The 143307-nt window shown below is 49.5% G+C and overlaps 2 protein-coding genes and 1 long non-coding RNA gene across 6 annotated transcripts; 1 reads left to right on the plus strand and 2 right to left on the minus strand.

Moving 5' to 3' along the window:
* Positions 1-20487: 20487 nt before the first annotated feature.
* LOC120403190 (NACHT, LRR and PYD domains-containing protein 1-like) lies at positions 20488-83705 on the minus strand. 2 transcript variants are annotated; one of them, XM_039534039.1, is made up of 8 exons: positions 83686-83705; positions 82776-83008; positions 76281-76540; positions 74294-74419; positions 72061-72202; positions 70544-70582; positions 68826-69111; positions 65672-68282 (listed from the first exon to the last, which is right to left on the minus strand). In XM_039534039.1, exons 2-8 carry the CDS (start codon positions 82870-82872, stop codon positions 68213-68215), a joined length of 1020 nt encoding a protein of 339 aa, XP_039389973.1. In that variant the 5' UTR covers positions 82873-83008; positions 83686-83705; the 3' UTR covers positions 65672-68212. The 2 variants fall into 2 exon arrangements, with proteins under 2 accessions (XP_039389972.1, XP_039389973.1); XM_039534038.1 differs by lacking the exons at positions 65672-68282; positions 68826-69111; positions 83686-83705 and adding exons at positions 20488-21452; positions 21972-22013 and having other exon boundaries at positions 82776-83005.
* On the plus strand, positions 41677-53086 carry LOC120403175. 2 transcript variants are annotated; one of them, XM_039534002.1, is made up of 7 exons: positions 41677-42354; positions 43798-44039; positions 46584-46691; positions 47650-47797; positions 49247-49531; positions 51704-51745; positions 52128-53086. In XM_039534002.1, exons 1-7 carry the CDS (start codon positions 42288-42290, stop codon positions 52556-52558), a joined length of 1323 nt encoding a protein of 440 aa, XP_039389936.1. In that variant the 5' UTR covers positions 41677-42287; the 3' UTR covers positions 52559-53086. The 2 variants fall into 2 exon arrangements, with proteins under 2 accessions (XP_039389936.1, XP_039389937.1); XM_039534003.1 differs by lacking the exon at positions 51704-51745.
* Positions 45313-54805, minus strand: LOC120403234. Of its 2 annotated transcripts, none has more exons than XR_005597491.1 (6): positions 54610-54805; positions 52301-52378; positions 51683-51778; positions 49420-49497; positions 48786-48903; positions 45313-45530 (listed from the first exon to the last, which is right to left on the minus strand). It is a non-coding gene; the product is annotated as an uncharacterized LOC120403234 (long non-coding RNA). The 2 variants fall into 2 exon arrangements; XR_005597492.1 differs by lacking the exon at positions 45313-45530 and adding an exon at positions 46410-46481.
* Positions 83706-143307: the final 59602 nt, after the last annotated feature.

The following is a 143307-nucleotide window of genomic DNA, read 5'->3' on the forward strand; positions in this document are numbered from 1 at the left end:
TCCCCTGGGGAACAGGGGCTATGGGACCCCCAATGGGGCAGCACCCTGCACTGCTGTTCCAGACACCTGGGGACCCTCATGCCTTCTCCCTCTGGGGGCATGGATCAACTGTGATTTGGGGTGGGAGGATCTAGCAGCCCAGCTCGGCCCAGCCAGCTGCCATGACGAGATTCCCCAGCCAGGATATTGCAGAGAGTCATGGCAGCTGCTGACCGTGCCAGGTGTGAGAGCTTTGGTGGACACACTGAGATCAGCGCGGGAGTGGTGCGGGTGAATGGAGCTGTCTGTACTTGGGAGTAGGGTTGCTCCTTTCAAATTTCTGAAAACCGGGCACTACAGCAGGAGTGCTGGAACCTCCCCCTGCCCCTCCTGTTCCCCTGAGGCCCCGCCCCCTGCCTTGCCTCTCAGGCCCCGCCCCCTGCCTTGCCTCTCTCTCAGGCCCCGCCCCCTGCCTTGCCTCTGCCCCCAAAGGCCAGTGCATCTGAGGCCATCGGGGAAGCAGGAGCTCCATGACTACGTGAGGTGTTGGGGCAGGGCCTTGGTGAGGAATTGGTGGGGCTGTCTGAGCCCCAGTGCAGCCTGGTGAGGAGGGAAGGATCAGAACTGGAGTCCTGAGCTCCCTGTAATGAGCCTGGATGCAGTTCCTCTGAGAGCCTGCATCTATCTCCCCCATGGTGTTCGTAGCTGTCCTCCGGCACCTGGCAGAGCCAACCTGCAGTCCCTGTTCCAGCTCAGGACGAGTTCACACAGCTTCCGCATCTTCTTTGGATTTGTACTCCCAGATTTAACGTTTGAGTATTGCTAGTCATCTGGTGTGGTGCCGTATAATTTATTCAGAATGCTGCCCACCGCAGTCACCCGCTGGCTCAGCTGTTCTCCGTGCCTGTGAACAAAATGCATGTCGGAGGAGAAGAGAGAGAATGAACTGGGGTTTGTCAACCTGTTTGCTAATATAAAATCTACCCTAATGATTTTCACCACAGCACTTTGCAGTCTGGACATTGAGAGATTGCTCATCCAGTGTCAAAATGCAGCCACCTCTGGGATGAGGTATGGCAGCAGTGCTGTACAACATGTGGCCTAGATAAGACATTAATAGGGATTTCTCCATCTGATTTCTTTGCTTTTGAGAGGAGAAACTGGCCTGGGTGACAGAAGAATTGGATTTAAAAACTGGCGTCTCAGACAGAGCCCCCAGTTTTAAGAGAAAAGGAAGTGTCAAAGCTACTGAAGTGGAAGAATTCACTCCACACTGAGGTGGCCTTTGGTTATTAATGGGGCCTGTTCCCATTTTCATTCAGTAAAAGTGGATTTCATCGCACACACACAAACCGTCAAAACCATGTTTCCTTTGATGATCATAGAAATCCACAGAGAGGGAAAGTAAGAAAAATGCTGCTTGGAGCTTATTAAAGTCCAAATCCAGTGATTCAGACTTTTGAATGGGCCTTGTCGCAAATGGACTAGCGAATGAACAGTAAAAGCAGGGATGTCAGGATATTTACTTTGTATCTTTTGACATGTGAGATTGACAATTTGTGTTTTAACCGTTTAAACAGTTTTCACTTTTTGAATCTCAATGTCTTTCGTCACTAAATAATTGTCTGAGCCCTCCCCATAATTTAATGCAACTGAAAATTTAAGTCAAGAAAAATCTAAAAAAAAGTTTAAAAGAAAACCAACATCTGTTGAAATTATAAAATAATAAAAATACAAATTGAATTCTGCCGAGCCTATTTATAACACACTGGGTGATGTGTGTCTGTGCTCTCATGCCCTCTGCGGGTAGGAATCAGAGCTGCTCAAGTGTGTATCACAGGCAGCTATGCACTTTACAGCTACTGAGGGAGGGTTTTACTCCAGGGGTTCAGGGCCTGGGTTTTTGTAGCAGGAGGACGTGAGTGCTATCCCTGTGGGCATCGTGCAGTTCCAAGCAGAAGGCCAGCAGGGATGTTGTGGTTGACCACAGCTTTAGGGCAATAATCTTGAGTTCCGTGGTCTTGGAGGATATTTCCAATCCTGCTCCTCTCCTCTCCCACCTAATTGCCAGCCCCCTCACATGGTTCCCGCCTCATGACAGGTGCTGGCTCGGGGCTGCCTGCACAAACATCTCCCTTCGCCAGGCTGAGTCTGCTCTGACATCATCACGACAACTCCCGAAGGGATGCAGCCTCCCCACGGATCGAGCACCATCTGGATCAGTCATGCAGACACCAGAACCACCCTTTTGCAAGGTTTAATGGATCATTTTCACCTCAGCGGCACAGAAACTCTTACCCGGTCTGACGACAGCCTCCCAGATCAGCTTCCTGTCATTTTGCTCCACCAGGCTGGGCTCCAGCTCCTCCTCGACATCCTTGGTGTGGGTTTCTGTGACTGGCCAAGGAGCTTCTGCATGTCTATTCAGACATGGCAGTTCCCACAGGGAAAACAAAGGCCATATGAGGAATGACACATCCTGAACATGCAGGGCTGGGTTAAGGGGGTGAGGCATGTTAGTCAGAGCTAATAGAGGATGTTTGGATCCACAAAAGATTCTCCATCACTTCCTCCTCTTCCACTACCAGTAGTATTATTTATTGTTTATATTACCGACCACCTCCTAGTTCTCCTCCTCCACAGGGTGACACAAGCTCTCCGGAACTGTGGCGGGGCCCAGAGAAAGTATCAAATCGTGGGCCCAACCAGACCAACGGGCCAATCTAGCCCAGTATCCGGCTCCCTCCCTGCCCAGCCTGAGAAGGTCCCACTGTGGGAACCGTATGGCTGAAGATCCCCAACTGCTTCTTTCCAGATGCACTGTGCTACCTCAATACCACCACCAGCTTGGCGTGAGGCCACCACAGACTATGGCTACGGAGCCTTGGACTATGGGACGGTCTAGACCGAGAAAGACAGCATCCACCAGTGGGCTCATCTAACCCAGTATCCTGCCCCATCCATCTCCCACAGATCAGCCCATTAGGCCCATCTGTGCTGGTATTAACCTCCCACTTCCTCCTGCCCTAGATTGGTGGGGCAAAGCAACCACACAGCATTGAAATGCAGCTGCCTCTGAGGTGGAGCAGCCGGTGAAGAGCCATACAGTAACACTGTACAAAAGAGAATCCTGAACCAACTGGCTGCTGGGCAGTGCACAAGTCTAGGTTTCCTGTGTAGCATTGGCTAGCAAACGGGGGTCTTGCAAAGTTCTCCAGGTGGAGGAGCCGATAAATGGGGGTGAGTTTGTTCTGTGCTTGCTGCTTGACTGATGTTTATAGCAGAGGTGGCCAAACTGCCCTGCCCAAAGGCTTTGGGCTAAAGACTGCTTGTTGCTTTGCCCTGCCCAGAGGGTCAGAGTCCAGACTGTTGATTGCTGTCTGCCCAAGCCAGGAGGCTGTCTGGACGAATGGCTGCTTGCTGTTTTTTCTGCCCAGAGGGTGGATGATTGCTATCAGCTGTGAAGAAACAGCAAGGCCTCTCTCTGAGAGGGAAAGGACCATTACAAGCACCCATTAACCCTTAACCGGGGGGGCAGGGCTACTCAGGGAGGACAGGAGTTTAAAAAAAACAGCTCTTAAGCAACCCAAGGAGCTAGGTAATACAGAGCTTTGCAAGGGAGTTTAGAGAGCCAAAGACATCTGATTAAAATTCCCTAAACTTAGGCTGATAAACTCTGCCACCCAAAAGAAACACATAAAACAAAAACAAAAAAAGCTGCAGGAGTGAAAAGAATGCAGGCAGAAGTCCAGCAGCAGAGGGGGGCTATCCAGTTTATTGCACTGATTGCGGCATGTCTCAATACCTGCCTTGTGGGTATTCCCTTAAAGGAATAATGGACTTAAAATATTTGTACTGTCCAGGAGAGGGCCGGGCCGTACAAGGATGTACCTTTCTGGGGGGAAATCTGGGACTGGGGTGTGTTGGGGTCACCCTGCTGTATAACTCAGGCTGGTGAGAGTCAAAATGTAGCTGGCAGGCTGCAGTTACACACAGACACTCGGGGTGTGGCTTGCATGCTGGAAGGCTGTGAGCGGCCCAGGTGGGAGCTACTTCAATGAGGCCTTGTAAGGCACCCACGGTTGTTGGGCAGGGTGACACTGCCCACTCCCCCCACTAGTCTGGATTGTACCTCACTGTATCACACCCATCACCTCACTATTCACTGAACTCACTCAGCCTGGCCAGGCTCTTGTGCATTCAGGGAGCACCAGCCACCGATATTTCTCTCTGGCCTCTGGGACTCACCAAAAGTCTGTGCACAGACCTGGCCACAGTGATTGGCTAGTTGAGCCACACAGCATTAAAAGAGACTCAATCTTGCCCATGCAGCCAGGCATGAAAAAGACAGAGGTTCCTTGCAAAAGACAGAGGTTCCTTGCCGAAGGGTCAGACTCATATCAAACTTGCTCAGGGACACTAAACATGAAAAAGAAAGCCAAGAATTACCAGCACAAAGAAGGTGAGTGAAATACAGATTAAAGAGAGAGATTTAGATTATCATATCAAGCTGGAGTCCCATGAACTCCAGATCAACACTTGTGACACCAGGCACTAATCTCTAGATACTCTGGATAACAAAGAAAAAGAACGGTCCCGCCGGTTATTGCTTTCATTTTCTGCTAGTTTATTGCATTGTTATTCCTTTGTTGATTGTTGTGTGCTGGTTCAGCAGCTACATTTCCCGTGTGAGACCCATTTAGCTTTTATCCTGATTTGATAACCAGGTTCCTTGAACCCAGCAATTTAGTTATTTCAGTGAAACTCCCTCTGATTAGCCCAATGGGGTCAGGCATAAAGACCTCCCTTGGCACTAAGAATCTGCCATGGAGAACTCATCTAATCAAAGACTAGGTACAGATCCATCCCAAGGGCCCCCTAACACCCTGTAGGACTCCAGACCACCCTGGAGATGTGGGAGAAGTTGCCCATCACAGCTCTCACTCTCCCCTCATCTGAGCTAGAGAAATCTGCCAGGCTAAACTGCTATGATGTCCCCCTACAACACGTGTAACACACTGTGTGTCCATGTACAAAAGTGCCCCCAGTGGTTCACAGGCATTAAACCCACGAAAGCTCATGCTCCAATATGTCTGTTAGTCTATAAGGTGACACAGGACTCTTTGCTGCTTTTACAGATCCAGACTAACACGGCTACCCCTCTGATACTTGGCCCTAAACTTGTATCAGTAACTCTATCCTGCCCCTATTATGGCATACCAATGTTCAAGATCATCTCATTATGCACATAGATTTTACGGGACTTTGAAAATTATGATCAGCACAGTGGCGAATGGGTGGGGGAGTCTGGAAGTTTGAAAGCCCTTAAACGCCTCCAAACTTGCCCCACAATGTCTATCTTAGCTCTCATTGCAGAATACCAATTTTCAAGACAATCTCCCCATGCATGTGGATTTTAGAGCATCATCTCCTCACTGGGGGAGCTGCATATGAGGTAACCATTGAGCCGATGAGGCCAGACATGCGCCACCTACTCCACTAGCCTGAGACGCATATCAGTTTTCAAGACAGTCTGAGTATGTGTGCTTAGAGTGCTTTGAAATATCAGCTCTTAAACAAACACCAAAGAACCCTGCTCTCAGGAAAACCTTCCCCAAGGAGCTGTGTTTTAGCCAAATGTTGCTGGGCCTCACCTTGTCTGGTTTCCCCTTCTCCCTTTGTTTCCTTCCCTCTCTCATGGGCTTTGTTGAGATTTTGTTTGTACAACAGCTCATTTTATGAACAAATAGGATGTCATTTTCTCACACTTGCACGCTCTATATAGCTCCCCATAAAAGCTTATCTATGCCGATAAGTGATGAACAAACACGTTCTGTCTGGGTTGCTCCTGGCCCCAAGTGCCTCTGCTCAGCTTTCACTCTCGTTTCATGTGTTCTTTGGCTGAAGAACTGCTCCATTGTAATACTCATGCAATGGATATTGTGCAGACCCATAAAGCTTCTCTTCCTCTTCCATCCACCCAAGAGCATCTCTCAGTAAGTAACTCCCAACATTGGAACATTCAAGTCTTTTGAAAACCTCTTAATCTGCAAAGAGCTCTGGTCATACAAATAGTCATTGATCAATACCTTACAGCGGGCTAACGAGTAATCAGCAGAGGTTTTAGCTAACTAATTGTTATAGATTATTAAAGAGTCCAACAGCTCAATAAGTAGCTTATAACCATCGACAATACTGTCCATTGATGGCCTTATTGTCATCTATAACACACACTGCTCATGTCTAACATGCTTAGAACATCTGTTAATAACTATAAAGGGAAGGGAACAGCCCTCCTATGTACTATACTATAAAATCCCTCCTGGCCAGAGATACCAAAATCCTTTTACCTGTAAAGGGTTAAGAAGCTCAGGTAACCTGGCTGACACCTGATCCAAAGGACCAATAAGGGGACAAGATACTTTCAAATCTTGGGGCGGGGGAAGGCTTTTGTTTGTGCTCTTTGTTTTGGGGGTTGTTCACTCTTGGGACTAAGAGGGACCAGACGTCAATCCAGGCTCTCCAAATCTTTCTGAACCAGTCTCTCATATTTCAAACTTGTAAGTAACAGCCAGGCAAGGCGTGTTAGTTTTATCTTTGTTTTCTCAACTTGTACATGTTCCTTTTTGCTAAGAGGATTTTACCTCTGTTTGCTGTAACTTTGCACCTAAGGCTAGAGGGGGTTCCTCTGAGCTCTATGAATCTGATTACCCTGTACAGTTATTTTCCATCCTGATTTTACAGAGATGATTTTTACCTTTCTTTCTTTAATTAAAAGCCTTCTTTTTAAGAATCTGATTGATTTTTCCTTGTTTTAAGATCCAAGGGGGTTGGATCTGCACTCACCAGGAATTGGTGGGGGGAAAGGAGGGGGAATGGTTAATTTCTCCTTGTTTTAAGATCCAGGGGTTTGTATCTGTGTCTACCAGGAATCTGGTGGAGAAGTCTCTCAAGGCTACTGGGAGGGAGATAGTCTGGGGGGAAGGTAAACAGAGTTTCCCAAATAACTCTTAAAGGATTTGGGTGGTGGCAGTAAAACCAGGTCTAAGCTAGTAATTAAGCTTAGAGGTTCTCATGCAGGTCCCTACATCTGTCCCCTAAAGTTCAGAGTGGGGAAGGAACCTCGACAAACCGATTAAGCTATTTCGACATGGCACCTTCATATAAAGTGTGACTGAGTTTTTAAATCTACTTTGATGTGCCTGTATTTACACATGGGGGTATATAGTCACTGCCCAAAAACTTCACTACTGCAGAGTTAAGCTTGGCCTGTTCTGACTTGTGTCCTTCCAGATCAGCAAGTGCACCTATGCTTCAGCCTCTGCAAACCAGGAAATACAGGGTTACAGTAAGACAAACAAAACTTTGGAAACCAGTGGATAAAAAGTTAGAGTACACTGCAGCGTCCTTCCTAACAAATTGTGGTCCATTGTCAGTCCTTGCTATGTTAGGAATCCCAAACCTGGCAATAATAACTCCCAGTCATAGAGGAGGACCCAATTGTGCCAGGTGCTGTACATTATTTATTAGGTTCATTACATAGCACCTAGGAGATTCAGTCACGAGCCAGGACCCCCAATGTAAATACAAGAGAAGAGACACCAGTTGGAGACAGACAAACAGATGTGGGAGCTCAAGGAAACAATGAGGCCATCCGGTCAGCATGATGGGCAGTGATGTCAGCACACCAGCAGCCTCATGGATTTCTAGGTTTTTTGGAGAGTTTTAAGACAGGATTTGAAGAAGAAACTGAAGTGGCTTTGCAGATGGTTACAGGGAGCATCTCTCAGGAGTGAGAGGCAGCAGGGGAGAAAGCATGAAGGGGGCTTGTTTGAGGATTCAAGAAGTGGGAGATGGAGGCTGGCATCATTGGCAGAAGAACTCAACATTGGGAGAGTGAATGAGAAATGATAGGGCAGGTGGGGATAGGCCGGGAAGGGCCTTGAAAGTAAAGACAAGCAGTTTATGTTTGATGCGATGCAGAATGGGGGAGCGCATGGAGAGATGCAAAGCGAGGGGTGACATGGTCAAAGACAGGCTTGGAGAATGACCTCTGCAGCACCATTCTGAATGGAGATGGGCAGGGCAAGAGTGCCTCAGCAGGGCCCATGTCGCCTGTCCCCACCCGGGGCAGGATTGTCCCCGACCCTCTGTTCCCCAGCAGAGATGGAGCCGCCCCATTAGGGCCCATCGAGGATAAAGGTCAGGAAAACATGACAAAACCAGAGACTTAGTGGTGGACTTGGCTCTTTTTTCAGCAAGCTACTGAGGCGAGGCATCAAGGAGCCCATGGGACCCGCTGCAGTGGGCGTGGGAGCTTCTCCCTGCCTCACAGGGCTGAGATTAGAGCAGCAGAAGTCACTGAGGAAGCAAAAATTGTCTATTCCCAGCACGGCCCTGCGCCCTGCCACAGCAGCACTAAACCCAGAGCAGGAACCTGCCACATGCATAGTAATTACTTTGGAGGCTTATCCCCGTGTTTTCCGACCATCTCGCACACAACGACATGAGCCCCCCAGTGATGTAGGAAGGATTTTTTCCCTATTCGAAGATGGCAAATGGCAGTACAGAAATGTACCCAGGGCCTGAGGGCAGAGCTGGGTATAGAACCCAGGAGTCCTGACTCCCAATCTGTGCCTGTCTCTGTTCTTAGTTGGTTCACTGTATGCAAACAGTATGTGAAAAAGGGTGACAGTCCCACCCTACATTGTCTGGTGGTGACCCTCCTATGTCTTTCCTCCACCCACGCACTGGAGAAATGTTCAGAAGCACTTAAGTGAGTAGGAGCCTAAATCCTGTCCTTGTCCCTCCTTCCTTTAGTGCTGGGCACTGCCAGAGACCAGCTGTGGCCTCTGGGCCTAGTCCACCCAGTCACACAGATGAAATTTAATGTTGATAAGTACAAAGTAATGCACAATAGAAAAAATAATCCCAACTCCACATATACAAGGATGGGTTCTAAATTAGCTGTTATCATCCAAGGGCTAGTCTACACTTACCAGCCGGGTCGACGCGGTGAGTTCGACTTCTCAGAGTTCGAACTATCGCGTCTAATCTGGATGCGATAGTTCGAACTCCGGAAGCGCCGCGGTCGACTCCAGTACTCCACCACTGCAAACGGCGGTGGCGGAGTCGACCTTGGAGCCGCGGACTTCGATTCCGCGGCGTCTGGACGGGTAAGTAGTTCGAACTAGGGTACTTCAAATTCAGCTACGCTATTCACGTAGCTGAACTTGCGTACCCTAGTTCGACGCCCGCCCTTAGTGTAGACCTGCCCCAAGAGAGCAATCTTGGGGTCACTGTGGATAGTCCTCTGAAACCTTCTGCTCAATATGCAGGAGTGGTCAAAAAGGCTAACAGAACGTTAGGAATTATTAGGAAAGGGACAGAAAATAAGATGAAAATATATCACAATGCCACTATATAAATCTGTGGGTGTGCCCACACTGTGAATACTGTGTGCAGTTCTGGTTCCCTATCTCAAAAAGGATCTAATGGAACTAGAAAAGGTTCAGAGAAGGGCAACAATGATGATCAAAGGTATGGAAAAGCTTCCAGACGAGAAGAGACTGAAAAGATTAGGACTGTTCTGCTTCGAAAAGAGACAACTGGGGGAGATGACAGAGGTAAATAAAAGTATGAATAGTGTGGAAAAAGTGAACAGATAAGTGCTATTTACCCTTTCACTCAATACAAAAAACAGGGATCACCCAATGAAATTAATATGCAGCAGGTTTAATAGAAACAAGAGGAAATAACGCACTACTAACCTGTGGAATGCTCTTCCAGGGGATACTGTGATGGCAAAAAGTGGTTCACAAAAGAACAGGATAAGTTCATGGAGGATAGGTCCATCCACTTGCCATCTAATATGTTAATTGCCCTTTCTGGCTTGCCTTAACCCCTTCTGGGAAAATGTCGGAAGGACATCCCATCGTATTGGTCCATCAATGTCTATTAGCCAAGTTGGTCAGGGATGCAACCCTGACTTCCAGAATCCAGGAGCAGAAGACGGGGTGGCTCACTCTATAACTGTCCTGTTAGGTACACTCCCCTGAAGCTCTGGTAAGGGCCACTGTCAGAGGACAGGATACTGGGCAAGATGAACGTGGTCTGACTCAGGATGGGCCCTCCCATGTTCTTAGCTATGGTCCATTCAAATCACCATGGCTACTGCTAAGTATTAGCCATTGTCCCTGGTCTGGGGAAGATATGACACAACCTAGCCAGCTCATGGTGGATGCACATACAGAGGTTGTCCGTGATACAGAAGTTTCATGATCCAACTTCCTAATGTCAATCAGAATCAATCCAATATAGACACAGCACTAAAATCGCCACACTGTCTGATTCAGAAAGTTCCTCTCAGACATGCTGCCAATACAATAAGATGAAGACCATCACCCCAGTGCAAGAAGAGATCATTTCTTGTGAAACTAGCAACAGATGAGCTCGGTGGCATGTGCAGTGGAGTGCAGAGGATAAGCCAGACAGGCTACCTAAGCAATGCCCAGTGCGTGCTGCGATGATCATGGGAGGGCTGTTTGCAATATTAGGGTTATTACACTAGAACCTCTCTCCGCTCTGCAACTGCACCACATTGCAGGACTGCACAGTGACTGGCTTGTCAAAAAAAGTCTAAACCAAGGAGTGGGTTTAATGCCTGTGAACCATTGGGGGCACTTTTGTACATGGACACGCAGTGTGTTACACGTGCTGTAGGCAGGTTTCATAGTGTGTTAGCCTGGCAGATTTCTCTAGCTCAGATGAGGAGAGAGAGCAATAGCTGTGATGGGCAACTTCTCCCACATCTCCAGGGTGGTCTGGAGTCCCACAGGGTGTTAAGGGGCCCTCAGGATGGATCTGTACCTAGCCTTTGATTAGATGAGTTCTCTGTGGCAGATTCTTAGAGCCAAGGAAGGCCTTTATGCCTGATCCCATTGAGCTAATCAGAGATAGTTTCACTGAAATAGCTACATTTCTGGGTTCAAGGAACCTAGTTATCAGATCAGGATAAAAGCTTAACGGGTCTCACACGGGAAATGTCGTTGCTGAACCAGCACACAGTGATTGCCAAAGCAATAACACAGCAATAAACGAGCAGAAAATGAAACAATAACTAGTGTGGCCGCTCTTTCTCTTTGTTGTCACAGGTATCTAGAGATTAGAACATGGTGTCACAAGTAGTGAACCATGGGACGTGTCAGCTCACTCTCCAGCCTGATATGGTTATCTAAATCTCTCGCTTTCTCTAATCTGTATTTCACTCACATTCTTTGTGCTGCTAACTCTGTGCTTTCTCTTTCATGTTTAGTGCCCCATGGCAAGTTTGATACGAAGCTGCCCCAACTGCACACAGCTCCAAGGAACCTCTGTCTAAGGGCCTGCTCCTTCCATGCTTGGCTGTGTGGGCAAGACTGATAGCTCAGCTATCCAGCCTGCAGGCTACAAATGCCTGAATCACTGGGACTAGTTCTGTGCCTGATCAGACAGGTCATTGGTGAGTCCCGGAGACCAGAGAGAGATTTCTGTGGCTGTTGTTCACTGAATGTGCAAGAGCCTGGCCAGACTGTTGTGTGATTTCAGTGGTCAGGGAGGTGATGGGTGTGACATGGCAAGGTACGATCCAGACTAGTGGGGGTGGGCGGGGGGGTTGCGCTGTGTCATCTTGCCCAGCAACCTTGGGTGCCTTCCAATGTCTTGCTGAAGTACCTGCCACCTGGGCCACTCACAAACAGCCTTCCAGCATTCAAAAAGTAATAGCATTTTTTTTTTAAGTACATCAGAAGCAAGAAGCCTGCTAAACAACCACTGGGGCCAATGGACGATCGAAATGTTAAATGAACACTCAAGGACATTAAGGCCTCAAGATAAATGAATTCTTTGCATCAGTCATCACGGCTGAGGTTGTGAGGGAGATTCCCAAACCCGAGCCATTCCTTTTAAATCTGAGCAACTGGCCCAGATTGAAGTGTCATTGGAGGAGGTTTTCCAACAAATTGTTAAACTAAACAGTAAAAAGTCACCAGGACCAGATGGCATTTACCCAAGAGTTCTGAAGGAACTCAAATGTGAAATTGCAGCACTACTAACTGTAGTCTGTAACCTACCATTTAAATTAACTTCTGTACCAAATGACTGGAGGATAGCTAATGTGACACCAATTTTTAAAAGGGGCTCTAGAGGTGATCCCAGAAATTACAGGCCGATAAACCTGATTTCAGTATTGGGCAAACTGGTTGAAAGTATAGTAAAGAACAAAATTGTCAGACACATAGATGAACATAATTTGTTGGTGAAGAGTCAAAATGGATTTTGTAAAGGGAAATCATGCCTCACCAATCTACTAGAATTCTTTGAGGGGGTCAAAAAGCATGTGAACAAAGGGGATCCAGTGGATATAGTGTACTCAGATTTTCAGAAAGCCTTTGACAAGGTCCCTCACCAAAGGCTCTTAAGCAAAGTAAGCTGGCCTGGGATAAGAGGGAAGGTCTTTCCATAGATAGGTAATTGGTTAAAAGATAGGAAACAAATTGTAGGTATAAATGGTCAATTTTCAGAATGGAGAGAGGTAAACAGTGGTGTCCCCTAGGGGTCTGCACTGGGACCAGTCTTATTCAACATATTCATAACTGATCTGGAAAAAGGGGTAAACAGTGAGGTGGCAAAATTTGCAGATGATACAAAATTACTCAAGATACTTAAGTCCAAAACAGACTGCCAAGAGCTATAAAAGCATCTCTCAAAACTAGGTGACTGGGCAACAAAATGGCAGATGAAATTCAATGTTGATAAATGCAAAGTAATGCACATTGGAAAGCATAATCCTAACTATACTTGGAGTCATTCTCTGAAAACATCCACTCAATGTGCAGCGGTAGTCAAAAAAGCGAACGGAATGTTGGGAATCATTAAGAGAGGGATAGATAATAGGACAGAAAATATGATATTGCCTCTATATAAATCCATGGTATGCCCACATCTTGAATACTGCATACGGATGTGGTCGCCCCATCTCAAAAAAGATATATTGGAATTGGAAAAGGTTTAGAAAGGGTCAACAAAAATGTTGAGGGGTATGGAACAGCTTCCGTATGAGGAGAGATTAATAAGACTTGGATTTTTCAGCTTGGAAAAGAGAAGACTAAGGGGGGATATGATAGAGGTCTATAAAATCATGACTGGTGTGGAGAAAGTAAATATATGTGTTATTTACTCCTTCTCATAGCACAGGAACTAGGGCCACCAAATGAAATTAAAAGGCAGCAGGTTTAAAACAAACAAAGGGATGTATTTCTTCACATGTTGCACAGTCAACCTGTGGAACTCCTTGCCAGAGGATGTTGTGAAGACCAAGACTATAACAGGGTTCAAAAAAGAACTAGATAAATTCATGGAGTATAGGTCCATCAATGGCTATTAGCCAGGATGAGCAGGGATGGTGTCCCTAGCCTCTGTGTGCCAGAAACTGGGAATGAGCAACAGGGAATAGATCATTTGGTGATTACTTGTTCTATTCATTCCCTCTGAGTCACCTGGCATTGGCCACTGTCGGAAGACAGAATACTGGGTTAGGTGGACCTTTGGTCTGACCCAGTATGGCCATCCTTATGTTTTTAACCCACATTATGAGTGTCTGTGTTTAACTGCAGCCTGCCAGCTACATTCTGACTCTTACCAGCCTGGGTTACACTGCAGGGTGACCCCAACATACCCTCAGTCCTGGATTTCCTCCCAGAAATGTATGTCCCCTCCTGCCCCGCCCTCTCCTGGACACTACAAATATTTTAAGTCTATTTATTCCTTTAGGGGAATAACAAACCAACTTATTATTTTAAATAGAGTTAGCAAGACACTTAACTTAAACACACTGGATTAGGTAAAACATGAAAACAAGTTTATTAACTACAAAGAGATGGATTTTAAGTGAGCACAAGTAATGAAGCATAGAATTCAGAAATGTTTGCAAGAAAAATAAAGATAAAATGCTTACTAGTGCCTAACAACAAACTATATTAGATTCAAGCAAAATTTCTCACCATAAACTTCTAGCAAGGTTATTGACCAAATTCTTCAGGGTAGGACCCCTACCCACAAGTCCAGCAGCTATTTCCTTTTGTCTTCTCAGATGCAGAGAATGGGATGGGCAGGGTGTGTGTCTTGGAGTGTTTGTCTCTCCTTTTTATAGATCTGGTCTGTGTTTTGAAAAACATTGCCAGCTGAGACCCAGGAGACAAATAATTTATTTGGAAGGATGTTCCCTGCTGTTTTTTTCACCCATATGAACTGCCTGTGTTTTTTCCCTTTCTGCTTGATGACTCTGGTTACTGATTAAGTGCCAATGAAGGCAAGCACATATTCCTTTGTTGGGTGTGGGACTCTGGGGATTGTGTGTGTGGTTAATTAATTTCAGCCATTTATATTGTCACTCTGTATTAGAGTTGGCATCAGGGAACTGGGTATATTAGTGTATTTTTTAAAAACTGGCAGAGGTGCCAAGGATGCTGCATAGACCTCTCTTTGATCAGTGCTCATCTAAACTGAAATAAATCAATGAAACAGTGAGGAAGTTGGGTGGGGTGTGTGTGCGCACGTGTGTACACGCTGGGTATTTTTGGGGGGGTTGGGGGGGACATGTGAAGGTATGTGTCAGAGATTTGTAGGGGAGAGGGGAGAGAGAGAAGGAATGAAAGGAGAAGAGAGGGTTTCCTACAATAATTTGAAAGTTTGCTAAAGCTGAATCTGTCCTCCGTCTCTGTGATTAAAGTACATTGATGCATCCACAGACCTGACCTGTCCCAATCAGTTGCCTGACTTTAGGAAACTGCTTTACTTTCGTGGCCACCAGCTCTCATTGCCCTACCCAACTCTGTGTCCCAGGAGTCTGAGGTCATAGGGGGAGGCAGGGAGGACGTGGGGCAGGGGGAGGAGGGGGAACCAGAGGGGAAACTCCAGAGTGGGGAGGGCAAGGACACGGATGAGTGAAGTTACAGGAAAGAGGACAAGGGGGAGGGGCAAGAGAATGAGATAAAGAGAGAGACTCGGTGAAGAACTCAGTTCCACTTTCAGCAAACAGCCAAGACAAGATGCCTAAGACCTTGAAAGATGCCCTGCAGGAGGTTCTGGATGAGCTGGGGAAAGAGGATTTCGAGCGATTCAAGGCAAAACTAAACAACCTTCCGGAGGTGCCCCAGGGCTGTAACAGAATCCCCAAGGGGAAGCTGGAGGAGGCAAACCGCCTCGCTGTGTGTGACCTGATCGTAAATTACTACACCACGACGGGGGCTCTTCCGGTGGCCATGGGCGTCCTCAAAGGAATCAACCAGAACGAGCTGGCCACAAAGCTTCAGACACTCGTGTATAACTAGAGCTGGTGAGTAGATTCCCTCTCGCTTTGGGGGCTCAGCATCTTTACTTGTTCCTTGGCTAGTTAATTGTTCCCTGGCAGGGCCCTGCCAGTCTCTCTCTGGAGAGAGTTGGCAGCTGCAGCAGAGCCTGATTTGCAGGGATCTCTGCTCAGAGATTCTCCAGGTTAGAGAGAGTCTAGAGGCACCTGCAGGTGCTAGGGGGCTGCAATATACAGTAGGTCTGTGGGGCAAGTGGGAGAGCAGTGGTCACGTTCATCCCTTGAGTGACTCCATGGGCCCCAGGTTAGAATTAAATGGTTTTCCAGCCACATTTCTGTCCAGAGCTAATGTAGGAACATGGGAATTGCCAGAGTAGATCACACCAGTGATCCATAAGCCAGCGACGGGGCCAGCGCCAGCTGCTTCAGAGAGCCCCCTGTGAGGCGATTATTACTCCTGGGGGAATTCTGCGCCACTGCAGCGTAGCAGAAAAATGCCCCCCCCCATTTTCTCGGTACTTTCTGCAGAAAATGGTTTCTGTGGGGGTCTGGGGATACCTCGGCCGCCCAGGGGTGTTCCCCCTCCCCTTCACTGCTCAGAGAAGCTGGGGCTGGGTCAGATCAATTCCCCAAAACTCCCCCTGGCTGCAGGAGGCTCTGCACCGCAGGGAGGGGGAAGTTAGTGGGAGGATCTGGGTGCACGAGGTGAGGCTTGTGGGGTGGGGGTTCCCAGTGTGTGTAGGGGTAAGGCTCAGCGGGGGGGGGGGCCTTGGGTGCGGGGGGGGGTCTGGATGCACGGGGGTTGGGTGGACAGGGGGAGTAGCTCCCTATACAGAGACCCCTTCCTCCACTCCCACACTCAGAACCCCCTCACCCACCAAGCCCCTCAAACTCAGGCTCTGACTCAGGTTTGAGCCCAATTCCCCCTTCTGTCCACACACACATCAGTCTCACCCAGGTCAGCAAGTCCAAGTCCCAGGACGCTGCAAGGCAGGTGGGTCACAGCCCGATTCCCATTGTGACTCGGGTCCAAGCCCGGCCATTCTGCAGTGTGGATGCAAGTCATGCTGCAGATGCAAATCGAAGATCTACATAGAATAACATGGACACATCAGCATGGCGGTGAGACCCAGACCCAGCAACCAGTAAATCGTGTACACTCAGATTTACAGTGCTGCGTGGATGCTCAGAAACACTGAGTCTGCAAGCCCGACCCACAGACCTGAGTTTACAATGTAGTGTAGACATCCCCATAGTGAGAGCCAGTCCCTGCCCCACTTTGCTCACAACCTACACAAAGGCTGGGATAAAAGCATGTTACACACAAACTGATCCTTGGCAATGATTATAATTTTGGGGGTTACTCTATTTATGCAGGATTTTGTTATTTAAACACAAAGATACACAAAGTTTACGTATGTGTGTGTAAAATACACACACATTGGTCACCCTGGAGGGTAGGAATGATACTGGATGTATGGCATAGAAATGTGCATAGTCATTCACATGCATCCATCAGCTGAGGCTCCCTGTAGAGGCAGGCAGCTACCTACTCAATTGTGAGTTTCTCACAGTGTCACTTTGAACTGGGGAGGCAAATGTGGGTCTGGTGTGTGGGAATTGATGCAAATAAGCTAATGTCTGCAAAATGTCACCCTAGATGACCATCGTGTGGCACTGATGACAGAGTGAAAGGACGTGCTGCTTCTCTTGTCAAGCTACGAGAAGATGCAAGAACTCCGCAAACCACCTCTCACCGCCCTCTGTGTCCAGCCCACAGCCCGTACCGAGGAGAGAGTCTCGCCAAGGACATCCTGATGGGCATGGGGCACCCGACCCTGCAGTGTCTCCAGATCCTGCTTCACTGTGACTCATGTCACCTATCGTGCAGCCTTCCCCTGTCCCGGCCCAGCTCTGTCCCGCCTGCTCTGCTACGGGTCTGTCAGTAAAAACCTTTGAGCGTTTGAGCCCCATGCTGTTGTGTGCTCCCGATTTGTGTAGCTCTGCTGGGGAATCAGCCTGCCAACCTCCACCCCACATTGCTATCAACCTTGGGCAGGGCACTGTGTCCCTACAGACTGCTCCACTCCAATCTGCCCTAGAGGGACCCGACACTCTGCTGTGAGCTGGCAGGGCAATATCAATGGCTCCTTTGGCCAGCCTCCGCCAGTGTGCAAGGGGCTCTGATGGGGCTAGGGGACCCTTCTCCTGTAGGACAGCAGGGAAACCCTCCAGACTCATCTCCATTGCGGGCTGTGGAACAGCCAGTGGACAGTAACCGCTATGGGTCACAGCGGCGGGGAATGTATGTCACAGCTGGGTCAGAGCCGAGCCACTGGGCACGTGGTAGCTGTGGGCCGGGCCAGTAAGAAGTCTGTGGCCTGGAGCTCCTGCAAGAGCGCTCTACCTAAACCTAGCCACGGGCTCATGGCTTCTGGGCTTTGGGCTCAGCAAACAGTCAATAGCTCAGGCCCCTTGGCCTATGGGTTAGTGCTCGTCAAGCCCTGAGTGTGGGGCCGGGGGTTGAGGGACCCGGGCCCACCCTGCTCCTCTGGGTCCTAGCCCAGGCCCTAGCAGCAACAGGGGATCCCATTGCTGGGCTGGCGGGGAAACGTGGGTGTTGCTGCCTTGCCTCCCAGCAACACAACAGGCCCAATATCTCCTTTCCCTGGGCTGCTGCCTCCTTGCGCCTGGTGGGGCTGCTCCACAAGCAATGGGAGCCTGGTTCCCCAGCTCCACGTGGAGCAGCTCTCTAGCCCCTCCCGCTCTGGGTTCCTCTGTCTCCTGGGGCCACGGCTGGACTTTCCTCCAGGCCGGCTTAAGGGCATCATTGTGCCCCCTCATACAGGGGCTCCACGGGCAGTCCGGCTCCCTCGGGTGGACATCAAGCTCCTTCCCTGGTCTGGCTCCCACTGAGCTGCAGGGCCCGGCGCTTATATTTCCTGCCCTGCCCCCACACTTTCTGCAAGGGGGGAGGGTGGGACAGGGCAGGGCTAACTGCATCCAACAGGGTGAATTAACCCTTTCTGGGCCACTCCACCTCATTACACTCCCCAAGGGGAAAGGCCCATGTCCCATTCCCCACCACCCTAAGCCAGCCAGTCCCCACCCTGGGACTGTATTTGACCTGGGGCCCTACACCATAGGTGCAACCACAAATTAAAGAAAGAGGAGACAGGAAAATGGCTGCCAGTTGTCCCAATCCAGTTTAAAATCCTGCCTACTGACCAACCGAACAGTTCTGCGTTAATGAACCCACAGAAAACTGTCCTGAAACAGCCGAGGTCACTACGCAGATCACAGGCCTGACACACACCTGTAGAAGCAGAGAAACACAGTTAAGCCATTTACTAGGACAGACCCTCTTCCCTCCCTCTCCCATCTCCCCACAGCCACATCTACTGTACACCACAGACCATGCCGCACAGCCTCACCTCTGACCCCCAGGGACCCCCACCTGACAGCCCCCCTTTACCAAACTAACCCCTCCAGCCACACCGCCCCTTGCCCTCCTGCACACCCTCTCCCAGCACCTCTAGGAGTAGGGGTGGGCTCAGTTTGGAGGTGCCTATAGGGTCTGGGACATGGGGAAGAGAACTGTTTTATGATTTACAGGGAAACCATCCACTCCTACTTGAGGCGTGACCATTTCAGGATTAAATTCACCCACAGCAATGGGAGACTCCCTGCTGGCTGCTTAGGTGGACGTCCACTTCTGCTGGAGTGGAGTCATGTCCTTCTGCCCCTGTCAATTGCTCAGTGAAAGAGAAAGTGATGCTACATAGGGAATTTCTAGTGTATTTTCTTTATTAAGCGTATACTCAAGTTTCCTTGAATAGAGGTGGACAAAACACCATGAGGTTCTAATGGTTAAAAATGTACACATTATTTGTTTAGCTTCAACTTCCAGTCATTGGATCATGTTATATGATCTCTCTGCTAGATTGAAGGGCCCATTATTAAATAAAAAGAACGGGCGAACTTGTGGCACCTTAGAGACTAACAAATTTATTTGAGCATAAGCTTTCGTGGGCTACAGCCAACTTCATCGGATGCATAGACTGAAACATATATTGAGAAGATCTATATACACATACAGAGAGCATGAAAAGGTGGGAGTTGTCTTACTAACTCTGAGAGGCCAATTAAGTAAGAGAAAAAAACGTTTGAAGTGAAATCAAGATAGCCCAGTACAGACAGTTTGATAAGAAGTGTGAGGATACTTACAAGGGGAGATAGATTCAATGTTTGTAATGGCTCAGCCATTCCCAGTCCCTGTTCAAGCCTAAGCTGATTGTATCTAGTTTGCATATCAATTCCCGCTCAGCAGTTTCTCGTTGGTATGCAAACTAGATACAATCAACTTAGGCTTGAATAGGGACTGGGAATGGCTGCGCCATTACAAACATGGAGGAGTAATGCACCAATACACGTACCTGAGCTCCCTTCACCGTCATCCCCGGGGCTCATCTGCGCTCGTGTGATGGGACCGGCTCAATTCCGGCAGAGTTTCAAGCAGCTCCTGGCTCCCAGCATGTTTTGTATTCCCCTCTGCTTCTCACCCCCTCCTCCTCCTCCTCCCTGTGCATTGCAGGGGATCCCATGCCTAGCTCTTGCAAAGTGTCCCTGGTCAGATTTCAGGTGCTGGTGGGGTGCGCAGTTCATTGTAGAAGTGGCAGGTCCACAGGGGAGCCCCAGAAGTGGTGGTGGTCTCCCTGGCCTGCCGCATGCTTGCCAAGGTGGACAATCAGGAAAAGGCACACAAAACACAATGACGTTTTCAAGGGGACGGAAGGAGGCTTCCGGTGTCTGTGACCCCTGGACAATGGATTTCACAATGGCGACCAGAATGGTCACGGTCACGGGGGCAACCAGGGGGACAGCTGCTGGAGAACTGTTAGGATTAACACAGGCAATGCAGTGTCTATACTAGAAAAACCTCAGCTCTGGCTCTGTCATCTGGAGAGGTGATGTTATGTTAGCAAGAGACTAATGCAGGTGTGGACGCATGTAAAACTAAGCTGAAACAAGCTGACTTGGGTCGACGTAACTTCATAGTATAGACCAGGTCTATGTATCTTACATCGACACTATTACCTTTATCAGCCAAACTTGTAATCTCAGGAAAAAGGTATCAAATTGATTTAACAGGATCTATATTCCATAAACCCATTGTGATTAGCATTAATTTTATTACCTTAATTAATTTTTTTATTAATCAAATCCAATATCAGCTGCGCAATTATCTTGCCCAGGATTGATGTCAGGCTGACCAACTATAATTACCTGGGTCATCCCATTTCCCCTTCTAAAATACTAGCACAACTTTCACTTTCTTCCAGTCTTCTTGAACTTCCCAAGAGTTACTGAAAATCCACATTAGCATTCCTCCGCCAGCTCTTTTAAAACTCTTGGATGCAAGTTACCTGGACGTGGTGATTTTAAAATGTCTAACTTTAATAGCTGCCGTTTAAGACCCTGCAGTGTCACTAGTGGAATGATAAACAGAGAACAAATGTATTCAAGTGGGTAGAGGGATAATAAAATCAGAACTGCAGGTTGCAGATAGGAGTGGGGGCTTGAAAAGAGTTTGGGGGAAGGGGGGAACAGAGAGACAATTAAAGCGAAACCTGATCCTAAAGGGTCAGAAAAATGTGAACTCAGAAAGGAACTGGCTTTGTCTTCAGTTCCCAAGGGCTCTGACTTATGAAGAGAGAGGAGCATATTCTGTCTGAGATTGTGCTTAGAATTCAGAGAGCAGGGAGGATGCAGAGATGAAGTCGCAGTGGGATCCCCTGAAGAGAGGAGGCGGTTCAACCCCTACTGGCTCATTCCTGACCAGCCATTGTTGCCCTGCGAAGTCTCTCTGCCAGCTCTCTCTGATTGATAGCTTCCAGCACCATCGTGGTCACCTCCACCCCATAGTGCTCTGTATAGTATCTGATCAGCAGCTCAGTGAGCTCCACAGGCCCTGCCTTCTCCAGGTCACATCGAGGTATGTGGCTGCGGTATCCCTTTTCCAGCTTGATGTCAGTCAGTTTGCTCTTGAACTCCTTCATCTCTGCCTCTCGGAGGTTTTTCAGGGTGTCCAGGAGGTGATCGCTCATCGTCTTCCTAGTGCCACCTCCTAGAACATGGGCCAGCAAAGTCCAGTCCAGCCACTCCCCACCCAGGTACCATTCCCCGCTCTCCTTCATGCCCAGGCTTTCCCGCTTCATGTCACACCTCTCTCCTCTACAGAAAATGCTTGGTACCGTCTCGCAATCCTAGTGCTCTGTACTCAGTGTCTCACTGCCTCTGGTCCGGTCTGTGTGGTTCCCCTTTGCTCACCCCTCTCCCCGCTTCTGCTCTCCCCTCCCACAGATACCTCCCTAACTCAGTTACCTTGACCCTCGTCCCTGGAATACCTCCCAATGCCCAAGCCTCTCTCCTTTCCTGTCAGAATTTGCCACCTTGATGTCCACCCACTCCCTGCGCCTGCTCTGAATTAGAATCCTGGATCAGGGCAGGACTACTGCCTAGTGGGTACAGCGTGAGGGGAGGAGAGGAGTCCTGGTTCTGCCACTGACTCATTAGGTCTTTTTTACTTCTGTAATTTCTGTCCTACTAAAATCAGGCCTCTGTAAATCAGGGGAGATGAACTGACCTGTGTGGCGTTCTGTTGATGGTGAACTGTGCTCAATGTCACCTGGAAGCGGGGAAGGAAGAAGAGTGAAACAAACTTTTTATCATAATTTTCTGTTTACTCTGCTCACCTCACACCACACAGGCCACTTGCAGATCGGATTGGTTAAGCCAGTCACATGGCAGTGTGATTATCTTTGAAGCTGAGAGACTGATACACCAATTAATGAGTTATTCAGAGTCTCCCGAAGGATCTGTTACTGGCCACTGTCAGAGACTGTACCCAGATGTCAGACTCTACAGGTGTGGCAATGTCTGTGTTCTTAGACAGCTGCTCTGGGTCCCCCCGCAGAACACCAAATAGCAGAAATACACACTTAACACACACACACGCTCATCTGGCATATGGTGAGTGCAAGTTACCGTGTGCACTCAGTCACATGTCACTGTACAACAGCACTTATGTCACCACTGACTGTGTCCAAGGTGTCCACTAGGCTCGTTTTAAAAATCTTTTTCCTTATTATTTTTTCAAGAAATCTACAAACAAACCCACTGTAACAACGAATGTATTGTAATTAAAACAACAATCACTGTTCTAGATGACAAGCACACATAGCTGTTGCTTCAGGCTTTTAGCTTCTGGTTATTATTACTGATACATCAAACGCCCAGCACAGGATGATAAGCTCAGTGCATTGTAAATGTCTGTCATACTGTTGCTCCTTTGGCTGAGCAGAACGCTGTAATTTTGGGCCCTGCGGGGTAGTTTCAGTTTGGACGAGTGATCAGTGATAGAAGTCCGGTATATTTTTGGTGTCATTTGTTTATGCCCAGAAACAGACACCGCGTCCTGCTTCCCTGGCCAGCAGGAGGAACGTACAATTCATGAGCTTTAGCAGACATCCCCAACCAGACACTCAGCCTGCTGCCCAATAAGCATCTGGCTCGTCTGCCTCTGCTTCCATACCGGGTCACCCAGCAACTGCCTCTCTAATGGCCGACTCACTGCGACCCCCCGAACACCCAGCAGCAGGTTGGCTTCTGGCTCAGATTGTCAGCTCTTTGGGACAGGGATAATACCTGATCCCTGGATAGAGCTCCCAGACACTACTGTAATACACTTATAAATTAACGTACTGCACCTAGCACAATTGGGTTCTGGGCCATGGCTGTGGGTCTCAGGCAACACAACAAATAATAACAGACTTGGCCTGCAGGCTCTCGTCTGCACTACAAAACATTCTCAATTGCTTCCGCTGTTAGGTAAGAAGGCAAATACTTAGCTGCCCCCATTGGTCTCTGATGGTCCTGCACCCCGATGGCAGCCATTAGCACCACTCAGCACCACAGTAAGTTTTAGTAATGATGTGTGAAACCCATTGTACCACAAACATAGTAATGGCTTGTGGGGACACCCAATTCCAGTGTATTTCCCCCATTTTAGTATCTGTATGGTGCTAGCACGTAGGAGTCAGATGGATGAATATCTTTAATACCAGGCAAATTGGTTGAAACTACAGTAAAGAACAGAATTGTCAGACCCATAGATGAACATAATTTGTTGGGAAGAGTCAACATGGTTTTTGTAAAGGGAAATCATGCCTCACCAATCTACTAGAATTCTTTGAGGGGGTCCCCAAACATGTGGACAAGGGGGATCCAGTGGTTATAGTGTATTTAGATTTTCAGACAGCCTTTAACAAGGTCCCTCACCAAAGGGTCTTAAGCAGAGTAAGCTGTCATAGGATAAGAGGGAAGGTCCTCTCATGGATCAGTATCTGGTTAAAAGATAGGAAAGAAAGGGTAGGTATAAATGATCAGTTTTCAGAATGGAGAGAGGTAAATAGTGGTGTCCCCCAGGGGTCTGTACTGGGATCAGTCCTATTCATAAACAATATGCAAAAAGGGGAAAACGGTGAGATGGCAAAGGTTGCAAATGATACAAAATTACTCAGGGAGTCACTGTGAAGAATTACAAAGAGATCTCACAAAACTGTGTGAAAGGCAGATGAAAACAACACAATGGCAGATGAAATTCAGTGCTGATAAAAGCAAAGTAATGCACACTGGAAAACATAATTCCAATTCTACAAACAAAATGAGGGGTCCTCAATTACTTGTTATCAACCAAGAAAGAGATCAGGGAGTCATTATGGAGAGTTCTCTGAAAACATCTGCACAATGTGCAGAGGCAGTCAAAAAAGTGAACAGAATGTTAGGAACCATTAGAAGAGAGAGAAAAAAAAGTCATAATTCCTCTATATAAATCCACCTTATGCCACCACCTGGAATACTGCAGGCAGGTCTGGTCACCCCATCTCAAAAAAGTTATATTAGAACTGGAAAAAGTACAGAGAAGTTCAACAAAAATGATTAGGGGTACGGAAGAGCTTCCATACAAGGAGAGATTAAAAAGACTGTAAAAGCAGCCAAGAGTCCTGTGGCACCTTATAGATTAACAGACGTATTGGAGCATGAGCTTTCGTGGGTGAATACCCACTTCGTCGGATGCATCAAAAGACTGGAAATTATTCATCTTAGAAAAGAGATGACTAAGGGGGGAAGTGATAGAGGTTTATAAAATTATAAATATTGTGGATAAAGTGAATAAGGAAGTTTTTTTTTAACCCCTTCACATAACACAAGAACCAGGAGTCACCCAATGAAATTAATGGGCAGCAGGTTTAAAACAAACAAAAGGAAACTTCTTCATGCAACACACAGTCAAACTGTGGGACTCGTTGCCTGGGGATGTTGTGAAGGCCAAAACTATAACTGGGTTAAAAAAAGAATTTGATAAGTTCATGGAGGATAGGTCCTTCAAGGCCTATTAGCCAAGATGGTTAGGGATGCGACTGCATACTCTGGGTGTCCCTAAGCTTCTGACTGCCAGATGCTGGGACTGGAAAACAGGGGATGGATCACCTGATAATTGCTGTTCTGTTTATTCCCCCTGAAGCATCTAGCACCAGCCACTGTCAGAAGACAAAATATTGGGCTATATGGACCATTCTTATGTTCTTACAAACTGAATTTGAGTCAACAATGTGGTGCAGTTGCAAAAAAGCTTGCTGGGGCATATTAACCGGAAAGCCATCTGCAAGGTACAGGAGGTAATTGTCCCACTCGACTTGGCCTTGTGAGGACTAAGCTGGAGTCCCGTGTCCAATTCTGGGTGCTGCACTTTAGGAAATATGTGAACAAATGGAAAAGAGTCCAGAGGAGAGCAACGAAAACGAGAAAAGGTTTAGAAAACCTGAGCTGGGAGGAAAGATTTAAAAAAAAACTGGGCATGTCTAGTCTTGAGAAAAGGAGACTGAGAGGGGAGCGGATAGTATTCTTGAAGTATGTTAGAGGCTGTTATAAAGAGCAGCAAAGAGTCCTGTGGCACTTTATAGACTAACAGACGTATTGAAGCATGAACTTTCGTGGGTGAATACCCACTTCGTCGGATGCATGTTATAAAGAGGACAGTGATCAATTGTTCTCCATGTCCACTGAAGGTAGGACAAGAAGTAATGGGCTTAATCTGCAGGAAGGTAGATGTAGGTTAGATATTAGGGAAAAAATTTCTAACTCTAAGGGTTAAGATCTGGAATAGGCTTCCAAGGGAGGTTATGGAATCCCCATCACTGGTGGTTTTTTAGAACAGGTTGGATGAACCTGTCAGGGATGATCTAGGATTCCTGGGCCCTGTTTCAGTGCAGGGGGACTGGACGTTATGACTTCTCAAGGTTCCTTCCTGCCCTGCATTTCTATGATCATCCCCAGAAGCGGCAGTGGTCTTGTCAGTAGCAACCACTGGATGATTTTAAAACTTTTCAAGAGCTTTTCAACAGGATGCCTGAGCTTCTCAAGATTTCTCTGGAAATGGTTCAGGACAAAAACGTATAAACTTTGATATTGTGCAACTGGCTTCTCAAAATAGAGCTCCTCTCCCACCTAAACGCTAGTTCCTGTCCCTATAGGTCTATAAAAGTCAGTTACAGGGCTAGCTGCACCTCTCTGTCCCCTTTCTGGCTGCTCAGTGCATCCTTCTTAGCGCTCATGCCTTCACCGTTCTTGGGATGGAATCATGTGATCCTTCCACGCTTAGGCCAGGCCCTGGGCTACAGCACCCTGTGTCTTCACCATTATTGCCCTGCTGGTCTTTCCTTCAGGAGCCTATGACTAGTGGCTAACAGCAACCAGAGAGTCTTCTTAAAACAAGTATCAGAGTTCAAGTAACAGCAACCGTGTTCGTCTGTATCCACAAAAACAACGAGGAGTCTGGTGGCACCTTAAAGATGAACAGATTCATTTGGGCATAAGCCTTCATGAGTAAAAAAAGTGTTTTTTTACCCACGAAAGCTTATGCTCAAATAAATGTTGGTCTTTAAGGTGTTACCGGACTCCTCGTTGTTTTCTTTTCAAGCATCAGGAACTTTCGTTCCTACTGTTTGTTAGTAGGAACGAAAGCTTTACTGAAAAGGATTTTAAAACTACATATAGCCTACAGGCATGTCTATTTTACCTTAAAAGCATGTCTCTCTCAACAACACAAGTTGGTCCAATAGTAGATATTACCTCACCCACATTGTCTCTCTCTTTTACCTAGAGTCCTACTAACCCATAATGGTTACCCTGGCAGGCCTAACTTCTCCAGACAACCCCAGCAGACCCTGTGGTCTCTGTTTACCTCTCACTCTCCTCTCGAGAGAATGTCTCTCTTTGAACTTTCCAGGGTCTGTGTTCTCCCCTCTTTGCAGGGCAAAGGCTAGTCTGTGTAATCTGGTCTGATAGGCTCAGCTGTTGACAGAGCCAGTATTATCGAAGCTAACAGTTCTGCCTTTAAAGTCCTTAAGTGTTTGCTGAGAAGTCGTTATCAGGAGCCATCCACCTCTACCTGAGTGCCTTTTCTGGATAAACTAAGTCAATATATAAAAACAATGAGGAGTCTGGTGCACCTTAAAGGCTAACGGATTTATTTGGGCATAAGCTTTCATGGGTAAAAAAAACACTTTTTTTTACTCATGAAGGCTTATGCCCAAATATATCTGTTCGTCTTTAAGGTGCCACTGGACTCCTCGTTGTTTTTGTGAATACAGACTAACACAGCTACCCCTCTGATACTTTATGTCAATATATGGTTTCAGAAAACACCACAATAACCAAGCCACCATACTGTATCAATACAATATTACAAGGCAGCTCCAAGTCCAACACAACAGGACACGGCTGTGATGCACCCCCACTGCCTTGGTCTGCACCTGAGTTTTGCACTGACCATCAGCAAGTACCGAGAGGGGTTGTCTTGTACAAATCTCTCACCCCTGCCAAGATCTTCTGCTGAGCTGAACCTACCTGGTCTCACAAGGGCCTTCCAGACCAGTTGCTTATCACTTTGCTCCACCAAGCTGAGCTCCAGTTTGTCCAGTTTGTCCACCAAGCCCTGGGTATAAATCTCCGTGTATGGATGTTCATCCTGGGGATCTACATAACAGCTCCTGCAGTAAAGACAAGGCGCTCCATTAGGGGTGACCCTGCCAGAGCCAGCAGAGCTGTGAATCAACAGTGCACAGGATATCCCAGTTACCAGTAGAATCTAGCTCCAGGCCTCAGTCATCTCTTGCCTTGATTATTGCAACCTCCTCACCTCTCTCCTCCAGTGCATCCAAATGTTGCTGCAAAATTCCTTGAGCACAGCATCCTGCAGCACTATACAGGGGCACTGGGGCCAGCATGGACTGTGAGGGGAAAGTGCCCCCTACTATACCTCCTACCCTGCTCCCTGCAGCACAGCGCCCCCTAGTGCTATGACTAAGTTGCAATGATGACTTCAGGAGAGGACCCTTCACTGAAGCACAGAAGATAAATTTCACTCACCTCAGGTGTTATCTCTACATCTGATGCGCTGGATACTGCATAATGAGAGCCATAGGTTAATGGCTTGGTTTTAGGAGGTTTGCGCACACGTATTGATTTGTACTTTCTTTCATTGTCATCAATGACCTGTAAAGAACAAGCACAGTCATTTTTGAGATACAGGCAGACAGGGCCACAGAAGACATTTTGTATAGGGACTACCACAGGGGCAGGAGAGCCAGTGCAGGTTCCTGATTCCCATTTTCCTCCTACACAGCAGTCCTTGGAAAGAGGAGCCTATTGCTATGACGACAAGGGAAAACAGTGCTGTGAGAACGGCAACTGAGGAGCAATCTTGGTACAATGTTAATTGTTTATAATTAAGGCTACAATTTTGGCACAGATATTTTTATTAAAAGTCACAGACAGGACGTGGGCAATAAACAATAAATCAAGGAAATAGAGCTGAAGCTCACGCTCAAGCCCCCTCCCCGGCTTGAACTGAGATCTATGGGTTTATAGCGCTTGTATAATACTTATTATTTATCTGCCATACCTGCCAGGCACATGAAGTGGGGGAGGTGCACAGCTGCCACAGCCCTGGCTGGTTCCGCCCAGATGTTGAACAAAGGGCCGGCGATCATCCACTGCTGCATTTCCAGTTCAGTCTGATGACAACGCCAGGATTCATATTCGTATTTGAGAGTCACAGCTGCCCTCACCTCGAACCCCAGTTCAGTTTCAGAGCATCTGAAGGAGCCTGCCTGGGGGAAGTGAACCCTGCCCATCAAAGGGAGAGGGAAGAAGAGGGTTAAACAACCCCAAATGCAAAGTGCCCATCAGTGTTATCATTCCCATGGTGTGATGGGCTGGGAAACAGGCCCAGCAGAGTGAGTGGTTGTGTGGGGAGAGGATAAAAGGGGTTATGTGCCCTATTTTTTTAAAAAGAAACATTTATTTTCTTTTCCAACTTAGATCCCCCCCATAGGGTACAAGGCTCACGCACTATAATACTCCACACACACTGATTTTTTATTTGAGAGAAAGGCGACATACCAAAAAATCACATAGCTGGGTATAGGACACAGGAGTCCCAACTCCCAGCCCCCCCACTATAACCACTAGACCCTAAACCCCAGAGCCAGGGAAAGCACGTAGGACTCCCCCTCCAATCTTACCCACTAGAGCCTCCTACATTGGCTTCCATGCCAACTTATTAATATGAGCACCTCAAATTACAAAATAGTTTCAATGCCATTGGTTCCAGCTCTACCACTTTCTGTGACGCCAGGCTCTTTATGAATCTCCATCTTCCCTCAGACTGGAGGGCTCTCACTCTTACCTCAGGAGTCCCCTGCTAGAGTCCAAAGCACCCAAACAAAGGACCAACACAAACAATGTTTGCCCATCCTGGGCCCATAGAAAGTACCCATCTCCCCTGGGTTCTCCTCCAGGTCACTTCTCCTTCTGCAGAACAGTGGCAAAACGGGGGCTCCCCAGGGCCTTCCTCTGGCTGGGGCCCCACCACTCAGACCTCACTACTTCTGGTCGGCCTCCCTCCTTCCTGGCACCCAAGCCCCCCATCTCTGTCACCTGACCGCAGGTGCTCCCCAACTGCTAATCAGGTCTAGCCAGGGCGTTCCTGTTCAGTCACAGGAGACCTGAGATTCTCTCCCTTAATGGAGGTTTGTCCCCCTGTGACAGGAGCCTACGTCCCACTTGCAGAAAAGCCAGACTTAGGGCCAGCTTTACAAAAGTCACCCAAAGATGCAAATAGGTGCCTAACTCACTTCGGCACCTCGTGGGATTTATCAAAGTGCCTAACACCCATTGAATTTCATAGATTCCAAGGCCAGAAGGTACCACTGTGATAATCTAGTCTGACCACTAGTACAACACAGGCTAGAGAACTTCCCCAAAATAATTCCTGGTTGATCCAGAACAAATCTTTAAAAAAAAAAAACACACACCCAATCTTGAACTAAAAATGCCCAGTGATTTCTCCATCATAATCCTTGGTAAATTGTTTCAGTGGTTAAATATCTGACACTGGTAAAAATGTCTGCCTTATTTCCAGTCTGAATTTGTCTAGTTTCAACTTCCAGCCAGTGGATCTGATTAGACCTTTGTCTGCTAGACTGAAGATTAACGCCATGGCAGTAAAGCGCCTAACCTGCTTTGACCCTTTTGAAAGTCCCACCTGGCACTTTTCTGCATCTCTAGGCACCTAAACACCTGTGTAAATTTGGCCCTAACGGCCCAACTCACTCTTGAAAATGTGGCTTAGGCTCCTAAGTCACCTTGGGAGGATTTGGTTTTTATCGGTATATACGTCAGTAAACATTGATTTCCTCTTACACACACGAACTGACGAAAAAATGCTTCCATTGACAATAATCAAAAATTACAGATAGGCAAAGTAAAAGAAATGCTGATTAAGAACTTTTCAGAGTTAGATTTGAGGCTATTGACTTTATATATTTGGACGTGTGATGTGGACACGTTGCTTTACCACTTACTAAACTTCAATTTTTGAATCTCAACCGCTACTGGCATTAAATAATTATTGTCTGATGTCCCTGTAATTTCCCACAATTGTAAAAATTTAAATAGATAAAAAATAGGGGGAAATGCTTAAAAATAAATATTGATATTTTCTGTCAACATTAAAAATTGAATTTTGCAAAGCCTCATTAGAAATAAGGCTACGAATTGGTCGCAGAGTCCATGATTTTAAGAGATGTCTGCTTTGGGTTCAAGTGTTATAGGTTTGAAACGTCTCCTAAAGTTTCTATAAATCCAAACAGACCCTCCCCCCATAGAGCATGTGATTTTCATAGGCTTGTAACTTGGGCCAAATGTAGATGGATTTTCAAAGGAACGGCAAAAACCCCTTACCAAATTTCAAGTCCCTGCTCTAAAGCATGGAGGTGCCAAAGCTTCTCAAGGAAACAGTTGTAAGAATTTTTCAACATGGGCTAAACAACACATTCCCCTACTTTTATTTTCAGAAACAACTGAACCATTTAGCTGAAATTTCCCCCCAAAATGTATCCTTCAGTTTACATTTTGGCAAAATTCTCAGCAACTGAAAACAGGGTCTCATAATGGAAAGTGTCAGGCAACCTTAATTCTAGGTGTCACTATCAGCTCCATGTAAATAGTGCCCCCAAGCTCTGACCTGTACGTTTTCTGGTTCTCCTCCGGGCCTGGCAAAATCTCTGGTTGTACTTCTGCAAAACCCTAAAACAAAGACATTTGTATTAACTTGACTCCAATAAGGATTTTCAGCTGGATAATTCTTGTGACAGGAAGAACTTGTTAGCTAGACATAGAGTCCTGTGCAAAATCTTCAGCATGCAACCTGCCCATGCTACCAAAACTCTCTCTTAAGCTTGGATTATCTTGTGTCTTGACTGCAGTAAACTCATTCCCTCCAGTCCATTCAAAGTGCTGCTACAAAGTGCTGCACCTTCCTGGCTATCAGGGCCAGCATTTGCTTTGGGGCACTGGGGGCAGTTGGCCCCCTGACTTTTCATAGGACTATAGGCTTCATTCTGGTTTCCTCCCCCTGTTCTCAATGAGAGGCTATGGATTGTCCTTGAGCAAAGACCCTCTTTTAAAATAGCCACCATAATGAAGACAAGCTGTCCTTAATGAAGATGGTGGCAGCGATCTGCAGTAAGAAGATGTGTGTCTTTACAATCAATTAGATTTAATCTAGAACTATAAACTCATCTTAACTAATCACAATTGTATTGGTATTGGTTGGCATCACTCCAGGGCACAGTTAAAATTATTTGGGTGCCTTAACTGTGCATTTCCAAATCTTAATATATTTGGCTTTTTTGTAGATATAACCTTACCTCTGAATGGCCTGGGTTTGCAGTTTTGGAATAGTTACATGTCTGTTTGGTTTTTTTACCCTTAAATTACTGAAACATACTTAACATTAATTCCATCTTAATGCAGTTTTTGTCTGGGAATTTTCTGTGGTGTTTCACTAATTGGCGATTTAATAACAATTTAATGTCAGTTCTGCGGAGGATAAACTACTGCTTGCTCTCTCTTCACTGTATTGACTTTAGGGGTTAACAGGAGCAAAAACTCATTGTTGTTGCTCCAGTCAGCAGTTCTGGCTTCGAAACACATGGGGACCTGCCCTGTCAAGGAAGAAAGGGCCATTTTTACATAGTCTTGAGGAGAAGCGCTGCCAAGTCATTTGTAATTGCTAAGATTATTCTTCTATTTCCTCATCCCTTGTTCCCAGCATATAAACACAGGCAATGTAGTTTCCTCTGAGTTAAACAGTGTCCCATTTGCATAGCACAGACACACTGACAGTGTGAGATAGTGCCCAGACACCACAGTGATGGGGACAGAACACACAGAGAACAAACACAATCCCCTACCTTCTCTCTGCGACACAAGTCACATCTGTCCTTTCCCCAGGAGTCTGAAGTGGCATCTTCACTTCTGCGTCTCACTCCTGCAGAAGGGAAAGTATTGGGTCAGGGCAATACATCCTGAAGGCAAGACTGTTCCCAGCTCTGGGGAGATGTGTAGGGGCAGGCCAAGCACAACCGAATCCTTACACTCTTAGATGCCTAAAAACTGAGGTTAGCACCACTGCAGTGTTACCCATCACTCCATAGTTACCCCTCCTCTGGTCCTTTCCATTCCACAACTGATCCCTCTCCCCTCTACTTCCCCGTCTCCAGTGCCAGTTTCTGCTCAGTGAGCGTGTCTCACACTGTCTGATCCCGGGGAACATCCTCAGAGCATGGGGGATGAGCTGACACCACCACCACCAAAAATAATAACGGTCGTGGGTCACTGGACTTGGCTTCTGCAATTCATTTTCCAATCTCCATGCCTGGAAGTCCCATGAGGCCATAAGAAATATTTAAGAGGTGAGTTAAAGCCCATTTCACCAGCCCAGTCCATGTAGTATCTCATTACACACACACACACACATAGACAGACAGATGGGCAAGGGTGACTAGTGTTAAAATAATGGCCAAATCTCAAGCGTCTCATGATGGCATGAGACGCTTGAGACTTTTTTTAGTTCAGTTCAGATGGAAGCTGTTCCCATGTTTATCACAAATATACTATTACTCATGGAGGAATTCTGTGCCACTATGCATGCACAGAATTCATGACTGCTGCAGAATTTTTATCCACAGAAAATACATTCTGCTCAAGAAGTTCTGACTTTCGCCCACCAGAGGTCGCTGTGGTGCCAGAACAGCTGGCTGACCAGACTTAACAGCCAACAGCTGGCTGCATTCATTATAGTGCCTGCCGGTGCAGCCAGGTTGGGAAGCAGTGGGGCACGTGGGGCTTAGGGTGACCAGACAGCAAGTGTGAAAAATCGGGATGGGGTGGGGGGTAATAGGTCGCTATATAAGAAAAAGACCCAAAAATCGGGACAGTCCCTATAAAATCAGGACATCTGGTCACCCTAGTGGGGCTGCTGGGGGGTTGTCAGATACTGGGATTCAGAAGGGTTAGTGGGAGGAACAGACTGGGGAATGGACTCAGGAGCTAGTGGGGTGACAGCACTGAGACAGGGGCTGAATGGCAGGGGTCTCCAGGCCACATGGGGACAGGGGTAGGGGATCTCCAGGCCAGATGGGGATGGGGGGTGTGTGTGCAGGGATACAAAGGGACAATGGCAGATGTGCCTGACTGACTGGAGAGGCTCAGGGTCAGCCAGGGTCTACATGAGAGAGGCTCCCCAACTCCTTAACAATCCCCCCCACCCCAAAAGAAACTGTTCCATACTTCTCCCGCCCACACCCAACAATCCTCCAGATTAATTCCCAGGCACCTTCCCTCTCCCTAGCTCCTTCTTTACCCCTGACTCTCCCAAGCCTTTGCACTGCTTCTGACGGGTGTGGGAAATACGGTTCTGTATTGTAGTTTAAATGAATTACTCAAAGATCTGTATTAATATGCCTAGTAAGGAATCTATTTGTCAAAAAATTTTTTCCTGAATCTCTTTTTTTCTCTGCATTGTAACAGACATACTTGCTGACAGATATTTTGAAAGAAATTACCAAAATAATTGAAACTGGAATGTTTATATTGTTAATTTGACAAATAAAATATGCATCATTTTAAAATATTGTGTGCAGAATTTTTTACTTTTTGGCACAGAATTTCCCTGTATAATAGAGTGGAACAAAAAATAGTGGGACTTTCCAACATTGCAACTTTTTTTCATCCTGAATCAGGACAAAAGTTGAAATAGCAAAACTTGGTGCAGAACAAATTCTGAACATTTTGATTCAGAAAAGGTGAAATGTTTTGTTTTGGAATTTTCAACTGAAACTAAACATTTGAACATTCCTGAATCAAAATGTTTGATATTGTTTTGTTGAATTGACCCAAAACGCTTTGGAGTCAGTTCAGTGTTAAACTGCATTTCCCTAGGGTCGTGCACTGCTTCATTAAAGCTAGTTATCTAATGTCCTCATTTTCCCCTTTGGGCTGGGATCCCTAAGCAGGCTACATCTGGAATGATGCAGCAGCCATGTGACACCCATAATGCAGCATGCTGCAGGATAAGCAGGAAGATGGTGTGGCATCACGGTATATGTAGTCTAGCCAGGGAGCCCAAACCATACTACAGTAAGGTGTTACAACCAGGAAATGCAGCTTCATGTCGAACTGACTAAAACATTTTGGGTCAGTTCTATAAACCAAAATATTTTGTTTCAATTTTTCCAATGGAAAAATCAAAACATATGATGGCGTGGACTGCACCCTCAGCAAGTTCGCAGATGACACTAAACTGGGCGGAATGGTAGATGTGCCGGAGGGTAGGGATAGGATACAGAGGGACCTAGACAAATTAGAGGATTGGGCCAAAAGAAGTCTGATGAGGTTCAACAAGGACAAGTGCAGAGTCCTGCACTTAGGACGGAAGAATCCCATGCACTGCTACGGACTAGGAACCGAGTGGCTAGGCAGCAGTTCTGCAGAAAAGGACCTAGGGGTTACGGTGGACGAGAAGCTGGATATGAGTCAACAGTTTGCCCTTGTTGCCAAGAAGGCTAACGGCATTTTGGGCTGTATAAGTAGGGGCATTGCCAGCAGATTGGAGAATGTGATCATTCCCCTCTATTTGACATTGGTGAGGCCTCCTCTGGGGTACTGTGTCCAGTTTTGGGCCCCACTCTACAAGAAGGATGTGGAAAAATTGGAAAGAGTCCAGCGGAGGGCAACACAAATGAGGTCCCTTCCAAGCCTTATATTCTATAATTCTATGATAAACAAATTCAAAATATTTCCCATGGAACCTTTTCAACAGAAAATGAAGTTTCTGCAAAATCATAAATAATCCCGATGGAAAATTTCCAATCGGGTCCCATATATAAAGGTTTCTTACTCTTGTGGATTCTCTCATGTCGAGCAAGGTTGGAGCTGTCATTGAAGCTTTTCTCACATTTGGAGCATATATAGGGCTTTTTTCCTGTATGGATTCTCTGATGGCGGATAAGGTTGGAGCTGTCATTGAAGCTCTTCGCACATTCACCACATTTGTAGGGTTTCTCTCCCGTGTGGATTCTCTCATGGCGAGTGAGGTTTGATTTCACACTGAAGTCCTTCCCACACTCAGGACACTTGTAAGGCTTCAATCCCAGGTGGAGGCTCTCATGTCGAGCCAGGCTGGACCTGTCACGGAAGCTTTTCCCACATTTGGGGCAATTATAGGGTTTCTCTCTCGTGTGGATTCTCTGATGGCAAGCGAGGTTGGAGCTGTCATTGAAGCTCTTCCCACATGTGGGGCACTCATAGGGCTTCTCTCCTGTGTGGATTCTTTGATGGCGGACAAGGTTTGAGTTCAGACTGAAGCTCTTCCCGCACTTGGGACAGGTGTAAGGCTTCAGTCCCAGGTGGAGTCTCTCATGTCGAGCGAGGTTGGAGCTGTCATTGAAGCTCTTCCCACATTCCCCACATTTGTAGGGTTTCTCTCCGGTGTGGATTCTCTGATGCCGAATAAGGTTTAATTTCAAATTGAATCCGTTCCCACAAACGGGACATTTGTAAGGTCTCTCCTTGTAGGTAGAATTTTCCACTTTCCGTTCTCTGTCTGCAATTTTCCCAGAATGCCTTTTGTAGGGAGTGACTTCCCCATGTCTCTCACTCGCCGCGTGGGCACCGTCTGGAATAAGACGACAACAATCAGCAACTCACGCATTTCATTCTCTCAACTCCCCCCATAAAACAAACCCTCCCAGTAAAGCTTATGAACTCTAGTCAGCATCTGCCCGTTGTCTGTTTAGATGTAAAGTCTTTGGAGCAGGAGGCTTGTTTGTAAAACTTCACACACACCTATGGCAGAACCTAAATAATAATAGGCCTGATTCGCCACTGCCCTGCACTTCGTGTTGTCATTTCCACCTGTGCAATAGGGCAGTAATGTCTCACCACGCTGGAATTCCCGACTCATGGCTATGTTCTATGTGCAAATGATAGCAAAAGCATCACAAGCCCCTGTCTTACAGGGAAGGTGTTTTCCTTTTCTTTTTGGGGGTTGGGGGGGTGTTGTTTGGGGAAACGTATTTCCAGGGTCAGGATTAACTTCTGCTTTTGATCAGGTGATATGCAGCCGCTGGGAAGTGGAGCCTATTTGATTTTTAAATCAAGACACTAGTGACAGGCATAGGCACCACCTTTTCCCAGCGCCGGTGGGTGCTCGCGTCCCCCTGCCCCCACTATGACTCCACGCCTTCCCTGCCCCCATTCCATCCCCTTCCCCAACTCCGCCCCCTCCTGCTGTTTCACGGCAGGAAGCGCTGGGAGCTAGTGGGAGAAGCGGCATGCTCAGGGGAGGAGGTGGAGGTGAGCTGGGGTGAGGGGGCGGGGAACTACCGGTGGGTGCAGAGCACCCACCAATTTTTCCCCGTGGGTGCTCCAGCTGCGGAGCACCCATGGAGTCAGTCCCTATGGTGACAGGCAGTTTACAGCAGCTGGGAGGCAAAGTGAGTCAGAGAGACAATTGCAAGCAGCAGTAGATCACATTGGGATGCTTGCAGGAAATGGGTGTAGAGAGATAATGAGGCAAAGGTGATGGGTCACATGACTTGTTGAGGAACACCAGGAAGTGTTAGGTGCTGAGTCCTCCGCAGACAGGTGTGCTTAGGTTTACTTGTACAAACAAGTGACTATGAGTTAATATCCCTGGGTGATTTATAACTCACTGCAGCTCTTGCCCTGGCCTTAGCAAATGCCTCGAGCTCCTGTTCTCAGCTCCTGCCCTCTGTGGCAGAGACCAAGGAGACAGTGCATGTGAAAGAGAAAGGGGGAGCTAGCGGTCAGTGCAGAGCTCAGGTCAGGGGTCAGGACTCTGCCTCCTGATTGGAACCCTCTCTGTGTGTAATTACAGGACGATGTCACCCCCAGGCCCATGAGGTCCCCATGTTATTTCTCTCTCGCTGGATTCCTGAGTCTCTTCTTCCCCTCTTCTGCTCAGGGCCAGCCTTAGGGGTGGGCGACTGCCCAAGGGCGCTGCACCAGTCAGGGGCCTCCGTGGGGTGTAGTGTCAGAAACTGCTCCCAGCTTGGTTGGGGGGCACCCAGGGTTCTCCCTGCTTCTTCCTGCTGGAGGAACATGGGGGGAGCGAGTGGTGCCCCAGATACTGCTCAGCCCCCTCCTCCCCAACGTGCCTCTGTGCCCCCTAGAGGGCTCGGGGGAGGGGCGGGAGGGGCGACGTCCTGCATCCAGCTCACCTTCCCCACCTGGGCTGTGCTCTCCTGCCCTCCCCTTACGCAACCCAGGCGAGAAACGTGCCCTGGATGCTGGGAGCCCTGATGTCTCTCTTTGCTCCCCCCTAGGAGCGCAGGAGCAGCGCTGGGGGGCAGGGGAGTGAACAGCAATGCCAGCTGCTCCATGCATCCAGGTCACTTTCCCTATGTAGGTGCCGGAGGGGGCAGGGGGGCAGGAGGCGGTAGGGGGCTTAGAGGGCGGGATTAAAAGGGGACACAAGGGGAGTGGGGAGCCCACAGGGGCCAGGGACAATGGGGTTGTGCGGTGCCCATGGGCACCAAAATACAAGTTTGCCCAGAGCACCATTTCCCCTGGGGCGGGCCCGGCTTCTGCTTTGTAGCTGGGCTGAGCCCAGGCTCTGGAGAGCTGAGCGGAACCGAGATGGGGGGAGGTTCCCTGGCTGGGGTTAGTCAGCCAGGGCTGGATCTGGCGGCGCGGTGCCCTGGCTTGGTCTCCCCTGGTGTAAGGGGGCGTTGTACCAAAACCCCCTGACCCTCAGCCCGAGCAAAGCAGCCCTGCAGCTCGCCGGGGGGCGGGTAACAGCAAACGGGCCGCGGGCCCGCAGGGAGATCCCGCAGAAACGACAGTGAAAGCTGGACTCTGCGCCACGCCAGGGAAACGTGGCTTAATACCCCGGGGCCTGACCCCGGCGGAATGTCCCAGCTGGTCCCCACTGACCTCGGTGGGAGGTTTGCCTGAGCCGGGGGGGTGGTGTCAGGATTTAGCTCAGCAAGACCAGAAAGCTCCCAGCTTGCGACATTTGTTATCGCAGTGAATTGCTCCCCCCGCCCGCCCGCCCCCCCAGCCCTTTCTATAGCCCGGTTCCATCCTGCGAGAGGAGAAAGGTTCTTGCTCCAGCCGGGATCAGGCGCCAGCCCTGACCGGGGCAGGGTATGCAGGGCGGGGCACCAAATCCGGCCCCCGTTGGGTCTGATCTCCCCCCGGCTGGCTCCTTACCAGCGCTTGGTCTCCTGATGTCTCGCAGGAGCTTCTCGGTCAGCTTCTTCCCATAGGGCTTCCCATAGAAAGTGACCACCAGGTCACCGAGCTCAATGGAGTCCGCACGTCCCAGCCTGCCCCGGGGGATGCGTTCATAGCCCTCCTTCAGGGGCGCTTCTTCCAGTAAACTTTTGAATCTTCGCAATTCCCGCTCCGTCAGGCTGTCCACCCCACAGGCTTGCCCTCCCCTCCCCATGCCGCGTCCTCTGGTGGCAGCTGGCCACGCCAAACGGGGCTGGAGCAGCGGCGGAGGCAGCGGAGAGAGGGAAAGGCCTGAGCAAGCAGCAGGAAACGATTTCTTCTAGAGAGCCGGAGGAAAGAACATTTACCACACCCAGCCCCTGGCACTGGCCCATCAGGCCTGTGTGCGAGCATGCAGGATCCTGTTTGCCTGAGCTGGTCCCTTAAGGCCAGGGTGCAATGACTTTGTAGGCAGGAGTTCTCAACCTTTTTCTGTCTGAGCCTCCACCCTCCAACTTGCTATAAAAACTCCCCTGCCACAACAACTATTTTTCCACATATTGAAGTCGGGGCTGGCATTAGGGGGTAGCAAGCAGGGAAATTGCGTGGGGCCCCCCCGCCACGGGGGGACCCGTGAAACTAAATTGCTCAGGCTTCGGCTTCAGCCCTGGATGATCGGGCTTCAGGTTTCTGCCCTGGGCCCCAGTGGGTTTAATGCCGGCCCTGCTTGGGGGAGCCCCTGAAACCTGCTCGCAGCCCCCAAGGAGGGCTCAGACCCCTGGCTGAGAACTGATGCACTAAGGCGGGGGTTCCCGAACTGTGCACCACATCCCAAAGATGGGCCGCGACACAGTCCAGCGTGGTCTGCCAATGCAACGGCATTCTCCAGTCAAGCTCTTAGTAAAGCTTTAACTCCACGTGACTTGTGTAATCTAAGTAAAAGTTATGTAAATGTGATGTTTTGAGCTGATGATGTTGGACAGAATATAGAAAAAAATTTATTTTTGTAATGTATTTATTTATATAAACCAAGCTGCAATATGTCATGTTTAATTCTCACGAGTACAATGGTGCATTTTACTGCAACATACACATGGAATCCACCAATTATAACTGTAGAAAACAGCAAGCAGTATTTTAATCTGACACGGAAGATTTATTTTTTCAAAAATGAGAAGGATACACTGGTGGAGAAGATAATGAAAGTCCTGGACCATCTTCAACTACATAAAAGGAATCATAGAATCATAGAAGATTAAAATTGGAAGAGACCTCAGGAGGTCATCGAGTCCAATCCCCTGTTCAAAACTAAACTAAACTATCCCAGCCAGGGCTTTGTCAAGCCGGGCCTTAAAACCCCCTAATGATGGAGATTCCATCACCTCCCTAGATAACCCAGTCCAGTGCTTCACCACCCTCCTAGTGAAATAGTGTTTCCTAATATCCAACGTAGACCTCCCCCACTGCAACTTGAGACCATTACTCCTTGTTCTGTCATCTGGTACCACTGAGAACAGTCTAGATCCATCCTCTTTGGAACCCTTCTTCAGGTAATTGAAGGCTGCTATCAAATCCCCCCCTCACGCTTCTTTTCTGCAGACTAAATAATCCCATTTCCCTCAGCCTCTCCTCGTAAGTCATATGCTCCAGCCCCCTGACCATTTTTGTTGCCCTCTGCTGGACTGTCTCCAATTTGTCCACATCCTTTCTGTAACGGGGGCCCAAAACTGGACACAATACTCCAGATGTGGCCTCATTAGTGCCGAATAGAGGGGAGTAATCACTTTCCTCGATCTGCTGGCAGTGCTCCTACTAATGCAGCCCAACATGTCAATGAGCAAACAAAAATATATTCTATATATGACACATACTTGACGTTCGGATTCTCCTTTCCTGGACCGGATGAGTTCCTGTTGCCTCAGTTACAATACAATTGTTCTTTTATATTTTTATTTACAATATTTGATTCTTTTCTAATTAGTAGAGTGTAGGATTGGGTCTTTACTTACACCCCCCAAAAATTGAAAACATAATATAATGTTCAAAGTTGGACAACTATTGTGGTTTAAAATCAACAACTAGTAATGCAGTGTGTGTTTTTTTAATAATTTTGTTAACAGGGTTGTGTTGCTTATCGTTCAGTTTTATCCAACATTGTGTGTCCCTGTCTGAATGCCGCATTTTGCTCTCAACATGTCTTTAACGTGTAATTTTGCTGAAGCGGTGTGGTTTCAAAGATCCTGAAGCATTTCTTTGAGTGCCTGGTGCTAGGGATTTCTGTCATTACAATTGTTTACATTAAAATGAAACAGAAACATGCACATTGTCTATTTCCAGTGTTAGAGTTTATGTGTGTAATAATTAAAATGAATAATTTTCCTCAAGAACCATAAATAGGCGCCTGCAGTGCTTGTTGCAGCTGCACAGACGGGCCTCGGGGAACCCCTGCTCTACACTGCATTTGGAAGCTGCCTCCCAGCCTGGGTGGGGGCAGGACAGACTCAAGGTAGCTTTGCTCAAGCTAGTTCAGTGGAAATAACAACATGGAGAGGAGGGTAGCTCAGTGGTTTGAGCATGGGCTTGCTAAACCCAGGGCTGTGAGCTCAATCCTTGAGGGGGCCTTTTAAGGATCTGGGGCAAGATAAAAAAAAAACAACGGTTGGTCCTGCTAGTGAAAGCAGAGGACTGGACATGATGAGGTCCCTTCCAGCTCTATGAGATAGGTGTATATCTCTATATATAGCATGGGCAATGGCACAAGCTAGCCATGTATTGAATACAGATCCAGGGGGTGGATGGATTGTACTCAACAGGCTAGGCCATGTGGCTGCCTGTGCATGTAACATTCTGGACTTTCCAGTTCTCCCCCTGCCTTTTTTTTTTTTTTTTTTTTTTGGTGTGACGTTGCACTCCATATGCTTTATGGAAATAGGCTTATGAAGATGACACAACTGGAATATGCTTTATGCTAAATACCCCTTGTATGGTGTCATTAGCTTAGTGGTTTGAGCATTGGCCTGCTAAAGCCAGGATTGTGAGCTCTCTCCTTGAGAGGGCCATTTAGGGAACTGGGGTAAAAATTTGTTGGGGGATTGGTCCTGCTTTGAGCAGGGGGTTGGACTAGATGACCTCCTAAGGTCCCTTCCAACCCTGATATTCTATGCTTAGAAAGCCTGTAATCTATTAAGTGTGTTCACTCTATTTGTTTCCTGTCACTGTGTTATTCTGTGTGTGCAACTGTCTCTGTGGGCGTATGTCTGTGTGTCCTTGTGTAACTCTCTCTGTGTGATGTGCGTAACTCTGTGTGTGTGTGTGTGTGTGTGTGCCTCACTCTTACCACCCCTCCTGGCAGCCACCTCTCTCTGCTGCTGCCCCATCTCCTCTCACCTTCCCAGCCAGATGCCCTTTGCCCTCCCAATCGCCATGCCCATGAGTGTTTGAATAACACAGGGGAACAGGAGTGAATCTGAGCCCCCTGCTACTCCCATAGCAGCCAAACCCCTGGCCTCACAAAAGGACCACAAAATTCGGGAACCAGAGCCGGAGCAAAACAGTTAATCTTCTAACTGAGCCCAGCCCAGTGTCGCAGAAAGGAAGAGGGCGGGACTCAGCTGTATAAGAGGCGGCGGTGGCTAACTTTCTTTTACTTTCCCCTTTGACATGCTTTCCTTCTGCACCCGGGGAACCTGCCAGTGAAGTTGCAGAGAAATCGCTCCACGGCTGATTGAGAACAGAGCTGGTGCGAGTGGCCATGGAGGTCCTGAGGGCCAGGGACAAGAAGGGCCTGGGAGACAAACTACTCCAGAGGGCAAGGACAGGTAAGAGGGGATCTCTCAAGAGGCGAGTGTCCGCTCCCTACGGGGGATCTTGTCCATAGGTCTCCTCGCACAGGAACTGCCTGCTTACCGGCCTGCCGAGCAGAGAGTTCAGCAGTGCTGCTGATTTCCTGGCACAGTGTGAAAGGCAGGATGCTGAACTTCCTTCCCAAGCAGGACTGCCCCTGGGTGTCGTGGATCCACGGGAGGGTTAGACGCTGAGCGCCTCAAATGGAGTTAGGCTCTTCCATTGTACCACCGAGGACAGTTTGCTTCTCCCAGCCCAACCCCCGTCTCTTATTCTCCTTTCTCACATGGGAAATTAACTCCTTCACACCCAGTGGGGAGTCATCCTGAGTGGGGAAACAGAGTCACACTTTAGAAAAAAAATATTACAACAATTTCCCACATGCGCTACACAGGGAAATTCTGTATCAGAGAGGCACGCACCAGAGAGAGACCTAACATTTGCTGGGACGGGGCAGAGGAGAGAGACGCAGGACAGATCTATTCATACTGCCAGGGGTGGCTCCAGGCACCAGCACGCCAAGCGCGTGCCTGGGGCGGCAAGCCACGGGGGGCGCTCTGCCGGTCACCGCGAGGGCGGCAGGCAGGTTGCCTTCAGCGACCTGCCTGCAGAGGGTTCGCTAGTCCCACGGCTTCGGCGGACCTCCCGCAGGCTGCCACCGAATCCGCGGGACTGGGGATCTCCCGCAGGCAAGCCGCCAAAGGCAGCCTGCCTGCCGTGCTTGGGGCGGCAAAATACCTAGAGCCGCCCCTGCACACTGCAAAGGAGGGAAAGAGACAAGGGGTGTTGGAAAGGGAGGATGAGGGAGAGAAGAAGGCCTGTGTATGGGGCGAGATAGATGTGGGGCTACTCACACTCTGAGGGAGGAGTCCAACATCCAAGAAGCGTTATTTCTTGCTGCACCAATCCAACAAGGAAGCAAACAGTCTCCTTCTTATGGGAGAGGGTTTGTTTCTGTCTCCTGATAGCTCCCAAAGCCTGTCCATGTGGGGGAGCGGCTCACTCGGGGGGAGCAGAACGTTTCCTTTATAACCATAACAGAGAGAGACTAGCGTTGAAAAAATGGAAGCTGAGACTCTGAAAAACAATTGGGAGGTCGGTCTGCACTTTCACCTCCATTGAACTAGTTCTTTATCCTGCCATCCTCAGCACGACACGCCCCACGCTCTGGGAAACACTGGGTTGATAGCACTACGGGAGCAGAGTTAAGGTGAACATTCTGGTCACCGAGAACGTTTCTGTCCCATGCTCTTTGCCAGTGCAAGGGATGTGCCGGTTGGTTTCAGATTCTTCAATCACCTTAGCTTGTGGCTGCCATCATTTCCAGTGTTTGTTACCGCTGTGTTCAGTGGTAGCACCCTCCTTCGAAATGCACTTGGCAACCTCACCTGTGACTTCACGGTTTTGTCCATTTGCAGAGGAAAAGGCAGTGCCTCCCAGATGCAAACTGGCCACACTGACCCCGGAGAAGCCAACGCAGGAGAGGCCATCCCGAGCTGTGCTGGAAAACCCCGGCTTCTCCCCAATTGGACTTATTTTGATCTCTTCTACATTTACATTTATTCCAATCTACTCGCTGGTGCTGCTGTATTGGGCATTTGGGGCCGCAGACAGAACTCTCCACCTCTACCTGATCCCCAAGAACCGTTCAGTAGAAAAGGTAAATAAGACTCGATCGCAATATGCAGGACAGGGAGTCAGAGTCAGCAGCCACAGCAGGGCAAGGAGCAATCTCAGTGCAGAGCAGGCAGCTGGTGTGTGAAAACTGAGCCCCTTCGTGCAGTGACACATGAGGGCAATGAATAGCTTCAGAGGGCAGTGGGTGGTGATGAACCTGACACTCTTAGGGCAGGTCGGGTAGAGATGGATCTATGGGGGATCGATTTGTCGCATCCCGTATAGACGCGGATAAAGTGATCCCCAAACGCACTCCCCGTCGACTCCGGAACTCCAGCTCGCCAGAGGCGGAAGCAGAGTCGACGGGGGTGCTATTCGTGTAGCTGAAGTCGGTGTATCTTAGATCGACCCCCTCCCCCCCCCGCTCTTAGTGTAGACCAGGGCTAAGGGAGCCCGAAGGAAATATATAAGCTGCATCAACTTTCCCCTCCTGCCCCAACCCCAGAGGGTAAGAGCCCTTCTCTTCACCCTGAAATGGAATTGCTTGTGCCACTCAAAATGCAGGAAGACGGGACAGCTCTAGCTTTCTACTCCTGCTTCTTTTCATCCTGATGTAATTGTTAAGCCCCAGAGCCCCTTTTGGGGAAAAAAAACCCTTCAAATTCCCTCCTCCAAATTCCTCCCATTTTTTTCATCCTTTGATCAATTAACATAACCTCCCCATCTGCTTCTCTTAGGCCTGGTTTACACTGGGGGGGAGGGAGGGGTTGATCTAAGGTACGCGACTTCAGCTACGTGAATAGCGTAGCTGAAGTCGAAGTACCTTAGCTCGAATTACTTACCCGTCCTCACGGCACGGGATCGATGGGTGGCTCCCCCATCGACTCCGCTACCACCACTTGCTCCGGTGGAGTTCTGGAGTCGACGGGAGCGCATTCGGGGTTCAATATATCGCGTCTAGATTAGATGCGATATATCGAACTCCGAGAAATCGATTGCTACCCGCCGATCCGGCGGGTAGTGAAGACATACCCTTAGGGTTCTTCATCCTCCCCGGGCCTGGGGGCCTGCAGTAGCCCTTCCATTGCCTGGGGCTGATAGCAGGAGCCCCACCAAGCAGGGCTGACAGTCAGAGCCCTGCTTCCCAGGCTGATAGCTGGACCCCCAGATTCGGGGGGGGGGGGAATTCTGCCTAGAACATTAATTCTGCACAAATTCTGCATTATACAGTGGCACCGAATTCCAGCAGGAGTAAACTGCATATGTCTCCATTGCAGAGTTAACCCAAATCTGGGCACTGGGTCAGGTACCTGGGTTTAAAGCACCACTAAATCCAAATTCGAGGTTTCTGTGTGTGGCTAGGAAGCAGGTTAGGGCAGCTCCTGGGTAGTAGCCTGGACTAATGCTTCAGTGAAGACACACCTATAAGAATGGGGTTTAGTCTCTGGCCACTCTTCTTGCCTCCTTCACCTCCTTGCCGTGTTTGAAGGACTTTGCTCTCTTTAGGGATGGAGAGTGTGAAACACCTGCGCCACTGCAGATGTAATAGAAACAAGATTAAAAATAGAATCAGATGAAAATAAAAGAAACGGCTTGTGCCATATAACCTGTCTGATGAATACTTTGCAAAGGCCAGGCACATAGGCACCCTTAGCTTAGTTACAATTACAAGGAAGAAAGGACACAAATCCCTCCTCTGACCCTCCTTGTCAACGTCCCCTCACACAGCAGTGTGAGAGACACCTCCCCAACCCATCCATCCACCCACCCAACCGAGCTGCTTATCAAGCTGCTCGTGTTTCCCAAACTAGTTTTCTCCAGTTACACATACAAACACGGTAGGGATGGGAAACATCTCTTGAAGATGGATCACTGAGGATGAGAAGACTCTTTAATGACAATTAATAGCTCTCTTTCAAATGCTTAACCACCTAACACTGATAGCATATTCCAGAGATCCTTGTGTCTGGCTAGACCTAGTTTAACAATTTTCTATTGCCATGAGTTGGAAATTATTGCTAGACCTCCAGCCCTTTGTCACAGCAGCTGTGTAATGGGAACTGGGGCTACAGCTGGGTGAATACCAGATGTTTTGTTTCATTGGCAGCTAAGAAAAGATTTTTAAACAATTGTTTCAAGTCAGACTGCAAATGAAAACTTTCACACTTTTCAGTCACTCAAAACCACCCAATAACCTTGATTGGGATCAAACCAAAATGCTTCATTTCAGCTGAGCATTTGAAAACTTTTTTTACTTTTTAAAATTAAAATAAAAGGAAATTTCAGGTTTTATTCTGAAAATGTCAAAACAAAACATGTCAGGTTCTTAGGACTTGTTTTTCTCTTTTTGTAACAAAAAAAATTTCCGCAACATTTACATGAATTCACGAAACATTTCAGTGTTGCTGAATCTGTATTTTTCACCGAAAAATGTTGCAGTTGAAATTCACCCCATTCTAACTGGAATTTGCGGCATTCCCGAAACCTGTTGAACGGAAGCAAGGAGGAAAGAAATAATGTGTTTGTTTGTGTGTGTGTGTTTTTTCCACTCAATCGCCCATAAGTGACTGTGCTAGACCTTTCACAGGCAACTGAAGAACATGAGAAATACCGGTCAATTTCTGTGGACAAGCCGCCTCACTTAGGAACTCGTCATGGTGTGCCAGGTGTACCGGATGCCGTGATAAATCCGTCGGTAAGTGAGATTATTTACAGAGCATGGATGTAGTGTGGTCCTTGAGAGAAGCCCCATTAAGTTTAAGTCTATGGGCTGCCTGGTCCTGCAGTAGCTGCCATTTGCAAATGACCTTCAAGGGTAACCACAAGTTGAACATCTGCAGGAGGCCAGTCTGGGGGTGACTTGGGGGTGAGATCCTGAATATTAGAGGGAAGGTTGCCAAAAACAAATTTAAAAATGCTGCTAGAGCATTGCTGTGAATCTGTTAGGCAGCTGCTGTACGCCGACCCAGAGGTGGCTGCATTTCTGGGGTGGGTGAAGTGATCCCTGCCCTTAACTGGCATTATGCAGTAGTTGCATTTGAGCCCCCTTCCCAGCATCGCTACTTCTCCCTCCATCCTGCCCGTGACTCCTTCCACCAGCCCTTCTGCCTGTTCTCCCCATGCTCACATCCCACGTCCGGCTGCGCTTTTGCCGTCTTCTCCTTGCACCTGGTGACAGCTTCCCCAACGCTCGCTCTTCATTTCATCCCCTTGTCCCCACCCATCTGTCCCTCATGATCCAGATGCGCCAACCTAGTCCCTGTGCTCACGCTTCCTCCGTGTCCCTCCTTTTCCCCGGCTCTCTCTGGAACACCTGCTCCTTCTCAAAAAATATTACCCGCATTTGCAGCCCCCTTCATCGCCCACTGCCTCCATCTCCCAGCATCCCAGGAACCTGGATCCTGCTGACTGACGCCAGCTGTGTGGCTGTTCTCTTGTTCGCACACACTGCGCCCTGCATCACCCCCAATGGTCCATGGCAGGGGTGTTGGACTCCTCCCACCCCGCATCACTCCGGCCCACAAGCTGCGGGTATTTTGGATTCCTCCCTCTCCCTCGCCTCACACACTTGCGCTATTTATAAATCTCACCGCTTCTTTCTCCTCAGTCTTAAACAGTTTTGTCTCTAACGCATCATCTCGCCTTTGTATTAGGATTTGAAATGTACCTACATAGGGCCTGAGAGCTGGAAGCCCTACACCAGGGACATGGAAGAACGAATGCAGCTCAGCTTGACAAAGCAAAAATACTGCACAGGTGATAGAGAAAGTGGACCTCTCCGGATTGCCTCTCTGAGAGCAGGTAAGCTCAATGGTGGTGTGGAAAACAGAGCCCCTTTCTCCTCAGATCTTGGGGTCTCTCTGCTCCGGCCTCATCCTTCAACCTCTCTGCTGTTCCTAAAATTGTCAATTCTCCTTTCCTCCTTGACAGCTTAACCTCACTGAGCTTTTGAGACAGGGTCCTCTCCTAGGGCAGGGGGGATTCAGGGAGTTGGGGTAACACCAGGCAGTGGAGATATCAGTGTGGGAGGAGCGGTCAAAGAGACGGGGAAGCAGGAGAAGCCACAAAGCTGCAGAGCTGCTCCTCAGCTGTCTCTGCAAGGGGCTAAACCATCTTAGTAGCATTTTCAGCCCTTTGTCCACCCAGTGAAGAGACAGGGGCAGAGCTCTGCCTGCTACACTGATTGAGGGGCTGGGCTGTCCCCCAGCATGTGTAACTACTCGTGTTGGCTCCTTTCCCCAGGAGGTGGGGAACTGGGGAAGAGTAGCCAATCAGATAGGTATTTTGTAGATTTTTATCCATTAGGGTGAGGAAAACCTGTCGTCTCTGGGAGACCAATAGAGATTTATCTCTGAAGATAATTAACTAGAGCAGGGGTAGGCAACCTATGGCATGGGAGCTGAAGGTGGCACGAAAGCTGATTTTCAGTGGCACTCACACTGCCCAGGTCCTGGCCACCAGTCCGGGGGGCTCTGCATTTTAATTTAATTTTAAATGAAGCTTCTTAAACATTTAAAAAAACGTATTTACTTTACATACAACAATAGTTTAGTTATACATTATAGACTTATAGAAAGAGACCTTCTAAAAACGTTAAAATGTATGACTGGCACACGAAACCTTAAATTACAGTGAATAAATGAAGACTCGGCACACCACTTCTGATAGGTTTCTGACCCTTGAACTAGAGGGTCATGTGCCTGATTCGGATCTGATTGGCTAAGAGTGCCCACTGTGGTGTGAGAGGAGCAGCATAAGCAGACAATTATTCAGAAAAAGTAAATCAAACCTCTAGCTTTTTCCTCTTCCAGGGGATGTGGAACATCCTGCATCAGGGTCTGATCCTCCCACATCAAGGTCTGATCCTCCCACCAGTTAGTTCATCCTTCAGGGTGTGGGGAGTTGTCCTGTTTGCAGCACAGAAAGTAGAAGGAAAAGACTCATTACTGAGACAGTGGCAGAGCTAGAAAGGAAACCTAAGAGTCCGTGTCCTCTCTGGGACTAATCCCTAGAACTACCCCCTTCCCCCCTCAGCCCCCACGGGCTCAGACGTAGAAACGAAATCCCAGACTCCCCAGCCCTGGACAGCAGAACCTCCCTGACCATGGGTGGATTCTATCCAAACCAGACATGAGGGGAGCGCAGAGGCACTGACGTTTGATCTACAGAAGGGTGGCGATGGGGAAGGGAGGGTACCCTGGCCTGGGTGGGGTTGCGGCTGGACGGTATAGTTTGTTTCTCTTGTTATAGGCATAAGCACAGGGAAAACAACAAGAGATCTCCTGGTCAACACCTTGGATGACTTGGGAGAGAGCGAGTTGAAGAACTTCAAGCACAAACTGACTGACATTGATCTGAAGGAGGGATACGACCACATCCCTAAAGGGAAACTGGAGAATGCAACGTCTCTAGAGATCACTGACCTCTTGATTGGACACTACACAATGGATTATGCATTGGAGGTGACCACGATAGTGCTGGAAGCCATCAACCGGAAAGACCTGGCAAGGAGATTAAGAAGCATAACAAGGACTGGTGAGGAATCAGCCTGGGGTTGGTTGTGCCTTCCTGTATCTCAGAGTGTTACTCCCAAATACCCATATTCACCACTGTTATACAGTTATCTTAAATTTTGTACAACGCATGTGTCAAGGCGGAATCCTCACTCTGTCACTTTGAGTACAGAAGGTGAGAGCCCGCAAGGATTTTAAAAATTAATACTGACCACTCCAGGCTTATATTACACTCCTGAGGTTACAGCTTTTCTCTGTAAATGCTGCCACCACCCAAATGCAAAAAACCCCTTGGACCCAGGAAAGAGCAATTCCTCCCTGTGGGGCACCCTCAAGCCCTTTCACCCCGGGAAGAGCTGAGAAAGGAAATTAGGTGTTGCTACCAGCTAATCAAACAACATGTGCACAAACCTCTTAGGACACCAAAAATTCAATCCTGTTCTTAAAAAGGGTAAATTTTATTTAAAACAAAAAGGAAAAAAATACATCTGGAACTTAGGCTTTTGCTAGATTTTAAAAGAGCAAATCCAAAAATTAAGCACCCAAAATAGCTTTCTTGGGGGTTAGCTTAAAGGTTACAAGCAAACAAAAGCATCTGGAGTTAGCACAGAGGAGTCCACAAGCCTTAAAAAATAAACAGAAATAAACCTAATCGTGTCTTCCTAAACATTCCGAATTTACTTACATATTTGGGTTGTTAAAAGTAGCTCTAGATATGATCTGATGGTTTTCATATCTGGTTCAAACTTTACACAGCATCCCTGCTGCCCGTCTCTTCAGCCCAGAGAGAACAACAGACAAAGGGAAAGTTTCTTTCCCAATTTTAAAAAGTTCTACCTTCTCATTGGCTCTTTTGGTCAGGTGCTCACTTTTTTCCCCTTTACCTGGGGATTTTTTAACCCTTTACAGGTAAAGCAAGTAGAGAACAGCTACCAAGAGGGATTTTACAGCTAACTGGCTGGCTGAGTGTCCATCAAAGGGAGCTACCCCCCCACACACTTTTCATTTGTCACAACATGTCTTTTCAGATATCTCCAACATTTATTGCAACATTTAATTCCCTCTTTAAACCTCTCTTCCCTCTCTGCACAGGATTTTACCAGCTTCTCCACAGAGAAGTGAAATCTGGCAGATTATACCTCCTCGTCTTCCCTCTCCCATCCCCAACCACCACCTCCTTCCCCCATCATTAACCTTGAAGTTTCCTACCTTCTCTTCATGACTAATTCTCCATCACCTGCTCCAGTGATTCGTATCCCTTCCCGCCTTCTTACCTCAACTATCTCTGTACTAATCCCCTCCATCGCCCTTTTTCTTAACCTCTGACTGGCCTCTGGCTCCTTCCCCTCACAATACAAGCTCGTCATGGTCTCTCCTATCATCAAACACCAGCCCTCAACCCTGCCTGCCTTTCTAAACTCACCAAATGGACTGTCGACAACTAAAGGATCAAATTCCTCTTTTCCAGCTCCATCTTGGACCGTTAGTCTCTGGCTCCCAATGTTTCCACTCCATTGAAACAGCTCTCATTAGGATCTTTCATAGCCCCTTTCTCCTCAGATCTTGGGGTCTCTCTGCTCCGGCCTCATCCTTCAACCTTTCTGCTATTCCTGAAATTGTCAATTCTCCTTTCCTCCTTGACAGCTTATCCTCACTGGGCTTTTGAGACAGGGTCCTCTCCTAGGTGGGGGGGATTCAGGGAGCTGGGGTAACATTAGGCAGTGGAGATATCAGTGACAGAGGAGTGGTTAAAGAGATGGGGAAACAGGAGAACCCACAAAGAGGAGGGGCAGCTGCAGAGCTGCTCCCCAGTTGGCTCTGCAAAGAGCTGAAGCATCTTAGTAGCAATCTCAACCCTTTGTTCACTGAGGAAAGAGACGCCGATTGCGGGGCTGGACTGTCCCTCAACCTGTGTAGCTACTTGGATTGGCTGCTTTCCCCAGGAGGTGGGGAACTTGGGAAGAGAAGCCAATCATATGGGGAGTTGGGGGATTTTTTCCATAAATGGGTGAGGAAAACCTCTAGTCTCTGGGAAACCCATAGAGATCCATCTCTGAAGATAATTAATTAGAATGTCATATGCCTGGTTCAGATCTGACTGGCTAAGAGTGCCTGCTGTGGTGTGAGAGGAGCAGCATAAGCAGACAATTATTCAGCTAGAGGTTTGATTCACCTTTTCTTTTTCCTGTTCCAGGGAACGTGAAACATCCTGCATCAGTGTCTGATCCTCCCACCGGTTAGTTCATCCTTCAGGGTGTGGGGAGTTGTCCTGTTTGCAGCACAGAAAGTAGAAGGAAAAGACTCATTACTGAGACAGTGGCAGAGCTAGAAAGGGAACCTAAGAGTCCGTGTCCTCTCTGGGACTAATCCCTAGAACTCCTCCTTCCCCCCTCAGCCCCCACCTGCTCAGACTTAGAAACAAAATGCCAAACTCCCCAGACTCCCCAGCCCTAGAGCAGAACCTCCCTCACCACGGGTGGATTCTATCCAAACCAGACATGAGGGGACCGCAGAGGCACTGACGTTTGATCTACAGAAGGGTGGGGATGGAGAAGGGAGGGTACCCTGGCCTGGGTGGGGTTACAGCTGGACGGTATAGTTTGTTTCTCTTGTTATAGGCACAAGCACAGGGAAAACAATGAGAGATCTCCTGGTAAACACCTTGGATGTCTTGGGAGAGAGCGAGTTGAAGAACTTCAAGCACAAACTGACTGACATTGATCTGAAGGAGGGATACGACCACATCCCTAAAGGGAAACTGGAGAATGCAACGTCTCTAGAGATCACTGACCTCTTGATTGGACACTACACAATGGATTATGCGCTGGAGGTGACCACGATAGTGCTGGAAGCCATCAACCGGAAAGACCTGACAAGGAGATTAAGCAGCATAACAAGGACTGGTCAGGAATCAGCCTGGCTGTGCCTCCCTGTACCTCAAGGTGTTATCCACAAATACCCAAATTCACCACTGCTATATACCGGTAATTACAATAAGTTTTGTACAATGCATGTCTTGCAAGATATTTTAAAAGTCTTGTTCTCTTGAACATTAATATCCTGTTGGATTGTGTATGTTCTCATGTTATGTGAAGTTTTGCTATGTGTCTGTTACTGAAATATATTGTGAGGTTGGGAACACCCCAACCAGCCTTTCAGGTACAACAGTGGAGAAGCCAGACAGTGGTTAATGATTCATCCACATCTATCAAAGAAAGTGCACCCGCGTACTGGGCGGTGGATGAGCATCCGCCGAAATGCCAATTTTCGGCGGTATTTCAGCGGCAACACCTATTGACATTGCTGCTTGTCGGTGGAATTTCGGCGGATCGTCCACCGCCATGGTCCTCCGTGCTCGTTGTCTGGCACCTGCCCGACGAAAAAGGTTGGGGACCACTGGTCTAGAAGCCAAAGACGTTGAACTGGGGAAGGGTGGTCTCAGGCTGGAAAAGAGTCCCAGCCTGTGTATTGAGGATCTGTGACCTGTTTGTACCATCCTTCAGGGTGAGACACTGCTCGATTCAAATCCTATTTAGTTTGTAGAACTCAGAGTGTGAATATCTTTTTATTTCTTAAGTAACCAACTTTGATCGTTACACTTGCTACTTATAATCACTTAAAATTACCCTTTTGTAATCAATAAACCTGTTTTTATTTTGCCTAAAACAGTGTGTTTTGGCTGAAGTGCTTGGGAAATCTCAGCTCAGTTTACAAAGGCTAGTGTGTGTCCTCTCCACATGGAGGGAGGGGTGGAGTCGGTAATGAACTCACACCAGGCAGGCTTCCGACCAGTGCAAGACAGCACAGTTCTGGGGTGCGTGACTGAGGAACTGGGTGGAATTAGCTGGAGCCTCCCTATTGATGGTTCATGAGAGGCTAAGAGTTCATTCATGTAACTCAGCTGGGTGTGTACCTGCCTGTGGATGTTTGTGTCAGTGCAGTGCCTGTTAGAGGTTTGTGGCTTGACACAGCATCACGGAGTGAGAGGGACACTCCGGGCTGGGAGAGAGGGCTCAGCCGTCCCACAGGCCAGGTTGCACCCCAGGGACCCATCACAGAGGAGCTCAGCCTTGTTTCTATACAGGGAGCCCATTGCATTGTCTTCTTAGCAGAGCAGATCCAGAAGCCCATGGAACTCAGTATCCTGTCTCTGACAAGGGCCAGCACCAGTGCTCATTATCCACATAAATGTCTAATCCTTCTTGAATTCTGCTAGGTTCTGGGCCTCACATGTACCTTATGGCAGGGAGCCGTCAAGCCTTAAAACTAGTATTATTATGTTACACAAAGCCCAATTAGCTTTGATCCATTTTTAAATTTGCTGCCTTTCGGTTCAAGTGTCCCCCTGTTCTTGTATTATAGAAAAGCGTGACTAGAAGTGCCCAGCCCACCTTAGGTTTATAGAATGGCATAGGAATATTTTCAGTATTATTTTCCGTTCCTTATGCAGACGACTGTTGTTGTATTTTTTAGTATTATACCTCATTATACTTTGCAAGATCAGGTATCAAGGTCAGTGTTTCTCATATATTTACATGGCCATTAGCTGTTTGATTCTATAAAAAATAGTCCGTGTTAATAGAATAGTAAAAATGCACTGTTAACACCTAGAACGTCCCAGAATGGCAATAATGAGGAGGATGGGGGAATTCTAACTCTGCTCCTTGGTATCTTTGCTCTACAATGCAGGGGGACTTTCAAGCACCCCTTCCAACTGTTGACCTGTCCCCCATCCCAAACTGCTGCTACATCCCAGGGAAAAGGTCTCTGATTTCTGATCCATCTCCCAGTGCTAAACCACTGATCCCGCCCTCCTGCTGGCGATTGTCGATCTGTCCATACCCTGGACCCAAGTCTGGCTGCCTCTTGGCCTGTTGCAGTGCAGGCAAGAGCTGCAAGCAAAGAGGCAACCAGATGTCTGTGTTAAGCTGGCAATGTTCCTGGGAGGGTCAGCATTACAGCTAGCTATCCTGGGCTCTGCAGCGTTAACCCTCGCACTGCCTGTCACTACAGCTTCTCTTTCATAGCCTCAGACACCCAGCCGGCCTGGCCATAGACTGCAGTGGAGAACAGGGTGTCACAGTTTTGGGGTAACTGTACCTTTGACTCGTCCTTCCACGATCTGGTCCAGAAGAGCCCTCTCAGGTTTCTAGCGATCACCTCTCCCTGGGCAAAGTCCAGCCTGCACGTGTTGCTTTTCTCCCCAAGGACGCTGTTTTGCCAGTCACCAACCGGCTCGCTCAAAGCACAGGACATTTATTTAAAGACACAAAGAAAACATATAAAACAACACCAAAAGCTAAACACATATTAAAAGTATCAGAAGTCGCACATCAGCCCTGAGGACTGTGGCAGGCCTCAGTCCTGCCATCCTTTCCACAGGCTCGGGTCCCCCTTGGATAACAGATCATGTACCTCTGTTAAATCAAAAAGAAGGCCCCTCTCTCAGGGCTTGTCTACACTTGAAAAGGTACAGCAGCGTGGCTGCAACACTGCATACCCCGTCAGTGTAGACACTACCTACACTGATGGGAGAATCCCTCCCGTCCACCTCGCTGAGAGGCGGGAATGTGGTGAACAGAATTCTTCCAACCGCCTCTCACTGTCTATGGGCATGTCTACAGGTATAGCAATGACCAATGCAGCTGTGTTGCGGCAGCACATCTCGGGAAGATGCTGTATGCTGAAGGAAGAGATAAAACTACCGGCATAATAAAACTACCTGTGTGAGCGGCAGATGCTATGTCAGTGGGAGAAGCTCTCCCGCCGACATAGCACAGTGCACTCGAGCGCTTATGCCAGCGTAACTTATGTCGCTCAGGGGGGTGGTTTACTCACACTCCTGAATGACATAAGTTTTGCCAACATAAGATGTAGTGTAGACATGGTCTATATCAGGGTTTAGGTCAGTTTAACGACATCACTCGGGGGCTGGGGGTGTATGGATTTTTCACATCCCTGAGTGAGGTTGTTAAACTGACCTATTTTCTCACATAGACCAGGGTTCAGTTCAAGCTAGCCCTTTATATGCCAAAAGCCCTTCCTTTGTCTCTTTGGTCTCTAGTACCTGTTTGAACAAGTCTGTGCAAACCACCCTGGGGCTGGTACTTCCGTGGGGCTGTTTATAATGCCAGGGATTGCAGGAATCATCCCTCACCCCCATCAGTTGTTCCTGGTAGAGCTGCAGTAACCCTCCCCATGCAGACACAGGGCCTGGCCCAGGACGGTACTTAGAACATTCATTCATTTAATACAAGATGGTCTCAAAAGATACGGCACATGGTGGCAATATCGGTTACTCAAGGGAGATAACAACCGCTGAGCCTCCTGAGGAGGTGACTCTGCCTCCTACTCAGCTGAATCTCTAATCAATTGTGCTGCTCCCTAATCTGGATTGTTTACTTCTTCTCTTTGACTCCAGAGGTCCTGGCTGCATGGCCACAGCCCAGTCAGAACATCACTGGGGTCAGACAGGGAACTGGAGCAGCAGGGTGGCTCCTGTCCCAGCGAGGGACCAGCTCTGCCCTGGGGCTGGCTCAGCTCTGTAGCCCGTAGAACTAGCTTGTCTTTATTATATTCAGCAGTAATGCAAGGAACCTACAAGACATTATCCTGTAAGACATTAACTTCAGCCAGTTTGCATAAGGCTTGAGACCTATGAACTCTGAACAGCTAAACTCTGAACAGATAAACAGCCCAACAGAAACCCCAAGTATTGGGGAGCTGAAAGTGGAATGCTTAAGGGGAACTTCTGACCATAGAAACATGACTTCAACCACAAGAGTGTCATGGCGACGAATTGACCTAGATAACAGGTACATGGGGTGCATCTACAGATACCTAACCACAAAAGGGCCATGGCAACAAATTGATGTATATGATAAGTGCAGTTCAGTCATCTCTCTGTTTTCAAGAGCGTATAAGGCATTTCTCACTTGGTCACTTAGATTTTGGCTGTGAATAATTGGACCAGCCCCAGTAAAGACAGACACGCATGGTCTGGGAATCGGAGAGTGATGTTTTTCCTTCAATCCATATTAATAACTGTAAGAGGTGTCCTGCTTCAGCCAGGCTTTGCTTAAGCGAAACGTCCAGGCAGCGAGACTCAGTGGGTGGACGTTTTGGCCTTATTAGAGCAAAGAGAACAATGGGAAGAATAATCCACGCGTCCATTTGCATTTGAAACGTGTTATCGATCCAACCATGCCCTTTCCTGTTACCTTTCCATCAACTACTGAGCGCAGAGCTTCACTAACGGGAATATTCATGACAAGTGAATGTTTAGATGACTCCGAATTCTAGGTTCGATTTCAATGTTTGAAAGTCATGCTATATGTTGGCTAGTTCCATAAGCCATCCAATCGGAGAACAGAAACAAGGCCATGTGATTTCGATAATTCTCCATGCTGACATTCATTTCAGAGTCCAATATGAGCTGCTGAGCGAGAGAGAACTTCACAAATAGTTTTAATCAACAAATAAACTCGGAAACAATACAGTGGGATTCAGTCCACCATAGGCCATAACTTCTGCCACCCTCAGCCCCTCATTCCTCACTTTTATACTTTGTTGGTCACTCCTCCCTCTCCACAATCTGCTCCACCTTTGACTCACATGCCCCACTTTCCCCATCATAAAATCCATCCCATCAGCCCACAGCCCTGGCTTGCTCCTGTTCTCAGACAGATGGACACCTCAAGAGAATCCCAGCTTCCTCCACTACAGGCTTGTTCTCTCCTCCTTTAGATCTGCTGTCTCCTTGTTCAAAGAATGACGCCCTCCTTCCTCTTTGACTTCCCTACCAACCATCTCCATCATGTATTGCCACATTTAACTCCCTCTTTACACCAGCCAGGGGTGGGTGAGAGGCGCCCCTCCCCCAACACGGACCTGCTCTGGATTTGTTGCAGCAGGGGGAGAGGAGCCCCTCCCCTTGCCCTGAATTGCTGCAGTGAGAGAGGGCTGGGGGGAGCCCTCTCTCCCCACCACAGCCCAGGGCAGCCTGCACCCCCAAGCCCCTCATCCCCAGCTCCACCCCAGAGCCCACACCCCCAACCCCTCTCCCCAGCCCCACCTCAGAGCCCACCCCCACACAGCCCAAACCTCTGCCCCAGCCCTGAGCCCCCGTCCGCAAGCCAAACCCCTCTCCCCAGCCCCACCTCAGCGCCCGCACCCCCCCACATCCCAATCCTCTGCTCCAGCCCTGAGCCCCCTTCCACACCCCAAACCTCTCATCCTCGGCCCCACCTCAGAGCCTTCACCCCTAGCTAGAGCCCTCACCCCCTGCACCCAACCTTCTGCCCCAGCCCAGAGCCCCCACCCATCCCCTGCACCCCTAATCCCTCATCCCTGGCCCTGCCCCAGAGCCTTTGTCCCTGACTGGAGCCTGCACGCAACCCTCTGCCCCAGGAATGAACTCCCTCCCGCACCCCTAACCCCTCATCTCTGGTCGCATCCCATCCAAAACCCACAACCTCAGCCAGAGCCCTCCTCCTCCCACATCCAAACCCTCTGCCCCAGCCCTGAGCCCCCTCCCACACTCCGAACCCCTCGGCACCACCCCCACCACATGAATCTTGTTCTGTGCCCTGGTATGGAGGTGATGTGTCACACGTCACCTCCATATTGGTGCACATAACAAAATTCATTCCACATATGGACTTAAAAAATTAGAGGGAACACTGCCCCTCACCCCCATCAGCAGTTTCTTGTGGGGCTGCGGTAACCCTCCCCAGGGAGCAGACACTAACCCTAGCCCAGGACGGTACTTAGAACATTCATTCATTTAATACAAGATGGTCCCCAAAGATATGACCCATGGTTGTGATATCGATCACTCACGGGAGATAACTGATAGAAGTCTTCCTATCCACTAAGATCTTGACAACGGTCCCCTCCCTCTCCCACAAACCTGCAACGGCTTAAGTTCCACAAGCCTTTCTGGGAACACTTTTTTAGGCTCATGCCATCAGGTTACCATCAGAAGGAGGCTTGGAAAGCAGATTGGTCTAAACAAAATGTAAAAAATACGCACCTTGTGCCAGATCCCACGCAGAAGGTTCCTGGGTTTGACCTTCCATGGTCATCTTGGTCAACTCTGATCCAAATCCAAACCAACCATGGTAGATCGGACATATAATGCACAAGTGGAAAATCAAGGACTGCCCGGCGTGAGAATGTGGCTCCCCACGACAGACCATCAAACATATCACTACCTACTGCCCAATTTATAAATATGAAGGAGACATTACTGCAATAAATTCTCCTACTCCTGAGGTAGCCATTTGGCTCAATCAACCTCAGGTGAAGTTGTAGTTGCTGCTCTACACCAGCCATACAAAAGAAGACGACTGAACTGCTGAGGAGATGACCCAGCCTCCAACTCAGCTGAATCTCTAATTACTGTGCAGTAATTGGGATCATTTGCTTCTCTTTGATGCCAGCAGTCCTGGCTGCATGGCCACAGCCCATTCATTACATCATTGGGGTCAGATGGGGCATGGGGGCAGCAGGGACTGAGGGTGGCTTCTATCCCAGTGAGGGACCAGCTCTGCCCCTGGGCTGGTTCTGCACTGTAGCCTGTTGAGTTACCTTGCCCTTATTATATTCAGCAGTAACACAAGGAACCTACAGGCCTGTATCCTGTAAGACATTAGCTTCAGCAAGTTAGCATAAGGCTTGAGGCCTATGAACATTGAACAATTTAACTCTGAACAGATAAACAGAAACCCCAAGTACTGGGGAACTGAAAATAGAGTGTTTAAGGGGAATTTCTGACCACAGAAACATGAGTCCAACCAGAAGAATGTTATTGCAATGAATTGAGCTACATAACAGGTACATGGGGTGCATGCGCAGATACCTAACCACAAGAGGGCCATAACAGCACCCCAGCTTTAGTAGGGTGAATAACAAATAAGGAAAAGAGGAGAAACCCCTACTGGATATGTATAAAACATAGTGGTGTCAGTGTATCCTATTACATTGGAGTGTCCTTCTCCTATAGGATAGTATATCAATGATCTCAACGTATTATCGTATACATCAGTTCATTGTCGTGGCCCTTTTGTGGTTAGGTAGCTGCAGATGCACCCTATGTACGTGTTACGTAGGTCAATTCGTTGAGATGACATTCTTGTGGTTGGACTCATGTTTCTGTGGTCAGAACTTCCCCATTGTGATTAAATGGGGGGTTTTCTTGGTTTTTTTCCGTGTTTTCCAGTGGATTGCATGCAGAGGGAGTGGGACTTGGTGTCCCCGGGTGTTACTGGTTTAACGAGGTGAGGGGAAAGGGAGTTTGTTGTTACAAAGGGCCGGAGAGGGAACTTGGGAACCCAGCCGATGGCCTGGAGGACAGATACCCCAGCGACTGGTGACCTAGCGCAGGAGACACAGCCGGTTCTGGCCAGTGGGAGGACAATGGGCCGCGAAGAGAGGATCCCGGTGACCTGACCAGCCGGTCCCAGCCAGAGGGGGCCAGAGGACAGAAGAGAGGAGAGGAGGCCCAGGCAACCCTGTTTATGACTCTGTTTACCTGAAGAGAAGACAATGGACAGAAGCGGGGCTTGGGGCCAGTGATATCAGATGCTCAGCTGGGAAGCAGGGGGGCTCTGGGCTGGAGAGGGGGAGCAGGCAGAGCCCACCTGAATGCAGGAGGACTGGGATGTGTTGTGCTGAGGGAGGCCAGGTCTGAGAGTTTCCTGTGCTGTGTTCAATGCTCAATAAACTCTCCAGTTTTACACTGGCTGAGAGTCACTCTGGACTAGAGAACAGGGTTCCATCAACCCCTTCGGGGGCGGAGGCCTGGGGGGTCCAGGGTGAGTGGACTCCCTGAGGGGGCCCACGGCGAGAAACAGGTGAGCTCAGGCTCAGAGAGGTGCGGCTCCAGGAGGTGGAGGGGCCTGACCCCGAGAGAGAGAGAGTGGACTCCCGCGAAGGGCTGTCTCACTGAAAGGGGCACCCCCCACGGACCGCACAGGGCCAAGAGAGGGCACGATCTGTGAGTCCGTGACACCCGTAAACACTCGAGTTCAGCTCCCCAATAGATGGGGTTTCTGTTGGGCCGTTTATCTGTTCAGTGTTCATAGGCCTCAAGCCTTATGCTAACTGGCTGAAGCTAACGTCTTACAGGATACAGGCCTGCAGGTTCCTTGCGTTACTGCTGAATATAATAAACACAAATTAGCCCTATGGGGCTGTAGCTCCCAGCTCCCATCCCCAGTGACCCCAGCTCTGTCCCTTCCCATGCAGCCAGCTCTGGGCACCCCTAAGCCCCCAGCCTCCCCCTGCCACTGCCGGGTGCCCTGCCTGCTCTGGGGCTGGGCACAGAGATCTCCCCCAACCCTGCAGCCTGGGATCCCGGGCACAGCCCTGCCCAGGGATCTGCATCCAGAGTCCTGGGGGGCCCTTTATAGCCCCCACCAAGCACAGCCCATGACCGGCCGCTCCAGCATCCTGTATGCAAATGATCCCCGTCCCCATCCCCATCGGCTAACGAGAACCCAGGCGCCCCCCAGAGGGGGGAGGGCACCTTAGAATGTCCCTGTGGTGACAGTTAAACTGACACAACGGAGGCACCCCGGGGAGATTTGAGAGGGGCTGGGAAATTCAGGGGTGGAGGCAGTTCGGGGGGGCGGTTGCAGGGATGCAGGGGTAGTTCGGGCCATGAGGCACAAACAAGCTGTGTTAGTGAGCAGGGAGATAGTGGTCTCCCCTGGGGCTGCTGTGTGGGACAGACTGGGGATTTAAGGTGAATGTGGCCTGGTCTACACTAGGCATTTAAATCGGTTTTAGGAGCGTAAAACCGATTTAACGCCAAAACCGTCCACACTAGGAGGCACCTTATATCGATTTTAATGGCCCTTTAAACCGGTTTCTGTACTCCTCCCTAACGAGGAGTAACGCTTAGTATCGGTATTAACATATCGGATTAGGGTTAGTGTGGACGCTGATCGACGGTATTGGCCTCCGGGAGCTATCCCACAGTGCACCAGTGACCGCTCTGGACCGCAATCTGAACTCGGATGCAGTGGTCAGGTAAACAGGAAAAGCCCCACAAACTTTTGAATATTTCCTGTTTGCCCAGCGTGGAGCTCCGATCAGCACGGGTGGTGATGCAGTCCGAAATCAAAATAAAAAAAGAGCTCCCGCATGGACCATGCGGATGTGATCGCTGTAAGGGCAGGCAAATCCGTTCTATCAGCGCTCCGTTACAGAAGATGAAATTCAGAATCCTTTTTTAAAAATCTCCAGACAGACGCCATAGCAGGGACTCAGCGCACTGCAGCGTGACAAGCGTAACGGAAAGCCAAAGAATCAAATGGATGCTCATGGACTGGAGGACTGAAGCTATCCCACAGTTCCTGCAGCCTCCGAAAAGTATTTGCATTCTTGGCTGAGCTCCAAATGCTTCTAGGGTCAAACACAGTGTCCGCGGGTCAGGGCATAGCTTGGCAATCTACTCACCCACCCCCCACCCACCCCCAGAAGCGAAAGGTAAAACAGTCCTCTGACTCTTTTACATGTCACCCTATCTTTACTGAATGCTGCAGATAGACGCGATAGTGCAGCACTCAACACCAGCATCCTTGCTCCCCCCCCCCCCGCCATGGGCGGCTGATGGTACAAAAAGATGGAAATCCATCCTCATCATCAGCATCAGCTGATCGTGCAAAAAGCTGGAAATCCATCCTCATCATCAGCCTATTGGCCCTAATTTTTTTTCTGGTGGATGGATGGTGCAATATGGCTGGTAACCATCCTCATCATAGCAACAGGGGGCTGAGCTCCAACAGCCCCCTTCATGTGTAAAGAAAAGATTCAGTTGCCCCTGGACTAGCAGTGGGATGCTGGGCTTCTCTCCTACACACTGCTTAATGTCCTGTCTGGACTATCATAGCAGCTGGAGGCTGCCTTCCACTCATTTCTCACTAACAAGTCAGTGTGTCTTATTCCTGCATTCTTTATTAATTCATCACACAAGTGGGGGGACAATGCTACGGTAGCCAAGAAAGGCTGGGGGAAGAACGGAATCAACAGGTGGGGTTGTTACAGGAGCACCCCTGTGAATAGCATACAGATAATTTCTGGGCTCTGACACAGAGCAGGTGGTTCTCTAGCACACTTGCCTATATTAGGCAGCACAGATTCTATTTTTAGATACCAAAAGGAGGGATTGACTCAGGAGTCATTCCCAATTTGCTTTTGCGCCCCTGGCTGATCGGCCAGGGGCACTTATGACAGCAGCCAATGGTACAAAACGATGGAAGGTACAATATGGCTAGTAACCACTCTTGGCTTTTGCGCCCCTGGCTGATTGACCAGGGGCACTAGCAGCAAATGGTACAAAAGGACTGGTAGCCATGATCATCCTCAGTTCCAATTTATGGAAGGGTTTGGATGGTGCAATATGGCTAGTAACCATCTCTGCTGTCATGCAAAAGCAAAAGCATGCTTCTGTGTAGCGCTGCTGAATCGCCTCTGTGAGCGGCATCTAGTACACATACGGTGAGAGTCACAAACGGCAAAACAAGCTCCATGATTGCCATGCTATGGCATCTGCCAGGGCAATCCAGGGAAAAAAGGCGCGAAATGCTTGTCTGCCGTTGCTTTCCCAGACGAAGGAGTGACTGACGACATTTACCCAGAACCACCCGCGACAATGATTTTTGCCCCATCAGGCACTGGGATCTCAACCCGGAAGTTCCAAGGGGCGGGGGAGGCTGCGGGAACTATGGGATAGCTAGGGAATAGCTACCCACAGTGCAACGCTCCAGAAATCGACGCTAGCCTCGGACCATGGACGCACTCGATTTTATAAAATCTGTTTTACAAAACCGGTTTATGCAAATTCGGAATAGTCCCGTAGTGTAGACGTACCCTGTGAAATGTCTCAAGAGTTGGCAACGCTTCCAGACCAGCAGCCCTGCGGCTTCCCATTGGCCTACTGGTCATGGTGACATGGGTGCGTCATCCTGCATCCTTCCCGGTTGACTGTTACTATGGCTACCGCCGGTTTGCCACGTAGAGGCTGTTTTGGAGGAGGCAATACTCGGAGCGGCCAGCTGGGTGGTGCTTGTCATCAGTTATTGCTCCAGCTGCTGGAGGGAGCCCTGTGCAGCGCTGTCCCCCACAGGCAGGAGTGTTGTCCCAGCTCCACCTGGTTGCCTGGTAAGTCCTGTCCCTTGTCCCTTCGCACCCCTTTGGGAAGGAGGGGATAAAATATAACAGAAGGCTTTCCTTGTAACAACATCCCTCCTTTTCCCTTTAACTGGAGAGAGTTTTTAAAGGAACTACTCCCACATTGCCTGACCGTTTTTTAGATTTGTTTGCGGTGCTGTTGTTGCCGTGTTGGTCCCAGGATATTAGAGATACGAGGTGGGTGAGGTCATACCTTTTATTGGACCAACTTTTGTTGGTGAGAGAGACAAGCTTTCGAGCTCCACAGAGCTCTAGGCCAGCTGTTTCGTTTCTTCCATTACCAGGGCATCTGTGAGCCACAGCTGTTCTTGGACATTGGTACGGTCTATATTTCTCCAGATCCTTCCTGGTTTCTTTGACTTTTCCATTGGTGATTGCACTCACCACTAGAGGAGGCCCTTATCATGGAGTTGGATGGGGGTAGCTAGCATGTCTTGACTGATAGTCTTGGACTTGTTCTGCTGCATGAGGAGTCGGGCACTGTACAGTAGCAAGCCCAGAGGGTCTGGTCGCTGCACATTTCTGAGCAGTTCCAGAGATGATGAAACTCAAGCAAGCATCATAAAATGTCTCTCTCACCTCTAGTTCTCCTTTGGGCATGACCTCAGTTGGTGCAGTATTACATTTATTTAACTGTCTTGAGTAATTCTGTATTGTCTGCAAATTTTGCCACCTCACTGTTTACCCCTTTTAGCAGATCATTTATGAATGTGTTGAACAGCCCTGATCCCAGTACAGGCACCTGGGTGACACCACTATTTACCTCTCTCCAGTCTGAAAATGGACCATTTATGCCAACCCTTTGTTTCCTTTCTTTTAACGGGAGTGTCTGGCAATGTTTTCAGGATCATCTAATGATCCTTAATTTAACATAATGAAAAGCCTTTTGTTATCTTAATCACTTTGCCTCGGTTTTAAAACAAATTCTCTGCCCCAAAGGCAGAAATTGTTAGCAGCACAGAACTCATCACATTTCACACCCAGGCTCTGGCTCTGGGGTGCTGAGCACCCCCTATTTTTTTCAGTGGGTGCTTGAGTTCCGGAGCACCCATGGAGCTGGTGCCTATGTCTTTATTTCACTGCTGTTTTTTCATGTTAGGAAAAGAATTAAGAAAAGGCTTTGTTTCTTCAGATAACGAGGGTTCAGTGTTCACTTACATCTTCAAACATTTAGAAGAGGCGGGGGAGGAGGCTTTTTTAAAAATCTTGGTATGGTATGATTGGTTCAGGAACTTCTGATTGGCCCGACCGAGAGGCGTGGTTTGCTCCTAAGGCTCCCTGCCCCTGGAATGGTTATTTCATTAGTGGCAGCTGCTGGGGGTAAGCTGCTTCGTGCTCTCTCTCTCTCTCTCCTTTAAAACCTCTGCCATGTGCTCACTACACTTTCTCTCAACCTAACAAAGAAATCTTTATTTTCTTTAATTTTCCTCTTTTCTTTAATTTGTCTCTCAGCCTAACAAAATATTCTTTAATTTCCCTCTTTATTTATTTTTTCTTTTTCTTTATTTTTCCTCTGTCTTTCAGAAAGCTTATTTTTTCTCTCTTTTATAACCTACCTTTATTTTTCCTCTTTATTTTCTCTCACAGAAGTTTCTTTATTTTTTACTCTTTTCTTTAATAAACCTTTGAAACAAACTCATCTCTAGTCTTTGATTTCTTTAAAATCCTCTTTCTTTAATTTATCTCTATTACTTTTTTCAAAATAACCCTTATTTTTTTTCTCTAAAGGATTTTTAAAACCCTCTTTGCTCCTCTCTCTCCCAGGTGTTCAGTGACAGACTCTCTTGCTGCTTTATTTTTCGAACTTTATTTCAAAATAACCCTCATTTTTTAATGTTAAAACATTCTTTGCTCCTCTCTGCCATGTGCTTACTGAAACAAGCTCTCTTGTTTTTCTCGATTCTATTCTTTATTTCAAAATAACTCTTTATTTTCTGTTTTAATATTTTTTTCAAAACCCAGCCAAACATGTAAAAATACAAGCACATAAGCACCCCGAGAATGCCCCACAACAACAAAATAAATTCAAAATGGCTGATGGCACCAAACGTGTACGTGACCAGAAACGGGACTGGAGGGTGGAACATAAACCATAAAAGGGTGATGGAAACCTGTCAAAATTACATGGTGATGAGTCCTATAGATGGGTTTACTATTCATGCTATCTGAGTCTGTCTACAGGGAACCAGCCTAGAGCAAGGCGCAGTGAGTTATACTCCTCTGCCAGAGGGAGCAGTCTGCTTTGTCTCTCTCTGGTTTTGATTCTGTGTGTTATTGTTCCAAATTTTAAGAAATAATCATGCTACATTTCAGTCTTCCAGCAAGAGTATTGTATGTTTTTGTAATGTGTGTGTGTATGCACATGCGAGAGAGAGATGCACATAACACAGGGCATGCTTCAAGAGCTACCTTTTCTCCCTTGCTTGTGAAGAGGTAGACATTGGGTCAGGCTGGGTGTGAGACTCTGGGGATTGTGTGTGTGTGGTTGATTAATTTCAGCCATTTATATTATTGCTCTGTATAAGAGTTGGCTTCAGGGATCTGGGTGTATTAGTGTATCTTTAAAAAAATTGGCAGAGATGCCAAGGATGCTGTATGGGCCTCTCTTTCATTAGTGCTCATCTAAATCTAAATAAATCAATGAAATAGTGAGGAAGTTGGATAGGGGAGCATGTGTGTGTGTTTGCTAAAAGTGAGTCTCTCCTTGCGCTCTGTGATTAAAGTGGGTTGATGCATCCACAGACTCTCAGTGACCTAACCTGTCCCAATCAGTTCCCTGATTCTAGGAAATGGGTTGATCTCTGTGGCCACCAGCTCTCATTCCCCCACTCAACTCTGTCCCAGGAGTCTGAAGTCATAGGGAAAGGCAGGGAGGATATGGGATAGGGGGAACCAGAGGGGAAACTCAAGGACACAGATGAGTGAAGAGGAAAGATATTGAGCCCCCTATGCCAGAACCTCTTCACCACCTAGAGGCCAACTCAGGTCTCCACCATTGTCCCCAGTGGCTACAACATCCATAGCTCCAAACAACCTCATTTCAAAGCCATACCTAAGGGTAAAGAGCACAAGAGACTAGACTTCTTAGGCCGGTAGGTCAATACCTTGTCTACTTTACAATTCAGGGTCGCTAATTACAGCATCCTCTCAAAGTATGATTACGACAATTATGGGAAGCTATTTGGGTTTATGACCGACCTTCCCAAAGATAAAAGAGCACAATTCAAGACCTTGCTTACTGAAAGACAACTGGTAGCCAGGACCAGCTTGCAGGCTTCCCTGGATGTCACTGATATGGCAGCACAGACCTCCATGCTCTCCCAGCGCTTAAAAAAAAACACCTTGAAAGGGGCATAGCTCCCAGTCCTGGGAGCCTGTCAAAACTGGCACTTTACAACGCTGAAACTTGCTGTGCTCAGGGTGTGTGTGATTTTTCACACCCCCAGTGAGAAAGTTTCAGCGCAGTAACTTGACAGTGTAGAAAAGCCCTCGGTTGCAGAAGGAGCACACCAGGGGGATCGCTCAACTCTGCGACTCAGCAAAGCCCACAGGATGTGTCTGTGCTAGTGTTTAACAGGCACATGCCCAAGGGTATATAATATGGGACAGTGGTATCATGCCTTGGCCTTCCTCCTTCCCCACCTACACTGGAAGCAACAAGACTGCTGAGAAGACAGCAACGTCACCTGAGGAGACCGGTCCCAGGCTCAAAAGGGGAAGCCTGTGTATTAAGAACTGTAAAATCCAGTGGGGTGAGAAAACTGCTTGATCCAAATACTGCCTAGCGTAATAAGGTTTAAGATTTAGACTGTGCACTTACCTTTTATTTTCTTTGGTACCTATCTCTGACCTTTTATGCCTATTATTTAAAATCACTTAAAATCTATCTTTCTGTAGTTAATAAATCTGTTTTATATTTTTCCTAAGACAGTGTGTTCTGGTTGAAGTCCTTTGCATCCTGCTAGCTGAGGTTCATCCCAGCTCCTTGCAGGTCTCTCTTCTGGGCTCTGGAGAGTTACCAGCTGCCCTCCCCCAGCAGCCTCCCTCCCCAGACTCTCCCGGAGGGAGCTCAGGGTGCCCTTATGCTCTCAGCAGGCTGCTTTCCAGTCACAAGCTCCCACCATATGGCCCTGGGTGTTGCACCCTAAGGCTGGCACATTGCGGTCCCCAAGGAACCAGTCCATGCAGTGACAGGCGGACAATAGTTCCCTAGATCATCGGGTGCTGAGCCAACTAGTTAATGTTTGTGACTCACTCAGCTAATACCGTGATCAGCACCAAAGGGATTTCTGCCTGGGAAACAGACTCCTGCTCCGGGGCCAGCCCTCGGAGCTGTGCTGTGGTGACAGGTGGCTTCTGCTTCCTCAGGGATAAGCTGCTGTCACTGGCCGCCTGGTGCACGGAAAGGCTCGCACTGAATCTTGCTAACGTGTCTTCGGACGAACGGAGAGACTTCGCTGCCCCAGCTGTGATGAGTTCAGTTCTGTTAGGCGTGTGCTCATCTTCAGATGGGCGATCCCAACTCCACTGCAGCAAAACGGCTACACACTGAATCAATGCCAGCTGGAATTCTCCTGCAGAACATTACAGAGATTTAGTACCCACTTGCTGGACCTGTCCCATGCAGAATTCCTCAGTGCACTCAGCACATCTTGCTGCTCACCAGGGCCCAGATCCACAAAAGTATTTAGGCTCCTAATTCCCATTGATTTCAACAAGCGTTTGACATTCAATACCTCTAGATGTGGGCCCATGTGTCTCCTGTCTTACCAGTGGAGGGGGACGGGAAGGAACCGCTCAGCGCACACAGATTCTACATCTTCTGGCTTTGTTTGAGAATTTGTAACAAAGCAAGTGGACACCAGATTTATTTAGGACAGGGGGGCTTTTAGAAAGAGAACACTTTACCGAAAATGCCAATCATTGAGGAAAGTGAGAGACACGGATCTTTTTACTCTAATATCTGTTAGTTCTTGCAAGGGGCTCAGACCCTGCAGAGGTGAGCGTGGGAGAGAAGGATAAAAACCCTTCCAGGAAAAGGCCACAGCCTGATGTACTGAAATAGACCAAAGTGACAGAAATTGCAATGAAGGGGGATCAAATGGAAGCCCACTCACCTGGTGTCCATCTCAAGCATTCCTGCCAGCTCATTCTGGTTGATTCCCTTCAGGGCTTGAATGGCCACCTCAACAGCCCCATCCATTGTGTAGTACTGCACCAGCAGCTCACACACGGTCAGGGAGTCGGCCTCCTCCAGCATCCCATTGGGGATTCTCTTGTACCCCTCTGGTAGCTCCATATGGTTCAATTTAGACTTGAATCTCTTGATATCTGTACTCCCCAGCTCATCCAGAGTCTTCTGCAGGGCATCTCTCAAGGTCTCAGGCATCTTGTCTTGGATGTCTGCTGAAAACAGAGCCTTGTCTGTCACTATATCTCTCCTTTTATGTCTTCTAGTGCCTGCCTTCCCTCCTCCCCTCCTCCTCAGCCTCTGTGTCTCCATCTTCTCCCAGCTCCTCTTCCTCACCCCCTTTCCCTAGGATCAGAGGACACAGAGCTAAGTGAGAGAATGAGAACTGGTGACATGAAGTCGACTGATTTCCTGGAGACTGGCCACTGATGGGTGGACAGGGACATACCAGCTCCCACCTTCCTCTTGCCCTACACAGTATTCAGTCCTCTACAACGGTGGTTTACAAATTCTTCATAAGGCTCCATGTACAATGTAATTAATGTGGCCACATAAATTACTATTTTAACTAATAAACAACTCTCCAGCTAATGCTTATAGTTGTAAAGAAATTTTTTTAATGCGATCCTCACATAAACAGACGCAGTGGCATCTGTCCATGTCTACAGAGAAACAAACAATAGCTCAGAGAGGTGTGAAATGCCCCAGTTCAACTCAAGGGTGTGTTAACTCTGAAACCCTATAGTAATAAATGACAAGTAGTTAACACTGTTGACATTTTAGTAGTTGCAGCCAGCTACATTACTCTTTCAAGGAGCACTAGGCTGATGGGATAAGTGACATTTCAAACAGGAGAAGTGATACATTTCCCAGCATGACTTTTGCAAATAAATCATCACTGATGCTAAAGTTCAAGGAACTTTATGTCTGCTCAACAAGTTGGGGGGAAAGGGACCCTTACGGTTTACCCCCCTTCAAAGACAAAGTTACATTATGACTGCGCCCCAAGTTTTTACCAAAAGTATTTGCCCAGTTTCATATTACCCAACCCATTCACCTTCTGGTCTTTCACCCTAACCAACATTCAGTAAAAAATACTTCAGTATTCCACTGAAACAAATACTTGATGTGGCCTATAAAGAAAAGGGCAGTAAACTCAACACTATTTGACTGGTGGGTATTTTAACTCTCTTGTGTTCTCCAATATCCAGAGTCATATCCGAACAGAAAGATCCAGAGGATATGGGAATGATCTCTCCAAGAGAAACTCTATTGCCACTTAAACAAGTCAGAACCTAGAGAACTACACTGTAGAGGGAAATCCTATAATCGTAGCTTGGCACTGAAGGTGGAGAAGTTTCCTCAAGTCCCATCTAACCTGTCCTCACACTGGTCCAAGGGAGGATGATCCCCTCACAGTTTAATCTCTCGGGTTTAGAGATGGACTGGAGGGTACTTGATGGTTGTTCTCCATTGGGCAGGGCCCTGGGGAACAGACTGCAGGGACAGTCCTGTCCTGGGTCTCCCAGTGGCCATGGACTTGATGTGACCTGACCCCTGTGCTGCAGGCAAGAGGATCTGGGCCTCTGAGAGAACAACTGGGATTAGACGTTGGGATCACAAGCTCCATGAATTCCTACTGACCTGCTCGTGTAGGGGTGGAACCAGGAAGTGTCACATCCCCTGGAAGAGAGAAGAGAGGGAATCAGATACTGAGTTCATATTGCTCATGGGAGAGCCCACTGGTTATCTGGTATCTGATTGGCTAAAACAGTCATGTCATGTGGCAGTGCAGCTAATTACCATGTACTGACTCTGTATCCCTGAGCAGTAATTTCCCTGGTTCTCTTCACCGTGAGGCTAAGAGGAGGTCTTATTAATTCATTATTACCCAATGGGAGTTCAGGAGCTCAGCACCTACCGGCATCAGGCCATTTTACAGCCCCCACCAGGCTGAGTTTGTGAATAGGGAGGGAAGGATGGTCTTGGAATGAAGGCACCGGACTCCTGGGTTCTTCTCCTAGTCATGTGAAGAAGTGTGGGCTAGTAGTTAGAGCGGGGGATTGACAGGTTTAGACAGCAGCCACATCCTTTTGATGACCACCTTAATATGGCTGAGAAGATTGAAGAACATTAATAATTGGAGATATACCAATCTCCTAGAACTGGAAGGGACCTTGAAAGGTCATCAAGTCCAGCCCCCTGCCTTCATTAGCAGGACCAATTTTTGCCCCAGATCCCTAAGTGGCCCCCTCAAAGATTGAGCTCACAATCCTGGGTTTAGTAGGCCAATGCTCAAACCACTGAGCTATCCCTCCTCCATGTGCTAGGACTATGGAGGACCTGGGGTGGCCGTAGTGGCTGAGAGAACTTGAGCCCTTTGACTCCTATGGGCTGAGCAGGGAGAGATGAGACAAGAGGAAAGGATGATGCACTTATGAGTGCAACAAGCACCAGCCAATGCCGAGAAATTCAGTTCTGCTCAGTGATAATTCTCAGGAGCACAGGGCACCTGTGCACAGAAATACAGCTCTTCATTCTGGTGAATGCAGAGGTAATGCAGTTAATACTGTCCTGAGCAATAAAGGACAAGGCCATGACAACCAATGGACTGTCCCATGAGGGTTAAGGCTCCACCTATAAGCTAGTCTGATGTTCGGTTGGGAGTGAGGCTGGTGGGATGGACATTATCCCTGGGTCAGAGGCCAGCCAGGGAGCAACTAGTTGGCTGGTGTGTCTGTGCCCCCAACCCTCTTCTGGGTGGCATCACAACCTCTCAGCCACATGTCACAGATCTGATCCCCAGTGGAGCTGCTCTGGAGAAGCAGGGGCTGAGTTTGGGAGCAAGAATTGGAGCATTCTCTCCCCTTCAGTTGCTGTGAGAGTCTCCATGCCCATGGTAGGCAGAAGAACCGCAGCGCAATGCTGGGTGCTTTTGTTTGGGGACTAGAGTGATGTGATCTCAATGGAGATTTCCAGACCTGCTCCTCTGCTCTCTCCCACCCAGCCCAGCTCCAGTTCATATTCCCACTGGGCCGTAGGAGGTGGCTGGAGCCCATGTGTCCTGCCTTACTGTGTGCACACGGTTGGCCCTACAACCACAAGCAGGTACTGGGGGGCAGCTCCTTGCACAATCTGCCAGGATCTCTGGCTGAGTCAACCTGGTCTCACAGTGGCCTTCCAGACCAATCCCCTGTCATTTTCCTCCATCAGGCAGAGGTTCAGTCTGTCCCTCAAGTCTTCAGTGTAGATTTCCATGTCTGGATCCAGCGGATGAACTGTCATATTGCAGAACTCCAGCGCCTGCAGCAAAAAGAGAAACCATCTCCTCAAGATGAGCCCACCTGAGCTGGCAGAGTAGGAGTGAGCGATGCAGTGGATCCTCAATAATCCTCACCACGTTGCAAGACAATCGATCACTCCCTTCTCCTGGGCTCACTCTGCCCTCAGCATTCATCACTCAGCCTTCCTGGCTCCCTGCAACAGCCCCACTGGACAGCAAGAGTGGGAATCTCTAGGATTCTGGCCCCTCCATCATATTCAGCTCCCACCTCTGTGCTGACGATTCTCAAGTCCACCCCTCTACCCACTTTGCCAGTCCCCTGTCTACTCTGGTATGTCCTGCAGCTGACTCACAGTGAGCTCAGTACCTCAGCTCCCCTTCCAAGCCCTTCCTTGTTTCTGCCATCTCCATTCTCATCACTAGCTCCACTGCCTTCCTGTCATCTAGATTCCAACCTCAGCATCATGTTCAGCTCCTTTCCGACTACCTTCTCCTTACACAGTCTCTACGATCTTTCCCTTCCCTCCATCCCAGTGGCTAGAACCCAGCTCAGGGCCTTTGTTGCTTCAACTTAAATGATCACAAGCTCCACCTCTCTGATCTCTGTTTGCCAGAAGCTGGGAATGAGCGACAGGGGATGGATCACTTGATGATTCCCTGTTCTGTTCATTCCCTCTGAGGCACCTGCCATTGGTCACTCTCAGAAGACAGGATACTGGGCTAGATGGACCTTTGGTGTTACCCAGTAGGGCTATTCTTATGTTCTCTCTGTCTCAACCAAATGCTGCTGCAAAATTCCACAGCAGAGCATCTTCAACGCCACACTCAATCAGCACTGACTGAGGGGAGAACTCCCCCTACTGGGCTACCCACGCCACTACCTACAGCGCAGCACGGCTCCCCTTAATGCCATGCTTGGGGGCTTGAGGGCAGCAATGACTAGGGTGGGGAGAGAACATCCTACTAAGTAAAGTAATGCACATTGGAAAAAATAACCCCAACTATACACACAATGTGAGGGGGGCTAATTTAGCTACAACTAATCAGGAGAAAGATCTTGGAGTCAGCATGGATAGTACTCTGAAGATGTCCACACAGTGTGTAGCGGCAGTCAAAAACACAAACGGGATGTTAGGAATCATTTAAAAAGGGATAGAGAGTAAGACGGAGAATATCTTATTGCCCTTATATAAATCCATGGTATTCCCATGTCTTGAATACTGCGTACAGATGTGGTCTCATCTCCAAAAAGATCTACTGGCACTAGAAAAGGTTCAGAAAAGGGCAACTAAAATTATTAGGGGTTTGGAACAGGTCCCATATGAGGAGAGATTAAAGAGGCTAGGACTTTTTAGCTTGGAGAAGAGGAGATTAAGGGGGGATATGATAGAGGTATATAAAATCATGAGTGGTGTGGAGAAAGTGAATAAGGAAAAGTTATTTACTTGTTCCCATAATATAAGAACTAGGGGCTACCAAATGAAAATAATTGACAGCAGGTTTAAAACAAATAAAAGGAAGTTCTTCTTCACACAGCGCACAGTCAACCTGTGGACCTCCTTGCCTGAGGAGGTTGTGAAGGTTAGGACTATAACAGGGTGTAAAAGGGAACTGGATAAATTCATGGAGGTTAAGTCCATTAATGGTTATTAGCCAGGATGGGTAAGGAATGGTGTCCCTAGCCTCTGTTTGTCAGAGGGTGAAGATGGATGGCAGGAGAGAGATCACTTGATGATTACCTGTTAGGTTCACTCCCTCTGGGGCACCTGGCATTGGCCACTGTCAGTAGACAGGATACTGGGCTGGATAGACCTTTGGTCTGACCCAATATGGCCGTTCTTATGTAAGCCCCCATCCTGTTACTGGCAGTACAGCACCTCCTAGTGCCACGCTGAGACATTGGGCTCTGTGCTGACTGTGAGGGGAAAGTTCCTCCTACTGAGCTACCCACACCATTGCCCATCAGTACAGCTGCCCTAGTGCCACGCTAAGGCACTGGGGTCAGCACGAACTATGAGGACATAGCACCCTCTAGCACCACGACTAAACTCTAAACACCCCCCCAATATCTGTAAACCTCCATGGCAACAGACAGTTTCAATTTTACTTACATCAGGAGTGACCTCTATGCTTGATGAACTAGACACAATATAACAAGATCCAAAGTGCAGGGGCTTGGTTTTAGAAGGCTTGCGAACTCGTATTGATTGGTAGTTCTTTTCATTCTCATCAATCGCCTGTGAAGTATAAGCAGAGTCATTTCTTGGAGTTAGAAACACAGATGGCTGGACCCTTAGGAGACAGGGTCATGGTTCTTTTTTTACTGTTACATTGCAGCATTTAAGGAGAACGGCCTTTGTTAATACAGGGGCAGTGGTATTACGAAAGCAGTGAGTGAAGAGTAGCCTTGAGAGACTTTCATTTTTATGATGCGTTGCTCCCACTAAGGAAAGAGAAATCTGCTCCCATCTGGCCAAGTTCTCCTTTATTCAATTAATGGCTGGATCCATATTATTTCAACCCAAAGAAAAGGTGACTCACGATGTGCGGTAATTGTGGTTCTTCAAGATGTATATCCCTGTGGGTGCTCCACTCTAGGTGTGCTGTGAGCCCTGCACCTTTGATCAGAGATTTAACATAGGAGTGTCCATTCAGCTGGCAGATGCGTGTTACTCAATCTAATGGACCACCCCTGTATTATAGAGCACTGCATAGGCGAACCACCCTCAGTTCAAAAGGGAGCTAGATAGATTCATGGAAGATAGCCATTGATGGACCTATTATCCAGGATGGGCAGGGATGGTGTCCCTAGCATCTGTTTGCCAGAAGCTGGGAGTGGGTGACAGGGCATGGATCACTTGATGATAATCTGTCTGTTCATTCCCTTTGGGGCACCTGCCATTGGCCACTGTTGGCAGACAGGATACTGGGCTTGATGGTTCTTTGGTGTGACCCAGTATGGCCATTCTTATGTTCCTAAGCTCCTTCTCTATTGCAAAGCTGCATGGCAGAGAACTCCAAAGAGGAGGGGAAGGAGAGCAGGTACTGGCGCACCCATAGGGACACACATCCAGAAGAACCATAGTTACTGCACAGTGTGAGTAACCTATTCTTCTCTGAGTAGCATCCCTATGGGCACACTCCACTCCTGTGACTACTGAACAGTTCCCTCTAAGGAGGAGGGAGATTTGGCATGGAGTCCAATATTGAAGAATGTACAGCAGAACCAAATGCAGCATCAGAAGTGGATAAACTAACTATAATAAGGTGTAGGGCTACAGAGCTCAGTCTCTGCCTCAGATGGAGGTGGGTGAGAAGGAACTGAGGGGGTGTTGCCCGCACAGTGCTATATAAGAGGGCAGTACACAAGACTGAGTAGGATGCATGCATGGGCCAAACAGACACAGTTATGTGAAATCTCCAATTATAGGCACAAGGGGTGAAAATGCACCTAGAATGGAATGCCCAGAGGGAAACTACTCAAAGAAGAACCTTTGTTCAGGTTACATTATCCTAAATATTTTTCTCTCTCATTAAAATTGTTTAAAAATTGTGCCTTCAAACCTCCAGTGGCATCAATCTCTGATTCATTCCTAATTATACTGTAGTTTGAGAATTTATAAGACTCAAGGAATGGTGTTGCAGCTTCCATTCCTTTGATTCTGGCTACCTTGTCACTAAAAGAAAGCACAAATGTGGGCCTTCCTGACTTATACTCACCTTAATTGTTCAGTTTCTAGACTCTACTGGTTACCACTTGTCTTTCCACATATAAACCTAACCTGGAACCCTAAGTTCTCTACTATCCTCAGGGCCCCAGGTGGGCAGTGTACCCCCTCACAGTCACATGTGACCTGTACATAGGTCTCACAGATTTAACAGAAGTCTATTATGTCATTTTCTAGGTAGAAACACACTCCAGGGAGTGAAATTGTTAAGAGTCACTTGACCTTTAGAAGCACACGTCACCACAGTGGCTTGTGTAGTTATTTCACCACAATGCATGGAGGATGTTGCAGCTTACTCCTTCCTCTTGGGACAAGGTAGTGGTAAATCTGGCTCACATCTACTGTATATTATTATTGGATTCTCCTTTACCTGTGCTAGTGAGAGATCCCTGGGTATCAGGTAGAGATGGAGGGTTATGTTTGCGGCCCTGCTGGACCGGTAAAGCAGCACCAGTGAGTGCACTGGAGGAAATAGCGTAGAATAGATCTGTTTCCAAAGCAGTCCAATTGGAGAGAAGCTGGGGTTCTCCAGCACAGCATGGAACGGCCTCACCCGCGTTGGACTTTCCAGGGTCATCCCACAGTCAACAAAACGGGCAACTTGAAGCTGAGAAACATCAACATCTGCTCCTGTTTAAAGATAACAAAAGAACATGAGATTTTACCTGTCTTGTTCCTCTTGCTGCCTAATGGCTGGATCAGGGCCTGAGAGTCAGGACTCTGTTCCCTGATCTGGGAGAAGGTTTCCATTTTAGACAGCTCAGTGCTCGTTTACTCTCCCTAGAGTGAGATGATCATTTTGGAACCAGTGTTTCTAAATTCTTGTCCCAAAAGATCAAATGACCTTTGCCTGATTTCCCACTGAATCCATGGCTCTGCAATGATCGTCACGGCTCTGCTCCAGGCTTCACTGGGGTTTGAGGAACAGAGATGGACAGATGCTCCCATCAGACATGTGCATGTATACAATTCACCTGTGAAAACACAGCTCTGCCACACACCTGCAAAAGCCTGTCGCTACTTCCCCATGGAACCAGCTCTGGGGCTGTTTGTATTCAGTACTGACCCTCTGAATGCCCCTTCTAGTATCCTCCCTCTACTGTCTGCACCGACACCTAAGGGGCCTCGTCTGCAAGAAATAGTTGGTTCTCTCTCCATTATCCACAGGGTGTCCTGATGTGCCCTCATAGGAGCACTATTACTAATCAGCTTCAACACACCTCCACTAAGGGAGCCTTAGCTTTGGTTGCAGTGGTGTATTTGGGACTCACGAAGCTCCCATCCCACAGCCCCAGTACTGTTTCAAGGAGCAGAGATTTCTGGGTAATTTCCAAACACAGGACAGTGCATTGTGGGCTGGAGTAGCAGGCCAGTGCACCTACAGCATCTGTACTTCCTACCCATGCTGGGCAGAAATCATCACAGATGACCAGAAGTGACAAGTAGCTGAGCTTTTCCTTAGTGCAGGCAGACCTAGTGAAAGCTGAACATTCTGCATTTGGTATTGTTATCCTGGCACTTACCCCCAGCTAAATCCCAAATACAGCACAGCCCATGCAAATTAACCCCTGGAAATGGAGGCATGGTACAGTCTATCTATTCCAATAGACATCAAACATCCTCCTCTAACTAGTCCTTGTAGAATCCAATACATCATCATGTCTCCCTCTAGAAGCTAGATACAGCAACAGCCTGTTAATTGCCCACTGTGAAGTGTTACTACCAGAGCTCATTGAAAGTTTTTTGTCAGAATGATTTTCTGATGAAAAATGCCCTTTTTGCAAAACTGAAAATATCCACAAAGAAATTTAAGTTTTAACAAAAGGGTCGATTTTCCACCAGTAAAAGTGAAATGCCAGCTCCTCGGCTGCCAGCCTGGAAGGTTTTTGTCAGTTTCACTTTCTGCAGTGAAATTCACAAAAGCTTTCCCAGAGAGCTTCCAGGCCTGAGTGCTGACTCTGCTTCAACAGCTGTATCAGCTGGAGAGGCAGAAAGCTCCCGTGCTCTGCCAACCGATCCTTCCCCCAGCTCTGGGGCACAGGAAGCCCTGACACACTACCTCCCCACATCACCCCCAGAGCTGCAGGGGGAGGTCTGGAAGCTGAGTGCACAGGTTTTCTGCCTCTGTCTCCCAGGGCTGCCAGGGGAAGCTGAGCAGCCAGGTTCTTTGCCTCTCCAGCAGCTAGGCTGAAAGGGTATTGTTGATTTCACAACAAATCAATGGCATTAGGCACCTAAATCAGTGGGAGATAAGGAAGAACTGATCACAACTAAAAAATAATGGTAACTGAGCTACTGATAATGACTTGACCACATTCATAATGTGCAAGCAGAATCCAGATCAGTGATATAAATATTCTTGTGCCAATTTCACATAGCTGAAAAAATGATGAACAAATCAGCGAGGAGGAAGAATTTAACCAGAAAAAACATGAATGATGATTGGGAATTGTTTAAGAACACTTTATGAGATGCCCCCAAAGTCACAATCCCATAATCAAGGAAGAAGACTGTATTGGTTAAAAAGTTGATCTGGTTTAGATTGGGAGTGAAAGCAGTTATAAATAATAAAAAATAATATATAACAAATGTAGGAAAAAGGAAGTTGATAATGAATGAATATAAATCGAAAGCTAGGAATTCTAGAAAATTGATAAGAGAAGCAAAGGGACAAAAGGGGAAATCTATGGCCAGCAGAGTTAATTACAATAAGTAGCAATATACTGGGAACAAAAACAATCATAACAATGGTACTGGTCCATTACTAGATAGAAATGGTAGAATTATCAATAATAATGAAGAAAAGGTAGATGTGTTCAATAAATATTTGTGTTCTGTATTGGAGAAAAAGAGATGGTATTATCATATCATATGATATCACTCTTTCCAGTCCACTATTATCTAGGCAGGATGTTAACACCAGCTAGTAAAATTAGACATTTTTAAATGAGCAAGTCCAGATAAATTGTATCCAACAGTTTTAAAGGAGCTGTCTGAGGACCGTTAACATTTCATTTCTAGTCTTAGAAAACCGAGGAAGTTCCAGAAGACTAGACGAAAGTTAACGTTGAGCCAATATTGGAAAAGGATGCATGGAATAACTTAGATAATTATAGGCCTGTTAGTCTGAAATTGATCCCAGGAAAGATAATGGAGTGGCTGATTTGGGACATGATTAATAGAGAATTAAAAGAGGGTAATATAATTAATGCCAATCAATATGGGTTTGTGGAAAAATTGGTCCTGTAAAACTAACTTGATATCTTTTATCGATGAGACTGCAAGTTTGGTTGATAAAGGTAATAGTGTTAATGTAACAGACTTAGGCGTCTATGAGGAATTTAACTTGGTAGTGCATGATATTTTGATTAAAAAACAAGTTAAAAGGATTAAAAGCTGCTAACTGACATCTCAAAATATAATTCTATACAAGGAATCATCACTGAATGGGTATGTTTCTAGTGGCATCCCACAGGGATTGGGTTTTGGCCCTATGCAATTTAACATCTTTATTAATGACCTGGAAAAAAACCAAAATCATCACTCACAAAGTTTGCAGGTAATACAGAAATTGGGGAGTGGTGAATAATGAAGAGTGCAGGTCACTGATACAGAGTGCTCTGGATTGCTTGGTAAAGTGGGCTCAAGCAAACTGTGTGTGTTTTAAAATGGCTAAATGTAAAGAAGAAGTTACTCAAATTGTGCAGTAATGATGGCTCTTTGAGACGTGTGCTCCTATGGGGACTTGACTGTAGGGTGCTCCACTGTAGGTGTGTCTGTGTCCCTGCATTGCTGATTGGAAAACTTTAGTAGCAGTGTCTGTTCAGCCTCCGCATGCACTGCTCCTTGCCTGGCTAGCTGGCATGTGCGTGTGTTACCTCCTCAGCTCCTTCTCTACTGCAGAGTCAACTACTAGAACTCTGAAGTAGAGGGGAGGTAGGTGGGTCATGGAGAACCCATAGGGACACACATCTTGAAAAACCATCATTACTGCACAGACTGAATAATTTCTTCTTCGAGTAGTATTCCTATGAGAGCTTCGCTGTAGGCAACTCCTAAGCAGTGCCTACCAGTGGAGGCTGGGACTTCAGAGTCGAGTCTAATATGGATGATAGCACTGTGGCACCAAATCTGGCATCTGCAGACAAATCCCCCAGGATGGCATAGTGTTCTGCAAAGGTATGTGCAGATGCCTAGGTAGTTGCTCTGCAAATTTCTGATATAGGGATACCCTTGGAGAAGGCAACAGATGAGGCAATCCATCTTGTAGAATGTGCTACATTATGCAATTGGTAACAGAATTTAATGCAGCCCAAGACCTTTTGATCTATCTGCAATGGAGAGGAAAGTCTTGAAGATTTCATGAAAGCTCTCTTCCTGTCCAAAAAGAAGGCCAAGGCTCTCCCTACATCGAGTGTATGGAGGATGATTTCTGTATTATCCTGATAAGATTTGGGATAAAATGGTGGAAGCTGAATAAGCTGATTTATGTGAAATTCAGAAGTTACCTTGGGAGTTCATTCTGGATGTGCTCTAAGCATGACCTCGTCCTGTCAGTTCTGTTGGTAGAACCACGGAGGAGGTTGATGCCTGAAATGCTTCCATGGCGTGGCGGAAGTGTGTAGGCCCAAGGATTTGAGGATGGCTCTAGAGACTTTCAGGAGATATAGCCTTTATTCTGTCTTCTCAGAAAACTGAGTCCCACCTTAAAAGGGGAGATCCCATATGGTCTGCTAGATTTCGTACGGAAGACCAGAGACCTGGAGCCAGGAGCCTCTTCTCATGGCCATCCCTGTAGTAGGGTGACCAGACAGCAAGTGTGAAAAATCGGAACAGGGGTGGAGGGTAATAGAAGCCTATATAAGAAAAAGACCCAGAAATTGGGACTGTCCATATAAAATCGGGACATCTGGTCACTCTACCCCATAGCCATGACTCTTGTGGCAGCATCAGCACCGTCCAGTGCTGCCTGTAGGGAAGCTCGGGAGATTGGCTTGCTTTCTTCAACCAAGGCTGAAAACTCAGCCCAGGTGTCTAGGGGGAGCAGCTCCGCAAATTTTCCCACTGAGATGGGAAAGGGCGCGATAATTTGAACAATAGTTGCCCAAACCAGAGGCTGTGGGTCAGACGGGTGGTATGCCCAGTGTCCACAGTGAAACTGGCATATGGCAGATGAAAAGAGTGGTGGGAAGCTAGGTCATCATGCTCACGCTCTGATTCTGATGAGAAGGGCAGTGCATGGCAGGAAGTCATCAGCAAGCCAAGGGTTCCGGGTGGACTCGGTACCGGGGCCCCAGTACTGAGCAACAGAGAGCGAGAGTCTGATGTGTCTGGCACCGAAAGATCTGTCATTCCCCGGAAATCTGGTGGTGCGGAGGGCATCAGTATCAGCAGAGGCTGTCGGTGCTGAAGCTTATACCAACAGAGTCAGAGACATGGGCCTGATAGCACGGTCTGTCGGTGCCTGGTGTATCATTGGCAGTACCGGTGTTAATGACTGTACTGATGGAGCTTTCCTCAGGGCGGATCTTTGTTTCTCGTGCCCACTCAGTACCAATGCTTTGCCTGCACCTATTGGGTCTTTTGGCTGTCATACTTGCTCTGTTGGTTCGGTACTGCGCATGCATTGGGTACCAGATTTAGATGGCTTTACTGCTGTCGGTACCAATGCTACTGACCGAGCCAGAGATTGTTTTCGGCTTGATCGGGGCATGCTATGGGGACTCATTGGTCGTTTCTTAGAGGCCTTTCATGAGTGGCTCACAGACATCTCTTTGAGCTCACCTCCCCTAAAAGGAGAGGATTGTGGTGAGAGCTCCCACCAGGACTATGAAGGCTGAAGGGTGACTCCATGAGCAGGAGTTTGAGCCTCAGTTCTCTTGTCTTTTCTGGATTAAGATCTCAGTAGTTAACACAAGCCACACTTCTGTGGAATGTGTTTCTCTCCCAGACAGCGAACACACTGACTGCCTGCATGCCCGGGCTGAATGGACATTGCTACCAAAGTTCTCTGATCAGCAGCACAGGGACACAGATGCACCTACTGTGGAGCACCTTACAGTGGAGCAACCACAGGGACATTATTAGAAGGAAAATGTGTAGATCTAGGCACAAAGAATGTAGATCATACTTACTGGATGGAGACTCTATTTTGGGAAGCTGGGACTTTTGAAAAAGATTTGAGGGTGAAGGTGGATAATCAGATGAACATGAGCTCCCAGTGTGATGCTGTGACCAAAAGAGCTAATATGATCCTGGGACACATAAACAGGAGAATCTCAAGAAGGAGTAGATGGGTTATTTTACCTCTGTATTTGGCATTGGTGCAACCTCTGCTGGAATTCTGTGTCACGATTACTGGATTAGAAAAAATGCCTTCTAGTGATAGGCTCAAGGAACAAAATGTCTTTAGATTAATAAAGAGAGTGGCTTGATCACACTCTACAAGTACCTATATGGGGAACAAATATTTAATAATGGGTTCTTCAGTCTAGCAGAGAAAGGTCTAACAAGATTCAATGGCTGGAAGTTGAAGCTAGACAATTTCAGACTATAAATAAGGGTATATTTTTGACAGAGAACAAACAACCACTGGAACAATTTACCAAAGTTCACTGTGGATTCTCCATCAGTGACAATTTTTTAAATCAAGATTGGATGTTTTTCTTAAAGATAGGTTCAGGGAATTATTTTGGGGAAGTTCTTTGGTCTGCGTTGTACAGAAGGTCAGACTAGATGATCACAATGGTCCCTTCTGGCCTTGGAATCTATGAATCTAAATACCTTTAAAAATCTGGCCCATGGAAATCTGAGTGGTTGAAAGGAGCTATATAATGCTCCTTATAGCAGTATTTTACTACTGTACCTGCAAGGCACAGGAAGTGTGGGAGGTGAACGGCTGCCACAGCCCCGGCCTCAGCTGGTTCCACCACCCGGATGTTGAACAAAGGGCCAGCTACCATCCATTGCTGCTTCTCAGATGCGCTCAGATGCTGATCCCAGGAGTCATATCCATAGTGGACAGTCACGGCTGCCCTCACCTCGAGCCCCAGTTCGGTTTCAGAGCAACGGAATGAGCCTGCCCTGGGGAAATGAACCCTGCACAGTGCGGGAAGAAAAGAGTTCGACACTAGTGGATGGATCTCTCACGTCCTTTTCTAACTGATCCCAGGTGCCTTCACATTTATCCCCTTAACTCTGCCTCCATCTTAGCCCTATGCTTTGATATCAGGATTACTCTCTGTATAACAACAAAAGCTGGGTGACAATGAGAACACTTTGCCCTTCTCAGACCCCGTCCCTCTGAGGAGCTAATTGAGTGGATTCATTAGCCTCCTCCTCAACCTCCTTGTGAACTATGGGAACAATTTTCTCCCCAGTTTAGAAATGGGGAAACTGAAGCACAGGGAGGGGACGTGGCTTCCCCAAGATCACTCAGTGAGCAAGTGGCAAAGTTGAGAGTAGAACCCAGATATCCTCACTCCCAAACCCTCCACCACCCAATAGCACACTAGACCCTACTCCCTTCCCAGAGCGGGGGATAGAAACCACGAGTCCTGATTGCCCCTCCCCTCCCCTCCCCTCCAGCTCTGACCCACAAGACCCCTTTCCCCTCCCAGGGCTCTCAAGATTTCTGGTTTTGCAATCAACTCACCCCCTGCTCTGATCTACCCACCCACGTGAGTGTCTCTTAGCATGGAGCCCACCCCATGGGATGCTGTGCACTCAGACTGCTGAAGAGGGGATGATACCAAACTCCCAGCCCCAGTTCGCACCTGTATGTCTCCTGCTTCCCATCTGGGCCTCTAACAGTCTCAGGCTGTATTTCCTCTGGAGGATCCTAGAACACAGGAGCAGGCATTATCTTGGCCCAACTGCGGATTTCCCATTGCAGAGCTCTTTGATAAGGGAACCTGGGCAACTGTGGCCAAGTGTTCAGCTGGGGACTGTTTCCCTGGCCTGGGACCCTGGCAGCGTGGCTGGCAGAAGGGACTCCATAGACAGCTAGTTTCCAACCCAGGATCAATCATTCCCCTGGGGTTTCTGTTTCCCAGGTGACCAAGACACCCCAGCCCTGAGCATTGGTGAAATACTCAGAGGTACGGCTGAGGGGAGGGAGAGAAAGAGAGAAGGGAAGTGCTGATAGATGGACAGACAGACAAGGATCTGAGTGATCCCACAATTCTTTACCTCCACTCTGGGACACAAGTCACATTTGTCCTGTCCCCAGGGGTCCCTGCTGGGATCCTCGCTTGGGCTGGTCTCTCCTGCAGCTGAGAGAGGGGGAAAGGCCCTTTCACATCTCACATTCTCCCAGTGTTGCATAAGGAGCCCTCATCCCCTGACCAGAGTGATGGGACCTGGACGTTTCCATCAGCAAACTCCCCTGTGGATGGGCCTGTTCTGTGCATCTGCCCAGCCCTGACACTCCCGCTGTGCATAGAGCGCTGGGCTTGCAAGGCCCGTGGGAAGGGCTCTACGCTGGAGGAAAGGCTGGGGTGGGAAAGATGGGGCAAAGGAGTGGGATCAAACTGTAAATGGGAGAGGAGTAGGAAGGGCATGGGTTGGGTGGAAGAGAGGGAGGGGAGAGCCCAGAGAGATCCTGCAGGTTCCGGAGATTAAACCTGATGCAGGTGCTGTACGAGCAGACTTTGGCAAACCAGTAAAGTGCTTGAAACCACTACGGCTTATTGTTAAAGGCAGCCTAGTCAGCAAGCTGTAAACTGGCCATTCAGCAATCTCAGCTTGACCAAGGCGAGGGGGGGGGGTTGGGTGCCACAGAAAGGGCAGGTTGGCCCCCATGTCCTTCCTGATAAGACTTGTGTTGAAGTTGCTGATACATGCATTTTAAAAGAGCAGGAATGTCTATTGGGGTCTCAAGGCAGCAAACGCTGGAAAAACCCACACCTGGTTAATCAACAATCAGAAGGAACCTCTTGCTTGATCATTGAAACTGCTTACTTAACCAGGTTTCTTTAAGGGATATGTCATTCTATTACTAATGTATAAATAAGGGGGAAAAGTTTGAGGTAGGGGGGACTCTTCAGGACTGGGTCTGGTCAGGGGATGGTCAGAAAAACAGGACTAAGGGACATTTGGTTTCTTTCTGCATAGGCATGAGTGAGGCCCATCAAACCACTCGCAACTCTGGTCAATTTGAACCTCACTCACCTGCAGCACCAGCCGCAGACCCAGTGGAGCACAGAAGAGTCTGTTTGCAGATGATTCCTGGGGAGGGATGAATTAATAATAATGTCAATAACATCATTATCATCTATTTCCCAGGCGCCTTCCATTCCAAACTACTTTCAGGGATACACATGCAGCCACCTGTGGGATAATTGCCTCTCAGCAGTATTATGTTGTATGGTGTTCGAAATAAAATGATTCTCTTTTTCAAAGTCAGATTGCTGTTTGACTCTCAGTGAGAACTAATGAAAAACCAAATTTGACGTTTCTCTCTTCAGTCCTTTTCAGTCCAGCAAAGCAAGAACAGGAAGAAAATTATAAAGCTGTTTCTAGTTTTGTTTCCCCTGTTTCTCCATTTTAATCAAAATTTCCAACCATCGCTATAGCTGATGGATCCCTGATGGGGCCCTCAAGGGGCTATTGCTACTAATTTCGTTGAAAAATAGGAAATATTACTTTTTAAATCCCCCCCTTTTTTGGTCTACATTTCAAATCAGAAAAATCCTGACCAGCTCTAGTTTTGGGTTATCTGAGTAAAACCTTCCATTGTATCTAAAGGCTGGATGAAGGACAGGGGGAAGGGATGGATTGCACAAACAGCAGAGATGGGTTGATGGCAGAGGACAGTGCAATGTGGCCACCTGCACCCACAGGTGTGACATAGCCTTCCGCCTGCCCAAACCCTTGGTTTACCACATGCAGGAACATACAGTGGGACTTGGAAGGGTGAGATCTGGGGCCTAGAGAGTGGGACTGTCACAGATATGGCCCAGTACTGCCCCTTTCCCACACCTGGCCCAGTGTGCCCCTGCAGGGCATGAGCAACTTCCGCCCTGCTCTGCATGGGGTGCTGGGGAATGGGCTCTCACTGTGTGCGGGACACTGGGTGACTCTGCCCAATGCCCCCTGCATGGGAGCTCCCCCTTCAGCCCCTTTTGTCACAGATTCACCTGCTGCAATTTAGAGATGAAATTGCAGAATTCCCTAGTTCATGAACCTGGAGAATTGGGACTAGAATAGATCAGATCTATGAGCTCATCTAGCCCTGTATCCTGCCCCCTTCCTGCTGTCCCCGATCAGACCAACAGGCCCATCTAGCCCAATATCCTCCCCCATCCCTCCCACCCCGGATATGATCTCTGGGGGTCTGTGCAGTATGGCAGCTGCCTGGCAGAACAGAAATACAGCTACCTCTGGGGTTGGGGCAGCTGGTTAACAGCCACACAGCAGTATTACATAGGAATTGCTCACCTGGTGCTGAAATGTAGCCACTTCTGGGGTGGGGCACAGCAGCTGGCTAACAGCCACCCAGTGATGCTGCACAAATAGGAGTCTGGGACAGGAAGGGAAGAGAATCCTGAGCCTACTGGATGACTCTGAGGCTGTGCACAAGCCAAGTTGCTTGTACAGAATGGTAACGGCAAGGAATAAAGTAGACCCACTGGCACTGTGAGAGCAGAAGTGCTTGTGGCTGTGATAGGCCAGTGCGCATGTTAGAGAAGGAGAAGCGGAGCTACAATCAGCACCACCCACCTCCTGCCACCTCCGTCGTTGCGGCAGAACTGGGATCGGATTCAGTGTCTTCACTGATGAATCCTGAAAAGCAAAATGGAAAGTAACAGAATTCCAAACAATTTGAGCCAAATTCTGATCTCAGTGAACCCGGTGTAAATCTAGGACCCCACTGAGTCAATGAAGTCAGGGCTGGATTCTGATCTCAATTACACAGATCTAAACTTGGAGTGACTCCAAACAGATTAACCACGAGTTTCAGTCCAGTGTGCTATCCACTAGGCAACACTGCCTCCCACATTGCCCACATCTTTCCTTGAAAACAGAGGTTTGAAACTGGACAGTAGTTGTTGAAAGTTTCCTTGTACTACTATTATTCCATCACTGCAGCAGCCTGTACTGTGGCAAGGCAGACTCCTGCCCATGAAGAGCTCTCAGTCTGTAAACCTAAAAGACAATAGAAATATTTCCATGTGTATGCATGAACTGGAATTCCTTGAAGTGGACTCTGCACATTCCCACTCATGGGATATACCAATGTTGCAGATCTGAGGGTTGACAGCAGTGCCCATTGAAGTGCCTGCCTGCCCTCCCCTTACTTCACTTGTATGTGCTGAGGGCATGGCTAGGAAAGGGGGCCTGATGCTTCAGCCACCTTGGTTCCTTCCACTACCTCCTCAAGTCCAAAGATGTCACTAGGGGCCTGAGGAAGTGGAGAAGGTGGATGAGGAGTGCAAATATGCAGAGTGCATCTTGAAGAACTCTGGCACCAGGTAAATAACCTTCATGTCTTCTTCAAATGGCTTCAGAACATTCCCTCATGGGACAGTTTGGTAAGCAGCACTCCTGTCTCTTGGTGGTGGGATGTGGAGTCCTAGTTAAACAGTGATAGTAATATATAGCTAATTAGCTCCAGTCCAGATGCCAGATCAGGGGAGTGATGCTCCATGAAGACGTGAACAGAACTCCAGGTGGCAGCTCTGCAGCTCTCTAAAATTTGGACAAGGCAGGCCATAGAAGCCGCCTTTCCCCTTATAGAGTGTAATCTAAGCTCTCCTGGAAGAGGGACAGAGAATGTTTGGAACATTAAATATGAAGTCTAACCCACTTGGACTGGAGTGGAGATGCAATTTCCTACCCTTTACTGTGATCCTTATAGGAGAGCAACAGCCTCAATGATTTCCTAAGTTCCTTAGGCTTCTCCAAATATGCTCTCTTGGCATTTAAAGTATGTAACTTTTCCTCCACTGGCTGAGGGTGAGGGCTAGGAAAATGTACTGGCAAGTGAATGGAATGTTTGAGATGGAATTCTGTTAACACCTTGGGGAGGAGTTTAGGGTGAGGGGGAAATACCCCTTGTGGAAGACTATAAATGGTGAGTCGTCCATAAGAGCCTGTAGCTTTCGCACTCTTCTAGCAGACAGAATGGCCACAATGAAGACTGTCTTAACTGAAAGGTGAGATAGGGAACATTCTTCCCATATTTCAAAGTGAGTTTTCATGAGCTAAGTATGAGAGGGAGGTCCCATGCTGGTGTAGATTCTTTGACTGGAGGACAGACATTCATTGGTCCCTTCAGGAATCTATTTACAGTCTCATGATGAAATATAATCGTATTGTCAATTAATACATAAGCAGAGAACTGCAAGATGCACTCTCATGGACAATAAAGAAAGCCCTAAGGATTTCAGATGAAGCAGGTTGAACAGGAACTGAAATAGGGTTTATGTTATTATTATGAGATCAGAGAGAAACTTTTTTACTTAAGGTCACAACACCTGTGGGTTGACTGTTTCCTGGAGTTTAAAAGATTCTCGTGAACTTTTTCTGAGAAGGTCATTTCCAGGTGCATCCAAGTTCTATGGCCAATGCTGCCAAGTGAAGAGATGGTGGGTCTGGGTGGCAAATCCAACTATTCTGATGGGTCAATAAATATTTGGTTGCCAGGAGAGATAGACAGACCCCTTGTGATAGCTATAGGAGGTCTGAAAATCATTTACTCTCTCCCCATGCTGGAAGGGGAGGGTTCAAGGGAGGAAAGGAGAGTACTGAACTGAATGGAGCAGCCTTTGGACAATCTCCAGAATCCATTTGTTGTCAGGATCCCAAAAAGGGCAGTCAGGGCCAAGGGTCAGAGCAGAGGTAAATTTGAGGCTAGGAGTAGGTAAGGCGTTCGTAGTCAGGTCAAGGCCAGGGCCGATACCAAGTCAGATTTCAGGGTCTGAAGTCCAAATCAAGCCAAGGTCAAGCCAGGAATTCAAGAGCAAGGAGCAGGTACAGTCAAAACAGCTACAGATGATCCACAATGTGTGGCTCTCAATCTTGGCGGGCTAGGAGTTGTGAGGTGTTGGGCCCTGTATATTGCCCACAGATCCCAGTAGGGCCAGTTCAGTGGGAATGGCATGGGGGGCAGTGCCCATGGATGCCCATACAGGCATGTCTCTGTGGATGAATGGTGTTCTGATAGATGATTTGGTCCAGGTTTGGGTAAAGAGTGAAGAGAAATTTATGTGACTGTGTCATCCTGGTCTTCATCATCACTAGACAGAGGGGGAGCTGATCTAGGTGGAGCATTTGAATGGCTCGGTACCAATCTGGATGGAATACCCTCAATACCCAGTAGAGGGGACTCCGGTGTAGAGGAGACTAATAGATCCACATGTCTCATGAATTGTTGAGGAACTATGAGCTTCAGTACCGGGGATGGCACCGTGTGGGAATTATAGCTGCCGATGCAGAGGATCTTGAACAGTGTGATGTAGGTGCAGCAGGTGGTGCCACGGTGCTGCTCAGTGCTGAGCTTCTTTTCAGCTCTGTGGGTGCCAAGGTGGAGGGCTTCACTTTTCTCTGTGAGCCTTCATTCAAACTTGCCCTCATAGGGTCTCTTGCTCTCCAAGATCTCTCAGTTCCAGAAGGTCCCAGTATCTCATGGTCTGACACACTCAGTGCCATTGGAACCAGACTGATTCCTGGTTCAGAGAAGTCTGGAACCACTTTGTGGTGGCCTTCTTGGTAAAGGCTCCTTCATAGAAACTGCTGGGGCAGAACCTTGTCAAGCTGCCACTGGCAACCACTGGCCCAGAGGTGTCCTGTACTCGGGGTAGGAGGCTGGCCTGAGGGATTTCTACATCATAAGGAGTTTACATTGGAAATCCCTGGCTTTTCTTTCCATGGCCATGAGATTCCGGCAGTGTAGGTACTTTTGAGTAATGTGTGCCTCACCAAGGCAACGGACACACTGTGCATGACCGTCAGAAACCAGGATGACAGTTTGCAAGTCAGGCAGCATTTGAAGCCCAGTAATCCAGACATGCCTGAAAAAGTCCATCCCCCGACAGAAAGGGAAGGAAGTAATCCTACGGGAGGCTAACTTATCCTCCTACTGAGGGGGATAGGGTTAGATAACGGAGAATTTAAAAAAAAATAGAATAAAATAAGTATAAAATGTAGACTAACTACTGCTTATACTAACAACTATAACTATAAGTTATCTAACAGCTATTCTTATCTAAGGTAAGAGGGTGCTGCTGATCATGCCAACTCAAGCCAAAGGTGGTAAAGAAGGAACTGAGGGATGGTTAGCCACACACCACTATATAACTGCCCTGAGTGGCACAAGATGGTGATAGCGCATGCATTTCTCCACTTACAAGCGCAGGGCATCAAGACACCTAAAGTGGAGCACCCACAGGGACACTACTCAAAGAAGAAGTTCATTATACCTTTGAGAAATCTTTTTGTAGTCAGACTGAAGAAGACTGAGTGTCCTTCAACCTGTTGGTGGAAGACTGGAATTGCTGCTAAGTGAACCTTGAGTGAACTAACAGAGAGTCCTGATTTCTTGAGAGCCAATAGGTAATCCAGGATTCATTCCACACATGGATGGAAAATATTAGAGGGAACACTGGAAAGAGCCATGCTTTCAGTTGTGGAATCCACAGATTGGGATGGAAAGTACATCTCTCGTTCTGCGACAGGAGGTAAGGAGTGATCGGGACAGTCATTGATGAATATAAGGCCAGCTATGACAGGTAAGGGTGCCACATCTGCCTGGGCCATGTGTGGAGCAATCAGTATGACGTTTGCTTTTTCTCTTTTCACTTTCAACAGGACTTTCAGTAATAGAGGGAATGGGGGGAAAATGTAAAGAAGGTCCTTGTCCCATGGGAGAAGGAGATTGTCTCTCATGGAGTGTTGTCTGATCCCTACTCTGGAGTAATAATGAGGACATTTATTGTTCTAGTAAGTAGCAAACAGGTCTATTACTGGTGTCCCCCATTGTCGGAATATGTAGTGAAGTACCACTGAGTCTATCTCCCATTCGTAATCATGTGGGAACTTGTGGCTGAGACTCTCTGCCATTGTGTTGTGTATTCCAGGTAGGTATGCTGATGATATTAAGATGTTCTGGGAGATGCACCAATTTCTCAGTTTTAGCGTTTCTATGCCATTATCTTTGGAAACTTGTGGTGATCAGGGGAGGTCCTGGATAACTGGAAAAAGACAACTATCCAACCCAACATTTTCCAAATGCACCACTTGCTATCCTCCTGAGGACCCCATATAGTCACTGACAAAAAGCTTTGTTAATGCAGAGATGAGGTTGCACAGAGGTATCTTGTGTCCTTCCAGAACATTGAGTTTAGCAAAACTCAAACCTCTGAAAAACCAAGAAATAATGCAAGAAACATGCTACCTACGGGCTCAGAAACTGGAAGCACTGCAGAGAACTGTGTTACATTAACACACCCATCTTTGCATGTATATATAGATTCATAGATTCTAGGACTGGAAGGGACCTCGAGAGTCATTGAGTCCAGTCCCCTGCCCTCATGGTAGGTCCAAATACTGTCTAGACCATCCCTGATAGACATTTATCTAACCTACTCTTAAATATCTCCAGAGATGGAGATTCCACAACCTCCCTAGGCAATTTATTCCAGTGTTTAACCACCCTAACAGTTAGGAACTTTTTCCTAATCTCCAACCTAAACCTCCCTTGCTGCAGTTTAAGCCCATGCTTCTTGTTCTATCCTTGGGGGCTAAGATGTACAAGTTTTCTCCCTCCTCCTGATGACACCCTTTCAGATACCTGAAAACTGCTATCATATCCCCTCAGTCTTCTCTTTTCCAAACTAAACAAACCCAGTTCTTTCAGCCTTCCTTCGTAGGTCATGTTCTCTAGACCTTTAATCATTCTTGTTGCTCTTCTCTGAATCCTCTCCAATTTCTCCACATCTTTCTTGAAGTGCGGTGCCCAGAACTGGACACAATAGTCCAGTTGAGGCCTAACCAGCGCAGAGTAGAGCGGAAGAATGACTTCTTGTGTCTTGATCACAACACACCTTTTAATGCATCCCAGAATCAGGTTTGCTTTTTTTGCAACAGCATCACACTGTTGACTCATATTTAGCTTGTGGTCCACTATAACCCCTAGATCCCTTTCTGCCGTACTCCTTCCTAGACAGTCTCTTCTCATTCTGTATGTGTGAAACTGAAGGTTTGCCACAGATGCAGACTGCATCAGGCAAAGCAAGAGGAATGCCCAGCATTGGGGAAGTTATGCACATAGTGCCACAAAGGAAGCCATTTTGCATGAGCATGCTGCATATGAAAACAGAAAAGCACAGGATGTACAGTGTGTACAACTGGAGAACACCTCGATAAAGAGGAATGTCACAACCGGGACATAGCATTCTTTTTTACTACAAAACAGAGTAAGGAAAGGCACATGTAACAACCCTTACAGGACCAGGAGAAACACCCATGCAATTCAAAACTGAAAGCAAGATACAAGTAAACTGCATCCTTGAGACAGACTATAGAAAAAGGTCTAGCCTACACCACAACACTAACATCACCTACATCAGCAAGACTAGTGGGATAGGGAGGGCATCCACTCTGCACAGTGAGGAAATGCTTATTTTGTAGAGACAAGGACTGGGACAGGCACTGTGAGCACCAAGTCCAAGTGATGGTGGTTCAGCGAGTACATCAAGGCCAGGCAACCCTGAAAGGGTCTGAGCCAGGCTCATGTGCTGCACTATGTATGTGCATGAGGCCATGTGACCTAAAAGTCTGAGGCAGAAATGAGCTGACACAACTGGAAGGGCCTTGACCTGTGCTATCGGTGACGCCATCGACTGGAAGCGAACTTCTGGGAGGAAGGTCCTGGCCTGGTAGAATCGAGCACCATTCCAATAAACTCTGTCCTCTCTACTGGGAGGAGTGTTGACTTTTGCTCATTTATCAGCAGGTAACTCAGAAGGTTGCATGGATGAGGTGAATATTGGCTCTCATCTGAGCCTCAGACACGCCCTTGACCAGCCAGTCGTTGACGTGCGGATAAACTTGCACCCCTCACCTTCCCCGGAAGGCTGCCTTTACCACCACACATTTCATAAAGATCCATAGACTGCCGACAGGATGAACAGAAGAACAGCAAACTGGTAGTGAATCTGGTTCACAATGAACCTGAGAAAACTTCTATGGCCTTGGAAAACTGAGATATGGGAAAAAAAGCATCTTGGGGTGCAGCCTCCTGGGTGTGCAGTGGGAAGTTATATTTCCCCTATTTGATTTTACCCTCGAGCTCTTCAGTGAGGCTTTTGTTTGTTGCCTTCAGCGCCAGGCTCTCGTCCAACGTGTCACGGCTCCTCTTCACATCTTGTGCCCGCATTACTTTCCACAACACTTGAAAGTGTGGATGAGGGGGCAGTATATCCCCACGAAGCACAGCTAGGATTCTGTCAACTGAGGAAGCATGTTGAATTAGCTGCTCCCGGTGCCCCTCCACAAAATGTTCCCCTGAGCCGAGGGACATAAAAACACCCCACTGAAACATGGGGTTTGGGTGCCAGGCTCCTTCAAGCTTCTACCTAGGGCTGTTTAGCCAGAGCCCTGAACTGGGGTAGGGCAAAGCTGCCCTGCCCCGGGGGAGCTCCCAGACAGTCTGTGCTTCGACTCACCCTCCCTTCCCGACGAGCAAGGGGACGTGCTGACCGCACTGTCCATATGCATGGTTCAGCCTGCTCCCCTGCACAGCCCCTCAGTGTGGTTCACTAACGGTTAATCCCGCTGGGTGATTTATAACTCACCTGTAGCTCCAGGGCTGGTGCTGGTGGACAGCTCCTGTGCTGGGGTACGGGCACCTACAAGAGAGAGCAAGTGGGAGAGAGAACACAAGGACTGACTCACTGGAACAGAAGAGATCTTGGAGCCAAGGGGTTAAATTGGAGGGATGATCTTCCTCCTGTCTGGGGCCACCCCACACCCTGGGATCTTGCTGGCCTCCTCTCCTAGCCCATGGGAGCCCCTCAATCCAGCTCCCACATTTGGGTTAGATACACACCTGTCAGGAATGGTTCAGTCCTGCCTTGAGTGCAGGGGACTGCACTAGATGATATACTGAGGTCCCTTCCAGTCCTACACTTCTGTGATTCCCCACCCCTGGGTGGGCCCTGCCCCTCCCTCTGGGACCAAGGGTCCCTTCTCTCCCCTCACCTGCTTCTTCAGCAAGGAAGAATCAGGACCTTGTTAGAGAAACAAGCAAGGATGGGGAGAAATGCTGCTCATCCAGCAAAGGTGGTAGGAGCTCAAGGGTGGAGAGCAGGGGGAGGTACATGCAACCCCACCACTCACTCTAAACACCATCCACCACTGCCCTTTTTAACTCACCCCCTCACCCTCTTTGGTAAAAAGATTTGATCTGAGGTTTTGGCCTGGGCCAAACTCCACCCCCCCTCCCATATTCTGGAGGGGCTAGAATCTGACAGCAGGTTACAAATATCCCAACCTACATAAGCCAAAGAAAAACCCAGGGGCCTGATCCGCGCCCCCCCACCCCCGAGCGGGTGCGCAGTTCCCATGGACAGGAATGGGAGCTGCCTGCAGAACTGAGGTTACAAATATCTCAAACCTACATAACAAGCCAAAGTACCCAAGGTCCTGATCCAGCCAGGACAAATGCATTATAGTTCCCATGGATGGGAACGGGAGCTGTCTGCAGAACTGAGCCCCAGCCATTTGAGAAAATGTGGCTCTGAAATGTCATTGAAAATAAATCCTGAACTAATGTTTTTAGGGACCAGGTGTTACCTGGCACACGGCAATGGGTGGGGTGGTCACATTCCCCCTCCCCACTTATCCCCCTGCCCCCGCAACTCTGTCTCCTCTGCTGGTGCTGGCTCTTGGGATGCAGCAGGCAGCACAGATCCTGCAGGGGAGGGGGCAGCCCAGGAACTGTAGTGCTGCCTCCTCCTGGTGGGTGGGCACAAAGCAGGAAGGAGATCCAGTGCCCACACACACACACATCAGGCAGACATGCACGCATTTAAAGGGTACTTTGAGGAATGAGGGAAGTCTCCAGTGGTTACTTGTTGCTCTGTGTACCCCAAACCATCTCTCAGTCCAAATATGACTCCTCTGGTTCCTGGTCCTTCCCCACCCTCACCCTTTTTTGGTCGTTTTTGGTTCTGTTTGGCCATAGCCTTGAGCAGGGCTTGGGGTAAAACTGACTTGGCCCAGGGGAGAGCTCCAAGATGGATTGTGCCTCGAGGAGTCACCATCACTTCCCCAGCTCCTCAGCGCACAGAGGGACATGCTGGGACTGAGGTGTGTGGGGTATTTGGTTGAGGAAGGGCAGAAGGAATGTGGGGGGATCAAGGAAGTGGTGGGTAGGTATATGGTAGGGTGGAGGGGTGTGGATAGAGGGGGCAGTGGAGACAGAGGAGGGAGAGGTCTAAGTTAGGAGAGAGAGTTTGAGATGGATGGGAACAAAGGGCTGGGAATGAGGCAGTGATCACTGGGGATGGAGAGGAAGAATCTGAAATTGTGCCGAGATAATAGGTGACTTGTGCTCTGTGAATATCTGAGAGGGACAAAAATATGGGTAAGGAAGGAGAGATCACATCAAAGGGAAAGACAGACTAAGGGGAAAGAAGGCAGACAGGCAGAAAGAGGGAAGATACAGTTACTAACCTTGTTGTAACTGTTGTTCTTGGACATATGTTGCCCAAGTCCTTACACTGTATGTTTATGTGCAACCAGCACACAGCTGTCAGAAATTCTTCCCTCAGGGGTACTGTAGCAGAGCAGTAACCCTGCTCCTGCCCTGAAGGACTTAAAATAGCCTTGGGAGAGGGCTGTGGCAGGGGAAAACCTGGGCTGATTGGGGAAGTAGCCACAGCTGGGCCATGCCCCAAATCAGGCTGCAGATGGCCTTATAAGAGGGCAGTGGACCAGGAGCCGTCAGTCTCTCTTTGCTTTCAGAGAGAGAGAGGGGCCTGGCTGCTGGGAAGCTCAGGGTGCCTAGAGTGAGGCAGGGCTGGGGAAAGGCCAGAGGGGCTGAGGAGCACCAGGCTGGCAACTCCCCAGGCTGCAGGGCCTTCTCCGAGGCCCCATAGAGGTACTGGGGACAGAGAAAGGCAGCAGATCCAAAACTCCCTTGCCTGTGATGAGTGGCTTATGCTGCAGTCTGCCCCAGGGAGCAGGCGCTAGTTGGTGACAAGCAGTAGCCTAAGATTGAGGTGAGGTGGGGATAGGGAGTGGGGGTTTCCCAGGGAGGGCAGAACCTGAGACTGAGGGGTGTATTGCCAGGGGGCAGCATCCCTGATAATGAGGCACCCAAGTCCTTGGAGGAACACGGGGGCCAAGTGGCAGCAGGACACCGGCCTGCAGAGGGCGCTCCGGAGGCTGGAGAGCTAATTCCCTGAGATGACCAGCAGGAGGGGCCGCAAGGGTGAGTCCCGCATCGCTACAGGTAGTAGCATCCTCTGTAGTCTCACACCACTATGTGCAGGTACAAAGGGTGGAGTTGCCCCAAACCTCCCTTGTTACTTTTTTCTGGATAGATTCCTGTAGAGAGGGGAAGGAGGGCAGGTTGTAGAATGGCCACGGGCAACACATCTCAAAGATCAACAGGTACGAGTCGGTTAGTAACCATTTCTTCTTCCTCGAGTGACAGTACATGTCCATTCCTCTGTAGGTGACTCACAAGCAGTTCAAACTGGATGTGAGCTCAGAGTCTACTTGAACAGGGATTGGAGAATCACACGACCAAATCTGGCATCATCCCTGGACTGCTGAGAGATTTCCTAGTGAGAAATGAACGTATGGACTTATAACCAAGCTGCCACCTTACAGATGTCCAAGGTAGGCACATGAATGAGAAAGGCTGCAGAAGCTTCATGAGACCTGGTTGCTTGAGCCAATACCCTACTCAGGGGAGTCACATTAGCTAAGTGGTAGCATGAAAAAATGCTAGCTGAAATCAAAGAAGAGATTCAGTGGGAAGACATTGGACTGCCCTTCATTGTGTCTTCAGCTGCAATGAGCAGTTGCAAGTTTGATCTAAATGTCTTAGTTAGATCAAGGTAAAAATCCAAAGCTCTTCCAATATCCAAATATTCCCCATCTTTATATTTGAGGCTTTAGAAAAAAAGTAGGTAAGTAAACTGCTTGATTAATATGAAAATTGGAAACTACCTTAATAAGGAACTTTGAGGGTAAAGGTAAGCTTTGTCTTTATAGAAAACCATGTAGGAAGGTTCTGAAATCAAAGCCCATAATTCCCCAATTCTCCTGGCTGAAATCATCACTATCAAAACAGGCCACTTTCATTCAAAGGTTTAGCAGCAAACAGGACAGCAGCGGCTCAAAGAGGGATCCATCACATTTGCTAGTACTATGTTCAAGCCCCATGGGAGAATTGTGTCCTTTACCTGTGGATATGACCTGTCCAGACCAGTTCAAAACCTGATAGACATTGGGTTGGAAAAAGTGGGAGGGCTGTACCCACAGCAGAATGGAAAGCCAAGATAGCCGTTAGATGAACCCTGATGGAACTAACAGCCAAGCTTGTTGTTTCAGGAACCAGATGGAGAATATTGTCCATTTTGCCAGGTAAGTTCTCCTGGAAGGCTTTCTACTATTTAGAAGCACTTCCTGTACCTCTTTTGAGCAACATCTTTCCAAAGGCATCAAGTATGAAGCATCCACGTTGTCAGGTGGAGAGCATGCAGGTTGGAGTGGAGGAGGTGCATGGGTTCTGGGAAATGATGCCTGAATCCAGTGAGGAAGAAAGTGGAGGTCTGACTGATAGGGTTAGCAGTGCTGAGAACAGTGCTCCTGGGGCCACGCTAGGGCTATATGAATGAGGTGAGTGTAGCCTCATTTGAACAAAACTCTGGGCAAGAGTGGAATTGGAGGGAAGGCAGACAGCAGGCTGTTTGACCAGGGTAGCAGGAAAGCATCACTCAACGAACCCAGACTGCATCCCGCTCTGGAACAAAACTGATGGTATCTTCTGTTGGCCCTTGTTGCAAACAGGTCCCCTTGGGGAATTCCCCATAGTTGGAAGATGGAATGGCCATGTCTGGACAAAGTGACCACTTGTGGTGCTCAGTGAATGATCTACTCAGCTGATCTACCAGTGTATTCTGCACCCCTACAAGGTGAGCAGCTCTCTGGTGAATGGAGCTGGTTACGCAACACTCCTAAAGGAGAATTGCCTCTTGGCACAGTCAAATGGACCAGGCACCTCCAGTTAGCACCAGTAGATTCCATCTCTCGACTTGTAGAAGAAGGCCAAGTAAACTAGCCAGATAGTCCCTAATTCCCTGACATTTATATGCATTTTCAATCTTGGGTCGACCAAACACCTTGTGTTTGCAGGGATCCAAACAGAGGTTCCCAACTCAGACCAGAGGCATCCATAACTAAGGTGAGGGCTGGCTGTGGCAGAGCAAAGGGGATTCCCACACAACCTTCTGGGGCGGGTCTGTCCACCAATCCAGGGAGGACAAAATGTCCACTGGTATAGGATCCACCATGTCTAAATGATGACAGACCAGTGGATGCTTGCCACCTCTAAAGTTTAAGGTGGAACTTGGGGTGCTGTATCATATAAGTGCACATTGCCATGTGACCCAAGAGGTAAAGGCAGTTTTGCACAATGGTGACAGGATATGTCTGTAGACCTATAGCAATAGCTTGCAATGCTGGGAACCTTGAGGCTAGAGGGAAAGCCTTGGCCTTCGTTGAATCCAGGTCCGTCCCAGTGAACATAATTTTTTTTTATACATGATTCAGGATCAATTTCTCCAATTTGCCTAGCAGCCCCAATGCATCAAAGATGGACTAGATAACAGCTACGCATGACAGTACCTGAGACCCAGTCCAGCCTCTCAACAGCCAGTCATCTAGGTAAGGAAACGTGTACTCAAGACCCTCACAGGAGAATCGCGAGGAGCTACTGGCAAGCTAAAGGGTAACACTGTGAATTAGTAGTGAGGTCCACTCACCATGAACCTGAGGAACTTCTGCTGGCTTTCTTGATCACCACATAAAAGTATGTGTCCTTTAAGTTGAGGGCAGCACCCCAATCCTCTCAGTCTGGGGAAGGAAGAGTGACCATCCAGAATTTTATTTTCTTTAGGCACTGGTTTAGCTCTCTTACTAAAATAGGTCTGAGACCCTCTTTTCAGTTTCAGAAAAAGGAAGTAACAGGAATTAAATTATTTCCCCCAAGCAACAGGGGAACTTCCTGTATGGATCCCACTGTGATGCTGGCTGACCAGAGGCAACTCATGACTGTTGTCAGTTGTTGTCTGCATGTGTGTTCTCTCTGTGTACTGCACTGGCACTGGGCAGGTAGCCAGCATGGCAGACCTCGGTCAAACTGACCAAGACGACCACAGGCTCGGTTCAGTTGCAAACACGCTTGGCTAGGTTTATTGTCAATAAAGCATGGATAACACCCTATAGATTCCACAGGGATACTAGAACACGTATGCCCATTACAATGGACCAGCTCAGTGAGTGGCAGGACTATCCTCTCCCCAGGCCAGATAAAGGCCAGACATCCCAACTTTTATAGACTGAGACAAACAATCTTGGATATACAACTAGTCGGGGTGTTCTTGTGCTAGCATGCTGGAATGTATTTGCATAGTCAATGTGTTTTACCACTGCTAGCAGTACCAATGCCAAGTTCATGTACCAGACCCTGAACTTGCAAGCAAGCATCTGTTTTTGATAGGGCCTGACTTTTGCTCGAGCATAACTTTTGCTGACTTTAGGCTTTAGGTCTTGCACCAGCCCCATGCGTCAGGCTCTCTCTTTCTACTACAAAGCTGAAGTCCCAGGCCTCACTGAATGCTTACAATTGCATAGCTGGAAGCCAGGACAATTGACCTGTGTATTAGTGTAGATCAAAATAATTGTTAAATGTATGTTAGTGTGTGTGGTGTTTTAAGCTTGATAAAGTTAGAGATTTTGCATGCACTGTTTTCACTTGTCTGCATTTTGTTAATATTTTGCATTGTAGATGACCCCCAATACCTAAATAACCCTCCCAATGTGAAAGAAGTCTTGTGTACTGCAAATGAAGGGCTCTTATCAGCCAGGCACTTATCATCATGGGCACTTCAAACAGAGTGGTCATTGTTTAGGGCATTCAAGTCCAAAGAGTCCAAAAACATCCCTCTTTCACGGCCATCAAAGAAGAAACCATGAGTTAGCTGTTAGTCAGATTGTTCTAAGAGAACAAATATAAAATACGGATACAAAGAAAAATCCTTCATCTTTGCACTTCTTGGATTCTAACAGGGCAGAATAATTGAATGGGAAAATGTAGGTCCCCAGAGCTATTCGAGGTAGCCCCAAGAGACTTTTGGGAAACTGGCAGATTACTACATCTGCTACCATTTGGAATAACATATTGTAACTGATCTGTACATAAACTTTCCCTGATTTAACATCTCAATAACTCTCCTTTCTTAGCTAATAAACCTCTAGTTAGTTTACTATAGAATTGGCTACCAGCATTGTCTATGGTATGAGAGCTCAGCCTGGGTGAGTGACTGGTCTCTTAAAACAGGGAGTAACCTGGCAACCATTGATCTTTACACAGTGTTCTGTATTCTTCATCCATTTTCCCTTCTAATTTCATGTGTGCCCTCCTCGCCATCAGATTCACAGTTTCCTCGGTGAACCTCTGCTTGCATCCCATTGTTTTCAATGTCTTTGCCTTCTTAGCTGTTGAGATTATCTGTAAGATAAACTCTTCATAGTCTTCATCAACGTCCTTATTGACCTTATAATCGAGTACATTTCACTCACTTCCTGTGCATAATCCTCTTCCTTGAAGTACCATTTTCAATTAGTTTCTGGCTTCTCTTGATTCAGTCTTTGTTGGCATTGTCAACGCATGGTTTTGAGCGCAACATATGATTGTCCATTTTCTCTGAAGAGAGCAAAGGGCCCTCAAAAGGGAGGTCTTGAATAGTTTGCTGTACGGCTGGATGAACATGGATGCCTGCAGCCAAAAACACCACAGCATGGTGATGGCAGAAGACATGGCCCCAACTACAAAATCAGTCACATCTAGATTGATTGATTGAGCCATTCGGGCAACTAATTTGCCCTCATCCATCACTGTAGTGAATTCTTGTTTCACCTTGTCAAGTAGTCTCTCTCTGAAATATTATCCACCAGGCTAAAATCCTAATGACCCAGCAGAGCCAGCTGGGTCACATTTCTGAACTGCAAACCTCCTGTGGATTAAAGCTTCCTTCCAAATAGGCCCAGCTTCTTTGCCTCTTTTCCTTTTGACATTGACACCTAGTGCCTCTCTCTCACACACACATACAGATTAGCAGCTATGACTACCAAGGAGCCTGGAGGGAGATGCTTATCAAAATGGTCAAAACCATGCAAGGGTATATAGTATCTCCTCTCCACTTTTTTCACTGTATGGGGAAGGGAAGAGGAAATCTTCCAAAGCACCCTAATAGGTAGAACCTCCTCTGTTTCCAGCAAGGGCAGATCCTGAGAGGGAATTTCCTCTTGTACAATACCAGGCTGGTACTGAAGGTGGGCAGAGTGTCCTTGGTGCAGATGCCCCTGAAACTAGTCAAAGGCACAGTGTGAAGGGATTATCTAGATTGCAGAAGGAAACCCCAAGGGCTCCAGAAAGGCCACTGATATGGCACTGGGACCCAATTATGCCTGAGCCATCGGTGCTTGTGAATCAGGCAATGTTGAGGCTCCAGCCAGGACCATGGTGGGTAGGCAGCCACTGGGGGCTGCGGTACATGCCTGGGCTGGACAAAGCCAACCTGAGATGCTGATAAAGAATCAACTTCCTCTGTCCAAGGAGGAGCAGATCCCATAGTTATTGGGGAGCTACAGTGAGAGCTTTGAGATGGAGGTACAGGTGATATCCTGGTTGGTTTCCCTCTACTGTTCTGAGAGGCACATTAGCTGAAAACTCCAATAGTATTGCATGGTGCGTCAGATCCGGAGTAGGAGCAATCAACATTGACATCTTACACACAGGAAATGGATGGGAGACTGGGACAGCCGGGGAAAGGGCACTGATAGGTTTAACAACTCCTGAGCTACAACAGGCACCTTGAGGGTAGACTGTACCAGGAAAAAACTCTTGCTCCTGCAGTACCAGAAGTTGGGCTGATGAGGATGAGGCGAACACTTTAGAGGACAGTCTTGACAGGCCCATCTTATGCTGTGGAGACAGTGACACCCCTTCACTCAAGGACTGTCCCAAGGAGTGCCTCTTCTTCAAGCAAACCTCCATGCCCTTGTTTGCACTTGACCTCTGGGCTGAAGATCTTGAGGTCTCCAGTATTGAGATCCCCCAATTCTATAGCCCAGTGTGAGTGACTCCTGCTAGACTCTGTGCGGGACAGTGGGGAACAAGACTGTGCTGTGGAGGGGGACACTAGAGGGCACTGTCCCATGGGCCCTACCCTCAGATCCCACTCCCTTTGTCATGGATTGACTCAGAGACACTGGGGAACTGGGACTAGAACTCAGACAGACCATCTAGCCTGGGATCCCACCTGCTGCCTGCCACCCCAGATCTGCCTCATGGGCCCAAGTAGCCTAATATCCGTCCTCCCCACACAACAACCCAGACCAGAACAATTGGCAGATCTACCCCTGTATTCACACACATGCTTTAAACCTAGTGCTGAAATGCAGCCACTTCTGGGATGGGATGTGGCAGCTGGCAAACAGCCATACAGAGACACTGCAGAATCATATCACTGAATCATAGACTACGGTCAGAAGGGACCATTATGATCATCTAGTCTGACCTCCTGCACAATGCAGGCCACAGACTCTCACCCACCCACTCCTGTAAAAAAACCCTAACCTATGTCCGAGTTACTGAAGTCCTCAAATCGTGGTTTAAAGACCTCAAGCTGAAGAGAATCCTCCAGCAAGTGACCCGTGCCCCATGCTGCAGAGGAAAGCAAAAAACGCCAGGGCCTCTGCCAATCTACCCTGGAGGAAAATTCCTTCCCAACCCCAAATATGGCGATCAGCTAAACCCTGAGCATGTGGGCAAGACTCACCAGCCAGCACCCAGGAAAGAATTCTCTATAGTAACTCAGATCCCACCGCATCTAACATCACATCAGAGGCCATTGGGCATATTTACCGCTAATGGTCAAAGGTCAATTAATTGCCAAAATTAGGCTATCCCATCATACCATCCCCTCCATAAACTTATCCAGCTTAGCCTTGAAGCCAGATATGTCTTTTGCCCCCACTGCTTCCCTTGGAAGGCTATTCCAGAACTTCACTCCTCTAATGGTTAGAAACCTTTGTCTAATTTGAAGTTTAAACTTCCTGATGGCCAGTTTATATCCATTTGTTCTTGTGTCCACATTGGTACTGATCTTAAATAAATCTTCTCCCTCCATGGTATTTATCCCTCTGGTATATTTATAGAGAGCAATCATATCCCCCCTCAACCTTCTTTTGGTTAGGCTAAACAAGCCAAGCTCTTTGAGTCTACTTTCATAAGACACATTTTCCGTTCCTTGGATCATCCTAGTAGCCCATCTCTGAACCTGTTCCAGTTTGAATTCATCCTTCATAAACATGGGAGAGCAGAATTGCACAGAATATTCCAGATGAGGTCTCACCAGTGCCTTGTATAATGGTACTAACACCTCCTTATCTCTACTGGAAATACCTCGCCTGATGCATCCCAAGACTGAATTAGCTTTTTTCACAGCCATATCACATTGGCAGCTCAGTCACCCTGTGATCAAACAATACTCCAAGGTCCTTCTCCTCCTCTGTGACTTCCAAGTGATGCATCGCCAGTTTATAACAGAAAAGACGGTTACTCACCGTTGTAACTGTTGTTCTTCGAGATGTGTTGCTCATATCCATTCCAGTTACGTGTGCGCGCGCCGCGTGCACGTTCGTCGGAAGATTTTTACCCTAGCAACACTCGGTGGGTCGGCTGGGCGCCCCCTAGAGTGGTGCCACTATAGCGCTGGATATATACCCCTGCCGACCCATCCGCCCCTCAGTTCCTTCTTGCCGGCTACTCCGACAGTGGGGAAGGAGGGCAGGTTTGGAATGGATAGGAGCAACACATCTCGAAGAACAACAGTTACAACGGTGAGTAACCATCTTTTCTTCTTCGAGTGCTTGCTCATATCCATTCCAATTAGGTGATTCCCAAGCCTTACCTAGGCGGTGGGGTTGGAGTGAGACATTGCAGAATGCAAAACTGCTGAGCCGAAGGCTGCATTGTCTCTGGATTGTTGGACTAATGCATAGTGTGAGGCAAAGGTGTGAATCGATGACCAGATAGCCGCCCGACATATTTCCTGGATGGGGACATGAGCCAGGAAGGCGGCAGAAGAGGCCTGGGCCTGCGTAGAATGGGTGGTGAGATGGCTAGCGGGAACGTGAGCCAGGTCATAGCACGTTCGGATGCAGGATGTCACCCAAGATGAGATCCGTTGGGAAGAGACCAGCATGCCTTTCATGCGGTCTGCCACCACTACAAAGAGCTGAGGTGAATGCCGGAAGGGTTTTGTTCTCTCTATATAAAAAGCGAGAGCTCTACGGACATCCAAAGTATGTAGTTGTTGTTCCCGGCGCAATGAGTGCGGCTTCAGGAAAAAAACTGGGAGGAAGATGTCTTGATTGACATGAAAGGCAGACACCACCTTAGGGAGGAAAGAGGGGTGTGGCCACACGTGTACCTTGTCCTTGTGGAAGACCGTATTTGGGGATCAGCCGTCAAGGCATGAAGCTCCGAGACTCGCCTCGCCGAGGTGATAGCAACGAGGAAGGCCGTCTTCCAGGAAAGGTACAGCAGGGAACAGGTGGCCAGAGGCTCGAAGGGGGCCCCCATAAGCTTGGTCAACACCAGGTTTAGATCCCAGGTGGGGGTTGGGCACCGGACTTGAAGGTACAACCGTTCCAAACCCTTAAGGAACCTGGAAACCATGGGGTGAGAAAAAATTGAACGGCCACTTTCGCCTGGGTGGAAGGTGGAAATAGCTGCCAGATGAACCTTTATAGAAAAGACCGCCAGGCCCTGCTCTTTCAGGGACCAGAGGTAATCCAGGACAGTAGGGATAGATACCTGTCCGGGGACTAAGTTACTCTGATCGCACCAATGTGAGAAACGCTTCCACTTGGCAAGATAAGTCGTCCTAGTGGAAGGCTTTCTACTTCCCAAGAGGACCTGTTGTACCGAGGCAGAGCAACACAACTCAGATTGGTTCAACCACGTAGCAGCCATGCTGTGAGATGAAGGGACTGCAGGTCTGGGTGGTGAAGCCTGCCGAAGTCCTGCGTTATGAGGTCCGGCCACAGTGGCAGGGGAATCGGATCCGCCACTGAGAGGTCGAACAACAGGGTGTACCAATGCTGCCTCAGCCATGCTGGAGCAATGAGGATCAGGTTGGCTCTGTCCCTGCGGAGCTTGAGTAGGACTCTGTGAACGAGGGGAAATGGCGGGAAGGCATAACATAGGTGCCTTGTCCATGGGAGGAGGAATGTATCTGAGAGGGAGCCTGGGGAGCGTCCTTGGTAGGAGCAGAATACCTGGCATTTCCTGTTCTCTCAGGAGGCAAAGAGGTCTATGTAGGGAAAGCCCCACCTCCGGAAAATGGAATGGATGATGTCGGGACGGATTGACCACTCGTGAGACAGGAAGGACCTGCTGAGGCGATCTGACAGAGTGTTCTGGACTCCTGGGAGAAAAGACACTACCAAATCGATAGAGTGGGCTATGGAAAAGTCCCACAGGTGAGTGGCTTCTTGACAAAGTAGGGAGGAGTGCGCCCCACCCTGCTTGTTTATGTAAAACATGGTCGTTGTGTTGTCCATGAACACAGATACACAGCGGCCTTGGAGATGGACCCAAAATACCTGGCATGCTAGATGGACTGCCCTCAGCTCCCTCACGTTGATATGCAAGGCCAGCTCCTGGGGCAACCAGAGGCCTTGAGTGTGAAGGTTCCCGAGGTGGGCACCCCAACCCAGAGATGATGCGTCTGTGGTTAGTGCCACTGAGGGTTGAGGCGGGTGGAACGGCATCCCTGCACAAACTACAGTGGGGTCTAACCACCAAGTGAGGGAGTCGAGAACCGTCTGGGGGATAGTGATCACCGAATCTATATTGTCTCTGTGTGGACGGAACAGTGACGCAAGCCAGGTTTGGAAGCACCGAAGTCGCAGCCTCGCGTACTTGGTCACAAAGGTGCAGGACACCATGTGACCTAATAGGCCAAGGCAGGTGCGCACCGATGTTGTCGGGAAGGATTGAAAACTTCGAATGATCGAAGACATTGTCTGAAAACGTGGCAGAGGAAGGCAGGCCCTGGCCAGATTGGAGTCCAGAACTGCTCCAATAAAGTCTATTCTCTGCGTTGGAGTCAGAGTAGACTTTTCTACGTTGATCATGAGGCCTAGCCTCCCGAAGAGGTCTTTGACGATACACAGGTGCTGTGATACTTGCGCCTGGGAAGTCCCTCGAATGAGCCAATCGTCGAGGTACGGGTAGACGTGTATTCGACGACGGCGGAGGGAGGAAGCTACTACGGCCATACATTTGGTGAAGACTCTCGTGGCCGTAGAAAGACCGAAGGGAAGCACCGTGAACTGGAAGTGCTGTTGGTTGACCACAAAATGGAGATACCGTCTGAGCAGCGGGTAAATGGCGATGTGGAAATATGCATCCTTCATATCGAGGGCGGCATACGAGTCTCCCGGATCCAGGGATGGGATGATGGTCCCCAGGGATACCATGTGGAACTTGAGCTTTATCATGAATTTGTTGAGTTCTCGCAGGTCCAGGATCGGTCGGAGACCGCCCTTTGCCTTGGGGATTAAAAAGTAGCGGGAATAGAATCCCTTACCCCTCATGTCCTGTGGCACCTCCTCTATGGCTCCCAGGTTTAGGAGCACGTGGACCTCTTATAAGAGGAATTGCTCGTGAGAGGGGTCCCTGAAGAGGGACGGGTAGGGAGGGTGGGAGGGGGGTAGAGAAACAAATTGGAGGCGGTATCCCGCTTCCACCGTGCGGAGGACCCAACGATCGGAGGTCAGCTGGGACCAGGCAGGGAGGAAATGGGAGAGGTGGTTGAAGAAGGAGGGAGAAGGATCCGGCAGGGCAACTGGTGAGCCATCCTCGGACGTCCCATCAAAAGTTTTGTTTGGGCCCTGTAGGTGGCTTAGGGGGCACTTGACTTTGGTTTCCCTGAGGGCCAGACTGTCTCCGCCGATTCCGCCTGCCGCGCCATCTGGTCGTATCCTGAAGCGGCCTAGGCTGGTTGTAAGGGCGGTATGGTTGGGGCCGGAAGGACCTTCGTTGGGTCACCGGCGTGTGCATACCCAACGAGCGCATTATGATACGATTGTCCTTCAGACTCTGCAACCTGGGGTCGGTTTTGTCTAAGAAAAGGCCCTGGCCCTCAAAAGGTAAATCCTGAATTGTGTGCCGCAATTCTGGGGGAAGGCCAGAAGCCTGTAGCCAGGAGATATGTCTCATCGTTACGCCAGACACGAGCGTTCTGGCTGCCGAGTCCGCTGCATCCAGAGAGGCCTGGAGGGAAGTTCTTGCCACTTTTTTACCCTCTTCAAGTAGGGCCGTAAACTCCGCGCGGGACTCTTGGGGGAGGAGCTCTGTAAACTTTCCCACAGATACCCACGTATTAAAATTATAGCGACTTAGGAGGGCTTGTTGATTTGCCACCCTAAGTTGGAGGCCTCCAGCCAAGTAAATTTTACGGCCTAGGAGGTCCATGCGCCTAGCCTCCTTCGCCTTAGGAGCTGGTGCTTGCTGGCCGTGATGCTCCCTTTCATTCACCGATTGGACAACCAGGGAGGAGGGTGAGTGTAGAGACATTCATACCCCTTTGACGGGGACCATATATTTCCTCTCTACTCCCCTAGCTGTAGGTGTAATGGAAGCTGGGGATTGCCAAATTGTGTCCGCATTGGCTTGTATAGTGTGGATGAACGGGAGAGCCACTCGAAGGGGTGCATCTGCCGATAAGATGTCCACGACAGGGTCCTCAATTTCAGCAACCTCCTCCATCGGTAAATTCATGTTCTGGGCTACTCTCCTCAAGAGATATTGATGGGCCCTGAGATCGATCGGAGGAGGGCCTGAGGACGACGTTCCTGCTACGGCCTCATCGGATGAGGAGGAGGAGGAGAGGCCTGGTACCAAAGGGTCTTGAGGGGGGTCGTGGACTGGCGGGGCACCATCTGCTTCAGGAGGAACCTCAGTGTATGCAGACTGAAGTGGATCCTCGTCTGTGCCCATGGGGTATAACTATAAACACGATAAAGAATAAATAACGACGAGAAGCTAGGGATATGGAGGTCAGCAACGCCGCTCTCCACAGTTCCAACGACCGTCACGGGCGGTAAGAAGGAACTGAGGGGCAGATGGGTTGGCAGGGGTATACATCCGGCGCTATAGCGGCGCCACTCCAGGGGGCGCCCAGTCGACCCACCGAGTGTTGCTAGGGTAAAAATTTTCCGACGAACGTGCACTCAGCGCGTGCACACCCTAACTGGAATGGATATGAGCAAGCACTCGAAGAAGAAATTCTTGTTATTAATCCTTAAATGCATGACCTTGCACTTTTCACTATTAAATTTCATACTATTACTATTATTTATAAGGTCATCCAGATCTTCCTGTATGATATCCTGGTCCTTCTCTGTATTGGCAATACCTCCCAACTTTGTGTCATCCACAAACTTTATTAGCACATTCCTGCTTTTTGTGCCAAGGGCAGTAATAAAAAGATTAAATAAGATTGGTCCCAAAACCAATCCCTGAGGAATTCCACTAGTAACCTCCCTCCAGCCTGACAGTTCACCTTTCAGTATGACCCATTGTAGTCTCCCCTTTAACCAGTTCCTTATCAACCTTTCAATTTTCATACTGATCCCCATATTTTCCAATTTAGCTAAGAATTCCCCATGTGGAACCGTATCAAATGCCTTACTGAAATCGAGGTAAATTAGATCCACTGTGTTTCCTTTGTCAGAAAAAGGAATTGGGGATAGAGAGTGAAAGCCAATCATGAGCACAACCTTCATTAGTTCTGTGGAACTGAGATTGGGAATAAAGAGCAAATACAGTGGCCCCATTGGTATAGTGAGGGCAGAAGCTGCTGAACAGATTCCCTGCTGTCCCTGGACCTTGAGCGCAGCTCCATCTGCTTCCCCTGCGCAGGATCTTTCCAGCAGAGGACAGGCTCTGTGCCCTGGAGCTGTTGTGAAGGGCTAAATGGAGTCTCTGTCTCTTTTCAGAGTCACTGCTATGGCCAGTGAAGATTTAAAGCTACTGGGTGATTTACAGCCCACCTACAGCTCCTGCCCTGGCGCTACCCTGCTGCTTTAAATCTGAGTGCAGCCCCTGTACCGCAGTGATGGCTGAGGTATAAAAACCCAGAGAGCAGAGCTAGTGACCCTGTTGGGAGGGGCTTGAGGTGCAGCCCCCTGGGGGTGCAGTGGGAAGTTATTTCCCATATTTGATTTTACCCTCTAACTCTTCAGTGACGCTTTTGTTTGTTGCCTTCAGCACCAGGTACGTGGCACCAGGTTCTGGTGCCACGTACCACAGCTCCACATCAGCTCACCTGGCATCTGCATTTCCTGTTGCGTCTTGACCCTATGAAACACATCTAGGATGGCATCAACAGAGGAGACATGTTGAATCAGCTGCTCCCGGCTCCAATCCACGAAATGTTCCCCTGAGCAGAGGGACATAAAAACACCTCACTGAAACATGGGGTTTGGGTGCCAGGCTCCTTCAGCTTGGTCCTAGTGTTGTTGAGCCAGAACCATGAGCTGGAGTTGGGGCAAAGCTGCCCTGCCCCAGGGGGAGCTCCCGGACAGTCTGTGCCTCAAGGTGGAGGGGGGCTGAATTTCTGGTCATCCAGGAGCCAGGCTGCACTTCCCCAGGCCAACCTCTGCATGGAAATAAATGGTGGGAGAGGGCGCAGAAGGAGGGGATCATGGAGTATCAGGCTACGTGACTGTCTAGCACTCACCCCGTACCCATCCCTTCCCACACTATACCCCCTGCACAACCTTCTCCCCACCCCCACACAAAGACTACCCCTGCACAACCCCCTCACACAGACTATATCTTCCCAGTATTTTCCTGCCTTAAGGATGAGCAATGGGGTGGGGGGGAGGGAGAAGACAGGAGCAAGCAGGGGCAGAGCTTGGGGGAAGAGGCAGAGGAGGGGCAGGGCCTCGCGGCAGAGCAAGGGGCAGGGCCATAGACTCATGCACCACCTATGGTCCTTTCTATCACAAAGGGAGGGAGCACGGGTTACAATCATCAGAGATGGATGAGGGGGGACCTGCAGGAACGGATGGTTCCACTGGAGCAAGAAAATGTGAGGAAGGGAGGAGGGAAGTAACAATGAAGGAAAAGGAGCATGGGATTGGGGGGGCAAAGAGAGTGAACTCAGCAGTGGGGACATGGCTGTGATGGGAGGATGGGGTGGAGCAAACAGCCAATCCGAGAGAATAAGATCAGCCATGAGGCAAGGAGGATTGTGATTGGCTGGAGGGGAGAGGCAAGCAGCGAATCAGGGGAGAGGAAAAACCATCCAGGGTTTGAATTGTAGCAGGCAGATTCTGCTGGCACCCGGGCACTGGGAAGAGCTGGCCTAAGGATGGGGACATGGCTGGGGACACATGGGGGGCAGATATTCCTGTCTACAGAGTGCCCAGACTGGCCTCACTCTCTCCAGCCACTTGCAGGGTGAGAGGGGGAATTTGCTCCCTAGATGGGGATTCCCAGAGCCCAAATAAATGGAGGGACTGGATGTGTCCTAGGACTGAGGCTGCAATCTCTGGCGTGGTGTCCAGCCCACCAGCTCACCTGGTGCTTTGGCTGCCCTCACCCGGGAGCATAGTGTGAGCCTTGGAGGCATGACACACGGGGCCCTGGTTCCTCATGGAGCCCAGAGAGCACAAGTGAGAGAGGGCAGGTCACCTACAGTCCAGAGCCCCCCATGGGCTGGATCCCCTCATCGCCCAGTGAGAGTGACAGCTGCTGAGCTCTGCATGGGGCAGTGAGGAAAATGCATCCTGCCCCCTTTGTCATGGATTCACCCATGAACACAGTTAACAGATACACAGCCCTGGGGAGCTAGGACGAGAACTGGATCAGATCAATGGGCCATCTAACCTGGGATCCCACCTGCTGCCTGCCACCTCCGATCAGACTCATGGGCCCATCTGGCCCAGTATCTGTTGTCCCCTGCCACCCACCCACCCACAGAATTGCTTTTAACCTAGTTCTGAAATGCAGCCACTTCTGGAATGGGACGTGGCAGCTGGCTAACAGCCAAGCAACGACACTGCACAAAAACAAATCTGGGACAGGAAGTGAAAGTGAATCATGAATCGACTGCCGTGGAACTGCAGTTGGGAATAAAGAGCAAATACAGTGGCCCATTGGTACGGTGAGGGAAGAAGGACCTTTGGCTGCTATGGGCGAATACACATGTTAACGGGCTTGTCCAGATGGCCAGTTAGTGTGTGGCAAACCGGTGTAAACCTACAGCACACTAGCCTGCAACTCTCTAACGTAGAGATTCCCAAACTTTATGATGAACCCCCTTCTGGACAGTCAAGTCACATGCATGCCCCCTTTTTCTAAGGGGACAGGGGATCCCTGTACCCCCGAGGGGTGTCTGGTATCTGCCAGGGGCGGGTACTCACCATGTGGCAGTTGAGGAAGCCTTCTGCTCCCTGCAGTGGTTAGGGTGGTCTTGGATGCCTGGACTCAGATCCCTGCCTGTCCCCCACCCACCACTGTGTTCAGCTGAGCTGAAAGGCCAGGGTCAGGAGGGGAGCAGACAGGTGCACCCACTGAGCACTGGCCCCCTGTGGAACAGAGTTCGCTGCTGTCCCCGGCCCTTGAGCGCAGCCCCATCTGCTTGCCCTGCACAGGCTCTTTCCAGCAGAGGACAGGGCTCTGTGCCCTGGATCTGCAGTGAAGGGCCGGGGTGGGCAAGGGGCTCTGGTGGCAGAACAGTCAGTAGACCTGTGGTTCCACTCTCCGCTTGCAGAGTCCCTGGTGGCCTCCCCAGTAGAGAAGGGTAACTGCAGCTGCTATGGCAGGGTCAGTGCCTGCTCCTCCCGTGTTGGGTTCTCAGGGTGGCCAGCGCTGGACGGGGAGGCTGCCGGGAGCAGAAATTGGTGCAGTCATGGTGGATTTTGACACTAACCCATAGGTTGGGTGTCCCCACTGAGGTGAGTCAGTGTGGGACTGGCATTAGCCACCTGGCATTGCCACTCATGCCCCAAATATCCCTTCACACCCTCCCAAGGGGGGGGGGGAGAAATGTGCCCCACCGTTTGAAAACTCTGCCCTGAGCAAAGAGATTATAGTTATCTACCTGCAAACTCATCAACAAGGGCTCTGTTTGTTATCTGCAGCACTTTGTAGAGCCGGTCCTTGTGCTCCCTCCCCCAGCTTGGCACCAGCTCGTACAGCTTCTGCATTTTCTCCACATTGGATCTCCCGGCGCTGATTCTCTGGTATTGCTCATGGGTTAGCGTGTGCCCCCGAAGTAGCTTCAGGACTCTGTCCACTTCTCGGACTCGCTGGATCAGCTTCTCTTGGTGCCGGTCAACAAAGTGTCCCCCTGGAGAGAGACATTTCCTTAAAATAAATGGCAATTGCTGATTTTAGTGCTCCACAGAGTAGTGGGGGGCATATGCAGGGCCTTGGCTCCACCTCCTCCCTGCCCCTGAAAACCTCTCCCAGGGTGAACTGTCCCTCAGGGTCACACAGAGAGTGATTCCCCACCCTTTGGCGGGCCCTGCCCCTCTCTCTGGGACCAGGAGTTCCTTCTCTCCCCTCACCTGCTTCGTCACCACAAGGAATCCAGACCATGAAAGAGGCCTGAGCAGGGATGGGGGCAAATGTCACTTATCCTACAAAGAAGGTAGGTGGTCCCAGGTAGAGAGGAGGGGGAAGGTAAATACAACCCCACCATTTACTCTAGTTCCACCCCACACTGCCCGATTTACTTCACACCCCTGCCCTCTTTGGTTAAAGAGATTGGATCTGGGGTTTTGGCCTGGGCCAAACTTCACCCCCTCCCATATTCTGGAGGGGTTAGAATCTGACTGAATGTTACAAATACCCTGATAGGGAATTTTGGGGGACACACCTGTTGCTCAGGCCTAGTCAGGCTGATCCTAGCTAACTCTTGCTCAGGTTGTGACTATTGCTTAGGCTGCCTGATTCTGGCTCACCATTGCTCAAGCTGTAGGCCCAGGCCTGCAAAAGCAGAAGCTAAGCAAAATACATATATGGGCATGTTTATCATAGCAGGCTGACCACTGGGCAAAGGAGGAGCAGGGAAAAAGGGAACTAGGCGGGGAGTGTTGCAAAGAGGACCCCAGTGTATGCCAACTTAGGTAACAGTAATGCTTTGGCAAGAGCATTTGCAAAATGTAACCGCAAGTAGTGGGGCAAAGAACACAAACAACCAGCTAGAACAAAAACAGGAAAAACCCTAAAAGGCAAAGGCATTGATTAGCTTGCTTATGATACAAATTATAATCCAAATAAGGTAATAAAGTGTAATACGCGTACTACGTGTGAAGTTATGTTTTGCGGTTTTAGCCTTTATAAGCTTGGTAAAATATTTCCAAAGGAGGGCCAGTTATCCCCTTGCGTGGGGCCATGCTGGACCCTCCCTGTATGCATACTTATATCTAATAAAGGAGCCTCGGGCTGTCTGACCCAAATTCATCGGTGTGGTTGATTTTCCACAACAACCCCAACCTACATAACAAGCCAAAGCAACCCCGAGGGACCCAATCCCCCAAGCAGGAGTGAGTGTGTAGCTCCTATGGATGGGAAGGGGAGCGGAACTGAGACCCAGCCAATAGGGCAATGTGCAGCCCAGCACTGCACTGTGCAACCAGAGCCAGCTCTGTCTGGGATGGACCCGACAGCACCAAATAATCTCAGCCCAGGGGGCAAACGCTCCCACAGGCTCGCTGCACATTATAGTGTCGTGGGGGTGGCGTAATAATCCATGTCCAGCTCTGATGCTGCAGTGCTGGGCGAGGGATAAACAGCCAGAGAGGTGATTTAGTGTCCCCCTTGGGATGGGATCAGGGTTCCTGATGGGGAGCATGGGAAGTGGATTTCCCTGATGTCATTTATTTACCCTCCAGATCTTCAACCAGGTCTCTGTTTGTTCTCTTCAGCTCCTGGTAGAGCCGGTCCTTCTGCCCTTTGTCCCAGCTTGGCACCAGCTCGTACAGCTTCCGCATCTTCTCCTGGCTGGTTTTCTCAGCTCTGATTGTCTGGTACTGCTCATCGTTCAGTATGTACAGCCGATTCTGGAGGAGTCCGCCAGTAGGTGGCTTTGATGCTTTTTGAAGCCGTTTGAGAAAACGTTGCTCTGAAATGTCATTGAAAATAAATCCTGAACTAATGTTTTTAGGGATCATGTGTTACTTGGCACAGGGAAATGGGTGGGGTGCTCATGTTCCCCCTCCCAACTTATCCCCCCCCTGCAACTCTGTCTCCTCTGCTGGTGCTGGCTCTTGGGATGCAGCAGGCAGCACAGATCCTGCAGGGGAGGGGGCAGCCCAAGAACTGTAGTACTGCCTCCTCCTGGTGGGTGGGCACAAAGCAGGAAGGAGATCCAGTGCCCACACACACACACATCAGGCAGACATGCACACGTTTAAAGGGTACTTTGAGGAATGAGGGAAGTCTCCAGTGGTTACTTGTTGCTCTGTGTACCCCAAACCATCTCTCAGTCCAAATATGACTCCTCTGGTTCCTGGTCCTTCCCCACCCTCACCCTTTTTTGGTCGTTTTTGGTTCTGTTTGGCCATAGCCTTGAGCAGGGCTTGGGGTAAAACTGACGTGGCCCCGGGGAGAGCTCCAAGATGGATTGTGCCTCGAGGAGTCACCATCACTTCCCCCGCTCCTCAGCGCACAGAGGGACATGCTGGGAGTGAGGTGTGTGGGGTATTTGGTTGAGGAAGGGCAGAAGGAATGTGGGGGGATCGAGGAAGTGGTAGAGGGGGCAGTGGAGACAGAGAAGGGAGAGGCCTAGGTTAGGGGAGAGAGAGAGAGAGAGAGAGTTTGAGATGGATGGGAACAAAGGGCTGGGAATGAGGCAGTGATCACCTGGGATGGGGAGGGAGAAAAGACGGTTACTCACCGTTGTAACTGTTGTTCTTCGAGATGTGTTGCTCCTATCCATTCCAGTTAGGTGTGTGCGCGCTGCGTGCACGTTCGTCGGAAGATTTTTACCCTAGCAACACTCGGTGGGTCGGCTGGGCGCCCCCTGGAGTGGCGCCACTATGGCGCCGGATATATACCCCTGCCGACCCATCCGACCCTCAGTTCCTTCTTGCCGGCTACTCCGACAGTGGGGAAGGAGGGCGGGTCTGGAATGGATAGGAGCAACACATCTCGAAGAACAACAGTTACAACGGTGAGTAACCATCTTTTCTTCCTCGAGTGATTGCTCCTATGCATTCCAGTTAGGTGATTCCCAAGCCTTACATAGGCAGTGGGGTCGGAGTTAGATGCTGCAGAATGCAAAACTGCTGAGCCAAAGGCTGCATCAGCTCTGGACTCTTGGACCAATGAGGCAAAGGTGTGGACCGAGGACCAGGTAGTTGCACGACACATCCCCTGAAAGGGTATGTGAGCAAGGAAGGCAGCAGAGAAGCCTGAGCCCTGGTGGAATGTGCAGTAAGGTGGCTCTATGGAACATGGGCCAAAACACAGGAGGTGCGGATGCACAACGTCATTGAAGATAAAATCCTCTAGGAAGAGACAAGCATGCCCTTCGTCCGGTATGCCGGTACGACGAAGGTTTGGGGGCGTTACGAAAGGGCTTTGTCCACTCGATATAGATTGCGGACGCCCTATGGACGTCTAGGGAGGGCAATTGTTGCTCTCCTTGCGATGAGTGTGGCTTCGGAAAGAAGACCGGAAGAAAGATATCCTGGTTGATATGAGAGGCCGACACCGCCTTAGGGAGGAAGGTCGGACGTGGTAACAACTGCCCTTGTCCTTGAGGAACACAGTATACCGTGGGTCCATTGTGAGAGCCTGAAGCTCGGAGACTCGTCTGGCCGATAGAAAGGCTACAAGGAAAACTGTCTTCCAGGACAGGTGTCAGCGAGCATGTTGTCAGTGGCTCGAATGGGCAATCATAAAACTGGTTAGAACCAGGTTGAAGACCCAGGTTTTGGCGGGGGCCAACTGGGGGGGGGGTATAACGCTCCAAGCCCTTGAGGAACCTATAAACCACAAGGTGTAAGAATACGGAGTGGCCACTCTCCGCTGGGTGGAAGGGAGAGATGGCTGCCAAGTGTACCCTTAAGGAGGACCGCGCCCGGTGCTGCTGTTTGAGAGACCAGAGGTAGAGCAAGACGGAACGGATCGGGACCTCGGCGGGAGAAACATTGTGCGTTACATAGCAGCAGGAGAAACGCTTCCACTCTGCCAGATACATTAACCGAGTGGAAGATTTCCTACCACCCAGGAGAATCGTGTAGAACCGAGGCAGAACAATGTAATTCGGATCGGTTCAGCCACGCAGCAGCCATGCTGTGAGGTGCAGGGATTACAAGTCTGGGTGGTGAAGCTTGCTGTGATCCTGCGCTATGGGGTCTGGGCAAAGAGGCAGGGAAATAGGGTTGGCTACCGACAGGGGTAGCAACCTGGTGTACCAGTGCTGCCTGGGCCACGCTGGAGCGATCATGATCAGGTGCGCTCTGTCCCTGCGGAGTTTCAGCCAGACCCTGTGAACCAGCCGGAACGGTGGAAAACGTACAGCCGATGGCTCATCCACGGCATCAAAAAACACCTCCAAGATCGAGCCCGGGGAGAGGCCTTGGAATGAAGAGAACTTCTCTCTCTTTTCGTTCTCGCGAGAGCGAAGAGGGCTATGCGGGGAAAGTCCCACATCCGAAAAACGGAATGGATAATGTCCGGAGGAAACGACCACTTGTGAGACAGGAAGGATCTGCTGAGGCGATCTGCCAGCTGAAACGCCTGGTATACAAGGCAGACTGCTCTCAGCTCTCGAACATCGATGTGCAAGGCCAGCTCTTGAGCCGACCGAAGGCCGTGAGTGCGAAACTGACCCAGGTGAGCACCCAGCCGAGAGATGGGGTGTCTGTCACGAGGGACCCCGAGGGGTGAATGGAACAGCATCCCTGGATACACCAGGGAGGGCGCTGACTCCCGGTCGAGGGAGCCTAGGATGCTCAGGGGGAACGAGACGACCATGAGTATGCTATCTCTGCCCGGGTGGTACACCAAGGTGAGCCACGATTGAAGTGGACGGAAGCGAAGCCTGGCATGTTTGGAAACAAACGTGCAGACAGCCATGTGACTCAGGAAACCTAGGCAAGTGCGAGCCAAAGTTGTCGGGAAGGTCCGTAGACCTTGTACAATTGTTACCATCGCCTGAAACCGAGGCTGAGGTAAGCAGGCTCTGGCGAGACTGGAGTCCAGGATGGCCCCAATGAATTCTATTCCCTGTGTGGGAATCAGAGTGGATTATTCTATTGATCATCAGGCCTAGACACAGGAATAGGTCCGTGTTGATGCCCACATGACTGGTAACTTGGCCCGGTGGTCCCTCGAATGAGCCAATTGTCTAGATACGGAGAACGTGTATCCGACGGTGGCGAAGAGAGGCGGCGACTACAGCCCTGCACTTTGAATACACTTGGGCTGTATAGAGGCCAACCGGGAGGGCCGTATACTGGAAACGACGGTAGGCCCCAAACCGGGGGTACCTTCTGTGTGGAAGAGAAATGGCGACGTGAAAACACGCGCCCTTCATATCGAGGGCGGCATTCCAGTCTTCGGGATCCAAGGATGGGATGACGGTCCCCATGGGTACCATGCGGAACTTATCTGCATCGTGAACTTGTTGGGGTCCCGCAGGTCTAGGATAGGTCTGAGACCTCCCTTCGCCTAGGGGATTAGGTTTCGTCCTTAGATACCTCCTGTATAGCTCCGATGAAGAGGAGCGTGCACACCTCTTGCAAGAGGAATCGCTCGTGAGAGGGGTCCCTAAGAGGGACGAGGATGGGTAGGCTTTTGTCCCATTGGTGGTTAGAAGGACCGCAATTTTGGCTCCTTTGGGGTTCTGATTGACGCCTACAACCGCGTAAGCGACGCCTGCTGGCAAAGTCCTGTCTTTGTCTAGTCACAGGGTAAGAGCGGTGAGGCTGGGGACGGAAAGGTCGGCGCTGAAGCACCGGCGTGTGCATGCCGAGAGAGAGCGCAAAATGACCCTGCTGCCCTTTAGGCTTTGCAGCCTAGGGCCAGTTTTTTTCAGAGAACAGGCCTTTGCCATTGAAGGGCAAGTCCTGTATAGTGTGCAGCAGCTGCGAGGGAAGGCTTGATAACTGGAGTCATGAAATGCGCCTCGTGGCAACACCCGAGGCCAGAGTCCTGGCAGCGGAGTCAGCTGCATCCAACGAGGCCTGGAGGGAAGCCCTCGCCAGCTTCTTCCTTTGTTCCAGGGCATCGAACTCTTGATGGGAGTTCTGAAGAACCGACTCTGTAAATTTGCCCACCGCCACCCATAGTAGCGGCTAAGCAGGGCTTGCTAGTTTTCTACACAAAGTTGCAGGGCTCCCGCCGAGTACATCTTACGGCCCAGTAAGACCATTCGCCTAGCCTCCTTGGATTTAGCGGCTGGTGCCTGCTGGCCATGGCGTTCCGTCCCATTGAGGGACTGGACGACAAGGGAGCAGGGGGCGGGGAGATGTACATATAGGTACTCGTACCCCCTGGAGGATACCATGTACTTGCATTTCGATCAGAGGAGGGCCCGAGGAGTATGTTCCTGCCCCCGCCTCATCTGGGGAGAAGGAAGAAGAAAGGCCAGGGACAAGCGGGTCCTGTGTGGGCTCGCGCTCCTGGACGACCTCCTGATCTGGTGGGATCTGGGAGCCTGGTGGCTGAACGGGGCTTGCTCTGTACCGGTTGGAGGGGAACAGCTAATTGTCGCCTCTGGCACCCAGAGCTCCGACGGACCGGAGCGAGATGGGACCACCGGTACGCCTCTGGCGTGGTAGTACGCCCAAGGTGACTAAAATGACCCCTGATAGGTCTCCTGGAAGACTCTGGAGGGCACATCGGAAAACCGAGTACTGCGCATATGAAGTGTCCGCACGGGGCAACACTGATGCGTGGCTGGATGGCCCTGGAGGAGCTGAAAAGCCCTTTGTAGAACCTCCCTCTCTAACTGACGTAGCTCGACGCGGCACCGGGGATCGGTACCGGGAGACATACCAGTACCGAGAATGGGACCTGCCACCAGAGCTGAGCCGGGCGGTCGACCGAGAGCGCGAGGCTCGATGATCAGGAGTGGCTACAGGAGTCCCGGTGCCTGGGGCGGTGCCGGGAGCTGGATCGGTGCTGAGTGTACCGGGTCGGCGAACGGGACGCTGACTGGTGCCGCGAGTACTACTGGTACCGAAATGGAGAACGGTGCTGAGACTGTGAGCGGTGTCGGGACCTCGATCGGTGACGGGACCGAGAACGTCTGTGGGACCGCGATCGTCCGATAGACAATATAACCCGCACCGGCAGTGCCGGGGGTTGAAGCCACGCAGGCTCTGCCCTTGCCATCAACTCCCTCGCTGTGGAAATGTTTAGATACAATTAACTCTGGCCTAAACAGAGACTGGGAATGGTTGGGTCATTACACTAATTGAATCTATTTCCCTATGTTAAGTTCTCCTCACATCTTCTATGGGTCATCTTAATTATCACTTCAAAAAGTTTTTTTCCTCCTGCTGATGATAGCTCATCTCAATTGATTAGACTCTTCCAGTTGGTATGCATACTTCCACCTTTTCATGTTCTCTGTATGTATAAATATCTCCTGTCTGTGTGTTCCATTCTATGCATCCGAAGAAGTGAGCTGTGGCTCACGAAAGCTCATGCTAAAATAAATTTGTTAGTCTCTAAGGTGCCACAAGTACTCCTGTTCTTGTTGTAACTGTTGTTCTTGGATATATGTTGCCCAAGTCACTTATGTTCTTATGTTACCCAAGTTCTTCCACTGCAGGTTTATGTGCATCCAGCACACAGCTGTCAGAAATTCTTCCCTCAGGGGTACCCATCAGGATAGCATGAGCACCCTCTGTAGTCTCACACCACTATGTGCAGGTACAAAGGGTGGAGTTGCCCCAAACCTCCCTTGTTACTTTTTTCTGGATAGATTCCTGTAGAGATGGGAAGGAGGGCAGGTTGTAGAATGGCCACGGGCAACACATCTCAAAGGTCAACAGGTACGAGTCGGTTAGTAAGCATTTCTTCCTCCTCAAGTGACAGTACATGTCCGTTCCACTGTAGGTGACTCGCAAGCAGTTCAAACTGGATGTGAGCTTGGAGTCTACTTGAACAGGGATTGGAGAATCACATGACCAAATCTGGCATCGTCCCTGGACTGCTGAGAGATGCCATAGTGAGAAATGAACGTATGGACTTATAACCAAGCTGCCACCTTACAGATGTCCAAGATAGGCACATGAGTGAGAGGCTGCAGAAGCTGCATGAGACCTGGTTGCTTGAGCTAACACCCTACTCAGGGGAGTCACATTAGCCAAGTGGTAGCATGAAAAAATGCTAGCTGAAATCAAAGAACAGATTCATTGGGAAGACATTGGACTGCTCTTCATTGTGCCTTCAACCGCAATAAGCAGTTGCAAGGTTGATCTAAATGTCTTAGTTAGATCAAGGTAAAACCCCAAAGCTATTCCAATATCCAAATATTCCTCATCATTATGTTTATGAGGCTTTAGAAAGAAAGCAGGTAAGTAAACTGCTTGATTAATATGAAAATTGGAAACTACCTTAGTAAGGAATTTTGGGCGAGGCTGAAGGTAAACTTTGTCTTTATAGAAAACCATGTAGGGAGGTTCAGATATCAGAGCCCATAATTCCCCAACTCTCCTGGCTGAAATAATCACTATCAAACAGGCCACTTTCATACACAGGTTTAGCAGCAAACAAGACTCCAGCGGCTCAAAGGGGGAGCCATCAGATTTGCTAGTACTATGTTCAAGCCCCATGGGAGAGAAGACAGTTACTCACCTTTGTAACTGTTGTCCTTTGAGATGTGTTGCTCATATCCATTCCAGTTAGGTGTGTGCGCGCCGCATGCAAGATCGTGGGAAGATTTTTACCCTAGCAACACTTGGTGGGTCGGCTGGGCGCCCCCTGGAGTGGCGCCACTATGGCGCCGGATATATACCCTTGCTGACCCATCCACCCCTCAGTTCCTTCTTACCGGCTACTCCGACAGTGGGGAAGGAGGGTGGGTGTGGAATGGATATCAGCAACACATCTCGAAGAACAACAGTTACAAAGGTGAGTAACCGTCTTTTCTTCTTCGAGTGATTGCTCATATCCATTCCAGTTAGGTGATTCCCAAGCCTTACCTAGGTGGTGGGGTCGGAGTGAGATGTTGCAGAATGCAAAACTGCTGAGCCAAAGGCTGCATCATCTCTGGACTGTTGGACCAGTGAGGCAAAGGTGTGGACCGAGGACCAGGTAGTTGCACGACATGTCCCCTGGAAGGGTATGTGAGCCAGGAAGGCAGCAGAAGAAGCCTGAGCCCTGGTGGAATGTGCAGTGAGGTGGCTCGATTGAACATGGGCCAAGTCACAGGAGGTGCGGATGCACGACGTCACCCAAGATGAAATCCTCTGGGAGGAGACAGGTAGGCCCTTCATTCGGTCTGCCAGTACGATGAAGAGTTGGGGCGTCTTATGAAAGGGCTTTGTCCGCTCGATATAAAATGCGAGCGCCCTACGGACGTCTAGGGAGTGCAATCGTTGCTCCCTTCGCGATGAGTGTGGCTTCGGAAAGAAGACTGGAAGGAAAATATGCTGGTTGATATGAAAGGCTGACACCACCTTAGGGAGGAAGGCCAGATGTGGACAGAACTGCACCTTGTCCTTGTGAAACACAGTATACGGTGGGTCCACCATGAGAGCCTGAAGCTCAGAGACTTGTCTGGCCAATGCAATGGTTACAAGGAGAACTGTCTTCCAGGACAGGTATAGCAGTGAGCAGGTTGCCAGTGGCTCGAATGGGGCAGTCATAAAAGTCTGGTTAGAACCAGGTTGAGGACCGAAGTTTGGGTGGGGCGGCGAACTTGGGGGTATAAGCGCTCCAAGCCCTTGAGGAACCTAGAAACCAGAAGGTGCGAGAATACGGAGCGGCCACTCTCCCCTGGGTGGAAGGTAGAGATGCCAAGTGTACCCTCAAGGATGACACCGCCAGGCCCTGCCGTTTGAGAGACCAGAGGTAGTCCAAGATGGAATGGATCGGGACCTCGGTGGGAGTAACATTGTGCGTTTTGCACCAGCAGGAGAAATGCTTCCAATTAACCAGATATGTTAACCGAGTGGAAGGTTTCCTACCACTCAGGAGAACCTGTTGAACCGAGGCAGAGCAACGTAACTCGGATCGGTTTAGCTACACAGCAGCCATGCTGTGAGGTGCAGGGATTGCAGGTCTGGGTGGTGAAGTCTGCCGTGATCCTGCGTTATGAGGTCTGGGCAAAGAGGCAGGGGAATCGGGTTGGCTATCGACAGGTCTAGCCAACATGGTGTACCAGTGCTGCCTGGGCCACGCTGGAGCGATCATGATCGGGTGCGCTCCGTCCTTGCGGAGTTTTAGCAGGACCCTGTGAACCAGCGGGAACGGTGGAAAAGCGTACAGTAGATGGCTCATCCACGGTATCAGAAAAGCATCCAAGATCGAGCCCAGGGAGAGGTCTTGGAATGAACAGAACATCTGGCACTTCCTGTTGTCGCGAGAAATGAAGAGGTCTATGCGGGGAAAGCCCCACTTCCGGAAAACGGAATGGAAAACGTCCGGATGAATCGACCACTCGTGAGACAAGAAGGATCTGCTGAGGTGATCCGCCCGTGTGTTCCGGACCCCTGGGAGAAAGGACGCTACCAGGTCTATCGATTGGGCTATGCAGAAGTCCCAGAGCTGGATAGCTTCCTGCAAAGAGGGGAGGACCGTGGTCCTCTCTGCTTGTTTATGTAATACATGGTCGCTGTGTTAACTGTGAACACTGAGACACAACGGCCTTGTAGGTGCTGCTGAAACGCCTAGCACGCAAGGCGGAGTGCTCTCAGCTCTCGGACATTGCTGTGCAAGGGCAGCTCTTGAGGTGACTAAAGGCCCTGAGTGCGAAACTGCCCAAGGTGGGCACCCCAGCCGAGAGATGAAGCATCCGTCGCTGTCTCTGCCCGTGTGGTACAGCGAGGTGAGCCACGATTGGAGTGGACGGAGGCGAAGCCTGGCATGTTTGGTCACGAACGAGCAGGCAGCCATGTGACCCAGGAGACCTAGGCAAGTACGAGCCGAAGTTGTCGGGAAGTTCCGTAGACCTTGTATAATTGTTACCATCACCTGAAACCGAGGCTGAGGTAAGCAGGCTCTGGCGAGATTGGAGTCCAGGATGGCCCCAATGAATTCTATTCTCTGTGTGGGAATCAGAGTGGATTTCTCTATATGGATCATCAGGCCTAGACGCAGGAATAGGTCCTTGATGATGCCCACATGACTGGTAACTAGGGCCTTGGAGGTTCCTCGAATGAGCCAATCGTCTAGATACGGAAAAACGTGTATCCGACGGCGGCGGAGGGAGGCGGCGAGTATAGCCATACACTTTGAATACTCTTGGGGCTGTAGAGAAGCCAAACGGAAGGACCGTAAACTGGAAATGACAGTTGGCCAGAAACCGGAGGTACTTTCTGTGTGGGGGATAATGGCGACGTGAAAATATGCGTCCTTCATATCGAGGGTGGCATACCAGTCTCCGGGATCCAAGGATGGGATGACGGTCCCCATGGATACCATGCGGAACTTCAGCTGTATCATGAACTTGTTGAGTTCCCGCAGGTCTAGGATAGGTCTGAGACCTCCCTTCGCCTTGGGGATTAGGAAATAGTGGGAGTAGAACCCTTTGCCCCTTTTGTCCTTTGATACCTCCTCTATAGCTCTGATGGTGAGGAACATCCAAACCCCTTGCAAGAGGAATTGCTCGTGAGAGGGGTCCCTAAAGAGGGACGAGGATGGAGGGTGGGAGGTGAGGGACGAAAGGTTTAGAAGGACCCTGATTTTGGCCCCGTTGGGGTCCTGACTGACGCCTACGACCGCCTCAGCCTGCCTGCTGGCAAAGTCCTGTCTTTGTCTAGGCGCAGGGTAAGGGCGGTGAGGCTGGGGACGGAACTGTCAGCGCTGAGTCACCGGCGTGTGCATGCCGAGAGAGAGCGCCTAGTGACCCTGTTGTCCTTAGGCAGTGCAGCCTAGGGTCAGTTGTTGTTGTTTTTTTTTTCCCGGAGAACAGGCCTTTGCCATCGAAGGGCAAGTCCTGTATAGTATGCTGCAGCTGCGAGGGAAGGCTCGATAACTGGAGCCATGAAATGCGCCTCATGGCAACATCCGAGGCCAGAGTCCTGGCAGCGGAGTCAGCTGCATCCAACGAGGCCTGGAGGGAAGCTCTCGCCACCTTCTTCCCTTTTTCCAGGAGGGCAGCAAACTCTTGACGGGAGTCCTGAGGAACCGACTCCATAAATTTGCCCACCGCTGCCCATAGTAGCGGCTAAGCAGGGCTTGCCGGTTTGCTACACGAAGTTGCAGGGCCCCTGCCGAGTACACGTTACGCCCCAGAAAGTCCATTCACCTAGCGTCCTTGGATTTAGGGGCTGGCGCCTGCTGGCCATGGCGTTCCATCCCATTGACGGACTGGACGACAAGGGAGCAGGGGGGAAGATGTACATAGAGGTACTCGTACCCCCTGGAGGATACCATGTACTTGCGTTTCGATTAGAGGAGGGCCCGAGGAGTACGTTCCTGCCCCCGCCTCATCTGGGGAGGAGGAAGAAGAAAGGCCAGGGACAAGCGGGTCCTGTGTGGGCTCGCGCTCCTGGACGACCTCCTGATCTGGTGGGATCTGGGAGCCCGGTGGCTGAACCGGGGCTTGTTCTGTACTGGTCGGAGGGGGACGGCTAACTGTCGCCTCCGGCACCCGGTGCTCCGACAGAACAGAGTGAGATGGGATCACAGGTAAGCCTTTGGCGTGGTGGTACGCCCAAGGTGTCCAGAATGACCACTGATAGGGCTCCTGGAAGACTCTGGTGGGCACATCGGAAACAGAGTACTGCGCATATGAAGTGTCCGCGCGGGACGACACTGATGCATGGCTGGATAGCCATGGAGGAGCTGAAAAGCCCTTGGTAGAGTCTCCCTCTCTAGCTGACGTCGCTCGACGCGGCACCGGGGATCGGTACCGGGAGGCATACCGGTACCGGTAGCAAGAACGGGACCTGCCACCGGAGCGGTGCTGGGCAGTCGACTGAGATCGCGAGGCTCGATGTCAGGAGTGGCTACGGGAGTCCCGCTGCCTGGAGCAGTGCCGGGAGCTGGATCGGTGCTGAGTGTACCGGGCTGGCGAACAGGACGCTGACCGGTGCCGCGAGTACAACTGGTACCGAAATGGAGAACAGTGCCGAGACTGCGAGCGGCGTCAGGACCTCGATTGGTGACGGGACCGAGAACATCTGCGGGACCGCGATAGTGAACGGTGCCGCTCTGCGGTGCCGACGGAGGGTGGCCTGATCAAGACAGGCTTGCCCATTGACTATGTAACCCGCACCGGGGATGGCGGGGGTTGAGGCAGCGCACACGCTGTCATTGCAATCAACTCCCTCGCTGTGGAAACTGTCTCCGGCGTGGAGGGAATAGTGAGCTCGACCACAGCTCGCACTGGGGAGCTTTCAGGCACCAGACTTGACGGCTCTTGCATGGCCGGAATCGACAGTGCCGCTGTTGTCGGTGCCTCGGCAGGTATCGGGTATAGCGCTCGGGCTGCGGAGCAGGCGGCTCTGACGCAGCTTAATAGTGAGCTCAACCACGGCTCACATTGGGGAGCTTTCAGGCACCGGAGTCGACGGCTCTTGCGTGGCCGGGATCGACGGTGCCGATATTGTCGGTGCCACAGCAGATATCGGTGCCGGGTGGTCCGACTTGGTATAGCGCCCGGGCTGCGGAGCAGGCGGCTCTGACGCAGGAGTCTTGTGCCTCTTCACCCTCGGGGAGAGGGATCGGTGCTGAACAGACGTTGGTGCCGGCGACGGCCGGTGCAGAGAGGCCTTGGTGGTACCGGCGATCCGGTGCCGAGGGAGCACTTCTTGAAGACTGACCAGCGCTCAGTGCAGAGGGCTGAGGAGTAAGAGCTGCCTCTCTCAGAAGCTGCTTGGGACGAAAGTCCCGCTCCCACTTTGTTCTCGGCTTAAAGGCCTTACAAATGCGGCACTTATCTGTTAGGTGAGATTCCCTGAGGCACTTAAGACAGGAGTCGTGGGGATCTCTTGTCGGCATCAGCTTGTGGCAGGCCGAGCTTTGAAACTCGGTGAACCGGGCATAGGCCCAGGCACCGGGTGCGGGGAAGGGGATGATCCCCGAACCCCTGTGAACTATATACACGAACTATAGTACAAACGAATAAAGTTAACTACAACTATATAAATCTAAACTATATACACAAGAATTAATGAGAGAACTATGAGTAGCTAGGGAAGTGGAGGTCAGCTAAGCCGCACTCCACTGTTCCAACAACCGACACGGGTGGTAAGAAGGAACTGAGGGGCGGATGGGTCGGCAGGGGTATATATCCGGCGCCATAGCGGCGCCACTCCAGGGGGCGCCCAGCCGACCCACTGAGTCTTGCTAGGGTAAAAATCTTCCGACGATCATGCACGCGGCACGCACACACCTAACTGGAATGGATATGAGCAATCACTCAAAGAAGAATTGTGTCCTTTACCTGTGGGTATGACCTGCCCAGACCTGTTAAAAACCTGATAGACGTTGGGATGGAAAAAGTAGGAGGGCTGTACCCACAGCAGGGTGGAAAGCCAAGATAGCCGCTAGATGAACCCTGATGGAACTAAGCAGCCAACCTTGTTGTTTCAGGAACCAGATGGAGAAATTTTTCCATTTTGCCAGGTAAGTTCTCCTAATGGAAGGCTTTTCTACTATTTAGAAGCACTTCCTGTACCTCTTTCGAGCAACATCTTTCCAAAGGCATCAAGTATGAAGCATCCAGACTGAATTCAGCCAGTCAAAAAACAAGGAGAATAAAATTGCAAAAATGGTCCAATTTTCCTCCAGATTCCTGAATAAAATTCAAAACTGTTGGAATCTGACACATTTCCACCAGCTTTATAGTGACCAATCTCCGATTGGGCACCTGTAGGTGCTTTCGCAATTCTAATAGTAATAACTTGGTTAAACAAATTAAGAAGTTTTAAAAAGAGGTTTGTTTTTTTTCTTGATGTATTTTTTGCTAGTCCATACTTTAAAAAAAAAAACATTTCCCACAATTTCTCTCATTAAAATTGGGAGTAAATTTTGAAATTAAAATTTTGAAATCTGAAAAACACTAACCAAGTTCTAGTTTGAGACTTGACTACACAAACATTTAGTTCACACCAAGCCGGGGTTTAAATCTACCCCACATTGAGTGTCATTGTGGAAACTGCTGCTGAACATTAGGGAACTTTTAGTGCACGGCAGCAGGGTCCACATGCACACATAGTGCACTGCAGGGTAATGCAGGGTAGATTTACATCCCAGCTTGCTGCAAACTAAGTGTTCATGTAGGGTGACCAGACAGCAAGTGTGAAAAATCAGGACTGGGGTGGGGAGGTAATTGGCACCTATACAAGACAAAGCTCCAAATATCGGGACTGTCCTTATAAAATCGGGACATTTGGTCACCCTATGTTCATGTAGACATAGTGTTAGCCAAGAAAAACATGTGGTGGATGGGTCTCTCTTGTGAGTTACAATTACCAGAGATCGATGAGGGGGGTATGGCAGGACGGATGGGTCCATTAGAGTGGGGGAGCGAGAAAATGTGAGGAAAGGAGGAGGGAATGTAACAGCGAAGGAAAAGGAGCATGGGGGGCACAGAGATAGAGAGAACTCAGCAGTGGGGGCAAGAATGTGATGGGGGGATGGGGTGGGGCAAACAGCCAATTGGCAGGGAGAATAAGATTGGCAGCAGGGGGTGGGGTGGCTGAGAAGGAAAGGCAAACAGCCAATCAGAGGAGAGGAAAGAACATCCAAGGTTTGAATTGTAACAGGCAGATTCTGCTGACCTCCAGGCATTGGGGAGAGCTGGCCTGGGGATAGGGGAAATGGCTGGAGATGCAGATGGAGCATCTGTTCCTGTCTCCAGAGTGGGGTGCCCAGCTGGGCCTCACCCCCTCCAGCCACTTCCAGGGCAGGAGGGGGAAAACAGGGTCCAAGATGGAGATCGCCAGAGCCCACATAGTTGGAGAAACCAGATGCCCTAGGACTGAGGTTGTCCTTAGGGAACCACAGTCTGTCCCAGCGCCCCCAGCTAGCTCTCCCCGGCAATTGATCAGGGCCTTTGGTTAAGCTCAGACAAAGTCCCTTCCAGTCCTCAAGACCTGGCTAAAGAGAGAGGAGCTCACTGCCATGGGGGCAATGATGCTGCTGCCCCTGCATGGCCCCAGTAAGTTGAGCCTATGCAGAGATGGAGAGAGCAGGGGATGGGGCATTGAAATCTCTGGTGTTGTGTCCAGCCCACCAGCTTGCCCAGCGCCTTGGCTGCCCTCACCCGGGAACATAGTGTGAGCCTTGGAGGCACGAGACACGGGGCCCTGGTTCTTCCTTGAGCCCAGAGATCAAATGAGAGAGAGCAAGTCACCCACAGCCCACAGCCCCCTATGGGTGAATCTCCTCATAGCCCATGGCGAGTGACAGCTGCCAAGCTCTGCATGGGGCAGCGGGGAAAAGGGATCCTGCCCCCTCTGTCATGGACACAGTTAATAGATACACCACCCTGGGGAGCTAGGGCGAGAACTGGATCAGATCAATGGGCCATCTAATCTGGGATCCCACCTGCTCCCTGCCACCCCAGATCAGACTCATGGGCCCATCTAGCCCAGTATCTGTTCCCCCAACCCCTGCCACACACACACTTGCTTTTGACCCAGTGCTGAAATGCAGCCACGTCTGGGATGGAATGTGGCAGCTGGCTAACAGCCACGCAGTGACACTGCACAAAAGGGAATTGATGGCAGGGAGTGAAAGCCAAGCGTGAATCCACCAGTTTTTGAGGCCGAGCACAACCCTCATTTGGTCACAGGTTCTGGTGCCACGTACCACGCTCCACATCAGCTCACCTTGCATCTGCATTTCCTGTTGCAGCTTGACCCTCTGAAGCATATCTAGGATGGCATCAACAGAGGAGACACGTTGAATCAGCTGCTCCCGGCTCCAATCCACGAAATGTTCCCCTGAGCAGAGGGACATAAAAACACCTCACTGAAACATGGGGTTTGGGTGCCAGGCTCCTTCAGCTTGGTCCTAGTGTTGTTGAGCCAGAGCCATGAGCTGGAGTTGGGGCAAAGCTGCCCTGCCCCTGGGGGAGCTCCTGGACAGTCTGTGCCTCAAGGTGGAGGGGGGCTGAATTTCTGGTCATCCGGGAGCCAGGCTGCACTTCCCCAGGCCAACCTCTGCATGGAAATAAATGGGGGAGGGGGCGCAGAAGAACATAAGAACGGCCGTACCGGGTCAGACCAAAGGTCCATCTAGTCCAGTATCTGTCTACTGACAGTGGCCAATGCCAGGTGCCCCAGAGGGAGTGAACCTAACAGGCAATGATCAAGTGATCTCTCTCCTGCCATCCATCTCCATCCTCTGACAAACAGAGGCTAGGGACACCATTCTTACCCATCCTGGCTAATAGCCATTTATGGACTTAGCCACCATGAATTTATCCAGTCCCCTTTTAAACATTGTTATAGTCCTAGCCTTCACAACCTCCTCAGGTAAGGAGTTCCACAAGTTGACTGTGCGCTGCGTGAAGAAGAATTTCCTTTTATTTGTTTTAAACCTGCTGCCTATTAATTTCATTTGGTGACGCCTAGTTCTTGTATTATGGGAATAAGTAAATAAAAGACGGTTACTCACCGTACTAACTGTTGTTCTTCGAGATGTGTTGCTCCTATCCATTCCATGTAGGTGTGCGCGCCGCGCGTGCACGGCTCTCCGGAACATTTTTACCCTAGCAACTCCGGCGGGCCGGCTGGGTGCCCCCTGGAGTGGCACCGCTATGGCGCCTGTTATATACCCCAGCCGGCCCGTCTGCTCCTCAGTTCCTTCTTGCCGGCTACTCCGACAGTGGGGAAGGAGGGCGGGTCTGGAATGGATAGGAGCAACACATCTCGAAGAACAACAGTTACTACGGTGAGTAACCGTCTTTTCTTCTTCGAGTGATTGCTCCTATGCATTCCATGTAGGTGATTCCCAAGCCTTACCTAGGCGGTGGGGTCGGAGTGAGACGTGGCAGAGTGTAAGACTGCGGAGCCGAAGGCTGCATCGTCTCTTGATTGCTGCACCAACGCGTAATGGGAGGCGAAGGTGTGGACAGAAGACCAGGTGGCCGCTCTACAGATGTCCTGGATGGGAACATGGGCCAGGAAGGCGGCCGACGAGGTGTGCGCTCTCGTTGAGTGAGCAGTGAGGCGGCATGGTGGCACGCGAGCAAGCTCGTAGCATGTCCGAATACATGCCGTTACCCAGGAGGAAATCCGCTGGGAGGAGACCGGCTCACCCTTCATGCGGTCGGCGACTGCCACAAACAGCTGGGTCGAACGCTAGAAGGGCTTTGTCCGCTCGATATAAAAGGCAAGGGCCCTGCGGACGTCCAGGGTGTGAAGCTGTTGTTCCCGAGGGGAGGCGTGCAGCTTCGGGAAGAAGACCGGGAGAAAGATCTCCTGGTTGAGGTGGAAGGCCGACACCACCTTGGGGAGGAAGGCCGTGTGTGGTCGAAGCTGCACCTTGTCTCCGTGGAAGATGGTGTATGGTGGCCCAACCGTTAGAGCACGGAGCTCAGAGACTCGTCTTGCTGATGTAATTGCGACGAGGAAGGCCGTCTTCCAGGAGAGGTAGAGCAGAGAGCACGTGGCTAGAGGCTCGAAGGGCGGTCCCATACGTTTGGCCAGAACGAGGTTCAAATCCCAGGTCGGGGCAGGACGCCGCACCGGCGGGTACAAGTGGTCCAGGCCTTTAAGGAAGCGGGAAACCATCTGGTTAGAGAAGATGGACCGACCTCCCATAGATGGATGAAAAGCGGACACTGCTGCCAGGTGTACTCTCAAGGAGGAGACCGCAAGACCTTGCTCCTTAAGGTACCAGAGGTAGTCGAGGATGGTAGGGACAGGGACTACGAATGGATTGAGTCCTCGTTGATCACACCAGAGTGCAAATCACTTCCATTTCGCAAGGTAAGTGGAGCGAGTGGAAGGCTTTCTGCTCTCTAGCAGGACTTGCTGTACTGCCGCTGAACAGTCCCTCTCTGCGTGGGTCAACCACTCAGGTACCAAGCTGTAAGATGGAGGGACTGCAGGTTCAGATGGCGGAGTCTACCGAAGTCCTGGCTGATGAGGTCCGGCCATAACGGAAGGGGGATGGGATCCCGAACGGAGAGCTCGAGCAGCAGGGTGTACCAGTGCTGCCTCGGCCAGGCCGGAGTTACGAGTATGACGTGGGCTCTGTCCCTCCGAAGCTTCAGTAGCACTCGGTGCACTAGCGGGAACGTAGGGAAGGCGTAGAGGAGACGATCCGTCCAGGGGTAAAGGAAGGCGTCCGACAGGGAGCCTGGCGAGCGACCCTGGAACGAGCAAAACAGGTGGCACTTCCTGTTCTCCCTGGAGGCGAATAGGTCTATCTGGGGAAACCCCCACCTCCTGAAGATTGTGTGGACGACATCTGGACGGAGGGACCACTCGTGGGAGAGGAACGACCTGCTGAGATGGTCGGCCAGCGTGTTCTGCACTCCCGGAAGAAAGGATGCTTCCAGGTGAATTGAGTGGGTCACGCAGAAGTCCCACAGGAGCATCGCTTCCTTGCAGAGCGGGGAGGAGCGGGCTCCGCCTTGTTTGTTCACATAAAACATCGCTGTGGTGTTGTCCGTGAACACCGCTACGCATTGGCCTCGCAGACGGGCGTGGAAGGCGTGGCACGCCAAGCGAATTGCCCGCAGCTCCCTGACGTTGATGTGGAGGGAGAGCTCCTGGGGCGACCAGAGGCCCTGGGTGCGTAGGTCGCCCAGGTGTGCCCCCCATCCCAACGCCAAGGCATCTGTTGTCAGTGTCACGGACGGACGAGGAGGGCGGAACGGGACTCCTGCACATACGACCTCTGGGTTCAGCCACCAACTGAGCGAAGCGAGGGTAGGCTTCGTGACCGTGACTACTCTGTCCATGGAGTCGCAGTGTGGGTGGTACACCGACACCAGCCAAGATTGAAATGGGCGAAGGTGCAGTCTCACGTAGGCGGTGACGAACGTGCACGACGCCATGTGGCCCAGGAGGCGTAGGCAGGACCAAACCGTCGTAGTGGGAAAAGCGTGCAGGTCTCAGATGATGGAGACCATCGTCTGGTGCCGGGCGCGAGGGAGGCAGGCCCTGGCCACCGTGGAGTCAAGGACCGCTCCAATAAACTCCACTCTCTGTGATGGAGTCAGTGAGGACTTCTCCACATTGACGAGAAGACCCAGTGCCTGAAATAGGGAGAGTATCTCGGCAACTTGGTCTGTTACCAATTCGTGGGATGGCCCGCGAACCAGCCAGTCGTCGAGATAAGGGTAGACGTGAACTCGACGACGGCGGAGGTCTGCAGCAACCACTGCCATGCATTTGGTGAAGACCCTCGGAGCGGTGGATAGGCCGAAGGGTAGCACCGCAAACTGGTAGTGCGCACCCTTGACCACAAAACGCAGGTAGCGTCGATGGGGAGGGTAAATAGCAATATGGAAGTATGCCTCCTTCATGTTGAGGGCGGCAAACCAGTCTCCCGGATCCAGGGAGGGAATGATGGTCCCCAAGGTCACCATGCGAAATTTGAGCTTGATCATATACTTGTTGAGCTCCCGGAGGTCCAGAATGGGTCTGAGGCCTCCTTTCGACTTGGGGATGAGAAAATAACGGGAATAGAATCCCCTGCCCCGCCTGTCTTGCGGCACCTCCTCTATGGCGCCCAACCTCAACAGAGACTCGACCTCTTGCAAGAGGCATTGCTCGTGAGAGGGGTCCCTGAAGAGGGATGGGGAAGGTGGGTGGGAAGGAGGGGGAGAAATAAACTGAAGGTGGTAACCATACTGGATAGTACGGAGTACCCAGCTGTCCGATGTTATTTGGGACCACGCCGGGAGGAAGCGGGAAAGGCGGTTGCAAAACAAAGGGGTTGGATCCTGGGAATAGACTGATGAGCCGTCCTCAGGCGTCCCATCAAAACTGTTGTTTGGGCCCTTGCGGGGCCTTGGACGACGCCTGGGCCTGGGTGCGCCTGCTGCCTGAAGGTCTATGGCGGTTGAGGCCGTTACGCCGACTATTATAGGGCCTTGACCTGGCCTGGGTAAAAGGTCGGAAGGACTGCTGTTGGCGGAAGGAGCGCCTCTGGGTAGCTGGTGTGTGCATACCCAGAGTGCGGATAGCTACACGACTGTCCTTCAGGGTCTGTATCCTCGAGTCCGTTTTCTCTGAGAACAGGCCGTGAGTCTCAAAGGGCAGGTCCTGGAGGGTATACTGCACCTCCGGCGGCAAGGTGGAGGACTGTAGCCAGGAGATGCGCCGCATAGTTACTCCAGAGGCCAAGGTTCTGGCCCCTGAGTCCGCCGAATCCAGAGCAGCCTGGATGGAAGAGCGGGAGGCCGTCCTGCCCTCTTCGACCAGAGCCGAAAACTCTCGTCGGGAAGCCGTCGGGATCAGTTCCGCGTATTTCATGAGGGACACGAAAATGTCGAAGGCGTACCGGGCTAAGAGGGCCAGCTGGTTTGCAATGCGCAGCTGGAGACCCCCCGCCGAATACACCTTGTGGCCCAACAAGTCCATGCGCCTGGCGTCCTTCGACTTCGGCGCTGGGGCTGGCTGTCCATGCCGCTCACGGTCGTTAACGGACTGGACGACCAGTGAGTCCGGAGTGGGGTGAGTGTACAGATACTCGTATCCCGTGGGGGGGACCGAGTATTTACGTTCCACGCCCCTTGCAGTAGGGGGGACGGACGCCGGCGACTGCCAGATGGTCGTGGCATTTTTCTGAATTGTTTTAATAAAAGGCAGGGCCACCCGCGTCGGGGCCTCCGCGCCGATGACGTTGGTCACCGGGTCTTCATCTTCCGGGACCTCCGCCACCGGAAGGTCAATGTCCTTTGCCACCCTGCAGAGAAGGTCCTGGTGGGCCCGCAGGTCGATCGGGGGAGGGTCCACCGTAGCGGCGCCCGCCACTGCCTCATCCAGAGAGGAGAATGAAGACAGAGTCTGTACCACCACCTCTGCTGGAGGCTGCTCAGGGGCTTGGGAGGTTGACGGAAGCCCTGCGGGATCCGACGACGGTAGGGTCTCCCCCAGTGGTGTTGGGGGAGGGCGGCTCACCGTGGCTTCCGGTATCCTGCGTTCAGCACCTACTGGGCGCTGGGACAAGGGGAGCCCTTGGGACTCATGGCCGGCCCAGGGGACCCAAAAACCCCACTGCTGGTGTCCAAGATGTTGGCTCTGGGTGGGAGCCCGGAGATCTGTCCCGCTGTCCGCCTGGGAGATGACCGATGGCTGACGCGAAGGCCACGGGGGTGCAGAGGCGCTGATGGAGTGCGCCGTGGAAGGAGGCAGCTTATCCCCGGACGGTGCCGAGGAGTGGTGCCGGCCGTCATGGTGCCAGGATGGTGATCTGGACCGTCGGCCACTTCGGTACCAAGAGCCAGAGCGTGACCTCGATCGTCGGTGGTGAGAGCGGCTTCGGGAGTCGCGACGGCGAGATCGGTACCGGGAACTGGATCTCCGACGGTGACCGGGACCGTGAGCGGTGCCGGGAGTGCGACCGGTACCGCGAGACTGAGCGGTACCGGGACTGCGACCGGTGCCGGGATGGGGTGCGGTACCGAGACTGGGATCGGTGCCGGGATCGGGACCGATGTGACGGTGACCGCTGCCTGGACCGGGACCGGGTCCGAGGCTTGGAGCGTCGCCCCTCTCTTCCGTCAGGGGTCTGGGGCCGCATCATTGCAGGCTTGCCCAACGATTGAACAGCCCGCACCGGCGGTGCCGGGGGCCGGAGGCTCGGTGCCTCTACAAGCTGAATAAGCTCTCTCGCCGTCACAAACGTTTCAGGGGTGGACGGGAGATGCAGCTCTACCGCGGCCGGCGCCGGGGAGCAGGGAGGTACCGGACTCGATGGCTCTTGAGGTGCCGGAGTCAACGGAACTGTGCACGGCTTGTGCACTACCACAGCCGGTGCCGGAGGTGGCTGGGTAAGCTGTCCCGAAGCTGCAGGTTTAGGAGCCGGGTGCGCCGTCTTCCGCTTCCTCTGGGGACTTCGGTGCCGGGACTTCGGTGCCGTCTGCGTGCCTTTAGGAGCCTCGGTACCGGGACGGCTCGGTGCCGCAGGTGCGCTGCGCGCCAAGGATGGTTTCGGCGGTGCCGGGGACGGAGCGGGGGGCTGAAGTGCCGCCTCCGTAAGGAGCTGTTTAAGTCGAGAGTCTCACTCCTTTCTTGTGCGCGGCTTGAATGCCGTGCAAATCGGGCACTTATCTGTCCTGTGCGATTCCCCGAGGCAGCGCAGGCAGGAATCGTGCGGGTCGCCGATGGGCATAGGCCGCTGGCAAGCCGCACAGGGCTTAAAGCCCGGTGCCTTGGGCATGAGCCCGCACCGGTTGTGGAAGAAGAGGGGCTAACCCCTCTAATTCCCTACTATACTATTACTACCACAACTATAACAACTATAACAACTAACTTATTCAACTAATCTAACTATTAAACTAAGTGAAACAACTATATACACTAAAGATACGGAGAAACGCTAGGGCTGTGGAGGTGAGATAGCACTCCACTGTTCCAACTGGCCGTCATGGGCGGTAAGAAGGAACTGAGGAGCGGACGGGCCGGCTGGGGTATATAACAGGCGCCATAGCGGCGCCACTCCAGGGGGCGCCCAGCCAGCCCGCCGGAGTTGCTAGGGTAAAAATGTTCCGGAGAGCCGTGCACGCACGGCGCGCACACCTACATGGAATGCATAGGAGCAATCACTCGAAGAAGAACTTTCCCTTATCCTCTTTCTCAACATCACTCATGATTTTATAGACCTCTATCATATCCCCCCTTAGTCTTCTCTTTTCCAAGCTGAAGAGTCCTAGCCTCTTTAATCTTTCCTCTTATGGGACCCTCTCTAAACCCCTAATCATTTTAGTTGCCCTTTTCTGAACCTTTTCTAGTGCTAGAATATCTTTTTTGAGGTGAGGAGACCACATCTGTACACAGTATTCGAGATGTGGGCGTACCATGGATTTATATAAGGGCAATAATATATTCTCAGTCTTATTCTCTATCCCCTTTTTAATGATTCCTAACATCCTGTTTGCTTTTTTGACCGCCTCTGCACATTGCATGGACATCTTCAGAGAACTATCCACGATGACTCCAAGATCTTTTTCCTGACTCGTTGTAGCTAAATTTGCCCTCATCATGTTGTATGTATAGCTGGGGTTATTTTTTCCAATGTGCATTACTTTACATTTATCCACATTAAATTTCATCTTCCATTTTGTTGCCCAATCACTTAGTTTTGTGAGATCTTTTTGAAGTTCTTCACAATCTGCTTTGGTCTTAACTACCTTGAGCAGTTTAGTATCATCTGCAAACTTTGCCACCTCACTGTTTACCCCTTTCTCCAGATCATTTATGAATAAATTGAATAGGATTGGTCCTAGGACTGACCCTTGGGAAACACCACTAGTTACCCCTCTCCATTCTGAGAATTTACCATTAATTCCTACCCTTTGTTCCCTGTCCTTTAACCAGTTCTCAATCCATGAAAGGACCTTCCCTTTTATCCCATGACAGCTTAATTTACGTAAGAGCCTTTGGTGAGGGACCTTGTCAAAGGCTTACTGGAAATCTAAGTACACTATGTCCACCAGATCCCCCTTGTCCACATGTTTGTTGACCCTTTCAAAGAACTCTAATAGATTAGTAAGACATGATTTCCCTTTACAGAAACCATATTGACTATTGCTCAACAGTTTATGTTTTTCTATGTGTCTGACAATCTTATTCTTAACTATTGTTTCAACTAATTTGCCCGGTACCGACGTTAGACTTACCGGTCTGTAATTGCCGGGATCACCTCTAGAGCCCTTTTTAAATATTGGCGTTACATTAGCTAACTTCCAGTCATTGGGTACCGAAGCCGATTTAAAGGACAGGTTAAAAACCTTAGTCAATAGTTCCGAAACTTCACATTTGAGTTCTTTCAGAACTCTTGGGTGAATGCCATCCGGTCCCGGTGACTTGTTAATGTTGAGTTTATCAATTAATTCCAAAACCTCCTCTAGTGACACTTCAATCTGTGACAGTTCCTCAGATTTGTCACCTACAAAAGCCAGCTCAGGTTTGGGAATCTCCCTAACATCCTCAGCCGTGAAGACTGAAGCAAAGAATCCATTTAGTTTCTCCGCAATGACTTTATCGTCTTTAAGCGCTCCTTTTGTATTTTGATCGTCAAGGGGCCCCACTGGTTGTTTAGAAGGCTTCCTGCTTCTGATGTACTTAAAAAACATTTTGTTATTACCTTTGGAGTTTTTGGCTAGCCGTTCCTCAAACTCCTCTTTGACTTTTCTTATTACACTCTTGCACTTAAGTTGGCAGTGTTTGTGCTCCTTTCTATTTGCCTCACTAGGATTTGACTTCCACTTTTTAAAGGAAGTCTTTTTATCTCTCACTGCTTCTTTTACATTGTTGTTAAGCCACGGTGGCTCTTTTTTAGTTCTTTTACTGTTTTTCTTAATTTGGGGTATACATTGAAGTTGGGCCTCTATTATGGTGTCTTTAAAAAGGGTCCATGCAACTTGCAGGGATTTCACTTTAGTCATTTTACCTTTTAACTTTTGTCTAACTAACCCCCTCATTTTTGTATAGTTCCCCCTTTTGAAATTAAATGCCACAGTGTTGGGCAGTTGAGGTGTTCTTCCCACCACAGGGATGTTGAATGCTATTGTATTATGGTCACTATTTCCAAGCGGTCCTGCTATAATTACCTCTTGGACCAGCTCCTGCGCTTCACTCAGGATTAAATCTAGAGTTGCCTCTCCCCTTGTGGGTTCCCGTACCAGCTGCTCCATGAAACAGTCATTTAAAGTATCGAGAAATTTTATCTCTGCATTTCGTCCAGAAGTGAAATGTCCCCAGTCAATATGGGGATTATTGAAATCCCCCACTATTATTGGGTTCTTAATTTTGATAGCCTCTCTAATTTCCCTTAGCATTTCATCATAACTATTACTGTCCTGGTCAGGTGGTCGATAATAGATCCCTAATGTTATATTTTTACTAGAGTATGAAATTTCTATCCATAGAGATTCTATGGAACATGTGGATTCGCTCAAGATTTTTACTTCATTTGAATCTACACTTTCTTTCACATATAGTGCCACTCCTCCCTCTGCACGGCCTGTTCTGTCCTTCCGATATATTTTGTATATTTCACCCATCTTATTATTTAGACTTCTGGCATTTGTGTACAAGCACTTTAAAAACTTGTCCCTCTTTATTAGCCTGCCTTTTTCTGATGTGCCAGATTCTTTTTTATGTGACTGTTTATCATCTGATCCGGCTCTTACATTATATTCTTCAGTACTCTGCTCCTGACTATAACCTGGAGATTCTCTATCATCAGACTCTCCCCTAAGAGAAGTCTGTGTCCGATCCACACGCTCCTCTGCAGCAGTCGGCTTTCCCCCATCTCCTAGTTTAAAAACTGCTCTACAACCTTTTTAATGTTTAGTGCCAGCAGTCTGGTTCCAGCTTGGTTTAGGTGGAGCCCATCTCTCCTGTATAGGCTCCTCCCATCCCAGAAGGAAGCAATCATGGAGTATCAGGCTACGTGACTGTCTAGCACTCACCCGTACCCATCCCTTCCCACACTATACCCCCTGCACAACCTCTCCCCCCCACACACACACAGAGAATACCCCTGCACAACCCCCTCACACAGACTATATCTTCCCAGTATTTTCCTGCCTTAAGGATGAGCAATGGGGTGGGGGGGAAGGGGGCAGACAGGACCAAGCAGGGGCAGAGCTTGGGGGAAGAGGCAGAGGAGGGGCAGGGCCTCGCGGCAGAGCAAGGGGCAGGGCCATAGACTCATGCACCACCTATGGTCCTTTCTATCACAAAGGGAGGGAGCACGGGTTACAATTATCAGAGATGGATGAGGAGGGACCGGCAGGAACAGATGGTTCCACTGGAGCAAGAAAATGTGAGGAGGGAAGTAACAGTGAAGGAAAAGGAGCATGGGGTTGGGGGGGCAGACAGAGTGAACTCAGCAGTGGGGACATGACTGTGATGGGAGGATGGGGTGGAGCAAACAGCCAATCCGAGAGAATAAGATCAGCCGTGAGGCAAGGAGGATTGTGATTGGCTGGAGGGGAGAGGCAAGCAGCGAATCAGGGGAGAGGAAAAACCATCCAGGGTTTGAATTGTAGCAGGCAGATTCTGCTGGCACCCGGGCACTGGGAAGAGCTGGTCTAAGGATGGGGACATGGCCGGGGACACATGGGGGGCAGACATTCCTGTCTACAGAGTGCCCAGACTGGCCTCACTCCCTCCAGCCACTAGCAGGGTGAGAGGGGGAATTTGTTGCCTAGATGGGGATTCCCAGAGCCCAAATAAATGGAGGGACTGGATGTGTCCTAGGACTGAGGCTGCAATCTCTGGCGTGGTGTCCAGCCCACCAGCTCACCTGGTGCTTTGGCTGCCCTCACCCGGGAGCATAGTGTGAGCCTTGGAGGCATGACACACGGGGCCCTGGTTCCTCATGGAGCCCAGAGAGCACAAGTGAGAGAGGGCAGGTCACCTACAACCCAGAGCCCCCCATGGGCTGGATCCCCTCATCGCCCAGTGAGAGTGACAGCTGCTGAGCTCTGCATGGGGCAGTGAGGAAAATGCATCCTGCCCCCTTTGTCATGGATTCACCCATGAACACAGTTAACAGATACACAGCCCTGGGGAGCTAGGACGAGAACTGGATCAGATCAATGGGCCATCTAACCTGGGATCCCACCTGCTGCCTGCCACCTCCGATCAGACTCATGGGCCCATCTGGCCCAGTATCTGTTGTCCCCTGCCACCCACCCACCCACAGAATTGCTTTTAACCTAGTGCTGAAATGCAGCCACTTCTGGGATGGGACGTGGCAGCTGGCTAACAGCCATGCAGCGACACTGCACAAAAACAAATCTGGGACAGGAAGTGAAAATGAGTCATGAATCGACTGCCGTGGAACTGCAGTTGGGAATAAAGAGCAAATACAGTGGCCCATTGGTACGGTGAGGGAAGAAGGACCTTTGGTTGCTATGGGTCAATACACATGTTAACCGGCTTGTTCAGATGGCCAGTTAGTGTGTGGCAAACCGGTGTAAATCTACAGCACACTAGCCTGCAACTCTCTAACGTAGAGGTTTCCAAACTTTATGATGAAACCCCTTCTGGACAGTGAAGTCACATGCATGCCCCGCTTTTTCTAAGGGGACAGGGGTGCACTGTACCCACGAGGGGTGTCTGGTATCTGCCAGGGGCGGGTACTCACCATGTGGCAGTTGAGGAAGCCTTCTGCTCCCTGCAGTGGTTAGGGTGGTCTTGGATGCCTGGACTCAGATCCCTGCCTGTCCCCCATCCACCACTGTGTTCAACAGGGCTGAGCTGAAAGGCCAGGGTCAGGAGGGGAGCAGACAGGTGCACCCACTGAGCACTGGCCCCCTGTGGAACAGAGTTCGCTGCTGTTACCAGCCCTTGAGCGCAGCCCCATCTGCTTGCCCTGCACAGGCTCTTTCCAGCAGAGGACAGGGCTCTGTGCCCTGGATCTGCAGTGAAGGGCCGGGGTGGGGGAAGGGGCTCTGGTGGCAGGACAGTAACTAGACCTGTGGTGCCACTTTCCACTTGCAGAGTCCCTGGTGGCCTCCCCAGTAGAGAAGGGTAACTGCAGCTGCTATGGCAGGGTCAGTGCCTGCTCCTCCCGTGTTGGGTTCTCAGGGTGGCCAGCGCTGGACGAGGAGGCTGCCGGGAGCATAAATCGGTGCAGTTGTTGGTGTCACTAGGCATAAATCTAGGTAACTCGGGAGGATGGCTTTGGGCCTATGTGACCCAAAGTACCTTTATGTAAAGTGCTTTTGTTAGCCTTACTAAACTTTTGTAACCTTTTGTGTTATGTGCTAATTACTGGCAGTGGCAAGGTTGCTTGATACTAGATGTAGCCAATACTAAATAAGATAGGCGGAAAGCAGGTGCTGTATTTAAAGTTATATGCATGAGAACGTAGCCCCCACGGTGGGAAAGTACAGATAACTGATCACAGAAGAGTTGCTAATGAGCTAAGGTGGTTTTTTGCCAAGTATGACTTAACTGCTTCATGTGATTGCTATTGCAAAGTGTATTTGCTGCATGGGAATGAAAGGTGGGGGGAGAGGAGGAGTGTGGGGGTGATGGGAATGCTTAGCTGAAGTTATGTATAAAGAGAGGAAAACCGCTTGTATCGGTGTGCAGGATTTGAGATTGCTAGTTCTCCCTTGCACCTTATCTGGGCTCAAATAAACCTGGTTTTTGCTTCTCCACCTTGGTGTGTCAATTAGTGCTATGCACACTGGGCAACGAACCACTGTTGCTGTCGCCTCGGGCCTCTGTACCGGCAACAGTTTTGGCGTCCCTGGGTGGGCTCGAGGCAAAATTGTGCCTTGCCCGGACTCCTCCAATGGCCGGTGGACGATGGTCACAGCCGACGCCCAGCGCGCACCGGTGCCTTTACCGGGGGCCTCGGCAGAGACGCGTCAGGCTGACCTTGGAGGACACAACGGTGCAACGCGCTCAGATAGTGGAGAAGCAGCTGCGGGCGATGGTGAGGAACCGGTCCTGTGGATAAGGTAGGAACAGTCCAGTGCTGTTAACCTTTTGTTTGCCTGTTAAGACCTGGGGACGCCCAGTGTCTTCCCATAGGTATGGGGCAGGAACAGAGTACAGGCAGGGTATGGTGTACACCCTTAGAATGCATTCTGATGAATTGGAGAGTGTTTGAATCAGATCCATTGACTAAAAGTAAACTGAAAAGGTTCTGTACAGTAGACTGGCCTCAGTATCAGCTAGAGAGCCAGGAAAGGTGGCCACCGGAAGGATCACTTAATTACAACACGATCCTTCAATTACTTCTGTTTTGTCAGCGAACAGGTAGCTTCTGAAGCTGTTTGTGTGTAGAGCTCTTGTAAAAATCCCTCATCATATGCCCCAGAGCTGCACTGGGAGGAGAACTGTCCTTGGGGACGTCTGTCTCTGTTGGGCTCACGCAATCTGAACTTATTGACTGTGCAGCAAGATAAGATGCATCGTGGTAATAGGAAATAATGGTCTTGGTGTGTGTGTGTGTGTGTGTGTGTATACCAGTGTGAGTGTCTCTCCTGTGTAAGTGCCCTGTAGGGAGAGATCCTTAGTTTATGTGCCGCTAGCGGGGACAGGGCACCCTCTGTGTGTGTGTGTAAGTGGAAAATGGGGGAGGGACAGTCTAAACATTTTACCTCACCCCCTAAGGGTACCCCAGTATGTTACATGTACGTACATTATGGTCCTGAAACCTGCAGGTATTTAGAGAATTGGAATTTTTATATCTAAACAATGTCCATTAGAAGGTACCTTCAATCTAGATAAGATCATACATCTCAGAGGAGCTTTTAATCACAAAGAAAAGCCTCTGACACAGTGTGAGCAATTTGTCTAGGAACGGGTTAATTTGAAACTCGGCTAACCCCAGAGATAAGGAGAAAGCTGCTCTGAGTACAAGGTCAAGAATCAGTACAGACTATGTTAAGTACAAAAAAAAAACTGCTTTCAGCCCCAGCTGGTTGTGGAAAATAGAGACAGAGGCAAACCAAAGGCAATACAAGTTACAGAACTGAGATTGCATTTGCAAAGCTTAACGGTTCAGTGAGATCCAACAGTTTTTGCAACCCCGAAGCCGGACAAGCAGCTGACCTGAACTGGAATCTCTGAAAGAGATGCCGCAGGAAAGTCCAGGGTGTAAAAGAACAGCCCTCCCAAGAGCGGAAGCATGTTGGAAATTCTGGGCAAAGCTGTATACAGGATAATCTTCCGTCCACCTATTCCCCTTTTCTGAACATTATACACAGACGTGGCTAGTCTGGATATGTGTAAGTATTAAAGTGGCTTAAGGCTTGGGACATTCA

This window comes from Mauremys reevesii, linkage group 4, assembly GCF_016161935.1.
Source record: "Mauremys reevesii isolate NIE-2019 linkage group 4, ASM1616193v1, whole genome shotgun sequence".
NCBI lineage: Eukaryota > Metazoa > Chordata > Testudines > Geoemydidae > Mauremys > Mauremys reevesii.

Bases quoted from the DNA above. Each gene is read 5' to 3' on its own strand.
- LOC120403175 (XM_039534002.1), top strand. From the start codon at position 42,288: ATGGAGGTCCTGAGGGCCAGGGACAAGAAGGGCCTGGGAGACAAACTA. The intron at 42,355-43,797 runs GTAAGAGGGGAT...GTCCATTTGCAG, and splicing joins ACTCCAGAGGGCAAGGACAG to AGGAAAAGGCAGTGCCTCCC. The intron at 47,798-49,246 runs GTAAGCTCAATG...CTCTTGTTATAG, and splicing joins GATTGCCTCTCTGAGAGCAG to GCATAAGCACAGGGAAAACA.
- LOC120403190 (XM_039534039.1), bottom strand. From the start codon at position 82,872: ATGGTAGCTGGCCCTTTGTTCAACATCCGGGTGGTGGAACCAGCTGAG. The intron at 76,541-82,775 runs GTACAGTAGTAA...ATCTTTAAACAG, and splicing joins ACACTTCCTGTGCCTTGCAG to GAGCAGATGTTGATGTTTCT. The intron at 72,203-74,293 runs GTAAGTAAAATT...TTTTTGCTGCAG, and splicing joins GCATAGAGGTCACTCCTGAT to GCGCTGGAGTTCTGCAATAT.